The following is a 105,684-nucleotide window of genomic DNA, read 5'->3' on the forward strand; positions in this document are numbered from 1 at the left end:
AAGGGACACCAGCAACATCCCAGCTTGGCACAGCTCCTCTTGGAAGGATTATTCATTTTCTTCTCCTGGCTTCTAGGCCATAAAGAGGAATCACAGGCCAAGCAGCCTTCTCTCTGCTGAGCTCACTATATTTCCATTCCACTGCAGTCTACAGGCTCTGAATCCTCCTGTGGCCCAGGCAGCACCAGCCACTGTCTCTGTCTCAGGACAGAGACAGCTTTGGAGCACAGGCTCATCACGTTTTTATCTGCAAAACACTGGGGCTCCAGGGCAGAATTACTACATATACAAGCATCTGCACCAGCGTGTTATGGCTACAGATGTCCAAAATCCAAAGCTTCAAAACAACAGAGAGGACCAGAAAGGTCCTTATTGAGCTTCTTGCTAGCCATGGCTGATAAAGGACAAAACATTACCACTGCCTTGCTGGATTATTTAAAGGTCTTAGAGAGCAGGAGTAAAGGATGGACCATTTCATGGCACAGACTTTCTAAGGAGATCTCCATCTGGTTTATGAATGAGGAAGCTCAGAGAGAGCTCACACTAGCAGACATGAGCAAGCCTTACTGTTCTTTTGAGAAATCTTTCTCCCAGAGATGTGCAGGAAAGGCACTAGATCTCTGCAGACTTGTGAGATTAAATCACTGGAATCACTGCTTTTCTTCCCTGATGCAGCTGAGAATGAGAAGGGACACACTCCACAGCTTCAAGGCAAACATTAGCAATGTATCTCTGAACAATGTGCCTCACCAGGTTCTGCCTCATTTATTATTAGAGCAGTTCTTGGTGTAACTACCAAATTAGTCAGCTCTTAGGCAAAAGAAGAGAGAAGACCTCTGTAGGCACAAACTGTTAACTAAAATTTTTTAGCCAAAGAGAATTAGGAGGAGGTGGAAATGCCAAGGTAGTTAATCACAGCTCCATTGCTTCAGTTTGTATTCTGCTTTAGGCAATCAATATTCCCTTCTTTCTCAGCTACCTTATCTGAAAAATGTGGCAATACACGACTCACAGGCAGGTTGGGACAGTGAATTCATTTTTGTTTACTGCATGGAGTGTCCCAACATGCTGTAGAAATATTAGGAATAGTTATGATGTGAGAGAGGGAGCTACTTAGAAAATGGTCTCTAAATATCAAAGAGTTGGGACAACTTAGGGCCCACATTTATCAAGCACTCTGGCACTGTTCTCAGTGGAATCAAGTGTGACACAAAATTCTTCAAACTGTTACCAAGACCTTATGCAGGACCCCTAGGAGGTCAGTGGGAACTGTTGGATTTCTGTGTGAAGGTAAGATGATGTAGCTAAAGGAAGTTCGCTGGAAGAACAAGAAAAACAGACAATGGAAAATTTACTCAACTACAAATTTGTGTCATTGGCATAGAAACATAAGTGGAAATTCAGAGATAATCTGAACTGTTATTGCTGTCTTTAGAGTGACAGATAATGGTCAATACAAAACCCCTCCATGGTTGGCAACTGATCAGCAAGCTGGAGACAGGGTCAGGAAAGCAAAGTTGCAGTAACAAACTTTGCAACTTTGTGGGGCACAACCAGTTTTACCTCTTTGCCAGAAATACCTACAATGAAAGTCCCCTTCACAGGTTGTACAAAAAAACCCAGTTTTTTGGAGTTAAATCTGTGCTTGGAAGTGATTTGGTTAATTTGTCTGCCTTTGCACTGAAATGGACAAAGAGCACTCCAAGCATCTGTTCTGCTGGTTCAGCCACCAGACCAGGAACCATGAGGAAGTCAGAGAGGAAACACCATCCTAACCCAGGACAGCAACTTCTGTAGTGACTGTCCAACAGCTGGCTGCATCACCACCTTCTTATTTCAGTGATGGAACACATGATATGGCTAAACAGACTAAGAGACAACTACACTCAGGAAACACTTCATGATGGAACAAATCACAGCTCAAGCCATCTACTATTTCATCAGCACAGCTTAGCTATAGGAGCTGTTCCAAAGAGGGTACATTGAGATCAATCTCAAACCTTGTGTCAAAGTTCAGCCATCCTCTGATCAAAGGGAGAGTGGCATGTGTTTAAATGTGTCACTGTTACCCAGTGACAAAGTTGTGTCCCTCATCATGGTGGATAAAGGTACACTCTTGAGTAATTCATTGTTCATTCATTGTTCATTCATTGTTCAGTGGGGCATCTTTAAGCACAAAATATTCCCCATAAACATTTGAAGTCTAACACTGGTTTTCTGGTGTGCTCCTGAAAACAGGTTTTCTCAAAATCCCTTTTCTGATCAAGATTTATCAAACTAATCTAACTTGTCTGTTCCTCCCATTTACTAGAGACAATGTCCTATCCTAGCCATCCCACCTAATGGGTAAAGCAAAGCTTAAAGTTCTTCCTCACTCTGATGATTTGGGATCAGTTTCTTATGACAAATCACAGCTTCTGGGGCCCTGTGTCATCAGAGGCACAGCTGTTAGCTCATCAGTAACACTCAAAGTCTTTCTGGCATGTATTTTGCAGCCTTCAGGGTTTTTTTAAAGAGCAAGCTTCATAACTTTTGACATGTTGGGTAAGAGGGGGTGGATGCAAAGGTAAACAGTCACATTGTGGGAGCTGCCAAATCAAACCCTGGGATCCTGGCAGAGAGGTGAGGGATGGAGGGAGGATGACTGTGCTGGACCAACACTCAGAGCAGAGAGAACTCTCTTACACTGAGGCTTCAGCCTGTCCCAAAGTAACTATTTTTATTTCTCTTTATCCTATCAACCACTAAGTAGTAAGCCTGCTTTGATACTGAATGCAAAAAACATTGGTTTTGCTGTCAACTTTGTAAACATTTTCACAATGTTTGTCTGCTTTGCACTGTGTTTCACCGAGAGTTCCTACACGTGAATAGGAACTTTAACTCTTTTACTGCATTTCAGGGCTGGGCATAATCCCTTTTTTGTTCCTTTCCATCTCCTTTTCCAGCATTTTGATCTCAAGATGAAAATTAGGAATAAATGTTAAAGAACATGTTCTTACTTAGAGACATGATGTACACAACTTCTGAGGAAAAATCCCAGCTTGACTGCCACATCAGACAAGTCAGAAATACAAAAGGACTTCCTGCTCTGAAAAAAGGAAGTTATTCTGATTTTCTGGCATAAGTATATTTAAAATTCATGAGTCTGTCCCTTCCTGAAAATTAGAATCTGGATCAAAACTAAAGAAGTAATAAAAGAAGTTGTTTGAAAGCATTCTTAGTTCCTTTCCTGCAATAAATTTGGGTAATAGTCAAAGTTTTATCTGTCACCATGACATATGTATTATTCAACAGCTGAGGCATTAAGAAAAGCAAGAAGGGAGATTTATTGCTCACACACACACGTAAATCATGCAAGTTAGCAGCTCTGGGTAGGACTCTGCAGCTCCTGATGGCAACAGTGTCTTCTGCTCACTCTGCAAGTGAGGTCACCTGAATATTTTAAACAAAAGAGGTTTTTTTTTCTTTTCCTGCCTGATATTTTTACACTGCAATCCTGAGTGTTAGGTCTATTTTTGGCAAAAGTTGTTTTTGTGAGCTTATCCTTAGCTTTAAGTCCTTAGCTGAAGGAGGTTCATCTTTTGTGGTTTGTTGTTTTGAGTTTTTTTTCTTAACACTGGGTCAATTCCCCCTCCAAGAGTTCATTCAGATAAAGGCAACAGAAGAAACAACTAAGGCACAGAATTTTAAGCAGCCAAGAAAAATCCCTCCTCTTGACCAATTGCATAATCTTAGTTTTGACTGTATAATGCTGCAAGTGCCTGCTGCTGCATTCCAGGAAATACAGGGAATACATAATGAAGGAGAAAATGAAGTTTCTTCTAGCTTTTTTGCATTTATTCCTGTTTTTTGTTATTTAACATACAATAGCCTTAAACTACAATGTTTTTCTCTTTTCCAAGTCACTCCTAAAGAAAAATTTCTGACCTTTTATCCTACAATTACAACATGTTATTAACTTAAGGTAATTTAATCCCTCAAGGTAGCAATCTCTAGCTTCAACAGAAAAAAAGCAGAAAAAAACAGAAAAGATGTCACTTTTTAGTGTATCAAAGGAAGCCCAGATGAGTTTTGAACTACGTATGGTTTATATTCTCCTCCTAGAATGCCAAAGAAGCAACCTTAAAACCTCTGACCTGCTGAAACAGAAGAGCCTGTGTATTTCTATGCCTGCAGTTCTGTGCCCCAGGTAGAAGCTGCAAGACCTGCATTTCTCTCTTCTCAAAATCTGAGAGCTCCCCAAATCCCTTTGTGAGCTGATTAAATTATGGAGTAGCAGAATTGAAAGTTTTCTCAGCAAACTCTTTGGAACAGATACTTTATTTTTCTGAATCTATGCATTCTGTGTAAAGCAAAAGTCTATGTGAAAGCACTTCACACAGGCCTTTTCTACCTCAAATTCTCAGCAGGAACACTGCTGTTCTAGCATCCAAACCTGATTCTCCATAGCTTGATGGTCTGCAGTGAGATTATCCCATTTCTTTGCTGTACTGCCAACAGCTGGCAGATGTTGCTAGTTCCCAAAACAGTAAGAGCACTGATTTACTGGAGGCACAGGAATGTGCTACTGTTCCCCAACAGCAATCTAACACTGTGGGGTCAGCCCAGCATCAATCCCCATCTGCCAGTTCTCTGCCCCAGAATTTTATCAGGTTTCTTGAGTCATGGACCTGTTCTCTAACTGTGTGCTAGACACTAGCAGTGAACACTGATGAGCTCCTTAACAGTTCTCTGGGCCACAGCATTATCTTGCCTGGGCAAGCCTGTTTCAGTGATATTTAACTGCTTTTTCCATCCCCAGCTCTGGCTGGACGTTAATCACTTATTTACCACATGTGTGAGAAAACCACTGACAACTAACTCTCTAAGAAAGGTCCTAAAACACGTGCACTGGTCTGCAGAGCAAGGAAAAGCATTGGTTATGCAAATAACAGTACATGTGGACAACTGCATGGATCTGACAGGAAACTACCACCTTTACTTGTTTTAATGGGATTACTTCATGCAAATACATCCCCTGGAAGCCACTGTTTGGAACCTGTTTCTCACTCTTAAGAACTCCTACGAATTTAGGCCACAATTCCACCCTCCTTTTCATTTTCCTCTTTCTGGTCAGCCACTGGTTTGCTGACTTTATGTTGGAGTCCTAAAAACTAAAATTACTTATTTTTATGCAAATAAGAACTAGGGATGCTTTACAAGGGCATGTAGCAGCAATAGGACAAGGGGGAATGGCTTCAAACTGAAAAGTGGGCAGATTTAGTATTGGGAAGAAATTCTTTGCTTTGAGGATGGTGAGGCCCTGGCACAGGTTGTCCAGAGCAGCTGTGGCTGCCCCATCCCTGGCAGTGCTCAAGGCCGGGCTGGATGGGGCTGGGAGCTGCCTGGTGTGGAGGAAAGTGTCCCTGCCCATGGCTGGGGGGTGAAAAAAGATCTTTTAAGTCCCTTCTAACCCAAACCAATCTGTGAATCCATGCTTCTACTCTTAACTTCCACACTTGGCATTACCCATCATGAGAACCACAGGACAAGAAACACAGTTTATTCTTACACCGATGTGGGATTTCCCTATACATTCGCCGTGCATAGCCCAGCATCAGCACCCCTCACCCTCAGCTCCCTCCCGGGGCTGCCCTCTCCCTCCCGCCGGCCTCGCTGTGCGAGGAGCAGGGGCCGGGAAGCGCTGCCTCGGGAGCGTTTTGGAGCCCTTTGGCGGCCATTTCGCCCCGGCTCCGCTCCCCGCTCCGCGGGCGGGCTGCTGAGGGAGCGGGAGCGGCGTCCGCGCTGAGGGAGCCGCGGGGCGGGGCGGGGCGGGGGCAGCGCTTGCGCGGCGGGGGCAGCGCTTGCGCGGCGGGGCCGGGCCCGGGGCCGCCGAAAGTTCGGGCCCACGTGGGGCGGGAGTGGGGCAGCAGCGGGGACAGCGTGTCCCGTACATCTCCCGGAGCCCCGCACACCTCACGGAGCCCCGCACACCTCACGGAGCCCCGCCGCGCTCGCCCGCTCTCCAGCCCTCGCCATGGCCCCCGCCGAGATCCTCAGCGGCAAGATTGTCTCCGGGTACGTAGCGGGGCCGCCCTGCCCGCAGCGCTCGGCCGGGTTCCTTCAGGCTGGAAGGTCTGGGAGCCGCGGGGCTTTTGCCCTTCGGGAAGGGACCGGTGTGGCCGGGGAGCTCAGGGGTGTCCCGGGGGCCCCCGGGTGTGCTGGCAGAGGGAGGGGGCTGTGGGGGCTTTCACTCCGGCTCTGTGGATGAAGCAGGTTTGGAGACACCCTAAAGCTTTTTCACTACATCGCAGCCGCAGCTCGCTTCTTCCTGGAGATAAACTGGAAGTTATTAGACGAAGTGCAGTATGAAAGGTCTGCAGGCAAATGCAAAGTGCTGTCAGTGCTCCCTAAAAAGCAGCAGTGCGTCTGATGAGGTCTCTGGCAGCCCCAGAAAGCAGCTGGTGGCTCTGAGCATGGATGGGATGGGAGCCCACCTCCAGCTCCTGTGTGTGTAAGCTGGGCTGCTTTATGAGCAGCAGTAGGAACACGTGCTTTAGGTATGGGCTCTGTTTTCATGCTCAGCAAGCATTGACTGTTCCTCTTTAAAGCAAACTAAGTTTATGCACATGTTGGATAATGCAGAGCTGGGTGTCCTGCCAAAGCTGTTTAAAAGATCTGGGAGACCTTGAAGGAAAAATGTGTGTTCTTGTACTTTTCAGCATTTACTTAGCTGGCAAGCCCTGAGTATAGGTGAACCTGCGTTGTCTTTTAATTTGCTGTTTTTCCTGCTACCACTCGCCATACACATTTGATAAGAAAGCCAAATAAATTTCCCTAGTCCAGGGAAAAATGCAGTGTAATGGTTCTGTTATACTCTGTGGAAACAGGATTTGGTTATGTAGGTTCATTGGGTATCTCCTGTTGATATAGTCTGGGAATTCAGACAGATTACATTTGGAAAGGTATAAAGTAATCTCAGCAAAGCAGTTAGTCCTCCTCTAAAAGTACTGTTGTGTATGACACATTTACATCTAGCCAACAGAGGAACAGTTCTGAAAAGTAGGCCTAATGTACCTTGAATTTGAATATCCGTGTGGAAAGGATGCTTGCATGTTTTCTACCTGGTAATTTTGGAGCCATTGCCACCTGTGTATTGCAGTCTCAGTCTTACATGCTTCGTTCCACCTGATCCTTTTGGCAGTGTTGGGGCCAGCACACTCTGCAGTGCCTGTGTTTGCTGCTGGTGGGATTCATGATTTGCCTGTTGCAGGTTTCTTTCCTGTCGTAGAAAGTCACCCTGAGGTGCAATAGATCCTGGAAAGATGCTAGTTTGTGTACAATGGTAATTCACATTAAAGCTTCTAGCTTCCTTGGCATGGCATGTTGCATTACTTACTTACTTTTAAAGATATGGGGTGAAATTTTTTATTTCTGTTTGTTTTCTGTATTATAGTAGCGGCTATAAACTAGCAGTTCTCAGAGGACATTTGTGATGTGCAAATACTTGGGAAGAAGCATGAGCTTTTAGTAGGCATATACAAGAGAAAGGTTTGATTAACTTCCAGCACATCTCTTAAGGTGTTTGGCTGAAGTCTGTATTCTAGAGTCATCAAATCTTGACTTGAAGACACCATAAAATGGAAAAATAATTGCAGTTGTTCAGCTGTCTTCAGTTCCTTTATTTATGCTGTCTTTATGTTCAATATAGCAAAAGCATCACCTGCTCCCCATGGGCCTCAGGTGATTCTGCCTTTTTCTAGTGGAGTACTTGAAGGAGTCATGAGGAATTGGGCTGGCTGCCCGGAAGACAGCTCTCCCTTTCTTCCAGACCTCTAGAGAAGTGCTGCTCCAAAGGATTCTCACTGTCCAGAGTTCACCTCCAGGCCAAGAGTCTGGCAGCAGCAGAAGTGATAGGCATGTGGTTTTTCTAGGAATTTTCAACTGAACTGCCTGTAGAAAGGGAATGTCCCTGACTTTACATCAACTGCAAAACCTTTTCCGTTACTATCTTGTAGGGGGTGGATTTTGTTACTTTACTCTTTAATCAATAAAAATGTTTATTTGTAAGTCAGTCAAATATTGACAAATGAGTTGAATCGAGGAAGTGGTGTTCCAGATATGCAATGCTGGGTTTCTCTGTGTGTTTTAAATCAAAGCTCATAAGTATTGTGAACTTTCTTCTCCAGCTACCACCTTCCTCAAAATAGATGAAAAAATACCTAATTCACAATCATACCAGCTATTTAAACAAAATTCAGGTAGATATTGGCATTCTTATTCTTGTGAAACATGTAAAGAGAATAAATACTCTGAGAGGGTTTCCTTGCCTCTATAAATAAGGAAAACTTGATGAGGTGATAAAGCTAACTCATACCTTTGGAAAGCTCAGAAGAGGTACAAAGGAAAATTGACATTTTCAGTGGGTTTGAGTATTACCTGTGAAGATGGAAAATGTGGTTAGGCTGGGCATGGGAAGGAGAACACAGCAGGCATTGTTTTCTCTGTAGGATTTTGGTGTTGATGTTAATGCATCAACATCAAAATGTATCTGAGTCTGCTTCTGTCAGTACAAACAAGAAGCCTGCACAGTTTGTGAAATATATTAAATATTGGATGGGTTCTGCATCAATCTGAGCTGGCTGAGTTGGCTCAGAGTAGCTTTCCTCTACTTCTCTGAGTGGCTGTTAAGTAATTCTGCCTTAGATTTTGCTCCAAGTTAAATTTGCCTCACTGGCAAATGAGTTACAAAAGATGAGTTACTGTGTAACAGTACAGTAAACAAATGACTGATGGGAGGAAGAGAAGCGGTGCTTTAAGTGTGCAGGGTATGATGGGTTTAAGGTAATAAAAATACAGTACTCTCCACCTTTTATTGCTGGTATTCCCTGAAGAAAAATCAATCTCTGTTTCTGTATCTAAAGAGATAATCTGAGCAAAATATGGTAGTGGCTCTTATTTGTGGTTTATGTCCACTGCAGTGAACTGTGTGTTCAGGCTTTACCATCTGAAAGAGTCCGGGTTTGGAAACTTCTGGCTTGACCCGAATTTGTTGGTGGGACCAGGAGTGGACCAGCATTTCTGTTCTGGAAAAGTGGCTGATGAGTTGTGATGGCAGGGAAGAATTAGCATCCCTCACAGCCCCTGGGGATGGGCCAGGTAGTGCTTTGAGTTTAGAGTGCTCAATAAAATAGTGATCAGGCTGAACTTAGAACTGGAGGTAACAGTGCAGTAAGTAACTCCTCAGCCTTTGCAGTCTGTGTTTGGGGTTTTTTGTTGTGGTTTTTTGTTTGAGTTGCTATTGTAACTCCAAGTAAATCTAGTCTGAAGTGGAAAAAATTCCCTGATCTCTGAGCTCTCTTTTACCAAATCCTACTCACAATGTTTCGGGCTTGCACTGGAGGATCCCACGCTGTGGATGTGCTGCCAGTGCTATTGGGTGGCCCCAAATATGAGCAAGAACCCCTTGTGCTCAGTGCTGTGCAGACACAGTTTAAAAAAATGGGACCCTGCTCTAAAGAGTTGATAAGAGAGGAGAAAACATTGTCTGGTGGACAGCAGAGCCACAGATCTGTGATCAGCACCAGCTTGCAGGGAAGGCAAAGAACATGTGGGGGCTGCCATGTCCCCTTTGTGGAATGAGAAAAATCTCAATATCATTCCTTCAGAAGGCAAACCCTTGTAGAGAGGGCCTAGAATATTGTCTGGAGTGCTTGCAGCCACCCAAAGGTGGATTGAGTCCTTACCTGTTGGTGTTTTCATCTGATTAAATCACCTGCTAGTAGGGTATTATATGCAGTATCCATTTTGGGAAGCAGGCCTGATTAGTGTCGTAGATGTTGCAGCATGTGAACCTGGTATTATAACTCCTTTTTGGGTCAAATTCTTCTGAGTTTTAAGGACTCAGCTTTGTGGTGTTCTGGTGTCAGTCATCCACATTTGCAAAGTGCAATTGCTGTCTCTCAGACCCACCTTGGATTGAAATACTGGACATGATGAAAAAGCATCTAAAAAAGCAAAAACGGCTTTGTGTGTTTATCTGATCTGAAGAGAGTTTATGCATGTATTTCTGCTGACAAATGGGTGTAGCCTTGCACTGCTCAAGGTGTAGCCTTTCAATAAATACCTATTTTATTCCTTTTGCTCTGCCTAGTCTGTATTCCAGGTCAGCCTTTGCAGGCATCAGCATAACTAAAAAGGAGGTTAAAAAACCTTGTGAATGTGGAAGTGGTAGAAAATAGCAGGCATTTTTCCTAGGAGATAATGACAGTGTGCCAGGACCATGCAGCAGTGGAGCATGAGATAAGAGGGTGGGAGACATATGAACAGATTCCAGCTCTAAATGATGTCTTCCTGCAACTGGAGCCATCTGTTGAATTACCAGCAGTGTTCAGATGGTATTCCCAAGGTATTTCCTGTCCCAGTGGCACTCACTGAGCCAACCTGTGACTTCCCTCAGAAGAGACTCCTCTGTTCCTCCTTTGGGTACAAGTGCACTGTTTGCATAGACCCTGGATCCTGTTACTCACAGAAGGGACAGAAAGGCAGCCTGGTGTCATCTTCAGTATGGTGCTGTGTGCCCTCACCAGCTGATCACTGTTTCCATAATCCCACAGGAGGGTCTGGGGTTCTGCTGACATGGGGAGCCATGTTCTCTCCATTTCCAACAGAGCTGAAGGAGTGTGGTTTGTCCTTTGTTTGAATTTTTGGGAAATTCACTTAATCAATTTAAATTCAGCTCACTGTTGCAGTCTACAAAAAGACATTCTAACAAGTTCTTTAATCTTTGGAGCTGGCTGTTGCATTGTATGCTTTGAACCATGTGCTGTCCTTAACCTGTGTGGACCCTGGACTTTTGTTTGCTGCGTGAGTTTGTTTGTGGAAGGGCACGTGGGCACAGGAGGGGGCTTAGAGTCAGAGAGAAGGCTTTTGGGGAAGCAGCCACATAGAATTGCAAATATTTTGTTTGAAGACTTACTTAGAAGAGTGTTCATACAGCTGGTAAAAAGTGTTATTGATTTATCAATACAAACTTTTATCTTTGGGAAGGCCTGAGGTCCACAATAGAATTTTGCAGGCAGTATAACTAAATAGCTGCTGGTTTGCAAAGATTATTTTTATGGCTTTTGTAAGTCTGTGAAGTTGAAACAAAGATTCCTTCTTTCAGCTTTTAATTTTCTCCCAAACCTTTCTCCCTGTGGTTTTTGTGACCACTGGAGAGCAGCGGTGCCCAACGCTAGGTGGCTGTCTAACAAGTGATTTCTTGATTCAAGGCTCCTAAAGAAAACCGCTCTGACAGCACCACGTTTGTGTGTTTGTGGGTGTTACCTTTCTTCTGGAGCTGAAGGGGAAGTGACCTAGTGCCTAATTACAGAAAATGACAGCCATGTGATGTGTGAATAGTTGTGGCTGCTGGGGGTAAAAGCACACCACAGCCCTGCTTCACAGGACAGAGAAAATTGGGTGGGCTAGTTTCTCTTCAGCTGAGAAGACTGGAATAAAAGTAATACCTAAACCTGGGACCCTTTCTAATATTTTATGTTTGCATTTATTTTTGTTTGCTGGACACAAACCAGTGCTGCCCTTTCCTTACTGAAACAGAGACCTCAGAAATAGTTTATTTGGAGAGTTGCCCACAGCCCCCTCTTGCAGGCCACATTCAGGGGGTTTCTGATGCTCCTTGAGATTGTTGTGCTGTTGTTAGAGGCTGCTCATGAGCCAGCTCAGGTGCCTCCCTAGGGGCTTACAGCTGGAGTGTAAGGAGAGGCAGGTGGGGATTTTGCTACCCAGCTGATGAATTTTTTCACTTAAGCAAAAGAATTGCTGGGGTAAGGTTTGCTATGAGACTGTTTTCTGAGCTCATTAGCTGGTTTTGATGTCACGTCTTCTACAGAGGTGACAGCCAAAGGAAGGTTCAGAACTGCTGTTTCTTATGTAAGGCTGAAAACAGTTTTTTCCACTGAGGCTTGTTAAGAGACTTTGTACCACTTGGCTGGGTGCAAACACCTATAAATACTCTGAACCCACTCCTCAGGTGCAGCAGAGCTCTGACCATGTGATTCAGGATGCAGCAGGAGAGATGCATGATTTGGGATGTAGCTGGAGGCTGTGACTCCCTCTGAGATGAGACTTAAAACAGCCTCAGGGCTGCTTCTAGCTGGGCCAGCTGCAGCTGTCCCCTGGGATCAGTGCTGCTGACTTGAGGGAGCTGTGTGCTGCTCCCATTTCCCTGTCTTCCTGCCTCTGGCAGTTCTAATTTGGAGCTCATAGTTGCAGGGTAGAGTTCACTGGCTATCTGTTTTACTGAAGTTTCCCTCTGTGCAGGAATAACAGGCTCCCAGCTGGCATTAGCTGTGTACCCTGTCCCTGTACCCTTGCTGTTCACGTTTTTAATGAGCTGGCACCAATAATGCCTGCTCTATGCAAAGTAGCAGACCTGGTGATGCTGATCTAAGGGTAGATGAGCACAAGGAGACCTGTGTTTTAAACGAAAGGGTGTTTGGTACAGGGTAGATTTGTTGAGTGTGGTGGTAGCACCTTCTCCTCTCTGAGAATGGGGATGTGACACAGGATGGAGATCACACATGGAGGACATACCTGTCAAGCCTCTCATGTCCTGTGAGGTTTTGGTTACTTGGCTTTTGGTTCTGAGTGTCTCTTACGTTTTGAGTGCAGTGCCACAGCCTCCTTCCAGTGCCATGAGCCTGTGAGATGGACAGAACTGGTCAGTTCTTTCAGAATCCTGGCTGCCTGTGGTGAGGAGATGGAGCAGTTGGGCCTGGCACCTCCCCTGGTGAAGGATTATGTGTGTGGGGCCAGAGTGGTTGAGAAATTAGAGAGGAGTGCAAGGCTGGGGAGAGGTGGTAACAGTGGCTTTCAAGCTGTCTGTGGCTAATTTCAGTACTGGGTACTTGTTATTAAAACATTCCATGGTAAACTGGGTGTGAGTTTGCATCTGAACTAGAACAACTAACCAGTGCTCTGTTTCAAAGTTGTGGTTTTTACAATTGTATCCTTAATCCTGCCTTTACTGAAGAGTTGCCCTGAGCTGTGTACCAGGGTTTGGTGACTTTTCCTCACATCTGTCCACCTCCCATTCTCATCCCTGCTTTATTTTTGAGTACCTCCTGCTCGTTTAGTTATTTCCCAGAATTTTACTCTTGTAGATTCATAATCCTTTACCAGGACAGCTTGTGTGACAGTGACAACTGGTGCCTCTGGGATTTGGGTAATTTTAGTACAGCATAGGGGGAAAGAGGATTTCCTTTTGAGAAAAGAGTTTGAAATCCCGAGAGTTTCCATCTCAAATTTTGAACTTTTTTTTTAACCCATGTATTCTTTGAGAGTGTGAAGAAGCACAACATGGACTTCAAAAAAATAAAATTATTTTAATAAATTTGAATGAATCTGGTTCCAGAGTGTCTTAGTGATTTATGGACATCAGTTCTATTTGTAGAAGTGTTTGCCAGTTTGCCCATCTGTCACCTTTACAACTCCATCACTGTATCAGAATTCCGCCCTGTGATTAACTTCTACCTTGTATTTGTTTTCTTTTTTTTTCCCCTCTTCAGACAAGTCAGAGACAGACTAAAGCAGCAAGTTGTTGAGATGACTGAGAAATTTCCAGGCTTCAGACCAGGACTTGCCATTTTGCAGGTATTGTTTTTTCTGATGACAACTACAGAAAATATGAGTTGCTTTGCAGTGGTAAGGGCACAGCTGATGAGCTTCATCAGAGCTGCCTTGTAGCTGGTAACATTTAATTCAGAACAGTGTTCTCTGTGGGATGGTAACACAGTCCTGTTACATCTTTTTGCCAAGTGTCAGGGCCCATATTTTTTCTTTTATTATTTTTCAGTTGTTTTATTTCTTTTTTCAGACCCTGTTCTCTGTTGGAGTGTTGTGTTTGTGAAATAGTAAAATAAAGCTGTTTGCCTATTAAGAACAAGCAGTGCTTGTCCATTCCAAATCTTTGCAGTTGAGTGAGCCCTGAAGTTTGGCAGCTTTCAGAGATGTGTTTGTACCAGAAATCCTCCACATGGGATGTTTATTAAGTGATTTGGTCTGCTGTTATGTCAAAACATGGAGAGAAAAGAGGGGCAGAGGATGGGAGGGAGCTCAAACAAAACTAAAACTACCTTTGGCCAAGATGTCTTTGAGTGCAAGGGATGGAACAACATCCTGTTGCTCAATTGGATAACTCTCAGAAGTGAGCAAGTGTTAGAACCTACACAGAAAGGCCTGCAGAGGTAAAAAGCACACGTCAAGTATGGGGATTTGACCTGTGTTTGGCAGAATTTTTTCCTTTGCAGCTATGAAAAATGGAAACTCTTTGTGCTTAGGTCAGAAGGTGACTAGCAGTAGCAAGTGTCATGCTACAGGAAGGAACTGTGTGTCCACAAGAGATTGAGGGAATGTAAGTGGCTGCTTAGAGAAGTCCTTATTCAGTATTTTGGGCTCCTGCAGAGCCTTTGGTGCCTGTCTGTGGGTGCCAGTGCTGATACCAACATACCACACAAAGGCCATGCTCCTCTTAGGCTCTTAGATGCCAGGAACAAATCTGTGCTTGTGTTTCTGGCTTTCCTTTCTGTTAGCTTTAAGTAGATTGTCTCTACAGAAAATTTGTTTGCAAATGGTTAGAAGGAAGGAAGGAGGGTCTAAAAATTTAGTAGTGCTTTGATGAAAGCTGCTGTATTGTTGACCTCTTAAACTGTCTTCAAAAATTGCTGTCTTGTGGAATTCTTGGATTGTTTTCATGGCAGGTCTGTATTCAGTGCTGGATTGTCTCAGAGTCCTTTACAACCTGTTTGCTCTTTGGCTGTCTGACACTTCTGTAAGCTGCCAAACAGTCTGGGCTTGGAGTTCATCTCCTAATACTGAAATTTGCAGCTGTCTGTTTTTCAGTGAAGTCAGGAGAATGTGCTGTTTCTTATTTGTAGCACACCATACATTATGTGCTCTGTTCCTGGAAGGCATCTGGTGTCCTCTGAGCTCAAAGAATAAATCCGTTAATCTTTATTTTTTTGTCCTGTAGTCAATAATTCCTTATTCATAAAACATATGTTTGCTGATATCTCCTGCTTCTCTGCCCTGTATGAAGCAAATTTTTTCCTAAACCCAGCAGACTTTACAGGGGAGGCAGCCCCTTTATCTGTGCCTAGGGAGGAAGAACCAATGTGTTCTGGGTGATCACGTAATGCAGTCACCTCTGCAGCTTGTGAGAACCTGTGAGAAGTTTTGTGAGAACCAGGGATGGCTCCCAAGTACCAGGGAAGAAGGATTTCAAGAGCTTGCTTATCAGCTTTTCCTTGTTTGACACCTATTTTCTTAAGGTTGGAAGGAGTATTACCTTTAACAAAACATACTGGATGATGCAAGAGGTCTCCTGAAATGCAGTTGTACTGTACGCACCCAGTACTGCCAAAACCCGCAGGCATTTGTTCCACTTGCTGCTTTCTCTTTGTGCATCGCTTTGTTTTGTTTTTTGTTTGGCAGGAAAATTCTCAAGGTTCAAAACAGCAGTGGAAGAAATGTCTCCATCAAAGCACACATGTACATAAAATTGAGACTCCTAGATATCAAAGAGGCTCAATGTTTCTGAAAGCCTTAATCAGATAATTGAATGTTATCAGCACCTGCTGATCATGTTAATTAGCTAAGGATTTAACTTTCTCAGATCAAAAGGCAGGCAATATTTTCTGCTTTGGAGATCACTGTGTTTTTAAGGCTTTTCAACAGGTGCAAATGGTGTTTGTGCAGGAGATCAGACAACTTGTCTTTAAGCTGCCTTGTACTTGAAAGAGCTTTCCTGTTAGCTCCAGCTGCTTATATCCTCTATCACTGTATTTGACAGTAATTCAGGAGTATCTCTGTCTCCTTGATGTAGAACCAAGGAAGTTGAGGGTTAAGCCCCTCTCAGCCCATGTCTGGGTCTCTATTCTGTGCTGTAATGCAATTGTCTGTTCATCCTTAGGTTGGAAATCGGGATGATTCAAACCTCTACATTAACATGAAGCTGAAGGCTGCTGCTGAGGTAATGCCTGGACTTCTAGGACTACTTTTTACCCTCCTACAGTTGGTCAGATCTGAGTATGAAAAACCAAATGCAGGTCAATAGTTTTGTCTAAGCTTTGCCAGTATTGGAGAAAGCAGTGTTGGCCTGAGTTCTCAGCTGCAAGAATGTAGTGTAGGTGTGTACCCTGAGAGTCAAGTGGGGTTCTCTAGTTATAGCTGTGTGGGTTGGTAGCACTTTTTGTGTGATCATCACAGATTACATTTGTCTGAAGTGCTATGTCTTTGCTGATCTGTGTCCTTGTCCTTATCTTCCCTGAATGTCTTTTACCTGCAGGTAGAACATTACATGCTTCAACAGAGCAGGAACACAGAAGAGTGCATTTTTCCCTAGGTGATACCTGGCATTTGAAGGCAGTGTGCTGTCAAGCAAAGCTGATGTTGTTCATGTCAAAAGGTTAATAGAACAGTTAAAGGACAGACTCAGTAGGCAAAGCACTGATCTTTCTTTGATGGTATTTTCAAATCGTAGGACATGAAGGTTTAGGAACAGGAGATAGACTTGGGAAATGTGGCAGAACGCAGCTGTGATTTAGCTGGATAGAGAGATTAGCCAGATCAATTGGATGTCAATTCAGAAATCAGATGATTTGTTGTTATTCTCATTTGCAGATTGGGATCAGTGCCAACCACATAAAATTGCCAAACACAGCAACAGAAGCTGATGTAAGTAATATATCTAGTGATGAAAAAATACATCAGTGTTGAGCTCAAGATATCTTTGTCTTGTCATTGTATAAAAAAGGATTACTTGCTTATTGGTACTAACTCATGAAAAAAGAATTGGTATCTGCTGAGGTGTTTTTGTCTTTTTTTAAAAGAAAAATAAAGCACTACAATGTAAAATTCTAAGACTTTAAGAGCTGTTTTTTAAAATAAACAATGTAAGGGTTTATACTTCTGGGTGGAAAAACTAAATACGAAGTTTTTATCTTTTAATCCAGATAGGATTATGTTTTTTCCTTTGCATCAGTTGTATTTCAGTTCATCAGACATTAGTTTTTTGGTGTTTGCTGTTGTAGGTGCTCAAGTGCATTGCCTCTTTGAATGCAGACCCAGCTGTTCATGGCTTTATAGTGCAACTGCCACTTGATTCCAATAAACCCATCAACACAGAAAAAATAACCAATGCTGTTGCACCTGAGAAGGATGTGGATGGGTAAACTGACTTCACCCCTGGAGAGCATGACAGCTACTCCAGAAAGAAACCTTTTTTCTATATTTTTTTCTTGAACAGTGAGGCTGGGTATCTTACTTGGCCTTTATTCTTTCAAAATACAGCTTAAGTAGCATCAATGCTGGGAAACTCTCTAGAGGGGACCTTGGAGACTGCTTTATTCCGTGTACGCCAAAGGGATGCATGGAACTCATCAGGCAGACAGGTAAGGAGGTTTCCATACATTATTCATGAGTGCAATAGTCTTGAATAAGAGTAGAAATTACACACATTGCAAAGCTCTGCTTCACAACTTCTGCTGAGATACCACATTTCATCTCTGCTGCCTTAGATAGTAAAAGAACTAGGTTAAAATGATCTTTTCTTCTTCCCTCCCAGCTGCAATTCCCTGCCACACACAACAAGAAATATTATTGTGAAGTACCAGGGCCTGACTTTAACTGACCAAGACTCTGGAGCAGTTTGAGTTAGTGCATACCAGGCTGCACAGTGACCTCTTTTTTGCTCTCTCCTGCCTGTCTGTGGTGCAGGTGTCCAGGTGGCAGGGAAAAGAGCCGTGGTGATCGGTCGCAGTAAGATCGTGGGTGCTCCCATGCACGACCTGCTGCTCTGGAATAACGCAACAGTCACCACATGCCATTCCAAGACCTCCACCCTGGCTGAGGAGGTAAGGGCAGGCTGTAGTTATTTGTTCCAGGCCACTGCTGCTCCATACACATTGCTGCTCAGTGTGTTGCTGCTGTGAGTCATTAGGTCTGGGGTGTCTTTCATCTGACTTGGTTTCCCAGTCCTGCTAATTCCATGGTTGTGTAAATACTTCTGCTGGAATAGGATCTTGATTATTTTTGGCAGTTAATTAGAGGGGTTTAATTATAACAATAAAATTACTATTTTTGTTGTCTTTGAGCAAGTGCTGAGAATTTAATCATCCCTTCCTAATCTCCATGTAGGGGTTGGCAAAACAGCATATGTTTTTGTTGTTTTGATTTTTTTTTTTTTAATCAAAAAGACCAGTTGGTCTTCTTCTCTAATGGCTGAGAAATGTTAGGCCAAATGATTTCTCAGTTGGTTTATTTTTTTCAGTCGATTTTCTATGACAGGGAGTTGGTACCATTTTCCTCTTCAGCAGTGAGAGTGACAGAAATAGTGTTTTGCTGTGCTGCCACCTACTTGGATTTCGTAGAGCCATCAGCACTGCCAGGCTCTGTAGGCAAGTATTAAAGCTGAAAAGGGAGTAGGAGTGTTTGAATGTAACTTGCAAAGTAGATCAGAAACACTGCAATGCTTCACGCCGTTAAGTTGCTGCTCAGTAAGTCCATCATTACGTTGATTAAAAATTGAAGTGCTAATACTTAATGATATCTTAAAAATAGTTTTTCTTTTAATCTTCAAGGGAGATAAAAAATCCAAGGGATAGCAGCTTCCTAAGCAAATGTGAATGAAGCAGTGCAGGAACTGACAACGAGCTTTAGTCAGTCTTTAACACCAGCTTCATTACTGGATCTGTCAAATTTAGTGAGTAGTCCCTGACTGAATATTAGTGCTGAAATACAGTCAGCTTCCCCTGGAGTTGTGTGTTATGCAGTCCTGGACATGAAAAGCACAAGACAGTGCTGTCACAAGTGAAGTGCTGCTTAGTTCTGTGCAGGGGTTGTTCTTGGCTGAACAAGATGAGTTCTTGCTGTCTGAGGAGTGCTGGGTATATTTCTAGCACTGAATGTGCAGGGATATTTGAAGGAAGAGAATATTCAGAAGGCTTTAATTTTATCTAAATGTAGCCTGTATGATCCACTTGGGAATCATGGAGGAGTTCAGAGGAGGTTGTGAAGTGTTGACTAGCAATAGTTTGGGGTAGGAGTGTGAAAATAGGCCATTATTTCTAGCTGCAGGGATTTGTCCTTGCCAAGGAGCTGGCAACTACCTTTAATTGCTGAGAGTGCCCTTCCATACTTCCAATTGCAATGGGTGAGCACAGTTCCACTGCAGCTGAAGCTGATCTAACTGCTGCAGAAGCAACTCTGCATTTTTCCACTGCCAGAGTGATGCACAGTTGTTTGTTGTATTTAATTTTTTTTATAGGTCGGCAAAGCTGACATCCTGGTGGTTGCAGCTGGTAGAGCTGAAATGGTAAAAGGTGAATGGATCAAGCCTGGTGCAATCGTAATAGACTGTGGAATTAACCATGTGCCAGGTGAGTGGGCAGTGTATAACAAGTGGGGAAATGTTTGTTTGTATAAAAATACATTTGCTAAGTTCATGACTACTGTTTCCTTGGTGTCTGTGGTCCACATGGACTTCTTTTGTCTGTAAGTCTGTCTTGAGTAGTGATGGCAACCTCTGACAATGCCAAAGTCAACACTGGCCTAAAGTACTCTCCTAGAGCAGATCAGTGGCAGTTTTGATTCTACCTTTAACGAGGCTGATGATTAATTGAGGAAAGAGGTGGCCCACGAAATGTTGCAACGAATATCCATTTAATTTGCCCCATCAAATAGTGAAGTCTTGTCGCTGTTGTCACTTCAGAGCACAGAAGAGAGAGTTTTGCTGTCATTACTTCGTGGTTGGATCTGATGAAGCTGTTGCCTTTGAAGCACAGAAATGACAAGCAGACTCTTAAAGTAGCTGTAGATTTGTTGAATCTCACAGCATTAACTTCTTAGCCTTGAATGGCTGTTGTCTTGAAACAAAGCAGATTGTGCAAGAGTATTGGTGACAATGGCTCAGGCATAGAATAAAGTGCTTTAACATAATGGATTTTAGGGTAAGGTTTCACTTAGCTGCTCCTTCCTTATAAAGATGGTACAGACAGTCTGGCAATTTCTGTTTTCATCTCATTTTAAATCCAAATTACAGATATTGAATGATATGGAAAATTAGTCACACTTTCTGTGCTACACCCACAAGGCTTTTAAAGGTAGTTTTCATAATTAATCAGTCATTTTGTTGCCATTATTTAACAGAATGTAAAGAAATTTCTGTTCAGTGGTTTTGTTACTCAAAGTTGACATTAGGCTGCTTTTAAAAACATTAGTCCTCTATCTAATTAAAATTTAAAAGTCATTTGCTGTTGCTGTTTGTTGCTTGATGTTTTTGTTCCAAGCTACCCAAACTTGGGCCATTTGCCAAAACCCACAGGGTCACTGCTGATGTGCATGAAGCAGAATGGGTTGGAGTCTCCCCAGCTGACATGTTGCAAATAAAACCCCCATTGTGTTTATGATATATGATGGTATGACCCTTTTTTCAGGCTTTGTATGAACAGCGTCTCTGAGGACACTTCTTGTTCCTTTGCAATTTGTCTGCCTTGAGCAGTGCATTGACATCTGAGATTCTTGTGCACCCAGCCCAGTCAGTGTCACATGGAGAGCACTTAATGGCATTGGGATTTGGTACTTGAGACTTGGTAGAGTATCATGGAAACTGTCACATTTTGAAATTATGGATGCTACAGGCTCTCTTTTTTTTATTTTCTTTCCTGTGGTTTTCTGAAACTGCTGAGTTTTATGGGGTTTTTTTTCCCCCTTTGATATGTTGCAAAAAAGTTTTCGGATTAGTCTTTTGGGAAATGAGTACCAGAACTCTGGGAATTGCAGTGCTACAGAAAGAACAGCAGCCAGCTTGCTGGCTTCTCCAGCTAAGTCACTGTACAGATAGAATATTGCTGCTAGCTGTGATGGGGTGGGAGCACATACATCTTACCATAGGTGGAAGTGCACCCAGCTAAGTGCCTCCCAGGATCAGCTGTGAGTTGCAGCTGGAGGACATGGCAATCTCTGGATATGCCTTGGGTTTGCTGGTCAGGGTATCCCATCCAAGCAGATCCCAAACCGATCTGATATATCAGGACCTGACCTCATGCAGTCCTGCCAAGTTGGAGTTAGGACAAGTTATAGCCATGCAGCACCATACAAATGTTTTGCTTTTGAATGGAGAGTGGCCTGAATGCTCCAAGGGTTCCAGTGTGTGGGCTGGAAGAGACACTTCAGCCACATCTGGCTTTGTGTAATGCAATGAACAGAATTTCTTCTGGGTAGACAGAGAGGAAAAAACAGTCTCCTGAAACCTCTACTACAGCAGACAAGTGCCTCTTACTTTCCAAATTGGGATGTGTTTGTCTCTCCCCACTGCTGCAGTTGGAGGGCTGGTCCACCAAATACTCTGAATATCTTATTCTAGGCCTGTAGCAGTTGCTTTGCCACAGAAAGGGAAAACAGTGCAGGTTATTCCCAGAGATGGCAGTCCCTGGAATGACCCTTTCTGAGTCTTGATGGAGGAAGCAACTCTGCTCAAAGTTCCTGCTATGGGATTTTGCAGCCCTTGCTAACAAGGACCCTCAGAGTGGAATATAAGAGAAGTTTTTTTTGCAGCATGGTTATATTGTCACCGATACTCCCTGTAACTAGTTTTTATTTTTTAAGAGTGGGATGATGAATATTGAGAAGGTGAAATTATTGGGAGAGATGGCAAGTATTGTGTGTGAGCTTTCTTTCAATAGAATATTTTGCAGATAATTGAATAGCTCCAAGGCTGTGCTCAGCAGTGCTTGGTGTGAGGTGCAGATGCAGGAGCAGGGACTGGGAGATTGCTTGGCGTGTGCTCCTCTCTGTGTCTGTGGAACAGATGAGGCAGTTTGGAGTGCCAGCTTGTTTTCCTCCTTCTTGGGCCGAGAGCCTTCCTGGCCAGGATGGCTGATGAGCCTGCTTGGCATCCTTGGAAGAAAATAAAATTACATTATTTATCGTTTGCAGCCTTAATTAAATTGGTCTCTAGGGGGGAAGGCCAGACTGGTCTGCAGTTCAGGCAGCAAACTGACAGTGGCTGCAGAAACGCTGGTTACCAGCTGTGATGTTGTTCAGGCTTTGAGCTTTAGGGAGAAGTAAACACTCAGTAAAGCATCCAAGCTGCTAATTGTCTGTAACAATACAGCTAAAAAATAATGTTGGCAGGAGCTGCTTTTGTTCTGTCTTTGGTTTTAACATAATCAGCTGTTGAGGAGTTGGATTTCTCTTGCACTCTTCCCCCTCACCAGATGTATACGAAAGTTATTGATTGTGTTCTGTTCAAACATACATTTATTGTATGCAATATAATATTTCAATATAACAACATTAAAATCTATTTTCAGATTGTCACGCTGGTTAGAAGCTCCCTAGAGTCCTTTATCTGAAGTGAGAATCTACCATTCCAGGAGCAACTTAAATTTTCTGGTTTTATGTGCTGTAATCAGTGACTTCCTCAGATGACTGTTGGTTTACTAATTCATTTTGTATCTTCCTCTCTTTATGGGTGAATTTAAAGGTCACCACTGGAAAAAAAAGATTGCTGCTTCTGAATTGTCAGGTCATGCAGTGCAGCAGCATACAGCAAAATATGTTTCCTGAGAGAAAGGTTATCCTACTGACACTTTCTTAAGCCACCTGTGAAGTTTGACAAGACTGATCTCTGTGAACTGCAGTATTTACTGGTCCATCATTAAACTAGCAGTGATAATTGAAAAGCTCAGCACTTTCTGCCTTTAGTTTCTGTAAGAGCAGGTGATTTTATTCAATAGTAAGGCAGAGATGCCTTCCAAAATGGAACAGAGTAAATGTAAACCTGGGGGTTTGGAACAAGTCAACCATGTTTCATCTCTCACCTCTTCCTGACTGTTGGTTTATATCTCATTCAAACTGCCCTGTGGGCCATGAGCCACTGAGAAAAGACTTGCATCCTCCAGGAAAGGGAGATTTGTCTGGCTGAGGATAAATGGTGCTTAATGGGAGGATGTGTTGCATGAGCTGTTGACACTCTGCAAGTGAAGTATGATAACAGCTTCATCTTGTGATGTTGTCTTAGCTTTATCTTTCTTTGCAGCTTCCTGGGTACTCAGCTTCTATTTTGTTTGCTCCAGCAGAATTAAAGACTTCAGCTTCAGTGAGTGCTGTCTCCTCTGTTGCTCTGGTGAAATGTGATGTGTAACTTTTTTTTTCTCCTTAAATCCCCAGACAGCACAAAGGCCAGTGGAAAAAGAGTTGTGGGGGATGTGGCATACAATTCAGCAAAGGAAAAAGCTTCCTTCATCACCCCAGTTCCTGGTGGTGTTGGACCAATGACTGTGGCCATGTTAATGCAGGTACTGCGGTCATCTCCTCTGAGTTTGCTTTGGGGGATGTTGCTGCTGACCATCAGCACACTGCCAAGGCAGCTGGTGCTCCTTTTTTGCTCTTGCAAAATCTAGTTAGGACTTCCAACTTCTAGTCCAGATAATTTGGGTTCAGTTAACTGAGGAAGAAGATGAACTCTAAGGAAGTGTTAGAGCAGAGGTTTCTGGTTGGTCACTTTTGGGGGGTGGGTTTAGGGGTTTTTGAGTGCAGCCAGTCAAAACCATAAGAAATGGGCTGATCTTACAATGCTCTGGCTGTAATTCTGAAACTGTCTTAGGGTAATTGGATAAAAAGGAGAGTACCAGTATAAACCAGCTCCCTCTGTTTCCATGCTTTGCTTAAGAAACCCTTCTGGCACAGAACACCCGAAAATCCAGCACACTGGAAGATCGGTAGAGAGATAACTGTGGTGGAATTCTTTTTCTTTTTGAGAAAACAGCAAGCAGAATCTAATTTTGGATTATTAGCAAATGCTTTAATAAAAGCACTTTGGTTTAATCCCAAACTGAGACAGATAGGAGGGGCAAAACTTTCTGGTCTTTGTTAACCAGTGTAGTTCATGCTTTAATGCATTAATTTGCTCATTTTAGAGCACTGTGGAGAGTGCACAGCGTTTTCTGGAGAAGTTCCAGCCTGGAAAATGGACCATCCAATACAACCAGCTTACCCTACAGATGCCTGTTCCAAGGTAATGCTTTCAAATGAAGGCACTCTAAGTTAGTCTTCCTGAGAAAGCAGAGCTAAGCTGCAGTGGTGCTGTGATATCTCTTGTGGTCTAGTGTGGTCTCCTTGGATTTTGACAGACTTCAGGCCAGCTAGATGGTTGCTGATTCAGGAAATAGAGAATAACTTGTAATAATTTTGGAAAATTTTCAGTCTGGCATGCCAAAACCCTAGCATGTTCAAATAGGAGTTGCTGCTGTCAAGTCCCCAAGAAGCAGCTGAAAATATGCAAAATACCGTATGGGGTCATAAGGCATTGCCTACAAAAGGCATTTGGGAAAATTGGGAGGTTGAGAAGAGGGGTTGTTGTTTGTTTTGGGTTTGGCTTTTTTTTAATTCTTAAAAAGGCAGCTCTGAGAATGTCTGTTCTAATGTATCTGATATTGGTGGAATTGATTGCTTTAACAGGAGGGTTTAAAGATTGACCTCTAAAATATAGATTAGGTGTTTGTAGTTCATTCCATCCAGAAGTGGGGAATTTGTGGGAAGTCTTTGACTTATAAACTCATCTTGCTCTTTTTCCTTAAGTGATATTGAAATCTCAAAGTCTTGCATGCCTAAGCCCATTGAACAAGTTGCAAAAGAAGTTGGCCTTTTCCCTGATGAGGTGGAGCTCTATGGCCAAACTAAAGCCAAGATTCAGCTCTCAGTTCTGAAACGTCTGCAGAACCAGCCAGATGGCAAATACGTCGTTGTTACTGGGTAGGTGCTTCCTGAACTGAGACATCACAAGATGAAAAGAGATTTTATTAGCATGGCTTGTTGATGAATTGTCTTTTGGTAGGGAGACTGTATGGGATGCTCTGTGTTTCAGTAAATTGCACTGAAAATCTAATAATTTGGAAAGTAGATTGATCACTTGTGGTAAACAGTGGGAACATAGCTTAACATTTCTTTCCAGCAGATGATTTGTTTTGGTCTACAGATCAGGGTTGCTATAAAGGGTAGACTGGTTCCTAGCCAGACTTCTCCTGGTCTAGTAGCCTGCCTTCAGTAGGAACTAGCAAATTGTTTCAGAGGAAAGTGGTCAGCAGTTAAATGAATTGATGAAGATTAGCTGAAGTATGAGCCAGTTCAGAATTTGAATTCTCACTAACTGCAGTCACTGGGTGACTGTTTTATCCCTGGGATTTGATTCTCACCCACTACAAGGGTGTAATTGTGTCTCTTCTGCTTTGTTGCTGCAGAATAACTCCCACTCCCCTGGGAGAGGGGAAGAGCACCACCACTGTTGGCCTTGTCCAAGCCTTAGGAGCACACCTTCACCAGAATGTCTTTGCCTGTGTTCGGCAGCCTTCTCAGGGACCAACTTTTGGCATAAAAGGTATGATTGTTCTGTTGCTTGCTGCTGGTCTAAATGGACAAAGATGGCATTCAGAAATTCTGTTGCACTGTAGCTTTACATTATTCTAGTTACAAGTGCATTTATTTTAAGAAAAAAGAGCTTTGGGTAAGTTCTTCAGTTTTAACTTCAAGGTACTGTGTTGGGACCTAAACTCAGCTGCTCAGTGGTAGCTACCCTCTTGGAGGCATTAAGCAAACAGATGTAAAGGCACTCTGGGCTGGAGGCACCTGGATTGCTCTGACTGTTGTCTCTCTGCAGGTGGAGCTGCAGGTGGTGGCTATTGCCAAGTTGTTCCCATGGAAGAGGTAATTCTTTGTATAAAGCCTCCTTGCACTCACAGCTCACAGACCTTGAAGAGATACTGCAGTTAGATAACTTGGAAAATGTATGGGTTTATGACCTAGTGTAGCACTTGAAAGAGCTGGGTGCTTGATTTCAGCAAAGCTTTTCTTTTTGTAGCAAACAACCATCCTCGTGTTGTTTCAGAAGTGTGCCTTTGTGGTCAGGGAACTTCATAGAGCTAGGAATTCCCAGTTCCTCTCTTCCCTCCCCTTCTCTGCCTTGAATTGCTGTCTACCCTGGAGCAAAGTACATCCTGTGCCTCATTTTCCCAGCGCTGAAATGAAGATGATAATGGTTTAATGCATTTTGGAAGAATATTGCATAGTTCTGTCAGCTGTGGTGGCCACCGACTCTTTCCGTGAGCTATTTTGGTGTATTTGTGTTTTAGATTACTAACATGAGCTGGGAAAAGGGAATTTGGGAATCAGCAATGCCAAGACCTCAGCCTGTGGGGGGCTGGCACTGGAGCATATTTCTGGTGTGACTTGGCAACAAGTAAAATTCTGTGTCTGGAGGCAGGGAATTAAAAAGCACGTGTAGCATGTGCTCTCTGCCTCTCTCCAGCTCTCAGAGTAATTGCCTGTAGAATTCTACCTTTGTCTCATGCCTTGTAGATTGACACAGGACAATTTCAGGGAGAAAAGCAGAAACAATCAAAAGGGCTGTTTGCTGTAATTGATGCAGCAAGTTCATAAAAGATGTTCAGGAGGCAGAATATATTGATTTAGTCACGTGTCAAGAATGTGTGAAAGATAGATGTGACAGGAAAAATAACCTCCTCCTGTTTGGGAATGTTAATAAGATAAGCCAAAATACCTTACTGTGTGCTGCAGTGAGAACAGCCACACTCTAGGAACCAAACTGGCTGGAATGACTTTTTTTTAGTATGACCCACGTGGTACAAATACACATAGTTTATGGGGGTGTTTTAGTCAATGTATGTCTGGTAAAATTAAAGTGGCTGGAGTCACTAGTTGCAATAATGACCTTGATACATCATTTAATAATTCTGCATGCAGCTTTCATCCTATAAAAAAATAGCAAGTGAAAAACTTTTGAGTTCATACTGCAAAACAAAGGTGATAGTAATTGCTTCTTGTTGCATGTATGCAGAATGAGGCAACATAATTAGGATTTATAATTGGTGTGTGACTAGCTGCATTCTGTTTTAGCTTTGTGGGTTTTTGAGACCACAGTAACAAGGCTTCAATAAAATGGTGTTGTAAGGTCTTCTTGTCATACCATCTTTTCTAATATCCCCTTTTAATCCTCCTCCTTTGCTGCTTCACTAGAGATGAAGAGGATTGTTTTAACCACACCTTGTACTCAGTTGCCATAATCATAGGATAATTTAGGTTGGAAAAGACCTTTAAGACCAACCATTCCTCCAGCACTGCCAAGCCCACCACTAAACTGTGTCCCCAAGTGCCACTGCATGTTTCTGAAATATCTCCAGGGATGGTGACCCCACCACTTCCCTGGGCAGCCTGTTCCTGGGCTTGACAACCCTTTCCATGAAGAAATTCTCCCTCATACCCAATCTAGATCTTTCACCAGCTTCACAGCTACAGTGCAGCAAGATAACTCATGTAGGCAAACCCACTCAAACTATGTTTTAATGAGCTAGAACTAAGAAAACTATTAGCAGTGTCACTGTGTAGTATGTGGTCTACAAGTTCTGCCTGTGATTCTGTGTTTGGGTGGTTACCTTAAGCAGAGCTCTGTGCAGCCACAGCTCCACTGCTAGTGCTGCACAAGGTTGCTAGTTCCAGTATAGCTCAGATTCCCTTGTGGGAGCAGCAGCCACTTCAGCTAATGTATGTGTGAAGCCTGCTGTGCAAATGAGGGGGTCAGTAGGAAGGTGAAGGAGGAGCAATGCAGAACACAGTGTGCCAAGTTGGGTCTTTTAAGGTGCTAGGGAGCCTGTGAGAATTGTTCTGGTGGAGGGGAAGAGAAAAAAACAAACAACTTTTTATTTGGGAGCTTTGTTTTAGAAGTTTGTAAAATGACATGAATGTGGGGGAGGCATTTTTATGTTTTAGAGAAATTCTTTCCTCTCTTCCACATACTGCACTGAGCAATCTCTCCCCCTCCACCCTCACCCACTTTAACATTACTATTAATACTCCTCTTCCCATCTGTCTACGGTGAGTTGGAATAAATGAAAATTGCAGCAGGATGAGGTAACTGATATGTTTTATGTCCTCTAGTTTAACCTCCACCTCACTGGTGACATCCATGCCATCACTGCAGCCAACAACCTGGTCGCTGCTGCTATTGACGCCCGTATATTCCATGAGCTGACTCAGTCTGACCAGGTACAATCCTTTCTTGCCCTGTATTTGATCCCAGCCCACTTTGGCCAGGCTGTTTTGGGTGTGCCAGCAGTGCTGATTAACTGCCTGTTTCATTTTGCAAGGCTCTCTACAACCGTTTGGTGCCATCTGTCAATGGTGTCAGGAAGTTCTCGGACATTCAGATCCGAAGACTACAGGTGAGCTCACTGCTTTCTGGTTGGTTTCTGGTTCTGTTCCATTTACTTATCCTTTAGATAGGCAGAATTGTGTTACAGAAATACCTGTGTTGTCCCTTAGGTCATTCTGCTGGCATTTATTTTTTACATGAAGTGTGCAAAAGTGTGGTAATCCCTCATACAGCACAGAAAACAGATGCAGCCCCAAGGGGGGAATCATTGATACAACTCTGTCAAATACTCTATGATTAATACAGTGGGAAGAGACAGAGATTAGTGTCCTTTATTAGTGGTGTCAGTTCAATGTCCTTAATGCAGTTTAAGAAAAGACCAGACTCAGTCTCTGTACCTAATACACATTTACAGCTAGAGATTAGTGGTTCCCATGTGACAGCTGTATAGATAATGCAGCACAAAAAAAAGCAATTTGTAAAATTCAGCAAAGAGAGACCATACAGAATTTTCTTTGTCTTACCCAGATTAAGAAAACAAAGAAAAATGAAAAAAAACACAACCTGTTCCCTGTGGCAAATATCCCCAAAAAAACCAACCAACCAAAACAAAAAAAAAAAAAAGAATTCCAGGTTAGATAAATTGAATGGTAGACCCTGAGCAGCCCACAGCTCCTCTGATCCTTAAAACTCAAGGGCTTGTGCAAGTTCACATTGGCTTCTGCAAAAATGAGGATTAGCAGATGAACAGTTTTGTGCTGGGCTTGAACCCTGCAGCTAGAAGGACAGACTGAGTCCTGCTGAGCTCCTTCAAGGTACAAGCCTGTTTTGTAGAGTATTCAGGCTGGATCAATTGCCCATTTAGAAGTCAGGAGCAATAGTCAGACTACTTAGGAAGGTAAAACTCTGACATATTAATTGGCTATAATGTCTTACCCATTAGAGAATACGTGGTTTGCTTCCACTGCTGAGCAAGAAATGATGTCATACTGCTTGGTGTTCCTGATGGGAACTCTACCCTAACCACTCTTCTGGTTATTGCATGTCAAGATGTGAACAGGATGCTAATACTTCAGAAAGATGATCTCTCTGTCATTGTTGTTGTTTATTTCCTTTTCTAAATGATATGCTTGAAGAGGAAAAGAACACACTTTCTTCTTCCCTGCTGTTCTTCAGGAGAAAAATACGATTTAACTGTCTAGTTAATTAAAAAAACCTTGCTCGTTCATAAATCAACTGAATCGTTTCCCTCGTGCCCAAGCTTGCGCTTGTATCAGGCTTCTTGAGATAATTCTTCTCTCAATTAAGCAACTTGGCAAACTGCCCATCCTCTCAGTGTGTTCAAGATCAGCTTTCTGGGATGCTGACAGCCTTGTGACTGAATTGTTTAATTCCTCCTTTGTGCTGCTTTAACCAGCATGCTGAAAGCAGTGGCTTTAAATATGTGTGGCTGTGTGCAATGACCCCAGGCAAACTAATGAGAAATGGATGTAAGCATGTGAGGCTAATGACGAGAACAAGGCGTGGAAGGAACTGCAGAACTGTCTCTTACTCTTTTTGTAGGTGCCTTGCACAAAGCTTGGTGACAACCTGCCCTAATGAGCTCCATTGTCTGCCTTGCCCTTTCCAAGCTGGACAGCAGCGAGCTCTGTCCAGTATGCGCTGATATGGATCATCTTGTGTTGTTGTGGGGTCTGGAAGAAAGGATCCCAAAAAGGCAGTCTCTTCTTATTTCTGATTATGTAGATGCTGCTGAAGCCTCAGTGCTGCAGTAAAAGGTTCATTTCTGTGAATCTTTTCACTATACCTCTTATTTGTCTTTTCTTCCCATAGAAACTGGGCATTAACAAAACAGATCCTATGGCTTTGACAAAGGAAGAAATAAATGCATTCGTGAGACTGGACATTGACCCAACCACCATAACATGGCAAAGAGGTACTAGAGACATTAAATGAAAGAAAACGTGTCAGAAGAGGTATTTGCAGTTGTAGCTGAAACTGTGTCTCCTGGAAAAGTGGGAAAGAGGGCAGAGCTGGTTCCTCCTTCCTTGAGTTTGGTGGGATAGTTACCTGCAACTGGGATCCCATTTCTAAAGGGTCTAACACAGGGTCTTGAATCTCTGAATTCACAAACATTAAGAGTTTGCTAATAGGTGCAAGCTTGTGTTTCTGGATTTGTTAGTCACTGAAAGAGTTGAATTTGGCAACTGTAGGCAGCAGCCTTTTTACCTTCTCTGTGAGTAAGGAGAGGGTTCTGCTCTAAGATTAAACTCAGTTTTAATCTGCCCACTTGCTCTGTTGGGGACTGACAGCAAATGAAGACCAGTATTTTTGAAAGGATAGTTGAAGGTAAAAATGATTCTCTGGTCTGGCAGATTTAATATTTCACTATCAAAAGAATTTTAAAAGCAGGCTTTTTTCCTAATTTAGGCTCCAAGAGTATTGCTTTTTCTTTCTCTTAAACTACAGTATGAAATGTATTCTCCAGAATTTGCTTCATAACCTGTAATGAGACTTAAGTAGTCTGCCTCATGGGAAATACTTCATAAAATACTTGGAGTATTTCAAGCATCTAGAAGGAAACAGCAAATTTAAGCCAGTGTTTCATAGTTTGTGTTTCCAAGGTAATTTGACTTAATGGAGCTATGTGAAACAATTCTCACTGAATGATAGTATCTGACCATTTTATCACTTAAGTGATAAAGTGTTAATTTTATTTCTTTTTGACTGCAGTGATTTCCTGGATTCATGTTGGCTAATGATGGTGAAAAATCAATTGGAATAATATTATCAGTTCTGCTTTTCAGAGCAGCTTTGGTCTGGTGGTTAATGCACACAAAGAGATGCAGACTCCCTCTGGATGCAGTGCATCTTGGGTATCTTAATTTCATTGCAGTTTTTGTGTAAGAATCATGTTGGGAAACACTTGCCATTCTTTAGGAGAGGATGGTTTCTCAAACTGCCTTCTTTTTATTGGTGACCTGGCTGGGTCTTTGTCACAGAGCAAATTGTGAATTTATGACTTGGCAATGTGACATCTTTACCTCTCTGTATTCCTTGCAGTACTGGATACAAATGACAGATTCCTTAGGAAAATCACCATTGGACAATCTGTGACAGAGAAAGGCTTCACACGGACGGTAATTGTTCCCTTTTCTCCCATGTTTTAAAAAGTACTTTGAAAAAGGTGTTCCTAGAGGAAGTTACTGTAATTCCAGCTATTTTTTCATCTTTTACCATTATCTTGTTAAAGAGAAAGCAGAAAGTCTTCTCAACCAAACAGTTAAATTTCATCCCAGTGCTGTGTTTAGTGTTACTGTCTCTTCCCTCCTTCCCAGTTGTCTCCTGAATATTGGCTTCCCAAACTGGGATGACTGTGGCATAACAGTGGTGCACGAGTACCCTTTCTAAAGGTGATCAGGAGAGTGGTTCATCCTCACTACTGCAGGTGTTTTGGGTGGGGTTTATCTGGCCAAAATTAGACACAGTGTCTGGCTTGTCTAAATTCATTGTATAATCAATAGAGTAAAGGAGGCAATTGGGCTGTGACTCCCCTCATCCCTTAAGCAACTGTCAAATTTATAGTTCAAATGAATTGTGCTCAGAAAAACCTCTTTCTTCTGACTTGAAATGTCCTTAGGGTGCTTTGCTTCCTTAAGGTAGAAATGTCTGCATTATGTCAGATGAATTCTACCCTCCATTTCCTACAGAATCTGGTTTTTCTGTTGATGGGCTTTTTGTCTTTTACTGTATTGTTCAGCAATGATCAGATGAGTTAGTGAGCTCAGTCTTCAAAAATAAAATTTGTTAGTGTTATGTGTTCTTACATGAATCACTAATGTACGTGCCAGGAGAGACACGTAATAGTGACAGAATGAGTAGGTTTTATTTAATTTTGCAGAAAAAAGAATCCAGTTTCAAATGGCCAAATTAAATGAAGTGTTCTGAAAGCAATGCTTTGGATTTCTTGTATATTGTATGTCTGTATTTTTTTCTTTTTTTTTTAATTACAATGGTGATGATTTGCCTTGTTTCAAGAATTGAACAGAGGTAAGAATTGCTGAGAGGGAATCTTAATGAGTTCACATCCTTCATTCATCTCTTGCAGGCTCAGTTTGACATCACAGTGAGCAGTGAAATCATGGCAGTCCTAGCCCTGGCTGATGGGTTGGATGATATGAAAAAGCGATTTGGCAGAATGGTGGTAGCTTCCAGCAAAAAAGGACAACCAGTTACAGCAGATGACCTTGTAAGAGTCATTGCCATTAAATCCTTTTTCCTCTTATGTCTGAAAGTCCTTGGATTAAAAGGCAGAGAGACAGTTCTGTGAAAAAAAAATTTACATATAGAAGATGAAAGAGAAAATCCCCGCCCCTGCAGATAATGAAGGTTTTTTCCTTCAGTGTGGCTGCCACCTTATCCGGAGAGGCTGTGTGTGTGAGCTGGGCAGGGACAAGGGTCCTGTCTGATGTGCTGTGTGTCAAGTTGAAACTGGCACCATAGGAGCTAGGGGGGAAATACGTGGTAGCTTCTACGTAAAAAGTGTGTTTATGAATCAGAAGAACTCAAAATGCATCCTGCTGGCCATCCTGTTTCTTAGGCTCCCTGGAGTGAGGAAAACATTGAGCAGGAACAAAGCATTGTGCAAATTCAATTACAGACAATGAAATATCTTCTTCTGGGAGTCTGTGAATGCTGTAAAAGCCAAAGCATTTGTGAAAAGTCTGCATTCTCTGTGAGGCAGCCTTTGATGAGGAACGCAAATATTTAATTTCCCTTCATGAAATGCCGAACGTCATAGCATTGGTGACGCCTGCTACCAGTGTGTAAAGCAGCCCTAAGCAGCAGTTGCAAGCTGTAGCACTGTTTTGCAGCTCTCTCTCCAACAATTGTTAGTTCTTAGCAGGTCTGTGGAGTGTGTCAAATGGCATTTTCCCAAATGGTGCTTTAGCATGGTTTCAGGGCAATGCCCTGTGTCCCAGGCACTCTTTCCTGACCTGTGTTTCCAGCTAGGTGGGTCATGGCATATTAAGGCTTACCCAGCTCTTGCTATCTTGCTGCAGGTTTTCTGTTTCCTTATGTTTTGAGGGGATGTGGGACTGTTGTTTATTTGTTTTACTTCCTCCCAGGATAAGGCTAAGAAACAGTAGATTGATGGCCTGACTCTGGCCTTGCAGGAAAAGAGCCAGGCTGGAACAATTTATCTGTAAATCCCTATGTGAGACATTCGTTGGGAATGAGAAAGAGTGTGTGCCAAAGTTCTGTAGGCAGCTTTGAGATTTTAATTCCTACACCTAGCATGCTGCCAGTTTAACTTAAGTAACTGAGTTAAACCCTTTTTCTGGAAAACAGGAGTGTTTCTTACTGACCATCAGCCGAGTAGGCAGATGATGCTTGGCTTGGGAGTTGCTTCAACTTTACTGTAGAGTCCAGGTGATAGAAATCTTTCATCTCAAAATTTTTTTGAACTTTTTAAAAGCTCTATTTATGTTCTGTCCATTCCAACTGTGGGAGGATGGTATCAGACATCCAACAGGTTCTCTTGTCTGTTAAATGTTTACATTTGATCACAGCCGGTTGCTCATGTTGTTAAGACCATGTTACCCACTGCTCATGCAGGCACAAATGTGATTGCAGAGACCAGGCTGGGTCTTGCTGCTTTGATGCAACCAGTGTCATGAGTGTGCTACCAGGAAGTGCAAAAAAAAATCTGGGAAAAAACATGGAATCAAAAACTGACTACAGGTTTTCAGAGATGGGATGTATCGAAATGCTGCTGAGTGACACGGGTCTGAAGTGTCACCATGGAAATCTTGCTCTGCAGTTTTCATTATTGTGGAGATGACTGAAGTTTAAAGCTTATCCATTAAATGTTAAATAAGCTTTCATGTGGCAAGATTGAAACTAATGAAACAAAGCAGTGAATGTCTTATAAAGAAATAGTCTTTCATATTTTTGAGTGGTGCAATTCAGTTGAAATTGAAAGGGAAGAAAAAGAGATTATGGGTCAAGGTTTTCATAACTGCTGTGAACATTTGGCTCAGGACTCATGACAGCAATTTTAGTTACTTTTTCAAGTACTGGATAACAACTGGTTTGGTTTCCACTGGACTGTCAGTCACAAAAATGACCAAACTACATCATCTCTTCCCAAAGCACTTGGGAATGAAATCACAGGCTTTCCTTACACAGGAAGCAGAATTCAGCAGGGTAAATGTCTGTACCTGGGAGGAATGTTTGCCTTTCATGTCAGCCTGGTTGTTTTCATCAGCACAGAGGTTCACTTTAAAAGTTATTTCTGCACAAGAGACTTGAGCAGGTTGTAGCAGGTTGTTATGACATTTTAAGGCCAGCGTGTAGACCAATTTGCTGAAATGAAGGAATAAAATCCAAGACAAATGCACCTGCAAAACCTAAGAGCATTGCTTTGTGCTGCTGAATGGGCTGCAGTAAACCATACTTACTGAGAGGTTACTCCCTTGCTGCTCTTATCTGCTAACCTTGCCATAGCATTGAAACATTAATTAATTGTTCTTTATGCCTTTGCTACAAAGAGATGGCCCAGCAAGGTCAGAACCAAGAGGCTGCTCCCTCCAGAAATCACAGATCCTCTTACAGGAATGTAAAGGTCATTTTTCTGCTTTACCCTGACTAGAGTTAGTTCTTTGTTGAGCAGCTTCTGGTTCAAAAGCCCACCAGGACAAAATCAGAGCTTTTACACTGCATAGGAACCATCTCAAGGTCTTGGTACGTCTGGAAACTGATTGTCCTTTTTTCTTTTAGGGAGTAACTGGAGCTCTGGCCGTCTTGATGAAAGATGCTGTAAAACCAAACCTCATGCAGACACTGGAGGTGAGCACAGATGATTTGCTTCTTGGCTCTGAGAAGGCACTGGTTTAGTTCATTCATCACAGTCAGTGGGGGTCTGCTCAGCTCAGAGTTGGGGGTTTATTGTGGTTTCATGCTCAGGGCTAGGGGAGAGGGCTGGGTTCCTTCTAGGGCTGCCACTGGCATGTGGGATGACCCTGAGGAAATGCATTAAACTTTGCTGTGTCTTTGGTCTGTTGTCTTTAATGTCAAGAAGTGTTTTGGGAATTTAAATGGTGTGGATGAAGGAGAATGACAAAGAGTTGCTGGGATTTAGCCATCCTTTTCCTAAGCGGATTAATACCTCCACTTGTGGAGATTATAATAATCCTGTTTGCCCTGTAGTCCTTACTGCTGATAACAAATGTCTGATCAGAAGGCTTTAAGATCTGTCTTCTAAAAGAATTTTGCTTTACTTTCAGATACCACAGTACTTAGCTCCTAACATGCTGCATATTTGCAAAATTGCAATTTCTGATTTTCTCTCTCTCCTGCATCGCCCTTGTTACAGGGAACACCAGTGTTTGTTCATGCTGGACCTTTTGCCAATATTGCACATGGGAATTCCTCTGTGTTGGCAGACAAAATAGCATTGAAGCTTGTGGGTAAAGATGGTTTTGTTGGTAAGTGTGTGGAGTATTTTTGTTTGCTTTTTGTTTTGGAGGGATCTACCTTTTTATCATTACTGTCTTTAGGCTTTATTATCTTTTTTTCCTTGGAAGAAGTTTCTGATTTATATAATCAGAGTATGACTTGTCCACTCAGAAATCTTTCACAAGCTTGTTTTTATTTCCTACTCTAGTTACAGAAGCAGGATTTGGTGCAGACATAGGCATGGAGAAATTCTTTAACATTAAGTGCCGCTATTCTGGTCTCCGGCCTCATGTGGTGGTGTTGGTTGCTACTGTCAGAGCTCTGAAAATGCATGGGGGAGGACCTGCAGTAAGTACTGGGGAAGGTTTTCAGTGGGCCTGAGGGGCTGTTCCTGTTGTTCTGTTCCAGTCACTTAAAGCCCTGTAGCTTTTGATCAGCTTGAAATTCAGAGCTGTAAAAGGAATTTATATTTCCCTGTTTGTCAACAGCTTAATTGTAGAATGTTACAGGGTCATATCTGCTTATTTTATTGCCCTAGTGAAGTGCCTGCATGCTGGGCCCCTTGTAACAGTCCCAGAGTGAGTCATGTATTTTAACATGCAGTCTCTTTTTCTTCCTATTATTTTTTTCTTAGAAATAAAAAGGATGAGCATGGAGTAGAATGTTGTATCTTGATACTGTTTAATAAGAAATCAAGTGGGGATTGCTGTCATGGATAAAAGTCTTATGGGGCTCCATTTCTTTCCTTTTTTCCTCAGGTCACTGCTGGGGTACCTTTGCCAAAGGAATACACAGAAGAGGTAATCTTTGAGCTGTTGTGACAGTGGACCAGCTAACTGTGGTCATGACATGATGGTGTCACGCAGTGCATGCCTGGATTATTAGTGTGTCACTTATTTAGCTGCCACAGAAAGACTTCTTCATACAAGCTGCAATGTTCTTTTCTTTTTAATGATGTTACTTTGGCTCTGCTCTTTCAAACATGTGTTGTCTTTGACTTAGCCAGTGTTCAGAGCCTTTTTCTTCTCCTTAACTCATGCAGTTATCTGTGTGCTTAGTTTTTCATAGTAATATCTACTCTGTTTCCCCAACCCTCTCAATGTGGAGTAATTGCTTAGCTGAAATATTGTCTCTGAAAATATTCAGAGAGTCTCTCTAATTACTCTCTTCTTAGCAACAGTTTTTGTTTCTATCCCCCCCATTTGCAAGCAAGGAAAGTGAACTGAAGTCTCACCTTCCATCCTTATGCCTTGAATGGTTCTGTACCTTTGGGTAATCGATCAGGCTCTTTTCACTGCTGCAGCTTTCATTTGTGGAGCTTCTGTATATATTATCCTTTGCATGGGAAGGAATGAAATGTCTGAATTTCCTGGAATAGTCTCTGATGCTGTAAAATGTAAATATATGTAAACTGAAAGCTGTTGCCACAGACTTCAAATGGATGTCATGAAATTCACTGCTGGTGATATTTAATATGTAAAGAGAAATGTGTCAGAAAGGAAACTGGGGCTTTACTGAGGGGAGTTAATGAAAACAGGTATTAACTTTTTAAGCATAACAAAAAGCGATAAGAAGTGTTTTCTCTTACCTTGATTTGGAAGCTGAAACCAGAGATCATTAGAAGTAGTCACTCTTTTTCCTGTCTCCTGTCCAAGAGTTTGCAGTGGTCTGGACTGTTCCAAAAGCAGCAATGGAGATTTGCCTTTGTGGTTTTATTCCCATTTTGACATTTTTGCCATTAGCTTCTGGGTTTAGTGGGTTTGGGACATAAGTTTCCCTACCCCTGATAAAATATGCTCCCTGCTTGCTGTCTTCTCTACAGAATCTTCAGCTGGTGGCAAAAGGGTGCAGCAACCTAAACAAGCAAATCCAGAATGCACGGATGTTCGGTGTCCCAGTGGTCGTGGCTGTCAATGCTTTCAAGTGAGTGATGGGGAGGTGATGCAGGGGTGTAACATTGTGGCACTTCATATATTGTGTTTAACACAAACTCTTGTTTTCAGTACTGTTGATGTGTTGTTGGCAGCATTTCCATAGAATCATAAAATCATGGGATGGCCTGGGTTGGAAAGAACTTTAAAGATCACCCAGTTCCACTCCTCTGCCATGAGTAGGGATACCTTTCACTAGAACATATTGCTCAGAACCCCATCCAACCTGACCTTGAACACTTTCAGGACCACTTTAACACCTGGGCAACCTGTTCCAGTGTCTCAGCATCCTCACAGTAAAGAATTTCTTCCTGGTATCCAATCTAAACCTACTCCGTCATTTTGAAACCATTCCCCCTTGTCCTGTCACTACATGCTCTTGTAAGAAGTTTTTCTCCAGCTTTTATGTAGGCTCCCTTCAGATACTGGAAGGCCACAGTTTTGCAGTGTAGGAAAATGCATTAATTGGGCTCTGCATGTTGTACTGCACAGCGAACAGCCACTGTGTGGTCTTTTTATGCAGCAGAAGTACTTTGAGCTGTGGTGTGGAGGAGGCTGTGATGGATAACCCTGAGCAGCTTTCTGGGAGCTGGGATTTCTTTGGATGTGTTTTGGATCTTGATAAAAGCAAACATTCATTTACTGTGTGTACATTCTGGTACTGATGTGCAAACTTTGTCCTTGCAGGACAGATACAAAGGCTGAGCTGGCCCTTGTAGTACAGCATGCCAAGGAGGCAGGAGCATTCGATGCTGTGGAGTGCACTCACTGGGCTGAGGGAGGAAAAGGAGCCCTGGCCCTGGCCCGAGCTGTTCAGAGAGCATCCCAGGCCCCCAGCAACTTCAGGTTCCTCTATAATGTGGAGGTAGGAACTTGCAATGTTACAGAGATGCTTTGTTTATATCAGTTGGTTTTACTAACTTAAGTTGCTTAGAGCTGTCTAAAAGGCTGCCTGAGAAATTGAGAAGAATGTGGTGTTAGAGTTGAAACATTGATTCCTGGAGTCTCAAAGACCTAGTTAATCTGTTCTTACTGTTTTGACTACCCATTGGAATATTGAAACATGCTTTGAAAACCCTCAAATTACTCTATATTTTGTTCTACAGCAAATGGAATTAAACCTTATGTCTATAGATATGCACTTGGCAACACATGGGGAGGATCTGAAACTGCTGTGATGCTGCAGGTCTTTGTACTTTGGCCACACTGACTTCCCTGTCTTTTTTGTTTTTCTAGCTGCCTGTTGTAGATAAGATCAGGTTTATTGCCCAGCAGGTCTATGGGGCAAGAGACATTGAGCTACTTCCAGAAGCACAGGAGAAAGTTGCCCTGTACACCAAGCAGGTGAGTTTCCCACGTCACCTGGTAGCAGTGGTGCTTTTCAATCAACATTATTATACTGAAGGGTGGTGGTGTTCAAGCTGTGTTTGAAGGGATCCTCACTCAAATCATGTCCTTGTCCAGGACTTATTAAATGCTGCTATGGCAGAGGAAGAGAAGGATGTGGGAAAGGATAAACTGACTTTGTCTTCTAGTGAAGGAGACAGAACTCACTCATATGGCCCAGTACTACCCAGTACCCATTCTGTGATAGTTTTGGGGAGAAAGGGTAGGAGGATTTAGTGATCTTCCCCTATTATACTCTCCAGTCTTTCAGCATTTAGAGAATTAGGGAATTACAAGTCATTATGCTGGTTTTAAATAGTCTCTGATTATTTTTTCATCTTGTTCCATTGAGATCAAGTTCCACTAATCAGTTTTTGAGTCCATGTGGATTTTTGTCAGTCACAATTATATTGGGGAAAGAGTTCTGTGGGTTATACAAGACTTGATGTGGAAAGTTTTTTAAGTTTTGAACCTGCCATCTGGTCATTGAATTCAATGTTTTCTGGTTGCTCTATTGCTTTTGCTCTTCTCTAGCATGACGTTGTGAATTTACCAGCTTCTGCATTATCAAAGGTCTTTGAAGAGAAAAACAATGTGAGGAGTGGCAATTCATTGGTTGCAGGGTGCTGTAACCAATTTTCCTTTTGCAGTCTATTTCCTACTGGCATATATAGCTTCTCACTTTTGTGCTTCTTCTGTATCCCTTTACAAGTCCATCAAAATCTCAAAGGCAGGCAATTGCCATTTCCTCACAATCTGCAATTGTATTGATCAAACATTTCTAATTACCTGACTTAATCTGAACAAAAATTAAATCTGAGCTGTTTAACATTTTGGGAGGAGAGTAGGAAGTTGACTGTCAAGGTTGTATATCCTGCATTTCCATACCATTAATTTTTTCCTCAGTTGGATGTGCTGAGGGACATGGTGGTTCTTTCTTTAGTACTGAATGGGGGGTGGGAAGAGAATTTGAGAGAGAAGGAATGGGGATGTAGAATTATCAGTGGATCTGACAGGCTGTGGATGAAGCACTTGTAGGGGAATAAAATGCCTGATGTCTGCAGAGAATGGCACAATAGAGCAATTACATTTTTGTACTGGAAAAATTACTGTTTTTTCCACTTATGTCATTCCTTTTCTTTCTCTTTTCCCAGGGATTTGGAAACCTGCCAATCTGCATGGCTAAAACTCACTTGTCATTGTCTCATGACCCTGAACAGAAAGGAGCACCTACAGGTTTTGTTCTGCCAATCCGAGACATTCGGGCCAGCGTTGGGGCTGGATTCTTGTATCCACTGGTGGGCACGGTATGTGTTGTGTGGTATGAGGGAAAAAAACTTCATGTGCATTCCAGGAATCACCTCCTGTTAAGTACCTTAAATTAGGAGAGTCATTTACAGTTGGTGTTTTAACAGCCCAGTGTATCTATCCAGTGTATCAGATTCCTTAGTAGGGGTTTTTCTCAGGGGGAAGAGGGAGGCTGACATAGGCCATCTGACATTTGAATAATTAGCAAGCCCCTGCTGTATCCCTCAGGTCCCACATCTCTCTTTTTCTCAATTTTGAGAAAAGGGTGAGCTCTGTAATTAGTGAATTGTAGGAACAGCAGTCTGGTAGAGGGAGAAATCCTTGGCCCACCTGGTTGCTGTTGTGACTTTGCATTCCTGGTGAAAGCCCTTTGCAGGTGACCTCTGTGTACAGCTGTGGACCAGGGCAGAACAAGGCAACCCCTCCTAAGCTTACAGAGCAGATGTCTCTGGATGAGACACCTCCAAAGCAAAGCTGAGCTGTGCTATCAATCATTTATCAGGCTCCCCTTCCCTTCAGTTCTGATGGTTTTGCTGACCATCTGTTTGCTGTTCAGCCTGCAACAATTCCAACAACTCATTTCACTGTGCCCTTGAGTTTTTAGTTTCTGTTCTTTGATATGATTGGCATAATTTCAGCTCAGAGGGAAGAGAGTAGCAACAATGGAAACAGGATCCTGGAACAGCTTTGATATGAATTGCCTGGCAGAAAGAGGAGCTATCTGCAGAATGAACCCACATTCATGTTTGCATCCGTAGAAACCAGCACTAGGATGAAAGGATCCACTAGAAATCTTACCTGGGGAATCTCTTCTGTTGAGAATGTAGTTAGATTACCTTAGGGCATGAGACAGTTGGAGCAAGCAGCTGTTTTTCTTGTTTACTAGGCTGAACTTTGTTCATGGCAACATGTTTGTTATAATAAAGTTTCAAAAGTATTAGGGGTGCATGGCACAGTTGATGAAGTTTGCTGATTTAATAGTTGCATCCTCTCTTCCTTCAAATGGTAACTAAATCCAAATATTGACTGCCTTTTTCTTGTAATTCTTAAAAAAAGAAAAAGGTAGTTAAGGTTTCCAGATTATCCAGCATAAATAAGGTAACCACATCCTGATTAAAGTCTGGCTCATCCATGTTCTGAAGACTAATGTGTGTTTTGGGATAGAATGAACATGCTTGTTCCTGTTATAAATGGCATTTTTTGCAAGCCAAGATTTAGTCCAAACAATGATTTATTTTATTATTTATTTCCTAAGCATTGGAGAAGGGTACACTGCATTAATGAGTAAACAAGAGAGAGATGTTTTCAGACATTAAAACTAACATTTTGGCTCTTTTTCTGATGTCTTTAGTTTCTATGGAATTGGACTTTTTCCTTTCTGCTCCTGTACCCATTTCCTAATGTTTTCTTGTCCATGTAGCAAATCATGGTGTTAATTCTGCTAGAGTTAACAATAAGTCTTCTGGCTGGGACATGATCACTCTTCTGTGGTGTCTAAAACCCAGGGAATGCATGTCCTTTGGAGAAGTAATCTGGGGCATTTTGAATCAGATCACTATTTTAAACCCATTCAGCAGGGGATGTGTTAGCCTCAGAATAAATTTTTGGCAGCAGCCATTGAACTGTGAGCTGAAAATGCAACAAATACAGAGCTCTATGCAGAAGCTTTTAGGATAAATGCGAGGTGAAATTAATCACTGATGTGTGCCTATTCTTGTTACCTGAAGTTAATCACAAAGGCATGTCACAATTTATTTTTTTCTCAGCTTCTGAGTTTTGGAATTTTCCTTTCTGGCTCAAAGTTGAAACTATTGTACCTCCATGAAATACTGTGAGATTTTAAAGGAAATGTCATTTCAAAGGTTATCTAGATTTAAAGTGAAATAAATAATTGGACTGATTTGGTTTCTTTTCTGGTGCTGCTGCTGAATTGAAAACAGCTCTGTTATTCAGCTCTGGTTTTTTAGATCCTAAATGGCATTAATTTTGAAAGATTCACAAGAGCAACAAATAATATATGTTTGGTTGGTATTAGTTTTATTTGAAATCTCGCAAGGGGTTTGATTATACCCATGTGGTCTAAGTTTTTCTTGTAAGTAAATAGTGTGAATTGCCCTGTGTTCTTTTTGAGCACATATGGTATTAAAGGGGAGGAGGACAAATGAGAAAAAGTTCATTCCATCAGCTCTGAAAATAACTGAGTGCATGAAGCATTGTAGATACTTGTACAGAAAATTAGTAGCCTGGATGGAAATTATTCTGCACTGCATGGAAATTTGGGCTTTAAGCAGACTGCCTAGGAGTAATAGATAGCAGAGTAGCCACTGTGGGCTGCCCTCTGGATAGGAAAGGAGGAAAAATTGACTGTTCATTTCAGAATAGAAGGTGCAAGAAATGGCAAAGTCAGGAACATTTTCAGCACCTCCTACTCTATTGAATGTCACTCTCTCGGCTCCTGCTGTGGCCCTCTGAATCTGGAGGTGGAGATCTGCAAAGCTCCATGATTCTCCAGTGGTACATAAATAAATAGGAAGTTTCTTGCTCTTCGTGGCCAGAGACTGGAAGCTGAGAACAGGAAAACCCCTCTGGGCACTTTGAACCTCTTAATACCTTCTTGAGACATTCTCGAGAGAAAAATATTTATACAGCTGAACACAAAGACAAGGGATGGGGGCCCTCTCTGTGGACCCCCTGTTCTCTGTCTGAGAAGGCAGTGGCTCTCATAAAAAGCTAATGCAGCCCTAGAGTTCATTACCAAGAGGGGACTTGAAGTGATTTTTACCTCTGTATAACCCATGAAAGAGTTGCAGTGGTACAGTACATGCAGGACTAGTGTTAGTGCTTGTAAATGGCTAAGGAAAATGGGCTGGGACTTCAAAAGCTCCCTGAACAGTTCTGAGAGCTGCAAAGAAGACCTCACCAACAAAGCTTTGCCTTCTTGCTGCTCAGCTTATTATCAAAAGGAAGATGGGGAGGTAATTTGATTAGCGTGCAAAATACTTGCTTAGGGAGAAAAATACCAGGTTGCCAAAGAGATCTTTAATCTAATGGAGACAGGCATAACAATACTGACTGTGAAAACTGAGGCAGGGTGATGCAGATAGAAAATGAGACCTTTCAAGTTCTCTCTTTTTATAAAAGCACCTAATGACCAGTGATACAAGCTACCAAACATGGTCACAGGTTGTCCACCCGTGTAGAGTCTGTGTTCAGCCTGTGTGTGCTGCTGGGCTAAATGCTGAGTTAAGGGAGGGGAAATGCAGTCAGCTGCAAGAATAAATTAGGCCAAGTGTAGTTCCTGCCAGCCTTGTGTTCTGCATCCCTGAAGCTGAGTACTCGGCAGTGGGACAAGTGCAGAGGACTGGCCTGAGGCACTAGGGCTGGCAGCTGCTTTGAGAGCTTCAGTTCTGCCCCTGCACAGCCCTTCTGAGTGTGCTTCAGTCAGAAATGACTTCTTCATCTCTGCTTTATCCAAGTTTAGAAAAAACAAAACAAACCCCAAACTATTTAAAATGTCTTCTCAACAGTAATTATTCCTAATTACTTAACATGTCTAGATCTAGATTGTCAAAGAGTTGTAATCAACTGAGACTTTACAGCTGGCAAAGTTGTAGGAAAATTTGTATCTTCACTTTAGTACCCAGAAAACTGCCAGAAGGAATTGTCTCATCACAGCAAAGTCCATGAGCACTCCTCCAACAGTGAACTGGTCAGCTGCATTGCCAAGTGCTTTGCCAAATCTTGGGCTCGGTTACTTGCAGCTGCAGAAACCAAACTTAACTCTCATCATAAAAACCAAAAACTTCGTATCTGTCTGCTGAGCTAGGAGTTCCTGGTTCTCATGGGGTGCTTCAAAACAGTCCATGACCACCATTCCCTGGTCTGTTGGTGTTCGGGGAGCTGTTGCCATCCAAGTCTTCATTATTGGATCTTGTGCACAGAATGCTGCTGCTGCTACTTCAACATTCTATCTCTTGTTGTCTAGATGAGCACTATGCCAGGACTTCCTACAAGACCCTGCTTCTATGATATAGACCTGGACTCAGTGTCAGGAGAAGTAAATGGGCTCTTCTGAAAGGAATGATTAACCAGAGGTTGGTGCCTTCTTAAACACCTTCAATATTTGGGCTTTATTTTTCCAAAGATCTCGAGATGATGGAATTAAGCCAATCCTATATTATGCCATATGTTTCCAAATGACATTTGATTATAATTCAGCCTGAAAGTTGCCTGCAGTACTATATAATAGTAATTAAATTTTATTTTTGTTTTTAGCTCCCAGAAGAACACCTGATGAGTCATGTAAATGGAACTGTGCTCTGATCTTCTTTTTTTAAGTCAGAACAAGAGATCAGTGAGAATATAGTGCAAGAAGTGACTGGAAGGAGGAGTGCTGAAGAATCAACCACTAACTTTTAATCTGTAATAATTTTTAAACTGCTGTGTTCCAAGCTAGTTGACATGGAGCATACAAAGCATACTTCCTCTGCAGACCTCCCGCTTCATAATCGTAGCTGAAGCAGAATACAGAAGCTTGGGTTTAATGACCTCTTTTGATTCAGTGACATGATTTTAATAATTAAAAATCCTAAAGCTGGAGCTGTTTAAAGCAGTCTTGGGACTTAATTGTCTTAACCGTCGGGGTTTTGCAGCATATATTATCTTTAAAAGTCTTGTTGGCTGCAGTTTCCCATTTGCCACGTGGAATTCTCTGTTCCACTTCTCATGCTACAGGAGAACCTGCTGTGCCCTGACACTGCCCCAGTGGCATTTCAGAGGAGCAAGGAGGAGCCCCTTCACTCTCCCAGTGCTTACCCTGCCTTCTGCTGTGAATTACTCCTGCAGGCACCTGAGCCACGTCAGATACCCAAAGCCCAACTGCGACTGCTGCATTCTTCTGTCAATGAAATGAAACCTCTGGATGTCAGATCTGGAGGGACTGGGTCCCTGGCCCATTTCTGTGGCTTCTACCAAATGTGTCCTTTGAACCATTTTCTGCTCACCCATAAGTGCAGTTACACCATTGACAAAGCCTTGTTTCTGGAGGCACCTTTTTGGTCAATAGAGACAACATGAATAGTGATCAAGTAGCAGGTTTTGTCAGCAGGCCAAAAATCATTTTGTAACATGAAGATAACATTGCTGCCAATTTTTTACTAATACAAATAAACTGGCAAATACTTCAAGTGCTTTTTGGGTTTTAATGTATGCACTGAGATTACAGAATTAGAATTTATTTCTGTGATGAACTACACACAACAGCAATCCTTGTATTGACAAGTGGGATGATTATTGCAGTAGTAAGTAGCCTGCAATGCACCAGGGTGTGTTTTAATCTGGTTTCCTTCCCTAGATGATGTATGTCATCTGTAGGAAATAAACTACCTGAATTATTCTGTGAATGTGAGATACTTGCATCTGACTGCAGAATATCTGAATTAACAATCGTGAGGCCCATCTGCTTGTATCAGAACTGAATCTAAAAACATTCCAAATTTGGTGAGAACTGGGAGGATTGGGATGTAGATGTGCAGCAACATAGGGGAGCATCTGTAGTACACAGATACTGTGTGTGAATATATATATATGTGTATATATATGGAGAGAAGGAGATCTCCTATCTCTTTAGTTATTCAGGAGGGGAGAATAATTATATAATAAGTTACCTGGTTATGGCACAAGCAAACTTTAAATAGTCATAATAGCATTTGAGATGCATTCACAGCCTCCTGAACTCTTCCTTTTGAGGTTATCCAGCCAAGGATTTCCCAGCAGGCAGGAGAACAGGCTCAGGCCCCTTGCAGGAGGTCAGGGAGAGTTCCCAGCCCCCCAGCCTGGCTGAGGGTGCCTCTTCACCTGCAGCTCCTGGGCCCAGCCTTCCCTGGAAGCAGGGTGCCAGAGCGGATGCTGCCAAGTCTGCTGTCAGCTCCTACGTTTAATCTTCCTTGCTACACTGCTTTCCTGTGAGTGCTCTGTGTTCCACCTTCGTTTTATGCTTATGAAAGATGGGATAAGTGCAAATTTATGCTAAGATTAGCCTCCTTTTAGTTTAGCATGAGATCATAGCCATGTGCTTGAGAGAGATGGTTCAAGAGGTTGCTAGTCCCCCTCCTGCAGTGAGGCACAGCGCCGGATCAGGCACGAGCTGTTGAAGGGTTTGCTGCACAACAACAAAGCACAAGAGCCAAAAAATAGCCCCAAGCATCTCCAGAGATTAATGGGGAATGTTTTCTAACCTGCACTTCCACCCTCTCTCTCCTCTTGCAGGATGGGTACATAAATAGGTTATTTTTTAATACTCTCCTTAGCAGCTAAGGGTACCAGCTAGGTCTTGTCCTATCAAATAGGACACAGAGGACATTTAATTTCTTCTAGCTAAGTACTCAATGGTTCTCTTCTCCTCCTGTTGCTTAGAGAAAAAACGAATTATGTACAAATTTGTTCTCAGTGGGCTATTTGTGGGCCTGGTCCTTAGCTGGTGTTATGGCCATCCTGTGCTCTGCTGTGTGAGAGCACTGCGTCACATCCTGTAAGAAATAAAGATTTACGTGTTTAAGTAGTGCTGGGGACAAGAAAGAGAAGAAGGTTTTGCTTGTTTGACTTGTTGCATGTCACCAGCACCACAGAAAGAAAATAGGATCCATCTGGGCCAGGATCATCTGTCCAGTTTATTCAACTTCTGACCTTTGCTGACCCTGCCTTTTATGTCCCTTTCACCACAGCCATTGGTGCTACCATCTGCCCCTGGAGTGTCAGGAATAATTGGATTCCATGCAAAGTGCTCCCAAGGAGATTCATGGCAGCTTGCCTCCATCACAGCACTGCATTCCCCAGCCTCACATTAGCCATCCTCCTTGTCTGCTTCCCTCCCTCCTGCCTCCAACAGCAAGGAGGGAAAAGCTCCGTGCATTGTGGGGCCTCACTTGGCTTTAATAAAGCAGTGGATCATAATTAGAACCCACCACCCACCTCAGGAGAGAAGCTGTTTCCAAATGAAGTTCATTATCCTGAGTGAACGCAAGCAAACACATCTCAGAGGGGAGCTTTTAAAAAGGCAATTCCTTGTGTGCTCAATGCACTTTTTCTGCCCTCCTGGCTGGCATTTCAGCCCAACTAACCCATTTTGTACCTTTTTTCCCATGAAGCAGCTGAGGAGGGGGTTTTTTTCTAAGCCTGGCCTACACTGGAAGCCACTTGCAGGTTCAGAGTGCTGCTGTGCTCGGTTTCTCGTGTGCAAACATGCTGGGAAGCAGTTAATGTCTGTAAAGCCTTTGTGGGCGTCAGCTCCCCGTGGAGATGAATGGGGACGTTTGGGCATCTCAACTCCAGTTTCCTGTAGTTCATCAGCTGCACTGGGTAGTCCTTTTTCTGGAGGCTCTCCCATCAATCATCACAGCTGGAGATGTGATTTTTTAAAGTCAGATCTCAGCTGCTTTGGAGAGAAGAAAGGCTCCGATGGAAGAGGCACTTTCTCTGGTGTTTTGGGGGCATGGATTAGTTTGGAGCCAGGAGCTGGCTGTCCTTATCTCCACCTCCAAAGGTGTAGCTCCTGCAGCACCTCCAGCAGTGAGTGCTGAAAGCTGCGAAGGTTTCAGGTGGGACACAAAAATCAGCTGCCAAGAGCAGGACCCCTTCCCTTCCACAAAGCCAGGAACACCCCGGCGGACCCTCCTCCTGCGGGGTGTGCTCCGGGCTCCCCTACAGCGCTTCCTGCTGCCACTGGCATCCAAACTGCAAACCGCAGCTCGGTTTCTGGGAGCACCTTCACCTCCAGCTGAAGTTTTCGTGTCTGCAGCTGCTGTGCACAGCCTGGGAGGGACGGAAGGTTACTCTGCCAGCGGGCGAGGGATCCTGCCCCACCAGGAGGGCTGCTGCCCGCCCCAAGTGCGGTGCTCTCCCTCCACAGGGCGCCAGAGGAACGGGATGCTGATGGGCGAGCAGGCAGAGATGCGTTCCCGCGGGAGGAAGGAGGCGGCGAGCAGGTGCCGGCAGAGCCGGGCCGGGCGGGGGGCGGGCCGGGGGCTGGCGGCGGGGGGCGGGGGGCTGCCGGCAGCGCCCTCCCCGCCGGCCCGGGGGGCGCGGCTCGGCGGAGGCGGCGGCGGCAGCGCAGCCGCGGGAGCGGAGCGGAGCCGAGCGGGGCTGCAGGTGAGGGCGCGGGGGGCGCGGGGCTGGGGGCGGCTCCGCCTCGGGGATCCGCGGGGATGCCGCACCGGGGGGGGGGCCGGGGCCGCGGTCGCTGCCCTCGGCGGGGTCCGGCCGTGGGGCGCTCGCCGTGCCCGGGCGGGTCCTGGTGCGAACGCCCCCGAAACTTGGCGGGGGCGGCGGAGCCGGGTGCGGGATGCGCTCGGGGCAGCGCTGCTGCGGGTGCGCGCTCGCACGGCTCCGACAGCTCCGCTCCGCTTCCCCTTAAAATAGTGCCGTTAAAATAATATTTTTTAAAGAATCCAGATGTGCTGCGGGGGAAGCGTGCCCCGGAACCCCCTGTTAATCACGCTGCTCCGGAAAAGCGGAGCACGAAATGCGGTGTAAAGCCCTGCCCGGAGCCCCCGAGCCCGTCCTGCAGAAGTTGGTCTGTTTGTGGTGACATCGTTCTATCCAAAACGTTCTGATGGTATTTCGAGGCAGAGCTTTATTTTTTTTTTTTCGCTTTTTTTTTTTTTTTTTTTTTTTTTTTTGCTAAGGTTGACACACATCTTACAACATCGTGTCTTTGATGAGCACACACGGTGTTAATTGAGGTTGCCATGGGAGGCATGCACGTAGTATAAATAAGCTCCCTTCTTGCCATGTGATTTCGCTTTTGTATTCCTCAGGCCTCCTTTTTGTATTCTCTGGTTTTGCATATTGTCATATGGTGCATTAAAGATAAAAATATCTGCTGTCTCAGGGTGTAATTTCCCTAGCTGGAACTATAAGTGCATATGGAGCAGTGGGGAAAGGATTTAGCAAACCGTAGGAGAAGGAAGTATGTGTGTGCCTGTGTAATAAGTATTCGCCATAATATGGGCAGTTATATAAAAAAGTCTCTTTTTACCACATAAAATAGCAAAACAGTACTTTGTGAGATGGAACATCACTGGCTTGACATCTTGTGGCCTTATTTTGCCTTTGGATATTGATGCTAATTAGTGAAAAAAAAAACTGCTATAGTGCATCCAGCCCTGGTCTGCCTCCCAAAATGAAATGTTTAGGGAGAAAAAACTTATAAGTACTTTTTTAAAATTTCTCTATGGGTCTTACCACTCATTTATTGTGTTCCAGATAAAAAGATGAAAGCCTCGGTCATGCTTTGCAGCAAATTTCATGTCACATGCGAGGGGAACTGAAGCAGAAACCAAAGCTAAGGCAAAGCAGCATCTGACCTTGTCACTGGGGGGCAGAAAACAGCCGCTGGTTCCACTGGTGCTTCAATCAAGCTCCTGAGCAATGTGGAATTGCAGAGAGCTCACAAAGTGCAAGTTCCTTCCAGGTCCGTGGGGTGAATAAAAATTGTTAACTCTTGGCTTCATTTGTCATCCTTTGGGGGAAAAAAAAGGTATGTCAGACTGGCCATTATACAGTTAGACCAAGCACAACTGGAAGTGGGTTGCTGTGGAGATGAGAGTGACTGAGGCCAGCAAAGCCAAGGAGAAGCCTGTTCAACTCCACATCTACCCGGGATTCCTTGGAGAGGTGATAAAGTGAGTAATAAGGCGGAGTGGGAGTTATCAAGTGGATGCGACAGCTCCAGCAGAACTTCTTCTCACTGCCACATACGCTCGTTACAAAGCAGCTAACGTTATTTGGAAATCTGTTTGAGGAAAAAATGCACTTTGAGCATCTCTGCAGTTGTTGTGTCTGAAGCATCGATCAGGAAAATCGGCAGCACAACGCCAACAAAAGGGAAGATAATATGGTAAAGGCAGCTAAGGAAATTCAAATGGAGAACCCAAGGGAGGCAGAGAGTCCCAGCACAGGGGCCACATGTTCCCCGCCAGAGGAACAAGCGAAAAAACCCTCCATGCTCTGTTTTAAGAAGCGGAAGAAGTCCTGTAAGAAGGGGCTGACTGTGAAGGATGCGTGCGAAGGAGCCTCAGAGGAGAAAAGCCAATGTGTCAGCACTGACCAAGAGGAGGCAAAAGCTTCCAATCCATCACAATCCTCCAAAGGAACCTGGGCAGCCATCAAAAACCTTGCCAGACCTCGGAAAAGGCAGAAGTCCTCCTCACGGAAGAAGGCGCCCTCTGATTCCCAAGTGCAGCTGGAGGTGGATGCTGAGGAGAGCTGTGGGCAAGACCTCCCAAAGAAACGGGCGAGCTCTGGGGTGAAGATGCCCTGTGTGAGGTTCTCCAGAGGCAAGAAGAAACCCAGCCCCTCAGAAGCAGTGGAGGAGTCAGAGGGCAATGTTCAAGCAAATGAAGTGATGGGTATTGTGAATAAGGCTATTGAAGAAACAGAGGATTTGGCTCCAATGGACAAATCTGAATCCTTCAGCCCAGCCTCTGCACAGCAAGAGCAGGATACTGTGAAGCAGGAGCAGCACAGCATGAAAGAGGACCAGGATACGGTGAAGGAGGACCAGGATACAGTGAAGGAGGACCAGGATACAGTGAAGGAGGACCAGGAGGCAGTGAAAGAGGACCACGATACAGCAAAGGAAAGTGACACCTCTGTTGGGAGGAGTGAGCCCTTGACAGAGCCCACCCGTGATGCAGAGGAACATTCGGAGTGCACTGTCCAGTTGGAGATAACTGATTCAGAGACAGTGGATGAAACAGCCCAGGACAAACTGCAGGAAGGGAGCCTACCCCAAACCACTGACAATGTGGAGGGCAGGGAAGTGGGTCCTGAAACACCTGAAATCACAGAGTGGCAGGAAATCCCTAATACCTGTGAAGAGATGCCTGAAAGGGATGAATTAGAAAAGAGCATAAATCTTCCTAAAGAGTGCAAAGCCGAGGAGACTGTAACTGTTTTCAGTGAGTTGGCATCTGGGGGTGATGCAGCAAGTGTCCAAGAGGCAGCAAGTATGAAGGATGCAGTGAGTGTGCAGAGTGCAGAAAGCATGCAGGATGCAGTGAGTGTGCAGGAGACAGTGAGTGTGCAAGAGACAGTGAGTGTGCAAGAGACAGTGAGTGTGCAAGAGACAGTGAGTGTACAGGATACAGTGAGTGTGCAGGAGACAGTGAGTATGCAGGATGCAGCGAGTGTGCAAGAGACAGTGAGTGTACAGGATACAGTGAGTGTGCAGGAGACAGTGAGTATGCAGGATGCAGCGAGTGTGCAGGAGACAGTGAGTGTGAAGGATGCAGTGAGTGTGCAGGATGCAGTGAGTGTGAAGGATGCAGTGAGTGTACAGGAGACAGTGAGTGTGCAGGAGACAGTGAGTGTGCAGGAGGCAGTGAGTGTGAAGGATGCAGTGAGTGTGAAGGATGCAGTGAGTGTGCAGGAGACAGTGAGTGTGCAGGATGCAGCGAGTGTGCAAGAGGCAGCAAGTGTACAAGAGGCAGTGAATGTGCAGGAGACAGTGAGTGTGCAGGATACCATGAGTGAGAAGGGTGCAGCACGTGAACAGGAGGCAGTGAGTGTGCAAGAGGCAGTGGATGTGCAGGATGCCATGAGTGTGAAGGATACAGCAAGCATGCAGGATGCCACAAGTGTGCAGGATGCAGTGAGTGCACAGGATGTAGCAAGCATGGAGGATGCAGCAAATGTGCAGGAGGAAGCAAGTGTGAAGGATGCAGCGAGTGTGCAAGAGGCAGCAAGTGTGAAGGATGCAGCAAATGTGCAGGAGGCAGCAAGTGTGCAGGAGGCAGTAAGTGTGCAGGATGCAGTGAGTGTGCAGGAGGCAAGTGTGCAGGAGGCAGTGAGTGTGCAGGAGGCAGTGAGTGTGCAGGAGGCAGCGAGTGTGCAAGACGCAGCAAGTGTACAAGAGGCAGTGAGTGTGAAGGATGCAGTGAGTGTGCAGGAGGCAAGTGTGCAGGAGGCAGTGAGTGTGCAAGAGGCAGAAAATGTGCAGGAGGCAGCAAGTGTACAAGAAGCAGTGAGTGTGCAGGAGGCAGCAAATGTGCAGGAGGCAGCGAGTGTGCAGGAATGCTCCAGCCATCAGGTATTGGAAGCAAATGCAGGCGCTGGTGTCAGCATCGTCATCACCATCACCGAAGCTGAGGACTCTGACAACACCGACTCTGACCAGGCCTATGAGCCGTCCCCAGTTTTGCACCAAAAAAAGCAAAAAGGGAATAAAAAATCAAACAGGAATGCTGATGTTGGTCAGAAAGAGGGCCCTGAGGCTGGTGGCGGTCCCCAGGCAGAGGAGAAAGGTCTGGGTGACCAGGGGCACAGAACTGGGGAGCAATACGAGTTGCTCCTTGTAGAAACCGCCTCTTCCCTCGTGAAGGCGGCCATTCAGTCCTCCATAGAGCAGCTGGTCAACGAAATGGCCCTGGAACAGAATAAACACAACAGCTTTCTGTGATGGCAGCCTTGCCCCAGAGAGAAGGAGCACAGGGAGTGATTTCAAGCTCCATTTGGCCTGCGGGGTGTGTGGAGAAGTCGGCGAGCCCCCGAGGCTGAGGTGTAGTTAATTCTGCATGCCCGTTCAGTTGTGTGTCTATGTGAAACAGATCCTGGGATGTGGGCAGCCCCTGCTGAGTGCAGCGCGTCCCCTGGGGCTTCAGACAGCGCCACTGACCACAGCTGCGGAAAATTAAGGTGTTACAGTGACTGTATTTTCACGTATTGGCACATTTATGTCAAGGCCACATTTCTGCCATCACCCATGCCCTATTTCCCCGCTGTTCATGCTGTAGATCTGTACGTTCCTTGTGTTTGAAGAAAGGTCCTGAGAGGCAGTGAGTGCCTGACCTGCTGCTGGGCTGGATTCGGGGCACGCTGAAACAGCTGGAGGCTTGCTGGGGCTTTATTGCAGATGAGGAGGAGGGAAGTGTCTGCAATATTAACATGAAAACACCGGTGCCAGGCTGTGTTTTGTGCTGGGAGCAGGCCCTCGCTGGGCACAGGCGTCAGGAGTCACTGCTGTCACATGAAGCCGCCGGGCTCCAGCGAGCTCTGTTCTTCACTCCCCCTGTCACGATAGCTGAGCTGCCTGAGCATCTCCAGACACTCAAAGCTCAGCATCAGCCTCGCCTTGCTGACCCCGGGCTGCGCCAGTGCCGGGAAAGCCACAGCGCCTCGTTTGCTGGGGGAGCCTTTCTCGCACCATTGAACTCCATGGGCAGAATTCCCTGCGTTGGGCAGAATTCCTGCATCGGCCAGAATTCCTGCATCAGACAGAATTCCTGCATCGGACAAAATTTCTGCACTGGGCAGAATTCCCTGCATCAGCCAGAATTCCTGGCATCGGGCAGATTTCCTGCATCAGACAGAATTCCTGCACTGGGCGGAATTCCTTCATCAGCCAGAATTCCCTCATCAGCCAGAATTCCCTCATCAGCCAGAATTCCCTGCATCGGCCAGAATTCCTGCATTGGGCAGAATTCCTGCATCGGCCAGAATTCCTGCATTGGGCAGAATTCCTGCAGCGGCCAGAATTCCTGCATTGGGCATCCCAGGCGTGGGAGCAGCCCAGCCCCTCTCCTCCCCCGCCTTCCTCTGTCCCCATCCCGGTGTCGTGGTGAAGCTCTCCTCAGATGTAGCATATCTTTTATACATGGCATGTGATATAAATAGCAGTGAGCTGCATGCGTGTTAGCAGTCAACATAGTTTGGGAGGCTGCGATGTGCTGCCGGCGCTGGGATGGCTTTGATTCGGTCTGAGTGCCGCTGGCATCCCTGGCTGCTGGCAGCAGCCTGTCCTGCCCCACTCCCCAGCCCTCCTGCCTCCATCCAGCCCAGGCATCCCTTGGGAATCCTGCATTATGTCCGGCTCGCTGCCACCAGGCTCTGGCACGCCATGAAGCTCGCTCTGAAATATGCAGGGAAATGCTGGAGCAATCTTACCAAAGTCCTCAGGGAAAAAAAACATCCAGACATGAGGGCCTGAGGACACTGCTGGGAAATGCCTGGACAAGCCTGCTGCTGCCAGACCCCCGAACTGCCCTGCCCCGAGGGGTTTGCACTGTGTGTGAGCATCCAGCATCACCCTGCTACCTGCTCTGCAGGAGAAAGGGGCCTTTTAATAATAAGGGATTACATCTGTGGGATTTGCATCCAGCTGTGGCCAATGTATTCCTCTGAGAAAATTCTCCTGCGTGTTCCTCAGCCAGCACAGAAATAGCAGCCTTGCTTGGCAATTGCTCAGTGACCATGCGCTGAGATTCCCCTTCCCAGCCTAGACTTTGGATTCCTGCTAAAACACAAGGGCTGCTCCTGTCCCTCGTACCTGGTGCACAACATGGTTTTAAACCTCGATGAAATATCTCCTCGATGTCACGAGAGGATGGCGAGCAGCAAGAGCCACAACTCATCTCTGTGCGAGTAAAACTTAAAAGAGCCCAGAGGGTGGTAAAGAAAAAAAAGTGTCTTTTTTTTTTTTCCTGTGAATTTGTTTATTATCAGCTGTTGATAATTCAGTGTGTACAATTTTAATGGCTTTTTACTTCATACTGGTCCTTCCAGGTATTTTGCCATAGTTCTGGAAAAGGGACTTTTAAAGGACTTTCAGATGTACCTTTGGAGCTGCCACAGCACCCGGGAAGAGCCATCCTGATGCTGGGAATGGCTCCTGGGATTACACTGGGCACTCTGGCAGGCTGGTGCTGAGCAAAGGGCTGCAGCACTGCTGTGGGATCCCACTGGATCCCAGCTGCACAGGAGGATGTCCAAGCTTTAGTAAATAAACACAATATTACCCCACAGGGCCAGGCTGTCATCCTCTGTCAGCCTGCTAAGCTGTTTTGGGAGGATTTAGTGTTATTTCAGTATTGCCTTTGAGGCAAAACACATCTTCAAAAACAGGAGGAGAATGGCAGAAATGCTTGGTCCAGCCCTGCCCTGTGACTTGCTCCATGTCAGGGGGTTGAGTTTGCATCCTCTCTTGTAGCTGGTTTTCCCTCTGTTACAGCTGTACATAGAACTGATGATTATTTCATTAAAGTTGAATGTACCTGTTGTTTTCTTGCCTTGTGATTGAGTGGGCAGCTATGGAGAGATTTTATATGTGAAAGGATTAACTCATAGTGGTGCTCCATTGTGTCCAGCTTTTTCAGGCAGTCATACAGTGAGCAGAAGAAATCTTAATGTTGGTGGCAGATCCAAATTCCTTGGAGGTTTGCTCCTCCTCTGCCCTTTCTATGACATTTCCTTTTGGTTGCCGGTCAATGATTTCCCCTCCAGAGTCCTGGCTGCCCAGGGACTGCTATAAGGAATGTGTGAGGGATCACAAATCTAAGCTAAGAAAAGCCATCCTGCTGCCCCATGGGTAAATTCCCTATTAGGTACCATGGCACCAGAGGAAAATGTTTGAGGCTCTGCAGAGTGGCAAGGGTCAAACCCCACTGCCCATGGAATGGCACAGCTCTGATTTCATGCAGGTAGTTTGGTTTTCTCTGCGAGCTGCTGGCTCCTGCTCCCAAGGCTTGGGATTGCTGTTTCCAGGTGCACAGTTTGGTGCTGACAGCGTTTAGGCATTTTGGGAGGGGGAGCAGCACATTTGGTGCTTTGGCACTTTCTGTGACAGATCAAATCAGTCCCACACACTAATTGTTGGGGTTTTTTTTGCATAATGTCCTTCATGTAATTTCTTGAGATACTTTAAAACATACACAAAATACAGGGGAAAGAAGTTTTACATTTTTAATAGTATTAATACTATTTTCTCTTTCAGGTTTACAGAACAAAATATAGGCTCATACCAGCTGCTAATGACTTAATTAAGACTCTTGATTCCTTCCTTATGATTATAGAGTAGAACATTAATAAAACATTTATTCTTTCATAGAAGGAATGATAAATTTACTATTGTGAAAGAGTGCCAGGCCAGGGAACCTGTGAGGATGTGGCTGCATGGCTGTGCCAGAACACCAAAGCCTGACTTTAGGACAATCATTCTCACCAACAGCTAAAATAATCTGGAATTATCATAGAATCACAGGATCATTCAGGTTGGAAAAGACCTCTAAGATCACCAAGGCCACCACTAAACCATGTCCCCAAGTGCCACATCTGCATATTTTTAAAATCCCTCCAAGGATGGTGACTCCACCACTGCCCTGGGCAGCCTGTTCCAATGCTGGATACTCCTCTCAGGGAAGTTTTTTTTTCCTGATATCCAATCATTTTATACCCCCATTTGGCTTGCTTCTGAGCTGTCTGGCTACTTACCTGGAAAGTCCTTGCTTGCTGCACTCTGAATTATGGAAGTGGCTCTTCTGCTCACCCCACAGCCTGTGCTGCTGCTTTCGACCCAGATATTTCCAGTGCTCTCCTCAGCTCTATATTCAACAAGTCCCCCATCCCTGCTTTGCTGTGTCATTTTGAATATTTTGAATATTTTCATCTCCCACAGCTTTTTAACATATTACTAGCAAAGAAAAGGGTGTTTAAATAGTGTAGCTCATACCCAGAAAGGCTTCCAGGGGGATAAAAAGCTTTTCTGTTAAGTCAACACTGAGCCCAGCAGAAAACAAGTGTATCCATTGAAAAGTTCCTTGTGGAAACTGCCAGTAGACAATGATGGCACAAACAAATATTGCATTTCTTTCCTGCTCTGGCACACCAGAAGTGGATTATAAATGCACAGGGCTGGATCTCCAGCTGCTGAAGGTCACAGCAGCTCCTTAGGCTTAAAAAGACTGACTCTACAGCATCCAGGAATCTGGTGTTTGGATCAAAGGTGCAATCCCTGCATAAATCATGGGCATTCTCATATGAAACATGTACAGAAGCGAAGATACAGTTGTGGGGGGGGGTTGTTGTTGTTTTTGTTGGGTTTGGATTGGTTTTTTTGTTTGTTGGTTTGTTTGTTTTTTCACAAATGTACATAAGAAATTGAGTAAATTCACAAAATACTCTGGTTTGCACTTGGGATGGATGGATGGATGGATGGATGGATGGATGGATGGATGGATGGATGGATGGATGGATGGATGGATGGAAGCCAGACCCACATGTTACAGGCAGTGAAGCCTTAATGTTTCCTGTGTTATAGATAGAATCTTTCAACATGAGTAACTCAAAATGAACTGTTCCAAGGAAACAGATTGATCTAAATAATTGCTTTAATATGATTTTAACTCTGCAGTTTTATTTCTCAGAGAAATGGTTCTTGTCAGCTCTTGTTGGGTAGTACTAAAATAATGAAATACTTTTCATTTGCAAACAGACAAAATCTTGACATTAAATGTGACTTAAAAAAAAAATTAATCAGAGGATGTTATTTCTTACAGAGTTATTTAAGCTACAATTTAGGTTAATGTTTTTTAGGAGGTAAAGCTTTCATGTCTTTCTTTTTGCAGAGGATTGTGAAGAGTGCAGGTCTGTGCCAAATGATGGGATTTTTCTGCTGTGGGGTTGAAGTCCACTTAGACAAAAAGCAGATTTCAGCAAAAATACCCAAACCCAGAATTTTAAAGTAGGTTTTGTTATATAAAAACTGACAAACAGGCTGGATACAAAAGGGAGGGAGATGGTAAGAAAACATGTTTTGCAATTCAGATTGTTAAGATGAAAGTCTTATCATCTGCAGCTCGAGCTGGCAGTCGCCCTGTCAGTCTTTAAGTTAGACCTCGCAGAGATGTGCCTTCCAAACCTCTTTAATCTGGAAGAGGTGACACCTCTGTACCCAGATGGGTGCTGCTGCAGGGTCCCTCCTGCAGGAACCGCTGTCCTTTCGGGAGGTGCTTTCCAATGCCAGATCCTCACCGGTGCACGGACACACCAAGCATCACTTCGCCGTTGTCCCTGGGAGAAGATTTCGGTCTGGAGAGGGACGGATGTCACTCGTGTCACATCTGCTCTCAGCATTTGCCATTTTAATGAAGGCTCGAGGCCGCGGTGCCGCTGTCAGGGCTCAGCGCGGTGACAGCTCGGCGTGACGGGAGCCTGCAGAGATGGCAGCTGGGGGGAAGCGCAAGGACTGCGGCTCCTGGAGATGCTGAGCATCCCCCGGGAAGCGGGAGCGGCTCCTGGAGATGCTGAGCATCCCCTGGGAAGCGGGAGCGGCTCCTGGAGATGCTGAGCATCCCCCGGGAAGCGGGAGCGGCTCCTGGACATGCTGAGCATCCCCCGGGAAGCGGGAGCGGCTCCTGGACATGCTGAGCATCCCCCGGGAAGCGGGAGCGGCTCCTGGACATGCTGAGCATCCCCCGGCGCTCCCCGCCTGCCGAACCTCCAGACTGCGCTGCACGAAGGCGTCGGGCTCCGGCGCAGCCCAGACAGCCTGAAACCCGATTTGCATTCCATTTCCTAGCTGGAGCAAGGCAGGGGAGGCCGGGGCTGTGGGAGAATCCCGTCCCGAAGCTCTTTGCCGTGGTGGGGCAGCCTGCGGGCAGCAGCAGCGGGCTGGGGGCCCGGCCGGCGAGTGCAACAGGAACGACAGGAAAGGCGCACCCCGATCATTAGCGCGATGAGTAAGCGAATCACCCAAACAGCCTGGTGGGGGATGCTCGGCCCTAATGACAGGCTGGGCGCCTGCCCTGCTGGCTCCGGCGGTGCTGCGGGTCCCTCCCGGGATGGCTGCGGGCCAAGGGGAGGCGAGGAGCTCCGGCCGGAGCCCGGCGAGGCTGCACGCCCACCGCCGGACCCTGTCTCGGTGGCTGACATCACTGTCTGCCTGCCACGAGGTTCTTCTCCTGCATCCATCACCCCTCGATGGCTCGCTGCCCTGCTATCCCTTTATGTCCTAAAACCGATGGGATGCAAATCCCAGGGATTGCCAGGAGGGACAGAGGGCTGTAGGCAGTGTTTGTGCCACTGACAGGAGGATTTACATTGCTGCACTGCCCTGCACATCCCAGGAGGTAACCCCAAGGCACTGGGCTGCCTGGAACCCCCAAAGCTGCCCAGGGCCATCTTCACTCGGGTGAAACCCAGTGCAGCAGAGAAGGCTGAGAGCTTTGCCCCACCTTTGCTCCGAGGGTGTAGCCTCTGGTTTAGAAGAGCTGGTGGAGAACATTCCCTCTCGTAGGCTGCTTTTGAAGTTGTGTCATTACTTTTTCTTAATGAAACATGCAAATCCTGTAGATGCTGCAATTGCATCTCAGGGAACCCAGTCTTGACACAGCTCTGGTTGTAAATATTGAACTGGCATGTAATTTAGGGCACATCCATCCTCATTACCTTTTCACTCACCATTTCTTATTGCTCAGAATATATTTTCCTAGTGCTGTACTGCTGGGAAGCCCACTCTGTTGCAGTATTTTTTGGCAATCCCAGACAAGAGGGGAAGAGCCTGAGTTTTATCACATAGGGAATGTGAAGATCATGGCAGAGGTATGGCACGACCTGCTTGGCTGATTGCTGTGGGAAGGCTTCCATAAGCCAGGAAGTTCAGCCACTGATAGCCCATGTCCCATTCAATGATGCTGAATTGCATATGCTGAGGTGACTTTTCACTGCAGTTCTGAAGGATTCACTTACAGAGGATAAATACTTTCTGCCTCCAAAATACCAGAAAGCTATTCAGTATCAGCATTACACTGAATAAATGAAATGTCATGATAGCAGTATTTCATGGCCTTATTTTTGACGGTAATGCTCACTGCTTCAGGTTTACGTTCCAACAGCAAATTTTATTTCCCTGTTCAACCTTCTCAGTGTGCACAAAAGCAAGAGTCTCAGTAAAAAAAAAAAAAAAGACCCCACACTGCAAGGGGAGATAAATACACTTTTGTCCACACACTTTACTGCACCTGAGAAGCTGAGAAACATAGACCCTGTTGGATCCAGCAGCATCAGAGCACTAAATATATTTCAAAATATTTCAAATTACCCGTCTTGAAATTGTTCCTCATGCTTTGGTGGTTGAGCCAGCTAATGTACAGTCAGCATTTTGGGGCCAGCACCCAGATTCATGATGACAGCCACTGCTGCACTTAGTGGCATTTCAGAGGTTCACTTGAGCTGGCTGTTCATGCTCAGGGGCTTTGGCAGGGGGGGGTCTGAGCCCAAATCTTCCCACATTTACATAAAATAAGAGCTGCAGAGCCCACAGACAAGGCACATCAATGACTGTGGTTCATTCAGCTCAATACCCCTAACAATGGACCCCTCCAGAGCACAAGGCAAATCTCCAAGGATTCCCTGGAGCTTTGGGACTTCCAGCCCACCCTGGGACTTTCTTTACCTAAGCCCAAGGGCATCTATTAACCAATCACAGATATCTGGAAGGAATCACTAGTATAATTATTCTGCACAGTGACAAATTTTTTTAGGTTTTTATTGAAAAAAAAAATCAAACCCCAACAAGAAATGAATATTTGTCAAATCCAGCTGTGCAAGTCAGGCAGATTTCCAACCATGCACTGGCAAAAAGGTTAAGCACTCAGTAATTCAAGTGTCTTCCACATACAGCAATAAAACTTCTCATTATTTATCAAGGAGCAGCTGCTGCCCTTGCTTAGCAAATGTAACTGCCCTGTAAAATTATTTTCTATTCATAAGACTTGGAGAGAATGATGTTTTTATGTTAACATAACTCGGAGCTGATGACTTCTGTCTCCAGCTTTTCCTGCTGCTTTAATTATAACAGAGCTTTAACACTTGCACTAGAAAACTGCTGAAAATGCATTTCTTGTATTGCAAATGATGCAAAAAAAAAAAGCCTTGGGCAGATGTTTGATGTCACAGATGTTCAGTCCCACAAAGGTTAACCAAAGTACACCTTTAAAAGGGGGTGTGAGGATAACAGAAAACAATCGTTTAAGTTGTATCTTTTCAACGATACACGGGACATGAACACAGCCCTGGTTGATGTCTCATTTCAGCTTTGCTGGTGTGTTTGCAGTCAGTGCCATGGAGTCACTCCTGCAGCACATACAGCTGAGTGACGTTTGGCTCTTTTACTCCAGATCATAGCTTTCATAAAAGCTCCCTTTTTAGTCGGCAAGAAGCGAACAAAGCAGTCCAGCCCACGCACCTGAGGATGAGCAGCGTGTCCCAGAGATGCCTTGGGCACTGCTGCTTGATGTCCCCAATACTGAGCTCTGTTACCACTACCCTGTTACCTCTGCAGACACATCAAGAGCCCTTTGACTTTCAATACCAATTACTTCAGGCAATTTAGGCACCTATTTGATGATCCGAGGTGCTTATCTACTGACTGAATAGCAGATATTCAGTCTCTCTACAGCTCTAGCCACCCCAGCAAATGCTTCTCTCTGTTTTTAAATTAAATGTAAAAAACCGAGGGAAGCAAGCAGCACCCGGAGAAGCCAGCCCACTCAGTAAAGTGTCACATACAAATAGGGAATGACCATAAAGTACCTCTTTTTTCCTTTTTTTTTTTACCTGTCATGCAGAAATAGAGGTCAGTGGAAGCCAGAGGGCATTTGCCTGTCCTAGATGTGATTTCGCTGATGGTACTAGGCTGGGAGAGAGGCAGGAGGCTCTCTTCTAGGAAATGCTGTGTGAATGGCTGCATGCTCAGATGCAGCATTCGCAGGCCCAGGTGTCGGCTGGGTTCTGTTTGCTTGCTTTAAAGAAGAACTCTGCTTTTTAAGCAGAGCTCAAATGTGTTCACACTGGAGCAGCTTTAATGGATACACGCAGCAAAAGGAGCACTGGGGTTTGCAGGGAAGCACACCCCAAACCACAGCCTGCTTTTTGCAACACCATCTCGGCAAGCTCAGGGATTGGTTGTTTTGCCCCTTTGTCTTGACACACAATTTGGCAGCTCTCAGTGGCCAATCCATCCCCTGGAGTGTGCAGCTCCCTGCCCAGGGGAAACAGCAGCTACCCTTACAAAGACCTCAGATGGTCTTTTAATTCGGCTGTGATTTAATTGCAGCTCTTGCTCCAGGACAATATCAAAGACAGCTCAAGAGTCCCGACTACAAAGAGCTTTGGAGCAGGCGTTCAGACAGCAAACTGTTCTCATCACTGTTTAGGCTCCCCCTTTCCAAAGGCTCCACCAGGACTGGCAGGAAGCCTCCAGTTTCTCAAAAACTAGGTAATGAGATTACAGGAGGAGCTCACGAGGCTTTTGCTGTGTGCTGTGGAAGAGTCCTCTGCTCTCTAAGAACTCGGTGTGCCTCCTCAGGGCCTTCTGATTAACAGCACCTCTGAGGGTGAGCTGCAGCCCCTCTGGTGGGAAGCCTGGGATATTTCAGCTGAAAAACTAGAGAGGGATAAATGATGAATTCAAGAGACATATGTATAATTTGAACCTCTTCTTGGATATTACCCTTCAGATAGCAAGTAATGATAAATGGAAAGCTGGATGGGGCTTTGAGCAACCTGGTCTAGTGGAAGGTGTCCCTGCCCATGGTAGGGGGGCTGCAACATCATCTTTAATGTCCTTTCCAGCCCAAATCATTCTATGATTATATGAAAAGCAAAAAACTTTCATGTTATCATTTCACAGTGGCTGTGCAAACAGAAAAAACAACACGCTATGTATTTGCTCTGAGCAAATATACAGATTGTAATATTTAAGAATGTGTTTACTCCAAGCTGTTTATAAAGTCAGAAATCACTTTCACTCAGAAAATACGTGTGTGGCATTTAGTATTGTAAAGATTTAAGTTAGGGTATGTCTCCTCCCAAAGACGAGAGGACACTCCCTTGCAGCTTTCCTTCCTCCCTGCAGAGAGAACAGTCCAATAATGGAACATGATCCTAGAGAGGCATCAAAATCTGTCCTTGCTTATGCAGTAGTGGTGAACGAGGGAGGAGTAGGAAGGAGGAAAAACACATGCAAATCCCTAGAGTTTAAAAGTAAATTTAGAAGACAGATGAGGACTCCAGGGCTTGTCAAAATGAAGGTTGTCACCCCTACATCAACACTGCCAACTCCCTTGAAAAGAGCAGCCTTATGGCTCCTGCAAATATTTATGCAGAAATTTAACTGCAGTTACATGAACAACATGAACTTCAGGATTCATCTCCTTGAGATATTTATTTTCATTAAAAACAAACTGTTTGGGAAACACAATACGTCTTTCCCTCTACACTTCCATCCATCTGGTTTCAGAAGAGCAATTCTATGGGATACAAACAGTCCGAGGCACCACACAGTACAAGACAATGTTTAAACCTCACACCCAGCAATACAGCCTTAACTCCAGTAAAGCAGAGTAGGACTAAGTTCACATTCAGGAAAAACATAACTGAGTTACACAGAGGCTTCCAAGAAGGACTTAGATGGGAATTAGCTCGAGTTTCAAAGTTGGAGAAGTAAAAAAAGCAAGTACACAAATCAAAGTACACAGTCCTTCACAGTTATCTCAGCGGTGAGGGGAATGGTGGCTCAGGAAATCAGCTGCACAGAGCTCCCTAGGTGGAGAATGCCAAAACACTCAGTTTCGGCATCGGAAAGGGGAGAATTACTCTACCAGGATCGTATCAACGCTTTCTTGGATGAGATCTGACTCCAGTATACATTCATCTAAGTGGTCTTGAGACAAGCTGGAGCTCTTACCCACACTCTCACTGTCACAGTAAGGGTGGAACCTGGGGGTGGCGGGGCTCTCCAGCCGCTGGCAGCGGCCGTACTTGTGCTGCTTCCCTCTGTGCGTGTACATGTGCTCCAGCAGCTGGCTCTTCCGGAAAAACGTGCGGCCGCACACCGTGCAGCTGATCTTTCTCTTTCTTGAGAAAGAAAAGTTACAGTTCAACTCCACCGGCTCGTGGTCCTTGGAGATGAGGGAGAGCTGCCCAATCTGCAGAGGCTCCAGGTCGCTGCAGCTCGGGTGCTCCAGCTGATGCTCATCCTCCTTGAGGAGGAAGGCCCCGAGGCGATGGCCGTCCCCAGGCTCCCTGTCCTCAGCCAGAGGCTGCACCTCCCCCAGGTCGCTGCTCTCCAGGATGGAGGCCGGGACACCGAAGGGCAGCGAGCCTGAAACGTGGGTGTGCAGGTGCTGCCGCAGCCCCTCGCGCGACTCGAAGCGCTCCCCGCAGTAGTGGCACAGGTGCACCCTGAGTCTGCCCTTTGCAAAGATGGGGCTGGCTACCTCCGGAGAGGGAGGCGTGCAGCTCTGGGACACCACGGGCTCCGAGTCGCACCTCTCCTGCTTTATGGAAACCGAGAGCTTCGGGCGCTCCTCCGCCGGCTTGGCCAGAGCTGCGGGCTGGGCCGAGGGGCGAGCGACCTGCTGGTCCAGGGGGCCGTCGTCCAGGCCGATGGCCAGGGACAGCTGCAGCTGGGGGTGATCGGCCTGGGCCGCAGCCCTGCTCCCCGCCTTGGGCAGGCTCTCCTTCGCTCCCAGGCGCTCCTTCGCCAGCTTGTGCGCCGTGGAGATCTGGATCCCGTACAGGTTGGAGGACTGGACCGGCTCTGGGGAGAAGGCCTGGTTCATCTCGATGGCGATGTGGGAGAGGTGGTCTGCGTGCAGAAAGCGGATGCCCTCCTCAAGTCGGCTCTGGCTGACAGTCTGCTTTGGCCCTTTCCCAGTGTACATGATATGTAACAAGTAGCTAAATATGTCAGGCTGGATGTCTGTAGGCTGAATTTTTATGCACTCGCTGAAACAAAACAGATGATTAAGTACATAAAGGGATCCAAATCCTGATCCATTACCTGCCCATTTGCTGTGAGAGCGCTTTTACAAGCAGCACTCCCTGCCAAGCCCTGCAGAACTCTGTTTGCAAAGCCAAGTGCCTGAGTCTGCGTTTATCCCTGTGATTCTCCATGTGCACAGCTGCAGCTGAGGCTGGTGCAAGTGACCAGCCCTGGCTGCCCTGTCCCTCCCATGCAGAGCCAGCTGCAGCCACACGGCACTGCAGCGATGCCATGCAAGCTGTGCATCACCAGTGTGTGCCACCCCACTCATTTAAGTAATACTTAAATACAGTACTGTGTAATCTTTATGAGCATTGCACTTTAGTGTCAGCAAACAACATCCACAGGGAAAAGCAGTTAACTCCTCTCACTTCCAGCCAAGGGACGATGCAGCTGATCCTAAAGATTATCTTGCAGAGCTGCTGGAGGCCATGACCCTCAGAAAGGAAGGGGAATGAAGAAGGGTTTAATCCATCACAAGCAGCCAGCCCCAGGTCAGAGGCCAGACCTTGGCACTGCTGTTGTTATACCTGCAGAACCACTCCTGACCTGGCCAAGTGAAGCATGTGAACAACAGGTTGAAATGAATTGATGATTTCAGTCTCAGCCCTTATCTGCAAGAGCCTGAAGCACAGAACTGTGATAAGGCCACAGCTTCTCGATTGTTTCAAGCCTGTGGATCCTGCCAAAAAGGACAGTCTCACCCAGCAAGCTTGACTACAGCCTAAGGCAAAGTACTGGACATATTGCACATGGGCAGGAGGTACCAGGATATCCCTGGATTCCAGATCTGCAAGGTTCTCACTGCAGGAAGATGGGGGTAGTTACATGCTTTATCTATCCAGTCACAAAAATGTCGTATCTCCAAAATGCAGGGTCTGATGATGTCATATGGTGATTAAGAAAGTGGTTTTAAAGGGCAGCACGTTCTGGACTGGGATTTTTAAGAGAGCCAAGGCCTGTGCCGGGTTAGGAAAATAATCTCAGGCCATCTAACATCTCCACTTATACTCTTTTAGACTTCATACCTTTAGAAGGAAGAAAAAGCAGAATCTCAAGAGTGGTAAAAGGACAGGACAAGAGCTGTGTGTGCTTACCTTGTCTGATGAATAAATATCATCTTAAAATAGTTTGAAAAAGCAGCGAGCACCGCTCTGTGGGCTTTGAAGTAAACATCTCCAATGGCAACTGTGCAGTCACACAGAAAGCCAAACTCTCGCTGCATGTTCAGCTGCTGGAGGAGGAGGACGCTGTGGCCGGTGGTATCCATGGTGTGCCTGGGAGCAAGGGAACAAGACGTTCATCTCATTAAGAAATCAGAGAGCTCCCAAAGGCTCAAATGTTCACCACTCACCACCGAAACGAGATGGACGCCTGGCATGGAGCCTCTTCCCTCCTCCAGATGGTCCCTGCACCCCAGTTTAACAGTTTCTCCTTCCGATACCACCGCTGGTGCTCAAACACACGACTAATGAGCCCAAGACCTCTCGGGGAGTTTTCCATCTGCCAGCTACACTCAGAGATGCTCCGTGGGGTGTCAGCACTAACTTTAAACCTCGCGTTTTCGCTGTGATCTGACGGTGCTTTCTGCCGCCCCGGAGCGGCGGCGGGGGCGCGGGGGAGCGGGGCCGAGCGGGGCCGAGCGCGGCGGCCCCGGCACAGAGCAGCGCTGTGCGCCCAACAAAGCCCCCATTGTGAGGGCCGAGCCGCCCTCGCCCCGCCCCGCCAGCGGCCCCTGCGCAAATAAACGCTGATATTCGCTATTGTTTCCGCGGAAAATGACTGAGGGGGTGATGGAGGCACGACACGCAGCGGGAGGCGGTGAACGCAGCCTGCCCGAGGCGCGGGCCCTGCGCGCTCCCTCCCGGCCCGGCCCGGCCCGGCCCGCGGCTCCCCGCGCCCGCGCAGCCGCTTACCCGCGGAAGCGCCGCCGCCGCCCGCCCCCGCGGCCCGCCCGGCGGATGGGGTGGGCGCTGCCCCCCCGCGCTTCCTGCCGGGCCGGGCAGCGATGGATGGGCAGGGATGGGCAGGGATGGGCTTCTCCCGGGAAACGCGAGCGCGGCCCCGGCGCTGCGGTGGGCGCGGCCCCTGCGCGGCTGCGGGCGGCCCTGCCCGCTGTGTGAGGGAGGGAGGGAGGGAAAGAGCGGGTGCACCCCCTCGGGGTTTGTTTGGGGAGGGTGCGTGTTGCCAAAGGCATCGCCCTGGGCTGGGGGGCTTGGCTTCTTCATCGCCCAGCGGCGGAGTGTCGTCTGCTGAGCGCCTCAGCTCTCGGCATATAGTGGGTGGGGGGTGTTTGTTGGGTTGGTTTAGGTTGGGTTTTTTAACAGAAAAAAATAAAAAATAAAAGGAGCTTCCCCGGTCTGGCCGCTCGTGAGAATGGATAAGATACGATCTGGCTTCCTCACCAGTGTCTGCGGCCTCTGTGCTGCTGTGAGCACCGCGAGTTCTCAGGACGCAGCACTGCCCTGCCAGGCTCCTCCAGCGGTGCTGAACCAGGGGTTATTTTAGGTGAGAGCAGCTGTGCCGGCTGAGGTGCCAGGCAGAGGAGGCGGCACTGGCGGCACTCCCATCCTCACCGCGATCCCCTGGCCGCCAGCAGCCCCTCCCGAGGGTCCCTGAGCCCCACCCTCCGCTCTGGCACTCGGAACATCTGAGCAGCCAGCCCTTCGATGGATCTTACCAAATTGCATCCTGAACCCGCTCAAACCCCCAGTCCGTACAGCGTCCTGCTGCCACCGGGTTAATTTGATGTTCACATGAGTTTCTTCCAGCTGGAAAAGGCTGTGAAAATCACTATTTGAGTGTTTTTGTCATGATTTTGGTGCAGTTTCCAAGATCTGTCACTCCCACCTCCTCCATGGCATCTCTGCTGACTCAGGGCCTCTGCAGAAGAAATTCAGTGCCTTGGATCATCCCTCTTGGTTTCCTCTCAGCATTTCATAGTCTGTAGTCCATTTTCTTATTGCATCCACATAACTGCAATTCTTGAATATTTAAGGTAAATAATGCCCCTGGCCACCAGAATGCATCAGCCTGAGCCTGGGTGGATGGTGAGGATAGGCTGAGAGATGACAGAGCATAGGCTCCAAAGCATTTTCATCCATGTTATGCTGCTTATCCCACTGACCAGCACAGCTTTGTCTTTTCCATTGCCTCATATTTTATTTCTTCTATTTTAAATATAAAGCTCACAGGACTCACAGACCATCTTTCCCTCCTGTGTTTGCACAGCAGCAGAATTGAGAGATCATAGAGCTATAATCCTGCTCCTCCTATACATATCAGTAGCCACTTTTCCTCAAAGAAGGTTTGCAGTAGGTGGCTCAAGGTTTTGTACTCTGTTTTGGGTTATTTAACATATTTATTAACCTGCACACAGAGTAAGTCGCTATTTGCAGATGGCATGTTATTTATTTAAATGATTAATTATTTACATGTTATTTAGGTTGACTCTGGTCCAAAGAGGACTTTGAAGAGCTTCAGAGAAACCAGAGCCAAACTGATGAAAGCAGTGGTGAGGAATGAAATTTGGTGTTTTGCTGTAAAACACAGGCGATGATATCACTCACCTCAGCCAATACAAAGTGACACCGCCTGTGCTGGTGGGTCAGAAAGACATCAGGACATAATCACACCTCCCTTCGTGGGTGTTGCTGCTCCCTCCTTCTCTGTGGCTAGAAAATAATATTTTTTAAAAAAGTAAATTGGAAAGGTAGGTGTGGTGGGAGGGCAGTAACAACGGGAGTGGTAAGAGAGGAGGAGTGCCCTGTGCCCCACCTTACCGGAGGTGGCAGGAGCTCCCGGTGTGACACACATGGGACACAGCAAGAGGCTGCACAAGCCCCTCATGGGCGCTCTTGGCTTGTGCTGTCCTGAGGTGTGTAAAGAGGTGGGGAGAAAAAGACTCTTGAACCATAAGAGAGGCAACTTTTCAGTGTGATTTGAAAACCACGACTCTGCTGGCTTATGGAGGCCGTTTATTTAACTTCCTATAAAACAGGAAAACCTACAGAGCAGCTGTAATGTGGGGGGTCCCTCCACCTTCTGTGGCAGCTGGTGTCTTACAGCCACAGAGGTTTTTTTTTCCCTTGGCATTGCTACACACTCCTGAGGCAAGGCTGAAACAGAGTGAGAGGGGAAATGGGGATTTTTTTAGACACATTCTGAAAGATATATTTTGAAGGCTCCGTTTTTATTCTGTAGCGGTTAGAAAACCCCCAGACAGACCCAGAAGGAAGGGCTGATCCTCCATTTGGAAACTTGGACTGTGTTACTTGGGTTTGTCGGGTTTGCTTACACAGTGGAGGGATGCTCCAGGAAAACCTTCGGGGTCACTGAAGTAGGGATGGATGCTGGTACATTTTAACACTGTGACATTTTATTTTGTTGCCTTTTTTTGTTACTTTTGCCATTTTCAAATATGTAATAAAATCTCTTAGTTTTGCTATGATTAGGTTTTCCCCTTTGGCTCGTCCGATACTTAGCGGGATCCCAGTTGCAGAAACAATAAAAACAATGGCATCTCCAGAAACTGAATGATGGAGCTGTGCGGATTAAACACTTATAATGCTTGTGCTGAAGAACAAATGCCATTTCGGGGGTGGAAAAGTCAAGTGGCAAGACCTAGAGGAAAGCCTGACCTGGCTTATGTTTTCTCTCAGATCTGTGTCAGATAGCAGGGGAGCCGGAAATCCCACTTACTCACATGGGATAGTTCCGGAGAAGCTGGATGTTGTCAGACAGGAGCGGTTCAGACACTGGTGGGAAGAGGGCCTGGGACAGCTCCTGGAAGGATGAAAAAAAGCACTGTCCCCGGGATCTGTGACAGAGCGTGGCGGTGGCTGCCAGCCCTGTGCTCCTGCATCGCCGTGAAGCTCCAGGAGGGAGGGCGGAGGTATTAACGTGTGAAATAGCAGCGAGAAGGAAATACTTTCTCAGGCAGCCTGCAGTGGTTTTCTCGCAGCTGAACCGTCCCAGGCGGGGCCGTGGGGTGCGGGTGCAGCACTCCATCACCGGACACCCACACGGATGACCGGAGCCTCCCTGCCAGCACCGGCCGCAGCTGGTTCGGGGGAGAGCAGGCACTTCCCGTTCGCTGCGGCGAGCCCGGGTGCGCGGGGAAGGGGCGGACTGGGGGGGTCGGGAGAGCAGCGAAGCGGCACAGCCCAGCCGCGGGGTCCCGGTGGGCTCTGCCCCGCCGCGGGGCCGGGGGACTCCGCCGGAGGACGGGGAGGAGCCGGGCAGAGGGGGCTCCGGCAGCGCCAGCCCGCGCCGCGCCGCGTCCCCGGCGGCATGGGAGGAGAGCGGAGCGCGGCAGGGAGCCGCCCGCCGGGCCCCGGCATTGGCGGCGGCGCAGCAGCGCTGGCAGCGGCGGCGCCGGGAGCCGCGGCCGCCGAGGGGAGGGGTCCGGCTCCGTGCGGTCGCGGCGGAGCCGGCGCTGCGGCAGCGGCAGCGCGGCGGGGCGGAAGTCCTTTGTTGCAGCCGCGGCGGCAGCGGCAGCAGCAGCAGCGGCGGGAGCGGCGCGGGCACAGCTCCCCGTCGGCGGCCGCCGCCTCTCCCCGCGCCGCGGTAAGCGGGGCCCGGGGGCCGCCGCCGGGACCCGAGGAGGAGGAGGCGGGAGGCGGCCGCAGCTCCGCCGGCGGCGGGAGGTGGGAAGTGCCGAGCGGCGGCGTGGCCCGGCGCGGCCCGCCATAGTGGCGGCGGCGCTGCCAGGTAGGGGCTTTCCAGCCGCGGCCGGTCCCTGGCCAGCGGCCGGCGCGGTGACCTTGCGCCCGGCGGCCGGGCAGGGCACGGCGCGGAGCGGAGCGGCGCCGCGGGGACCGCGCGGGGGCTGAGCGGCGGCGCCGCGGCGGCGGCTCCGGCTCCGGCTCGCTCCTTGCCTCCCTGCTGCCCTCCCTCCTTTCTCTCCGGGGGTCGCGGCTGGCGCGCCCCACCTGCGGCGCGGGGGCCGGGGGATGCCGCGCTGGAGAGCGAGAAGCGGCCTAGGGAGGTGCAGGGGCGAGAGGCGGGGAAGGGAAGGGCACCGCGCCGCCCGCGTGGCTCCGGGGCTCGAAGTCGCGGTAAACATCTCGAGTGCCGCTATCGCGCCTGGCCCCGGCCCCCGCCGTGGGTCCCGCCGCTTCTCTTCCTTTTGTCTTCACAAAATAAACGCCCCAAAACTTGGAGTGAGTTGCGGTAGTTTAGCGAAAAACGGAGCGGAGCTGCAGCCCGGAGGGAATGCTCCACCCTGCCAGGCGGGAGACTTGGGTTTCACTCGGGGCTGGCAGTGCGCTGGATCGCCGTGGAGGCGGCTGGAAAGGAAGGGGAATACTTTTGTCACATAAAAAACAAGCCCTGTGCCGCTGCGGGAGCGGTGTCGAAAGTCTCGTTCTTCAAAGGACGCCTCTTTTCTGCTCGGATAGAAAGGTAGTTGAAGAGAGTAGAGGAAATGGGACTGAAAACGCTGTGAGTTTGGGGCTGGGGTTTTATTCCTCTGTATTTTTCAGGATTTTTTGTAACTCAGTTTCTCAAGTTTACCCTGTTTCAGCTGATACAGGAGTGCCGGTTCCTCTTGACATGTGGGCGTTGGTAAACGGGTAGCATGGCTTGGATGCTGCTTAACATTTGGGTGTTCACTGCCAGGTTGTCATTTGCTTGCATTATTTCCCTCGCACTCGAGTATCGCAAGGTACAGCACGCACTGCAAAACTATCCGGGGTTGCAACAGTGCGGTGTTCCTTAGGCATTTAATTACACTAAACAAACATTCCTTTAATTAAAGGTGTTTGTTTAACATTCCTCATTACAGCTCTTGGAAAAACCCACAGAGCAGCCGTGAACAGGGTGATGCGGGCTTCTCGTTTTTGCCGAATTACAAGTTAAGCTTTCATGGCGAGCGGGGGAGAGGCGTTGGGACCATATGGCCGTGGGGAAAACCGGCCAAACGCGAGCGCTTGCGGAGATTTTCCTAAGCAGCAGCAGCAGCACAGCGAGTTGATATGATGGTGGAGAGATTTTTGGATAACTGGCCAGGAAACCTAAGGAATAACAAGTAGTATTAGTTGCACTCTGCTGATGTCTGAGGTTGCAGGGAGCCAGCAGGCACCCACTGGGGGGGTTGGATGCAGGTAATGAAGATGTGGGTTGGTGATGCGTGGGAAGCTCAGAGAAATAATAGAAGCCACTTCTTCCTAGTAGCCAGAAAGTTTTGTGTGGAGTAAGATCACAGACTTAACAGATGCTTCAGCTCTGCTTGCACAAGTCTTTCCCCTCATCAGGCTCAACCACTGCTGTCACTGGCGCAGGAATTAGCAGTGATTACACTGAGAATGCTCATGCCAACCAGGGATTTGGGTTTTTAGATACTTTCTTACTTGAATGTGAGCGGCTGCTTCTTTCACAGATTTCTGTTCTTTCTGTCAGCAGAGAGCTGCGGAAATCCAGGCTGGAAAAAGCTGCAGTAGGTATTTATTTACCTGCTGGATGGAAATAGTATAGCTGCTCAGAACTGAGAGAGTGAAAGTTTCCTGATACAAGCCCGGTGTCCTTTCTCTTATTTGTTATGGCTGGGCCTCTTACTAGAGTTGTTCTGGACCTCACACACATGTAGAGTGAGAAGCCATGTGTTCATTTTTCAGTTTGGGTAGTGGTTCTCCAGCAGTTGGGTTATTCTGCCCTGCCTTTGCTTGGGAATGGTAAACATGCTCACCCAAAGAGTTCTGCTACAGACACAGTGTGTGGGCACAACAGCTGACATAATTTGCATGAGCACCATTTATATCCTCAAATTGGTCTGGTAATTTTTAATTTGTGCACACAGTGTCACTGCAAAACTCCAGAATTCACTGGCTGTTGCCTTTTCTCCCCATATTAGACTAATTTCATTGGATGGAGACTTTAGTAGCCTTATTTTTATTTTTAACATGCTGAAAGTAAAATGTGAAACATTTGAGACCAGGAAGAGTCAAGAAAACCTGTAGTCTGATCAGTGTGTCACAAGTTACTGTGCTTCATTCATGTGCATCCAGCAACTTGTTACACTGAAGTGCAACCTGTATTTATCCAAGGATCCTTTCCTGGAAGGCACCTGTGGCTTCATTTGAGGGTCTCAAGACGTGGTTAAACCACCAAGATGCCTCCAGAAGTTGAAAGTTGGTGTAACTCTGAGAGCCAAGATGAAAAGGCTCATCTTTCTGCTGCAAAGCATAGATTGGGTGTCACAGATTTTTTCCCCCACTAATTGTTTCTTTTAAACATATCATTACCGTGTTGCCTGACAACTGTAAAGGTGCCTGATAAAAGATAACTGTGACTTTCTAGAGTCAACCTTTGTGGCTAGCAAGTTACTTTAAAGGACTGCATAAGGTCTCTCTAGGACTTCTACTCCCTAAATATGATCTAAAGTTGTTTGAAGTTGATATGAGGCTTTAGCACAAATTCAGGTATTTTTTTGTCCAGCTGTATTCCTTGTCTTTTGAGGAATATACTGATCTAAGACCATGTAATGTATCTTAAGTAACTTGCAGTTAGCAGTTGAGAAGCATAACTTGCTAAAATTGGACGTCTGTTTCTCATTTGTGGGCATGGATGCTGAATCAGCAGAGAACTGCTGGCTGAGCAGTGGAGAGCAGGGCATCCAGGAGCTCTGACAGCTCTTGCTGGAGGCTTTGGAGCATCTTCCCTTCCCCTGGTTCAGATCTAGCCCAAGTGCCATGAAACTTGTTCCTATTCATTGTCCAGGAGTCTGTTTAAAGTGAGTTGGTTCAGCCATGGGGACGTGTCTGAAGATGAGTGTCTGCCTCACTGGAATCATCTTCCCAACTGGCATGCCTGAAAGGCAGGCGATTGGAAGGGCTGGGAGAGGAGGATAAATTATACCTTTAGTCCTTCATAGAGTGAATAATGGAGCTTAATTACATTTTCCCTGCCAGTACATGGAATTCCCATAGCTGTTTTAATTTATGATCAAGGCTATGCTTGCAATGCAAACTAATCTATACTCACTGTTGAGGTGGACAATTATCACCTAGCCCCAATTCTTTGCTGTTTTTTGCTGTTGTTTGTGTAAACTGAGACACCCAGAGCAATCTCTGTGGCTTCTTATTGAGTATGTCTAGGTAGAAGTTGTAGCCTTTCGATAGCTCTGTGGTCAGTGCAGTAGCCAAACACATTAAATTCTTGGGCGTTGTGTGGAGAATTTCTACATGTTCTGTAGGATTTTCTGCAGCATGTCAATGCTTTCATTTAGGAATCCAGGCTTTTTGACAGATCTGACCCACAATGGCAAAATTAGGGGGAAGAGTTCTTGGGAGCCCACACCAGGGTGGGGTATGGAGACAGACGGTGATGGGGGATTTGCTTTCTGATCCTCGTGTGCTTGTTTTTTGGATAACTGGGCGTTGTTTGCTTGAGGTTTTCCTGTCTCATTTTCTATTAGCACCAAATTCCTCACTCATTTATTACACTTTTGTCCAGCCTGTTCTTGGTTTCCACAGAAAAGCAGGCAGTAACTAAGCATGTAAGTGCTATGTTTTTGCCTGCTCAGCAGTGGAAATGCTGGGTTTTGAAAACCACCTACTAATTTTAGGAGCCGAAAGGCTCCTGAATTCTGAACCTTGTGGTATGTCTGTTTTAAAGACAGAGAAGTTAGCAAAAGAACTTCACTACTTCTTTGCTTGAGTACTTCTTTTACTTCTTTTGTTTTAAAACATTTCAGAAAACTTTGAGTGTGAGGAAATGACAGCATGGAGCTGTAGTAAATATCTGTTTTTTCTTGTTAGCAGACTTAGAAACGATATAATTGGTTAGTGTAGTAGTGCAACTTAACCTTGTTCATGGTCACATCTGAATAATATTTAAGTGGTGCTTCAAAAGAAAAGTCTCGTGGCAGACAAGTAGCTTGAATCAAAGCTTGGCTGTGTAAAAAGAAATATTTACTAGGGAAATAAAATGCATATGGAGACTTGGAGTGTGAAAATACCCAAGTCAGATACCTTCAGTTTTCATTTTCATATCAGATGCTTTTCTGGCACAGTTTCTCAGAACACCTCTGCATCATTCAGTATTGCTTACAACATGGCCTGTGCTGCATTTACTGCACAAATCAATCACTGCTGGAGATGGAGTTACTTGGGTTCCTCATGGACTTGTGAGGTTGGTGCCTCCAGAATTTGGATGCTTCACAAAGTGTGCTAGTCCACTGGGGCGAGTGGCTGGTGATTCTCCTCACTTTGAAAAAGAGGATCAGAAATCATTAAAAGCTTTGGATTGACAAACTCACCTGCATGGAGCTTTCATTTTCCAGATAGTCAATGTTTAATACATATAGAGGATAGCTCCCACTGGCCTCAGTTGCCACCAGTGGTGTGAGTAAATTGGACATCCGAAAAATTCAAGCCAGATTTATTAAAAGAACCAAAACAGAAAGGTTGAAATTACTTGTCCTGGCACTGACAGCAATGGCATGATGTTCTCAGTGTCCATTGCTGGGAGATCCTCCTTTTTGTCCCTCACTTTTCATTCACTTCACATCTCCCAAATGCTTGGCCAGATGAGCAGGGATCTTGTCTTGTACTGCTCAGATCCTGGACAGATCCAGAGGATGTGCTGAGCAAGGGAAATTTTGGTAAGGGAGAAGAAGAATACACTATGATATATACATAATATATGTGTGTACCTTGAATTTTCTGTAAAAAGTCCTGTGGTTTTTTTTTAAAGCAAACTTCAAAAATAGTTGGCAGTACTTGATCCACCCACATGAGCGATAAATACAGATTGCTGCCATTTTAGCAATTAACAAAATAATGCTAAATTACCATTTTCTGAGAGCTTGCTCTTGTTGGGAAGAAGTTTGTCAGCAAGCCTGTCATGCTTGTTGATGGCAAAGAGGTGGCAGGATTGGGAATTTGGGGTGCAGTTCCTGCTCTGAAGGCGTGAATGCTGTAATTGTTTTCCACCCATTCCCCAGAAAGAGCTTGTCTGTGTTCTTTACCCCTTCTGCCCTAGGTCCTGCTGCCTGGCTCTTCCCAGCCCCTTGCCCAAGTGGCTTCTTCCCTCCACAGTTCAGACTCTCACTGCACCCATTTTTAATTCCCAGCCAGAACTGGGAGTCTTCTCCATGAGCACAAGGGAAGCTGAGACCCTGTGGTGAGCCGTGCTGTGGAGCAGTCCAGGAGGCTTTGTTATCAGCTGTGACACTGTGGAGGTGGCACATGGAATCATGGAATGGTTTGGGTTGGAAGGGGTCTTTAAATGCCATCTAGTCCAACCCCCCTGCAGTGAGCAAGGATATCAATAAAATCAGGCTGATCAGAGCCCAGTCCAGCCTGGCCTGGGGTGTTTCCAGGGATGGGGCATCCACCACCTCTCTGGGCAACCTGTGACAGTGTCTCAACACCCTCATAATAAAAAAATTTCTTCCCTCTATCTGAATCAACCCTTTTGTAGTTTAAAACCATGGCAGAGCTCTGTGCAGAAGGGGATTTCATTGTGGATGGCTCAGGCAGGCCCCTGTGTACTAAGCAGCTAGAAGAGAATGAAATGTTCTCAGCGAGGCTGTAGTCTGAAGTTTTAATAACTAATAAAACTCTTAAGTGTGAATAAACTGATAATTTGTATCTTCTCCCCCTCAAGCATATAGCTTGGCCAAATTTGGGCAGATTTTTATATTGTGACAACATATCTAAGCCATAACGCTTTCTCCCACATAATGTGTCTCCTCAAAGATTTTGGAAGAGAAACTTCTAATTTCTAAATGAAAAAATAATAATCTGCATACATGAAAGATTTTTCTTAGCCTCATTTTTGGAACCGTTTTGGCTGAGCTTTTCTGTGGAGGAGGGAAAAGTAATCAGTCCAAGGTTTCAGAAGGAAAGTTTTGCCATTGCTGGTTGAAATGTGTCGAAGTTTTAAATAGTCCAACACAGGCTCTCGTGGTGGGAGTGACATCCAGCAGGTTAATACAGCATCCAGAGGGAGGATACCAGGACTTGCATTAACACAAATAACCTCATACACTCTGTTTTAATACCTACACGTGGTACTGCTGTGGTAGAGACCAAGTACATGTCAAATCCAAAACCTTGCCATCCTGCTCAAGCAGCCTCATGCTTTTTTCCCTGAGTGTTGGCATTGGCAGTGGATCATTGCTGCATGTCAGGATCCACGTGCTGAAAGCTTTGCAGGAGTTTGTGTGTCAAAAGAAGAAATATCTTTTACCATTTTCAAGGAAGAAGACTTGAAAAAGACGAGTTTGTGTGCTGTCACTCATTGTTCATTCCATCTGGAAATGACCCATGTGCAGGTGCCTGCAGATAGTTTGTGAGCACCTGTTTTAGTGGATTGCTGCTTGTATTGCTACTTTTTTATTGGAGGACACAATGGAGTATATCTAGTGTAAAAAAACCACAGTTAAATAAAACATTTAGAACTTGCCAGGTTATGAGGATGGGGAAGTTCACATGAGCTGTCCTGAGCCTTTTCTCAGTTGGCAGCTCACACCAAGAGGCCAGTGGTGCCTTAAAAGGCATAATCTCATTTTCTCATTGGTTTTTACCCTTAGAGTGTGAAAGTTGAAATTAATTCTTTATCATTATGCAGCTGCCATTCTTAATACAATAGATTGAGTTACATTTAAGCATCTAATGAGTTGCCTGAAATCCAAAGCACTTGGAAGAATATGAAGTGCACTTTTATTATTACTTGATGTGAAGAGATTTGCTGTTCTTCATGGAAATATGTGAAATCACCCAGTGACACAGACGATAATCAGGTTCTGTAGAAAAGGTGTGAAGTTGTTTCAGAGGTTGTCCTACTTTCAAACTTTCCACTGCCCTGCAAGTTAGTAATAAAGAGAAATGGATTCCATGCAACAAGTTGCATTTCTGCAGTGGACATCACTGCACCAAACCAATCTGAGAATTATTATGGGAGGGTGCTCGCCTGGAGTTCTGGGTGTAGAGGGTTGGGTTGAGAGGAGAGGAGCAGCTGCCATTCAGATGCTCATCATCAGTGTAGTTCAACCCAAATCTCAATCTTCCTGTTGCCAGACAAGATCTTGTGCTGGTGGTGATCCATAGGAGCTGCTGTGTGAGTTGGCAGTAGGGAATATTGCTGGGTGGGGTGAGCACGTTCTTTTCTCGAGAGCTTGAGAGCCTTTCTGCCCTGGCAGTCCTTTGTGGAATGAAGAACGGGGACTTAATGCTAGGTTTGCTGCTTAACAAGCCAGGCAACGCCTGTGACTCGCGAATTCAACACTAATTGTGGAATTTAATTTCTCTACCCATTTTTCCCCCTAGGAGATGTAAGCTGTTAGGAAAGTAAGAAGAAAAATGGGGCATTTGTGTGTGTATTGTGTTTAAATTTTGGATAGTTGAAAGAGTGGTTGCAAATCAATCCATGCATTTCATTGAGTCATAAAATGCCCTTTAGTATATGTTACTTGCTTGCCTGTGCTTTATTTGTACAAACCTCTTACAGTTATTTGCATTGTTTGCAATAACCTTTCAAAATGTTAAGAATCCTCATTACTGCTTTATGTTTTTCATTTCAATTAGGGTGCTCTCTATACCCTCTTCTGGCTCCTCACCCCCTCAGCCTGTGCAGTTGGAACAGCTTATGTGTATCAGTAAAGGTTTTCCAAAGTGAGTCGTGACTAGGCGCTGGCCACGCTCGGTGAAGTTTGTCTTTAATCAAACACACGCCTCCTGTATACAGTGCATTTCTTCTGGATATTTTTTGTTAACATAAACCATGATGTTTTCTTCCTCTTTTTTCTTGAGGGCAAGTTAGTCCTTTCACATAGAGCAGCCCTCAGCACTGGCAGACCTTTCTCCCCGGTCTTTGCCGAGGCTTCATTTCACATGGCTCCACCTCTGGCTCTCTCAGTTCTCCATTGCTGAGTTTTTCTTTGTCCGGTTTCCCATCTACGTGTTTTGGTTACATTTCAGTGCTCTGAACGAGTGGTTTTGAGAGCAGTTGGAGGCACGGTGTGCACCACTTCCTGCCTCTGCAGTCCCTGTGGCTGTCACGCAGCTCGCCTGGTCACCATCTGCAGCGGGCTCGAACGTGGGACGTGCCACCACAGCCCGGCTGCCCTCTGCTTCTCAGAAGGCGTTTGAGTTTGCAGTTCCTGGTCTGCAGGGACGCCTTGTAGAGAAGGTTGAGATGGTCCCTCAGCTCCCACGAAGAGCAAAATGTGTGGAGTGGCTTGTGTGGGTGCTCTGTTGTCTCTTAATTTCCTTTAATGGGGAGGGAAAGACCAGTTTGAGCCTGGACTGGTTTCCAGTGTGCGTTGCATCATGTGCCCATTGGACTGGCAGGTAAAAAGGCAAGTTGAGACTGAAGAGTGGTTTCTGACAACCAGCTTACCTTGTATAGGTGTTGTCCTGGGGCCATCTTACAGAAGTCTGCCCTGTGAAGTTTTTGAAGTTCTGCGTTCATAATTCATATCTGAAAACTTTGGCTGTAGGACTTTGAGATATATTTGCTAATTTATATTCTAGCAGCTCTGATTGACATGTGTGCTGGTTATGTTTATTAGTTTACTAGTCTTGTGAGTCTAGTGGTGAGCACATGGAATTATGGATGTTTTCACTGGCATCAATATTCATAAGTAGTTACCAGCAGAGATCTCCAGACAGGAAGCTGTACTGCAGACTGGCAGAATAGGAAGATCTAGAGAGAAAAGAGATGGCAGTTCCTCCCTGCGTTTAAGTAGGCTTTGGGTTTTGTGCTCGTGATTTAACAGATACCTTTTTCTTTATGCAGGGCTGTAATCGAAGTACAAGATGGCAAAAACCAGCCATAGCAACTATGTCCTTCAGCAGCTAAACAAGCAAAGAGAGTGGGGCTTTCTGTGCGACTGCTGCATCGCTATCGATGATATTTATTTTCAAGCACATAAAGCAGTCCTTGCTGCCTGCAGCGCCTATTTTAGGATGTTTTTTATGAACCATCAAAACACTACAGCCCAGCTGAATCTAAGCAACATGAAGATTAGCGCTGAATGCTTTGATCTTATTTTACAGTTCATGTATTTAGGAAAAATTATGACAGCCCCTGCCAATTTTGAGCAATTTAAAGTGGCCATGAACTATTTACAGCTATATAATGTACCTGAGTGTCTAGAAGATATACAGGATACAGACTCATCTAGTTTAAAATGTTCATCTCCTGCTTCTAGCACCCAGACTAGTAAAATGATATTTGGTGTGAGAATGTATGAAGACGCACTTGCTAGAAGTGGCAGCGAAGCAAACAGGTGGGGCATGGAGCCACCAAGTTCAACAGTAAATACATCCCATAACAAAGAGCCTGAGGAAGAAACTTTGCAGCTCAACAGCTTCCCCGAGCAACTGTTTGATGTCTGCAAGAAAAGCACCACGTCCAAATTCTCTCACACAAAAGAGCGCGTGTCGCACTCACGCCGGTTTGGAAGGAGCTTCACCTGCGACAGCTGCGGGTTTAGTTTTAGCTGTGAAAAGCTACTGGATGAGCACGTGTTAACATGCACCAACAGGCATTCCTACCAAAGTGCCAGGTACTACAGTGCTGAGAAAATAGACTTTAGTGAAAAGAACTCTACTTCTAAAATGATTTCCACACAAACAGAGAAATACAAGGGGGACTCGAACCACGCTGCGGACGATTCATCGTCTCCTGTGTCCAACGTCACGAGCAGAAAAAGCAGCACGGTTGCTTCTGAGACATCAGGTGAAGAAGGAAGTAGAGCCTCTGAGAGGAAGAGGATTATCATCAAGGTGGAGCCAGAGGACAATCCTACAGATGAGCTGAAGGATTTTAATATTATCAAGGTGGCAGATAAAGACTGCAATGAGTCTTCTGACAATGACGACCTGGACGATGAACAGGAAGAGCCGCTTTACAGATACTACGTCGAGGAAGAGATGAGAGAGAAGAGAAATGCTCGGAAGACTCTAAAGCCTCGTTTATCCATGGATGAGGATGAAAGAAAGTGTTTGAAAAGTCCACGGCACCTTAACAGCAAGGCTCCTTCAGTGCAGGAAGATGTGGAGAATGCTCCCTGTGAACTTTGTGGGCTAACAATCACTGAGGAAGATTTGTCCTCTCATTATTTATCCAAACACATAGAAAATATATGTGCTTGTGGCAAGTGTGGTCAAATACTGGTCAAAGGCAAGCAGCTACAGGATCATGCACAGACCTGTGGAGAACCCCAGGATCTGACCATGAACGGGATCAGAAATTCTGAGGAGAAAATGGACTTGGAAGAAAACCCCGAGGAGCAGTCAGAAATAAGGGACATGATGTTTGCAGAGATGCTAGAGGACTTCAGGGACAGTCACTTCCAAATGAACAGCCTTCAAAAAAACCAGTTGTACAAGCATTCTGCCTGCCCTTTCCGATGCCCCAATTGCGGCCAGCGTTTTGATACTGAAAACCTAGTGGTTGAACATATGTCAAACTGCCTGGAGCCAGATCTGTTCAAGAACTCCATGCTGGAAGAGAACGAGAGGGATCACAGACGTAAGCATTTCTGCAACCTTTGCGGGAAAGGATTTTATCAGCGTTGCCACTTGCGGGAACACTATACCGTTCATACCAAGGAAAAACAGTTTGTTTGTCAGACATGTGGGAAGCAGTTCTTAAGAGAGCGCCAGTTGCGGCTCCACAATGATATGCACAAAGGCATGGCCAGGTATGTCTGTTCCATTTGTGATCAAGGAAACTTCCGAAAACATGACCATGTACGGCATATGATATCTCACTTATCAGCTGGAGAGACTATATGCCAGGTCTGCTTTCAGATATTCCCAAATAATGAGCAACTGGAGCAGCACAGGGATGTTCATCTGTATACATGTGGAGTATGTGGAGCAAAATTTAATTTGAGGAAAGATATGAGATCTCACTATAATGCCAAGCATTTGAAAAGAACATAAGCATAAACATACTGTTAAAGCATTAAGTTGGCAGCAGAGAGAACACCAAAGCAAAGCATAAGTATAGTATAAAAATTTGAAAAGGAAAAAAAAAATTGAAAATAAGTCTCTTTTTTATTATTTTTTTAAGACCCTCCTAACCATAGGTGTCTGTTTAGGCTCATTAAGTATAAAGCTTTGAAAAGCATCATGTGTTTAATTATTACATTTTCACTGTTTCCTAATACCAGTTTCTGTTCTTAATTTTATTGTTTTACTACGTAGATATACAAATCATTATTTTTAAACTGTAGATTAAAAGCACAATGTTACCCCTTCACTGACTGCTATTAAACAGTTCTCGGATCTTCCGTAAGACGAGTGCTTTAATATTTCCATGTGTTGTTTCTTCATGTGAAAATTTTAGATCCCAGCGATTAATGTGCAAGAGCATAATTGTTCGTAATCCCCCAAATTAATTTTCAAAATTAAAAAAAAAAAAAAAGAAGGAGAAAAACAAACCCAAACCAACAATGCCAAGAAATAATCCTTTGGGCTCTGACTCTGCTGCAGGGGCAGAGCTGGCTGTCCTGTTCCTGCTTCTTGGTTCTGTTGGAAGGCTCAGTTAACCCTTTCAGGCTCGGGCTGCTGTGCACCAGGGGGAAGGGAGTTAATGACTGTCGGGATAACCGAGGGGTTCCAGCACTGTGGTTGTTTTCCAGATGGGAATTCCTAGCAGAACTGTTCAAATGATGTTGGCCTTTCTTTGACTGTCTGTACCTCTGTGGGTATATTTAACCTGCTTATCCTAACATACAAGGGAGGAGTGGCCGTGGTGGGTTGCTAGGAATGCAGTGTGGCCATGTGTACTGAAGACTGCATTTTCAGCCTAGCTGTGAACCGTGCCTTGCTGCTTGTGTTGGAAAGTTAAAAGCAGGGTGGGTGTGGAGATAGTCCCATGGCTTGGGACCTTAAGGTTTTTTTGCTTCTTGTTTTCATGATACTTTATGAATGTTCTGTTTCTCAACAAGAATATAACAAGAAAAGACTGCAGAGTTTGCTTAATAAATGTAAATATATTTTATGCCTTTTAAGATTCCTTTCTGATTCTAGCAGAGTCTATGCAGCTTGTCTCTTAATTTAATTGAATTTAAAAATCCTACTGAGTGCCAGCTGACATCAATTCAGTGAGGCACTTTGGCCTTTGAGAGAGCAACTGGCTTTGACTCTTAGGCACCAGCTGTCTAAACGTTTGTTAAGTGTGTGATTTGTGATGGGGTGGAGGAAAGGATCCTAATACATAATTGTGGAGAAAACAATTAAAAAATAAAACCTAGTTGTACTTTCTCCCAGCAGATCTCATTTTATCAAAGAGGGTGGTAATGTTATTTCCTGCTGAGCTATGGAGTGAGGAAAGTAATTTAGATCAGCAGTTCAGGCAGTTGGAATAGATGATCATTGCAGGTCCCTTCCAAGTGAAATGTTCTATCACCTCATGTGCCAGTGGTGGGGTTGAGAACAGGAGCCAGGAGCTGACGGTCTAGTCCAGGGCTTGTTTCTGTCAGAGTTAATTTCATTCCTAGTTTCTTGGGGATTAGGAGGGGTGTTTCAATTTTAGACTATTCAGAGGAGTGAATACAATTCAGAATCTCCACTTTGACTATTAAAAGTAGTGTGAGTTGCCTTGCATTTATTCAGTTTTAAATATGCATTAGGATTTCTCTTGTTTGGCACACGTGTGCATTTCTGCAGTGATGGAGAAGGCTCCCCCACCAGCCCTTGGTCCTGAGCCAGCAGCTGCTCCGAGGCACCAGCTGCTTTGGGTGCAGTTTCGTGGGCTTTTAGTGTTTTGCTTGAACTGCTCAGTCCTTTGTTTTCTTCTGTGATGCTGAAGTCAGCCGAGTCCTCGATAGCACTGGGGCCAAAAGAGCACAGGATGAATACACTCCAGCACTCCAGAGCTGGGGTTCCTACACTGCACACAGGGATTCCCTGCCATGCAGATTGTCCCTCACAGTACCAGCTGGATTGGGAAAAGCAGTCAAGGGAAGTGAAGGAGAACTGGAGAGCACTGGGGGAACTGGCAGGAGGGTCTGGTGGCACTGGAGCAGTGGGAGAAGAGATCCTGAGCGGGAGGGAGAGCCAAAGGCAGGCAGGCAGGATTAGAGCAGTGCAGTGGGAAGCCAGTCCCAAAGGTGGCATGGAGGGGGTGGCTGGAGGAGTGGATAAAATGTCCCGGCTGTGAGAGCGGGGTGAGGATGACTCAGCTTGGCTGGGGAGCTGTGGCCTGAGCCATGAGCTCACGGACAAACGCGGGTTGCGTACCAAGCACGGCCGGCCCCGCTGCGGGCACGGCTCAGCCCCCACTAAAGACCTTGCTGAAAAGCAGCAGTGACCTCTGCCATGTAAGGGATCAGCCCTGAATTCGGTGAAGGGCTAAGGGTGATTTATAGAGCCTCCTGCTCAGCATCAGGAGCCCTTGTTTACAGCCTGCTGGTCTGAACTTGACCCAAAATGTTTCTTAAAAAATGTGACTTCCTAGTGTAAGTAGACCTGCCAACTACGGAAGCTAAATGGAGAAACTGGGAATGATGGTATTTACATGTACTATCTAACTTTATAAACACCCTGAGTACCTCTGTTTTTCAATTATAAGCTGTGTTGTAGTAGCCTTTCAAAGTAAAGTTTGTTAAACCTTTCCAACTGAAATTGATGTTTTTTCCTGTTCTAGTGAAACAAAACCCAGTGCCCTGGAGTTCACATGTATAAAAGTCCATGCTAAGGCTCACAAAGAGCGTGAATTGCACTGCAGGGAAGCTTAAAAGTGGATCTACTTACATGTAGGCAGAAAAAATCAGAATGACTGAAGTAGCCTGAGAAGTGATCAGGGGGAGTATAGGAGAACATAAACAAGTCAGCCTGGCTTGCAAGTAGATGAGTGTTTTAAATAGATGAGTATTTAAGATGAATGTAAAAGCGTGCAGGGAATAGCATGGGACTGTTAGAGAAAGGGCCTGGAGTGACAGGAGGAATTTGGCTGCTGTGAAAGGGGAGAAGGTCTGGGTGCTGAGGCAGCCTGGGGCTGGCCACTCCTGAATGTTCTCCCCAGAATGGGACAACATCTGCAGGAGAGTGAAATGATGGTGTTTCACTGCTCCTACCATGACAAAAATGATTTAATGTGGAGACAGAACAAAAGCAGACATGAAAAAAATCAGCAGCAGTTATCCTAGAAGTTTTGCTGTTACTTGAAAGATCATGAAGGAGAAGCAAAAATATTTAAGAGTTCTTTTCCCCTAATTTGTACTTTTCTGTTGCCATAACATTGTTCCTTTGCATCTCCTTAGTGAATATTAGCATGTAAAAGCACTTAAGGATCTTTAAAGCTGGAGGTGTAAGCATTGCACAAGGCGTAGCCAGAAAGAAAAAGATTTGCTGGATGCCATCAGTTATATTTTTAAGTGATTTGCTATTCTTATTTTTGGAGGACCTCTCTGTGCTCTGTTGTTTTTCTCATTTTGGCAGTGCTATGGGCTGCAATCCTGAGAATTTTTACGTGGCCAGCCTAGCTCTTAGCTTTCAAGAGTTACTGAAAGTTAAAAAGAGGGAATTCATGAAGACCCAGTACGAGCTTCTAAATATCACAAAAGCTGTTGAGCTTCTTTTTCAGTTTCAGAGATGTTTAAAATGTTTAAATATATATATATATATATATATATATATATATATATATATATATATACTTGTAAATGCTTCCTGCTGACTTGTTAGTTCAAGTATTAGTATTTGTACATAATGGTATTTGTAGCCAACAGGTCTATGGAGATTTCAATAAATAGAGTATCATGGAATTCTAAGAATTTATGCTTTAATTAGGGGACTCCTCTATGTAATATTTTCATTTGGTGTAAAACATACAATTCAGCTTATTTTTTATTCAAAGCTGAAGACAGAAAATATATTTCCCTGGAGAATGTATTAAAAATACATTGTTATAGAAGTGAATAGTTTGACTACACGATTGTATTTGAATACTCTTGTGGTAAATCATCAAGAGTCCCAGAGTTATTGGTGAGGACACGAATTTGCTCCTGGAGGCTGTGCCACCTTGAGCCCTGGCAGCCCTTTACTTCTCCCCATGAGTTTCAGCTCTCCTTTCCCCTGTGTGCCACCCTCTCCATTGTCAAAAAGCACGGATCTATGTAGCTTCACAATGAGCTGAATCAAACAACAGGCATTTTCTATTCCCTGTGGGGCTGGTTTTTGCCTGGATCAGTTCCCTGCTGTGCTTCCCTCTCCATCTCTGTGTCAGATCTTGTGCAAGCACAATAGAAGGGGTGCCACAGAGGAGGAATGAGTGGCTGGGAGGGGGCTCGTTTGCTTAAAGGAGCTGTACCAGAACTCACAGCATGTCCCAAATTTAACTCGGTCTCTGTCTCCCCCAAGCATCCTCGGGGAAGCTGAACTCTTACATTCATCTCCTATTTCCTGATAAGGAAAAAGGCAGCCCAACCTCTTACAAGTGAGACACATCTCTGCTATCTGCCCTCTTCATGAGAACTGGAAACCTTCCTGCATTCAGCTCATCCCACAAATATGCTCTGGAGCTTTCTTAGTGTTTCTTGCAGCAGACTGGGTAGTGCTCCACACCACTGGGTTTGTGTGGTTGGCCTGGCCTGAGGCCAGGAATGAGCTGGGCCCCTTGTCTGGCCAAACACCAGGAATGGCTCCCACCTTCCTCTGGCCTTCCTGCCCTCCAGCTGTGGCCCCAGATGCAGCTGTGGAGCTCCTCTGTTGCCCTGTGCCCCTCACTGCTTTTCACAAGGGGAGACAGTCTCAGTATTGGTCTAATGCTGAAAGCTCAGGATAATTCCCTGTGTAAATTAAGCTGATGCTGGCAGTGTCTTGTTATCCCTGTGTGCTTCTGACTTTGAAGTGCTTCTCAATCTCAGAGGGTTAAAAATCAATTCTTCTGACTTCCCTTAATCTCAGCTGGTTTGATGCTTGTCGCAGACTTACAGACCTACAAGATGAAGCATGACTAATTTGACTTTATAAAGTCTGCTGAAGGCTAGAAATGAGGAACATGTTTTCTAAAGCTGACATTTCTGTAGTTCTCAGCTACAAACCAGTTTTCTGTATTTTCTTCCAACTTCCAAAAAACTCCTAAAATATTGTTGTGCAGTGTATTTTTGAGATGTGTGAGTAGGCTGAGATTTTGTAGGGGAAAGATGCCAAAAATCAGGACACATTTTATAAGTTGAGTGTCTTTTGCTGATTTACAGTCATTTCCACAATTCTGGAATTAATTGTGATTTTATTTTTTTTTAATGCAGAAAGACAAATCTTAATTTGTAACAGGGCAGTAGAGCTCATGACTCAGGAATCACTTCATCATGACTATAAATATTCAGCCCTGAAAAAAACAGCCCATGTTTCTTTTCATGTACTTGAATGGCCAGTGCCAGCTTCATAGGAGAAATGCTATCAGATCTTTATTTGGGTTATTTTTGCCTTCAAATACCTTGTAGGGTGGGGATTTTAAAATTAATTTAAGACATAAGAAAACAACGTTGTGCATCACGCTTTTAGAGAAATAGTTTTCAGTAATTCACACAGATTCCCTGTGTAAGAGAGGTTGGAAATAGATTTATAAAGTTTTATATTAATATATTACAGGGAACATAACAGAACTGTGAGATGAGGAATCCTCAGATGGTCCAAGGCCAGGCTTTGACTGTCTCTTTTGTGTAGCCAGCGTGGCATACCTCACCCCAGCAGCCCTGAGGTTCAGACATGGTCAGGATCTTTGATTCTCTTGCAAGAAAATGAAAAGGTTTAATCCTTTCCTGTGTCTTCTGGCATACTAAAAACCATAGTAAATCTTCCTGCAGCTACAACCACAAAAACAATGCTGCATCTAGAATTTCCGGTGGGAGGAAAAAAAAAAGAAATGGTTGAAGAACTTCCCTCTCTGACAAAGTTCTGCTGCATTTATTGTTTTCACTTAAACTCAGGTGTGATTTACATCAATGAGATTTTGGGGTGTACTTTTTTTTGTTTGCAAATAAGACATGACTTCAGATAAATATGTCTTGTAGGTCTGTATATATCCCCAGACTCCTGAGAGGGAATGAGTGCGTCCCTTACAGACCTCTAAATCCTGGAAGCTGTGTAGATTGTAGGAAATCCACTGGAAATCAGGACTGTTGTAAATTCTTAGTTTCTCAACTTGTCTGTCAGGCAAAGTGCCACCAGTGTCAGCAGTTGCCAAGGTCTCTGCAGCAGCCGCACTGCCAACACAAAAATGCAAAAATCAATCTTTTCCCCTCTCTTTTCCCCCATGTCCTCTGATGACAAAGTTGCTATTTTAAAAACACATCCTTTTGGCTCTTTTATTTGCCTTCTGTTTTTTGGAAAGGAGGATTTGCTTTCTTCTTGTTTTAAAGCAATGACTAGGGCTGAGAATTTGCCTTTTTTAATAGTTCTCACATGTTCAGTTGAACCCATGCAACTCAGTAATACCTGTTCTCTCCTTTTTAGGTAACCATCCCACTACATTGTGGATGGTCACCAGAGGGACTTCTGCTTCTGACTCCCCAGAAAATGAAAGGGAAAAATAACATATTGTCCTTCTCTCCATGGCAAAAGCCCCAAAGACCATGAAAGTTTGTGGAAATGCAGATAAGCTGTCTAAAAATAGAGTTTGCTGAATACCATAAATTGCTTTTGGTTTTGGCAGCAGACCCACCAGACTTCTGGTATCAGTTACGCTGCTCTTACACAAGTCTATGTTATGGCTTTTATTTAGGATGCTAAGGATGGTACCCTGGTTTCTTCCCTGCCTGTGGGTTTCCTCCTGGTACCTATTGGTACAGAGTCCCAGCTTCCGAACTACTGAGGTTCTGGTTTCTAGCCATACTTAGACAAATCAGAAACATTTGAAGGGACAAAATCTCAAGTATCCCTCCTTTGGGAAAAGGACAGATACAGTAATATTGTAGGAAGAGGAAATACAGGGTAGGATCCCTTGGAACTGGTAAAGAAATTGTCTTAGTATGTCCCACAGCCCAGGAGAGAACTCAGATGTCTGAGCTACATTGTTATCAGGTGAATTAAATAGAAGTTGTGTACACTTACATATGCTGTAAAATATGACACTTAATACTCTGCGTGCCTGGAAGTCTCAGGGTTAGCCCCACCTAGTCTGCTTTCAGATGGATTGTGTTTCACTTAGATTTTACTGGCCATTGCTGACACCGTCAGTTCTGCCAGAAAAGACAGAGGTCCTGATGTGCAGTAACTTAAAAACCAGAAAATAACTCCGTCAAGACACAAGAGATTTTACAGTAATTGTTACAGTTCTTTCAGCTTTAGTCTGTTGTGCAAAGAGTTAAATAGTTCAAAGGCAGTTTCCTTTGGAGAATGTTTATTTGATCAAGTTCAGTGTGGGTTAGACCCCAAATAGAAATACCAACTTCAAACAGAGCACTACTATGAGAGAAGGAATAGTCTGTGGCCTTCCAGACCTCACAAGCTATGCTGGCTTGTTACACAGAGTCAAAACAAAGATGTCCCTTAGAACAGATATACATTAACTCAGTGTATTTCACACACCACATCTTTTATCTCCCATCTGCTTTTCTCCCTGGTCCTTTGGGCTGTGACGAAGTTACTGAGATCCCGGATAAATTACAGACTCCTCAGTGAAAAGCACGTATGGTGTGATTGGACCATCCAAGCCACTTGGATTGTTAGAGGAGCTACTGCTCCTGTTTACTAAGCCTGAAGTCCTCCATCCTTTGGATTTTAGAACAGTGCTTATCTTTGCTCCTTGGTTCCCTTTACATTGCAGGAAGCAGGGTGAGGAAGAGCCCTGAGTACTTCTCTTAGATGGAGCCTGGAAGATCTTGTTGGCTGAGGGGTGTTGTTGTTTTGTTTCTTTAGCTGGCTAAATATTCAGGCTTCTAATAAATGCACTAAGCCTTGAAAAAGCATTATTAATGCATGATGAGATACACCAAGCTCAGCCACTCAACATAAGAATGGAACCCATGCAGATGCTGTTAGCACAGGAACCTGATATCGGGCCAAATCTGGAGAGTCATCTTTGATCTGCCTCCAGATCCTCCTTTTATTTGTAAACATGCAGCTAATCACAGACTTCCTCTGACTTTGATGAAGTGGAAGGAGCCGCATCCTCTGAGCTGTGGGAAGGGCTGGAACGCTGCAGATGCTCGGGATGCAGGGATGCGCGTTCCGGCGCCATCTCGCGGGGAGCGGGGAGCGCGCCCATCCCCATTCCCAGCTGGAACTCTCCGGATCGCCGGGAGGAGGAGAAGCGGATCCTCCCGGCTGAGCATCCCCGAACAGCTGCTGTGCTTAGGGCGAGTTTAGAGTCTGCGAGGAGGGCACGGCGTTTATCGCTCATCTCCCTTCCTGCAGGCGGTGCCGGCAGCTCTGCGAGTGCTGCACCCAGCCCAGCACAGCTGGCACCGATCAGCGGCGTTTCTGCTGCCTCATCGGAAAAATGGATTTAATATTCACAGGCAGCCCACCTTCCCGCACTCAGAGGTGGTCCCACGCAGCACAGCCGGTGTGTTTGAGGGAGGTGGTGGAATGTGTGTGAGTTGTCTGCGATTTGCAAACGACAGAGATTTTGGACTGCAAAGTGCAGGCTGGCATGGTAATGAACAGCAATGGTAAACACTGATGTTGCCTGGGGAAAAATAGTGCTCACATGCACACTGTAGTTAGAACATCTTTTTTTTCCTGCTTTGTTAGTTTAAAAAAAAAAAAAAAGGTACTTCCTGACTTCTGAGCTAGTCATGTAAGAGTTACTTTGCAATAACAGCACCAGTCCAGTGAATTTGCCTCCAAGATTTTACGAATGTGGCAGGCAGATATATGGCCTTGCTGCCAGAAGCAGCAGTACTTTGAAGGCAGCAGTTTGCCCAAGACTTGTTTCCCTGTTCACATTACCCTCATGGCACAAAAAAGCTTTTTGTCCCAGCTGGCCTTTCTGCCCACCTTAAGTATGTGAACATGGCACAGAGGGCAGATCAAATACCAGACAAGCCTGGGCCTGGCACACACAGTGAGTGAGAGCCTGGCCACGGTGCACACCGAGGTGTGGAGCATCACTCAAGGCTTTCCTCTCAAAGGTGTGCCAGGAAATTCAGCCCTGAGCTGGCCTTGAGGATGCTTTGGCAGGTAAGTAATGCAAAGAGCTGCTAAAGCTGGCTTCGTGTGCAGCCTCTGCAGAGCAGACACAACCACCTGGGCCAGGGCTGCCACAGTCTCATACAAACACCAAGGTGTAAGTTATCCAGAAGTGGCACAATCATACACTTTGTACAATGCGACTCGCAGATCCAGGGAAAGAAGTCAGTGTCCAAAATACAAGCAACCCAACAACCCTGAGGATTGTCCTCAAAAGTTACATCCATGCGTTTCCAGTTTCTTGATTGTTCCTATCGGACACAAAGCTGCTCATATTTGTCATGAACTAGTGTGGTTGAAACAGACTTACAGAAATTGCAAATATTTATACAGTTTATCTGCATTTTACATAAAATAAGAATTTGGGGGGGTGTGTGTGTGGGGGGGCTGTGTGTGTTGAGTAAATACATAACTGTTACCTCTGAGATAGGCAAGATAAAAAACCCACAACCAAAAATACAGTCAAATATGAAGCAGTAAGAAGTATTCCAGAGTGGGGGTGTTCCAAGCTATGAGTGGTTGAGGGAAATAATACTTGTACAATTTTTTGAGCATCCACTAAGCCAAGCCATAAACCACTGCTGGAAAGTAACACATACAGTATGAAAAATTACTTCTGGGAGGTTTGGGAAGTGAAGTTTTTCTTCAGCAAATCTGTAACTGTTTTGAAAACAGACGGCAAAGGAAAAAGAAGCAAAAGTTTCTGAAACAAGATGACAACATTGTTTAAGGTCGTGTTCTGGTGGGGTAGGGGTTGAAGGAAATGTATGGCTTTTTAAAAGAGTTCCTGACTGTGGTGGGTGCTCTGAATATAACTGAAGGATGGGTATTTAGAGCAAAACCACACATGGTGAGGTGGGAGGGACCACATCATGCTAGCAAATACAGTACTGCAGTGTGGGCTTCTGACTTTTAATATTTTTCTTGCATTTCTTTTCTGCATGGCAGTAGTGAAATAGGGACTTCTAAACTTCTGAACAACTGAGAGAACCAGATTTGGAGAAGACATGAGGAAGAACTGGTCGGCAAAAGATTTCATAAAAACTCAGAACCTCGTGTGCCAGATCTGAATTGGCACCACCTTTGCTTTTTTGACATACTGCAGCAGTCGCAAAAGGCACCAAAGCAGTCAAATTAGAACATGCAGTAAAAGTTGTTTTGGACTCTTCTATGTATCATAAATCTTACTTCCTTGTGACTATTACTTACAGCTGTAAAAAACAAATTTGAAGTCTTTCATGCAGCACACAGCCAAAAGAGGCAGATGCCAGGTGTTAAGGGCTGCACTGAAATGAATTTGCAAAATTTCTATTCACATGCTGGAGTGCTCTTTTTCTGAAATGAGGCTTCTTAGAGTTGCTGTCAAAAACTGTGTAGATTTTTTAGTTCAAACATTACAAGTGTATACTCATGCACAATGCTTAACTATCAAGTGTTAAAAAAAGAAAAAAAAAAAAAGAGTAAGAGGTGAAAAAAACCCTTAAAACTGAGGACAGAGGGTCCCTGAGGAAGGACAGGATGGTGAGAGTGATCCAGCTGACTTGATTCCCCCTGCTGCCATGATCATCATTTGCAAGCTGAAGAGGACCTTCCATGGAGCACAGTGCTTGCATGAGGAGAGTAAAGAAATGGTGCTCTGGTCTTTTAAAAAGAATGGTGAAAATTTTTTACCAACAAGGAGATGAGTAAATGTGAAATAATCTTCACTAGGCACAGGGTGCACCTTGTTCTGGAGCTAAGCCTTGCAAAAGCTGGCTCGAAGAATCAGGATTTCATGTTCAGATTTGAACATTTTAGAAGTGCTAATGCTTCCAGCTAAATTAAGGGGGGAGGAAAAAACCCTAACCAAAAAAGCAATGAGGCAGTAAATGTTCCAAATTAGGGAAAGCATGAATTATAAAAATATTAATTTCTTTTGCTTCTCTTAGACAACAGTGGATCAAATTAAGACATGTAAGCAGACTAAACATGCTGATTATATTCTGCTGTAGTTACGTATCTTACTAATTCTACTCATGATTATAAAAGGATGTTTCATTGTTCACTTATAACTGTTATCCCGAGAAGAGTCTGTCTATAATTTTATTTAAAATCGGCATCATTTTCATTACTGTTGTTACAAAGTGTGTACAATATTGTCTGTATTGCAGCTTGTATAGGGCATGTGTCTGTGCTTGCTTTACTCTTTTTAAGTTTATAAAGTTACTATACAAATGCAAGAAAAGATGTTCACATATCTTTGAATGTGGTTGCTTAATCTAATTACCTAGCCCCCCAATGTTTCAGCATATAGATGTTGAAGGTAGCAGCTCTATTAACACATAACACCTTAAACATTAATGTAGGCATTTTAAAAGCCTCCGGTGCAGCACTGGAATGCTGACACTTCAGTCCCAGTTGCTGTATAGAGCAAAGGGGAGGATGGTGAATATCTGGGCAAAGCCAGATACCACTGGGGACTCTGCAGGGAGAAGATATCTAAGAGAAAATGGGATGTCCTTTCTATAGCAAACATGAAGGACCTTAAGAGTAGGACCACCACAAAGCAGAGGAGAGAAGGGAATACATTTATAGCATCGCCTTCAACAGTATGCAAAGTGTAGGACATCTAGAACAGGCTGTGACTGTTCTGTAACTTAGCAATTACTTCTAGTCTATGTAGAGTATCAGTAAAGACATTCCAGGTTAGTTATCATCATCTTTAAAGCTTATTCTGTGCTTTGCAACAGTATCTTTAATAAAATACTCTTACAAATCTGCTTATTATTCTCATTTAATTCCATTTTATACCTGAGTTGATAACAGTCCTGGCAACAGGGTGAAGTTACCACCTGCTTCATCAGCTCCTGTGTTTTTCCCATTCACCTGCTAATGGCAAGAGGGAAAGCAGAGATGAATAAATACTCATAGAAATGAGAAAACGAGAGAAATTCATAGTATGCTACTGTTCAATTATTATAAAAATTGTTCACACTAAGCATATCAGTAAATCTGAGAGATTAATCACATACTGATCTCTGAATAAGAAGTATTGGTCCTTGCCTGTGTTTACAGTACACCATTTATCTTGTTTAAGACTTAGCATAATTTTATGGCTTTACAGTTACTGCCAATAATTGCAGTATGTTATTTAACCCCATCACAGCAGTTCTAGATAAAATTGTCTGTTTTCATTTATTTACTTCCTGGACCACACAGAGTATCCTTTTAATATCTTCAAACAAGACCAAGCAGAGTTCAGGTACATTAACAGATAAGATTAGAATTCAGAATAATCCTGGCAAGGTGCAGGTGGGATCTGAAAACATTATTTAATAGGAACAAGTGCAAGCTGGAACCATTAGCTGCGCAAGTAAAGGAACAGCTGCTTAATTTAATAGAATTCTAGAATGGTTTGGGTTGGAAGGGACCTTAAATATCATCTTGTTCCAGCCCCCCGTCATGGACAGGGACACCTTCCACCAGACCAGGTTGCTCAAAGCCCTGTCTAACCTGGCTTTGAACACTCCCAGGAATGGGCCAGCCACAGCTGCTCTGGGCAACCTGTGCCAGGGCCTCACCACCCTCACACTAAAGGATTTCTTCCTTATATCTAAACTAAATCAACCCTTTCAACTGAAAAACTGAAATTTGAAAAAGAAAAAAGAAAAGAATCGATGAATTATTTTCGATCATATTTGGAAAATTAATCTGCAACATCAGGATGTTGCAAATAAAGGTAAAAGCTGAAATGTAAAACTGGAGTATCACCTGCTCCTTCAGAACCGCTGAGGCGAGAGCTGGTGACATCTCCAGTTCTGAGCATAGCACTTGAAAACTAAGATACAAGGTGCATGCAGGAGAAAGCAGTGAATGTCTGGAAACCAAGATTTTCCTTCTGAGCACAGGTTGTGATTTTAAGTCATTTTACAGAAGAGATAGTGGTGGGAAAAGACAGTGATTTCCATATATAAAATCTGGTTGCAAAGAAAAATGACACAACTGTTTCTCATATCCACAGTCAATATGAATAAAAATAATTGCCTTAAATTTGCACAACAGGAAATCTTGGTTAAACACAAAATGGAACTAAATGACCTTCTCTGATCTGATTCTGTGATTACTGGAAAACATTTTGCTTTAAAGTCACTTGCTTAGGACTGTCAGTAGAGCTGGTACTGGCTGCAAGAAAAGGAGGCTGCAGATAAAGGAATAAAGAACTCACTGGCTAAAATACACAGCACACCAGTTTATCTAGTTAGCACTAGTGATACTAACTTCAGCTTTTAATCATGCCGCAGCAAACTGTCAGAAGTCTATGTAAATAAATGTGCTTAAAAACCACTTAATTATAAAATAATTATTCTTTGAAGCAGCAAGCTTTAGTTTAATCAGTGCTGACAATTTCCATGATTTTATTGAGTCTAATCAATCTGAGGCAGCCTGGTTTCAGTTGTGAGATGGTGTAACGAGCTATTTATTTATTTAAAAAAAAAAAAATCAGACCTGCAAATTACATGGAAAATCCTGAAAGTGTAATCTGAACGTATGGTAAAGATGAACAAGCCAGAAGGTGAATAAAGCCACTAGGTTTATAATTTTAGGAGATCTGACTCATTTGAACTCCTGGTTTGGCAGTGTGAAATTACAGTGCCCTATATTCTGCTGTTCTGAACATTTCCATAGTACTGATCACGCATTTGTGTAATTTGCCAAAAAACACGTTATTTGCAGAACTGTATTTGTTATTCAGAAAAACAAAGGAGCACTTATTTAAGTAAGATGATGTATTATGGCTGCCCTTTAAATTAACAAGGAGCAGCTGTGCACAAAACCTGGAGGGATATAAATACAAAGTATGTTACATAGCTCCCCCCACATACTGTGATTTTTAATGCAACACCTTGTTAGAAGAATCTTGTCATTTTATACACTGGTAGTTCTTGTCTGAATTCCAAGTACCAGACATACATTCACAAATATAAACAAGATTAAGAATCTCAGTGATGAAAAGATATTGTGACAAAGTATTACTTGATCTTTGAATAGCAGTTGCTTAGACTTTTCTGAACTAATTGCTGTATTATAAAATAATTCATTCTCACTGATAAAATCTGATGTATGCAATTTTTGGGATAGTTCTACAAGGGAAATGGGTATTGGGGAAATGGATACGAGGGAAATGGATACCAGAATTTAAGGTCTAAGGTCTTCTGACTGCCAAACCTGAAAAAATCATTCATTGCATTTCAACTTTATCTTAACGATCCAAGTGCCTGATGTCTGATTGAACTGTAACTTGGGTTCAGTCCTATTTTTATACTACGTTGCCTTATGAAACACGTGGGGAAAAAATCTTCCCTTTATCAAGATAAAGATAAGGGTTGAGTTCTCAGTTCTGATCCAGATATGAGCTCTTGCTTCACTGAAGAAATCTAAATATCATCTTCATTTCTGGCTGGGTGGTGTAATGGAGAATAGCCTACAGCATGTTACATAATGCTGCCAAACAGGAGACATGGGTGCATAATTGATCCTAAACACAAATAAATGGATCAGGAAGAGGCCTGCCACTGCCAGAGGTGCTGAATTGCTGCTCTGGAAGTTGCTGTGAAAATATGACTTACAGATTCAGGATGAGGGAATAACAGCAAATGTTTTGTTAAAGGGAAAATCAGACTTGTGCTGAAGTCCTCCCCATAAAGCTCGCTCTTTAATTTCTGAACCAGTTGGTTTGGCTCACCTGCACCATGATTGCATATGAAGCAACATAAAAGGGAACCATGTGGCTCTTCCCGTATGAGAGGATGACTGCATGGATGAGTTGGTTCACAAACTGCTGACAAAAAGCAGGCTGGTAATAGCTCTGCTGAGAAGAGAGAATACGTCTAATGAGGTTTTAGAGGTTGCTTCCTCTCGTTAGACTGAACTTTCTCCAAGGACATCAGTAAGAGGTGAATGCAAGAACAACATATGAACTTCTGACTGAAAGCTTAAAAAGCAGCTTAGATATAGACATATCATTGTACAGAAGAAAACAGCACTTGTGTGCCCAGCTGGAAAAGAAATACTTCTGCAACAGGCCAAATGACCTTCTGCAACAAGCTGAACAGCCTCAGTCCAGAGACCTTTGGATTTTTCCTTAGGATGTTTCTTTACATCAGCAGCATTGAAATGGTGTGCTCATGTGTTCCTCCAAGATCTTTTCCTCAGATTTACTGCAGCAAAACAACTCAAATGATGAAATAAACAGGACTGAGGGAGTACTCTCAGGGTGAGCAGCAATCCAACCAATGCAAACAGCTCTTCAGCAGGTTACCAGCACATGTGGGTATCAGCACAGCCATATCAGGGCCACACTAGTTACTGGGCCAAGGAAACCCCAAACAAGTTTTGTCTGGAACTGTTGTATATGTTTTGTGCCTGGGCTGATAAAACATAGTTAAAAGCTTTGGGCTAAATAAATGAAATGTCACTTCTAAACTGGATAAACCGTACTCGATTGCAGCTACAGTGAAATGAGACATCAGATTAATTTTGCTGCCAAGACTGTTTATTGTGTTAATCGATATTGTGTTATTTCCTACTCCTCTTATTCTTTCCATCTACTGTTTCTATATATATGTTTTTGAGGCAGGAGGCAGGAGTCTTTTTACTCTGGAATAACAGGGTTTGAGTTTGTACTACAGGGTTCTTGGACATTATTAGTGTTCCTAAGGGACAGTCCTCACAAGGAGACAAATAATAAACAACATCAGCTTTTCAGCTGAAACAGAATTTATTATCCACCTCTCTTTGTATTGCCCTGGCATTTCTCCCTGTTCCACATAATACAATCAACTGAATGAAGTGGCAGTGAATTACAGGAAGAGATGGTTCAGTGATGAATCAGTCACTGGTCTAACTACAGGAGAAACCGACACCCTTCCCATCAAAGAAATATGCACACAGGATATACAGAGCAGCTCCTGTAGGCAGGGACAGCTGATGGTTCCCATTTTCCAGTGACTTCTTTTGGATTGCTCCAAGGTCAGAACTCATGTGAAAAAAAAAGAAAGTACTAGGATCCGTGGAAGAATGATAGTTATTTAAACATGTACAATATGTATGGTCAGAAATCCATCTTCCATCACAAAGCTACACAGAATATAATGCACAGAAGAGGTGAAGCTGTCATGTCTTGTAAAAAAGGTTTTGAAAAACACACTAATAGAAACAAGGATGTTTTTGAACAGGAGTTAGAGTGCCTTTAATAACTATGTGAATACAAATCACTCTGGGAAAAGCTGTAACACGTTTTCTGTGAGGCTAGGTATAGCAAACTGCTGAAGGCTGGGGACAAAACTAATGAAAGAGGATTCAAATATACAATGACATTAATTCTTCCCTCACGTAATCCCTGAAGTCTATGGACAGCAAATTTTAGCAACACTTTTAAAGGAGCTGAAAAGGAGCTACTCACTAAGTCTCTCTCTACAAAAAAAAAAAATCTCAGGCTGGTGTTTTGCCCTCCTTACTAGAACTGGAATATTGTGAAATGTTTGTCTCAGGGTAAGGAGGCATAATTTGGAGAAACCACAGCGGATTTTCATGTTTAATATATTTTCATCAAAGCACTTTCCTAGCTCCGAGTTAATAGCTCCACAGCTTTTGCTAAACGTAGGCGTGACGACATCTCACATTAGCACAACAGACAAGAATTTGGAGGCGGTTCAAGAATGGTCACCACGCAGGAACACGCAGCAACAGGGCCCCCAAAGCCGCACCGCTGCCATTCCCTGAGGGCTAGTGCGGGGACATGAGGGGACAGCCCGGTGCCATTCCCTGAGTTCTGGTGCGGGGACATGAGGAGAGAACCCGGTGCCACTCCATGAATTTGGGTACCGGGACAGACACGGGGCGGGGGTGGCTGAGTTCGGGCGAAATAAAGCTAAACACGGGCTCGGCGGGACTTTCCCTCACGCACTTTCCCTCACGGGAGGGCGCGCATCTGTGTGAGGGGAGCCGTTCCGCCATGACAGTTCGGGGGTCGCCGCGGCGGGGGAGGAGTGGCGGCCGTTCCGCCCTGACAGTCGGGGGGGAGGCTGAAGGGAGGTGTGCGTCTGTGTGAGGGAGGGAGGAAGACATTTCAGCCGCCCTGCGACCAAACAAGGGCAAATTCCCCAGTGCCGGGCCGAGCGCTCAGGAATTACAAACACCACACGGCTCGAGCGGCCGCGAACCCGCAACCCCCCACACCCCGCGGGTCCGAGCGGGCGGTGCGCGGGGGCGTCCCGTAGCCCCACCCCACCGGTCCTTCCCCGCCTGCCATTGGACAAGGCTGCTGTCAATCCCCGGCATAACGTCATGTCAGCTGGAACTTTCTAGCTGAGGCTCGCGACGGGGGCGGGGCGAGCGGACAGCACGAGCGCGGATTGGCTGAGCGTGATGGCGCACGAGAAAAACCCGGAAGAATCGCGGCCCGCGCGGGGCGGGCTGGCGGGTAGGCGCTCGCTGTTCTGATTGGCCAGAGCGGTGGGGGCGGGCACGCTCCGGCGGCTCGCGGGGGCGATTGGCCGAACGACCGTTCGAGAGGAGTCCGGATTGGCCCTCAGGGTTCTGGCAGGTTCCAGAAGCGGCCGCGGCGGGTATAAAACGGGCGGCGGAGGCGCGAGCTGGGCATATCGCGCCGCGGCTGCAGCGGGAGCGGGAGGGGTAGACACGGACCGACAGCACCACAGACAGCCGACACCATGTCTGCTAAAGGGCCGGCGATCGGCATCGACCTGGGCACCACATACTCCTGCGTGGGTGTCTTCCAGCACGGCAAGGTGGAGATCATCGCCAACGATCAGGGTAACCGCACCACACCCAGCTATGTGGCGTTCACCGATACAGAGCGGCTCATCGGGGATGCTGCCAAGAACCAGGTAGCAATGAACCCCACCAACACCATCTTTGATGCTAAGCGCCTCATTGGCCGCAAGTATGATGACCCCACGGTGCAGTCGGACATGAAGCATTGGCCTTTCCGTGTGGTGAATGAGGGGGGCAAGCCCAAGGTGCAGGTGGAGTACAAGGGGGAGATGAAGACCTTCTTCCCAGAGGAGATCAGCTCCATGGTGCTCACCAAGATGAAGGAGATTGCTGAGGCCTATCTGGGCTGCAAGGTGCAGAATGCTGTCATCACGGTTCCAGCATACTTCAATGACTCCCAGCGCCAGGCCACCAAGGATGCCGGCACCATCACCGGCCTCAACGTGATGCGTATCATCAACGAGCCCACTGCAGCTGCTATCGCTTACGGCCTGGACAAGAAGGGAACCCGGGCTGGAGAGAAGAACGTGCTCATCTTTGACCTGGGAGGGGGCACCTTTGATGTCTCCATCCTTACCATCGAGGATGGGATTTTTGAGGTAAAGTCCACAGCTGGTGACACCCATCTGGGTGGGGAGGACTTTGACAACCGCATGGTGAACCACTTTGTGGAAGAATTCAAGCGCAAGCACAAGCGTGACATCGGCGGCAACAAGCGAGCGGTGAGGCGGCTGCGTACGGCTTGTGAGAGGGCGAAGCGCACCCTCAGCTCCTCCACGCAGGCCAGCATTGAGATTGACTCTCTCTTTGAGGGCATTGACTTCTACACCTCCATTACCCGTGCCCGTTTTGAGGAGCTCAATGCTGATCTGTTCCGAGGCACCCTGGAGCCGGTGGAGAAAGCCCTGCGTGATGCCAAGCTCGACAAGGGCCAGATCCAGGAGATTGTGCTGGTGGGGGGCTCTACCCGAATCCCCAAGATCCAGAAGCTGCTACAGGATTTCTTCAATGGCAAAGAGCTGAACAAGAGCATCAACCCCGATGAGGCTGTGGCTTATGGTGCTGCTGTGCAAGCTGCTATCCTCATGGGAGACAAGTCTGAGAATGTGCAGGATCTGCTGCTGTTGGATGTCACCCCTCTGTCCCTGGGCATCGAGACAGCTGGAGGAGTGATGACCGCTCTCATCAAGCGCAACACCACCATCCCCACCAAACAAACTCAGACCTTCACCACCTACTCAGACAACCAGAGCAGCGTCCTGGTCCAGGTGTACGAGGGTGAGAGAGCTATGACAAGGGATAACAACTTGCTGGGCAAGTTTGACCTAACAGGCATCCCCCCAGCACCCAGGGGAGTTCCCCAGATCGAGGTCACTTTTGACATCGATGCCAACGGTATCCTGAATGTCAGTGCTGTGGACAAGAGCACGGGTAAGGAGAACAAGATCACCATCACCAATGACAAGGGTCGCCTCAGCAAGGATGACATCGACCGTATGGTGCAAGAAGCAGAGAAGTACAAAGCAGAGGATGAAGCTAACCGGGATCGGGTGGCAGCCAAGAACTCCCTCGAGTCCTACACTTACAACATGAAGCAGACAGTGGAGGATGATAAACTGAAGGGAAAGATCAGTGACCAGGACAAGCAGAAAGTGCTCGACAAGTGCAAGGAGGTGGTGTCTTGGCTCGACCGCAACCAGATGGCTGAGAAGGAAGAGTACGAGCACAAGCAGAAAGAGCTGGAGAAACTCTGCAATCCGATCGTCACAAAATTGTACCGGGGAGATGGAGGGGCTGGGGCAGGCGGCTCTGGTGGCCCCACCATCGAAGAAGTAGATTAAAGAGAACTGAAATACAGACTGGTTTATGGACAGTCACTCCATTGTCTGCTTTGTTTTTTTTTTCTAACGTTTAAGGAAAACGTCCTTGCCGATAACAGAGTTTATTCTGTTGGGTGTGTATAAAGGCAGATCTGTCAGCTTGGTTTTGATAAGAGGGAAGGCACGTCCTGCTTTATAAGGTTAGTAATAGACAAATGTTGTTAATTCAGATACAGCTGTTTGTATTCTGGATGTTTGTTTCTGTCTCTTCCAAAGTTACCACTTGACTGTTGCAGTTGACAAGTTTCAAGTTATGCATGAAAGCCTTTACAGAAAATGAAAAAAAAAAATTGCCAAATTTGGCTTCTGGAAATTTTGGTTATAAATAAAATGTATTAAAAGCATAAATCTATCCTCTTTCTCTCTGTGAAAGGGCAGTAGTGGGGTGGGGGGGGTGAGGAAGACTTTTCTGGTGGTGTCTGTGGCTCTGGATAGTGACGGCAGTGGAGCAGGGGGGTGCTGGGCTCTGGAGGGGTGGCTGATGGCCCTGGAGTGGCAGGGGGAGAGGGCACGGGGGCTTCTGAGGGGAGCCCAGCTTGGGCTGGGTGCTGGGAAGGGCGTGGGCTGGGTGCTGGGGAGGGGATGTCCTGGTGTTGCAGCTCCCCAGCATCAGGCAGGGGCAGTGGGAGTGTGGCTCCCGGGGTTTTCACAGCAGGGAAGAACTCCCCAGAGTTGTGTGCTGCTGCTGTCATTTGGGGCAGGACCTGCTCTTACCCACAGCCGGTGTCTGGGGCTGCAGGTCCTTCCTTGGGAATGCATCGTATGTGTGTGTGGCTAGGACAGGGCAGTGGGGAAATGAGGACAACAGAAATAGTCCTGCTTAACAGGTGGTGGGGCTCGATAAAATAGAGACTGGTTTGTGGGCAGCTGTAAAGTACTGAGTTATTCTTGGGTTGCTTGTGTATGCACCGAGTTTCAATACTTTTCCGTGTGTTTTTCTCCTCTTCAGACAATCGAAAGTAGAGCTGGCAAGGACACCCCCAGAACTGGGAGTGCTGAGTAAGGAGCTGGTATGCTGAACTTAATAGAATAGGCAAAATCTGTAGTTGTTAAACTTGTCTGGCTTTGCTGCAAACTGTCTGCAGAGCTTTTCATTTGTATAAGAAAACAAAACCCCTGGCAGGCAGCGTTGTGAGTCCGAGGCGCTGCGAGTTAATGAGCTCTCCTGCAGCAGCCTGATGGCACGCACATTTCGGACTGCCTTGTCCTTTAAGGGAAAAAACTGCGGAGCAGTGGGCAGCTGAAGGCAATCGGCCGCCGTGTTTTGGTTTGTTGCTTGTTTGGATGTCGGCAGCGTTGGTGTCCTGGGAACCGTAGTGGGTGCTGCCCTACCAGCTCTCCCTGCTGCAAACAGCTTTTAGGACTCTGATTCCTTAAGTTTGTAGGTGATGTATGTTTAAAAAAAATATTTATAAAAAGTTTTTTTTTGTGTCAAGAAGGAAGGCAGCAGTAAGGTTGTTCAGTATTTAATAACCAGCAGCAATGTGACACTGCTTTACTACGTGTATTTTTCTCAGATAGCTTTGCAGGGCACTCACTGACTGTGGGTTTCTCTTCACTGGCTGCAGAAAAGGGTTGCAGTCATCACAGGGGGAATGTGGCGCTTGTAAAAAGCTTGTTTGATAGCTGCTGTTGCAAATGACTCAAAACCACTTCACGTTTATCGAGTGGTTTGCAGGTAAATGCCAGTGCCATCACTGTGAGATTGGAGAAGTCAACTCCAGCAAGTTCAGCACCTGCTGAGGGATTCAGTGAGATCTCCAAATGCAGCAATCAGGCTCTTGGTGTTCAGGTACACAGCACTTTCCTGGCTGTTTCCAGGTACACTGCCTCTTGATTTCCAGGCTGTAACATAGAGAGGGCTCCTGGGAATGAGAAGATATTGTGAGTTTTAATTTTATTTTTCCCCTTGGAACTAATAAGTAAACATGTTTATGAATGGCACTAGATTATCTGTAAGTGAAAATACTGTAATACTTCATCAGATAAACTTTTCCTAACAAAAAGCCCACTAAGATGGGATGACAGTAAGGAATAGGTAGCACCCATTTTCATTGTAAAAGCAGGTTGAACTATTTTTTTTTTTCTATTAATCAACTGGTAATTGCCCTTGCCACATAGTTTCCTTTACTTTTCAGCCCTTGGTTTGCATTCCTCAGTGTTGCTTCCCAGTTATTAAACACAATTTTTTGTTATTTAAGTGTCTTGCAGAGCTAATGTAGCTAAATGCATACAGCAGACAGTTTGTCTCACGCCTGTGCTGTTGTCTGTCCTTCCCCTCACCTCGGCCGCTGCTGCCCTGTGCTTGTCCCAGCAGTGGGGCAGTCAGGGAAAAGAGATCAGAGGTGTGGAGTCCCCATCTGGATGGTGAAAGTGGCTGAGGACAACAGCTGAGAGAGTTGTATTTTTTATATTTTCTACAAAAGAGATATTTTTTGGTGTGACACACCTAAGGCTGCGTGTGGGGTATGTGAAAGATTGGAAATTGTGTTGACTTACATGCTTGGGAAAAAATTTGTAGTCTTGAGGCACAAAGTAGCCTTTCAAATATGTGAACAAGCCCCCAGAACTCGAGTGGCAGAAAACTTGAAGAGCTCAGAGCTAGATTCCTTGCATTCATTCCCTTAGTTTATAAAACAAAGAATAACTTCAAGTCGGTTTTCAGTATGCTGTACTAACTGTAGAGTGAACTCTGATCCTGTCAGTGGAAACTTCCAGTGGGTCTCTAGTCTCCCCCTCCCCAGCTTCTTAAAGAAATAAAGTAAATTTCCCAAGGGCTGCTCCTCATTTGCAAATAGGTGCATTTGGTGTGTACATGCCCTTCTGGGGAGCAGTTGCACATTTCAAATGAATTTGGCAAAGCCAGGAAAGTAATCTTGTCTAAAATCTGCAGTTTCATTGCTTTTCTGCTCAGTGTTTCTCCTCCTGTACAGTGTCCTGGCTGACAGGAAAGCCAGCTGCTCCTGTCAAAATCCTGGGCCTGGGTTCCTGAACTTTGCCACCCTGCAACAAGGCTGTGCAAGAAAGACAAAGCCCATAAGGGAGAACCTAAAATGCTGGAACTTCCTAGCACTTGTGCAACTACTCTATTAACTTTTGCTGGCTCTGTATATTTTCTGATTGAGTTGGGATGGTATTACTTCAAATAGAGGAACACTCTTAATAGAGTGGCATTAATACTGGCGAATTTAATCACCCAAATTAAACCCCTAAAGCCAAGCCATGCATCCTGCATGCGGTGCAGGTCTCCCTGCAATTCCCCACCTCTGCTCTGCAGGGGAGAGAGAGGGGAGAGCCAAAAACAGACAAAGGCGAAAGCATGACTAGGATCCCGTGCGGTGTGAGAGCCCTCGGAGGGAGCTGAGGCCAGGGCAGCCCGGGGGGAGCAGGACGTGCTCGGACAGGCTGTGTCCACCCAGCCGGCCCGGTGAGTCAGCCCGGCCCCGCCGCTCCGCAGCGTCTGTTTGAAGTTGTGCACACAGGGCTTGCAGACAGGCTGCAGCCCTGCTTGTGATACCATCTCCAAGGCAGGGATGAATACATCCCAGCAGCCTGCCTTTTATCTCTCGGGAGGAGAGCCCTGCAGGCTGGGTAGCATTTCTCTGGGGAGCTGCCTGTCATTTAGGTTCTCCTTGAAGGTTTGGGGCTCTGTGGGGTGCAGCCAAGGTAGGAGATGAAGGATCTCAGGTCTGTGCCATAAATTTTGTCTTCCCCATTGTAAGCCACTTCTGCAGATACATATGAGGAACAGGAAGAAAGAGAAAAAATGTTCAGGAAATTCTCATTTCCAGTCTTGGCACTCACATTAAATGCAGGGTATCACATTAAAAAACATGGGCTGACACTCAGCACGCATAATTAAAGTTCCTTTTTTCAATCTTGTCAGAGCAGTTAAAGTAATAGCATTTCAAACTCAACTTATCACACAGGTGTTCCTCGTTTCTCCTCCTTGACCCTGTGCCTGGCATGATTTTCCCTTGCTGTGTCCCTTCAGAAAGCCCAGGGTGGTCTAATCTCTGCTGTCTCAGGTACACTTGGC

At 45.3% G+C, this 105,684-nt stretch overlaps 5 protein-coding genes across 11 annotated transcripts; 4 read left to right on the top strand and 1 right to left on the bottom strand.

The window, feature by feature from the left end:
- The first annotated feature begins 5,857 nt into the window (after window positions 1-5,857).
- On the top strand, window positions 5,858-45,476 carry MTHFD1 (methylenetetrahydrofolate dehydrogenase, cyclohydrolase and formyltetrahydrofolate synthetase 1). Its single transcript, XM_033063342.2, has 28 exons — window positions 5,858-6,057; window positions 13,551-13,635; window positions 15,953-16,012; window positions 16,663-16,716; window positions 17,073-17,209; window positions 17,332-17,432; window positions 17,758-17,894; window positions 19,307-19,418; window positions 23,212-23,339; window positions 23,961-24,058; window positions 24,622-24,795; window positions 25,281-25,417; window positions 25,697-25,743; window positions 27,991-28,098; window positions 28,200-28,274; window positions 30,038-30,140; window positions 31,268-31,344; window positions 32,313-32,453; window positions 34,988-35,056; window positions 35,583-35,694; window positions 35,874-36,013; window positions 36,424-36,465; window positions 37,488-37,588; window positions 38,284-38,461; window positions 38,833-38,940; window positions 40,137-40,289; window positions 44,276-44,384; window positions 44,566-45,476. The coding sequence occupies exons 1-27, from the start codon at window positions 6,017-6,019 to the stop codon at window positions 44,363-44,365; spliced, it is 2,808 nt and encodes a 935-aa protein (XP_032919233.1). The 5' UTR covers window positions 5,858-6,016; the 3' UTR covers window positions 44,366-44,384; window positions 44,566-45,476.
- A 2,917-nt stretch (window positions 45,477-48,393) lies between these two features.
- AKAP5 (A-kinase anchoring protein 5) lies at window positions 48,394-53,676 on the top strand. The gene is made up of 3 exons (XM_042779411.1): window positions 48,394-48,435; window positions 49,552-51,307; window positions 52,292-53,676. The coding sequence occupies exons 2-3, from the start codon at window positions 50,183-50,185 to the stop codon at window positions 52,745-52,747; spliced, it is 1,581 nt and encodes a 526-aa protein (XP_042635345.1). The 5' UTR covers window positions 48,394-48,435; window positions 49,552-50,182; the 3' UTR covers window positions 52,748-53,676.
- Window positions 53,677-63,260: 9,584 nt separating this feature from the next.
- On the bottom strand, window positions 63,261-66,838 carry ZBTB25 (zinc finger and BTB domain containing 25). 2 transcript variants are annotated; one of them, XM_033061571.1, is made up of 3 exons: window positions 66,805-66,838; window positions 65,986-66,165; window positions 63,261-64,851 (listed from the first exon to the last, which is right to left on the bottom strand). In XM_033061571.1, the coding sequence occupies exons 2-3, from the start codon at window positions 66,156-66,158 to the stop codon at window positions 63,714-63,716; spliced, it is 1,311 nt and encodes a 436-aa protein (XP_032917462.1). In that variant the 5' UTR covers window positions 66,159-66,165; window positions 66,805-66,838; the 3' UTR covers window positions 63,261-63,713. The 2 variants fall into 2 exon arrangements, with proteins under 2 accessions (XP_032917462.1, XP_032917461.1); XM_033061570.1 differs by lacking the exon at window positions 66,805-66,838 and adding an exon at window positions 66,243-66,549.
- A 2,562-nt stretch (window positions 66,839-69,400) lies between these two features.
- On the top strand, window positions 69,401-93,749 carry ZBTB1 (zinc finger and BTB domain containing 1). 6 transcript variants are annotated; one of them, XM_033061578.2, is made up of 3 exons: window positions 69,405-69,782; window positions 79,634-81,545; window positions 91,939-93,749. In XM_033061578.2, exons 2-3 carry the CDS (start codon window positions 79,654-79,656, stop codon window positions 91,973-91,975), a joined length of 1,929 nt encoding a protein of 642 aa, XP_032917469.1. In that variant the 5' UTR covers window positions 69,405-69,782; window positions 79,634-79,653; the 3' UTR covers window positions 91,976-93,749. The 6 variants fall into 6 exon arrangements, with proteins under 6 accessions (XP_032917463.1, XP_032917469.1, XP_032917467.1 ...); XM_033061572.2 differs by lacking the exon at window positions 91,939-93,749 and having other exon boundaries at window positions 69,401-69,782; window positions 79,634-82,144; XM_033061576.2 differs by lacking the exons at window positions 69,405-69,782; window positions 91,939-93,749 and adding an exon at window positions 69,826-69,998 and having other exon boundaries at window positions 79,634-82,144.
- Window positions 93,750-99,441: 5,692 nt separating this feature from the next.
- On the top strand, window positions 99,442-101,993 carry HSPA2 (heat shock protein family A (Hsp70) member 2). Its single transcript, XM_033063578.1, has one exon. It carries the CDS (start codon window positions 99,702-99,704, stop codon window positions 101,604-101,606), a length of 1,905 nt encoding a protein of 634 aa, XP_032919469.1. The 5' UTR covers window positions 99,442-99,701; the 3' UTR covers window positions 101,607-101,993.
- The last annotated feature ends 3,691 nt before the right edge of the window (window positions 101,994-105,684 follow it).

The sequence above is a fragment of the Catharus ustulatus genome, chromosome 6 (genome assembly GCF_009819885.2).
Source record: "Catharus ustulatus isolate bCatUst1 chromosome 6, bCatUst1.pri.v2, whole genome shotgun sequence".
NCBI lineage: Eukaryota > Metazoa > Chordata > Aves > Passeriformes > Turdidae > Catharus > Catharus ustulatus.

Bases quoted from the DNA above. Each gene is read 5' to 3' on its own strand.
- ZBTB1 (XM_033061572.2), top strand. From the start codon at position 79,654: ATGGCAAAAACCAGCCATAGCAACTATGTCCTTCAGCAGCTAAACAAG.
- MTHFD1 (XM_033063342.2), top strand. From the start codon at position 6,017: ATGGCCCCCGCCGAGATCCTCAGCGGCAAGATTGTCTCCGG. The intron at 24,796-25,280 runs GTAGGTGCTTCC...TTGTTGCTGCAG, and splicing joins AAATACGTCGTTGTTACTGG to AATAACTCCCACTCCCCTGG. The intron at 25,418-25,696 runs GTATGATTGTTC...GTCTCTCTGCAG, and splicing joins ACCAACTTTTGGCATAAAAG to GTGGAGCTGCAGGTGGTGGC.
- HSPA2 (XM_033063578.1), top strand. From the start codon at position 99,702: ATGTCTGCTAAAGGGCCGGCGATCGGCATCGACCTGGGCACCACATAC.
- ZBTB25 (XM_033061570.1), bottom strand. From the start codon at position 66,391: ATGGAAAACTCCCCGAGAGGTCTTGGGCTCATTAGTCGTGTGTTTGAG. The intron at 66,166-66,242 runs GTGAGTGGTGAA...CCTTGCTCCCAG, and splicing joins GCGTCCATCTCGTTTCGGTG to GCACACCATGGATACCACCG. The intron at 64,852-65,985 runs GTAAGCACACAC...GTTTTGTTTCAG, and splicing joins ATATTTATTCATCAGACAAG to CGAGTGCATAAAAATTCAGC.
- AKAP5 (XM_042779411.1), top strand. From the start codon at position 50,183: ATGGTAAAGGCAGCTAAGGAAATTCAAATGGAGAACCCAAGGGAGGCA. The intron at 51,308-52,291 runs GCAGTGAGTGTG...AATGTGCAGGAG, and splicing joins AGGCAGCAAGTATGAAGGAT to GCAGCAAGTGTACAAGAAGC.